This window comes from Scyliorhinus torazame, chromosome 5, assembly GCF_047496885.1.
Source record: "Scyliorhinus torazame isolate Kashiwa2021f chromosome 5, sScyTor2.1, whole genome shotgun sequence".
In the NCBI taxonomy this organism is placed as follows: Eukaryota; Metazoa; Chordata; class Chondrichthyes; order Carcharhiniformes; family Scyliorhinidae; genus Scyliorhinus; species Scyliorhinus torazame.
Window position 1 is genome coordinate 81784823 of NC_092711.1, and position 143114 is coordinate 81927936.

The 143114-nt window shown below is 46.8% G+C and overlaps 5 protein-coding genes, 3 long non-coding RNA genes, 1 other non-coding gene and 3 pseudogenes across 18 annotated transcripts; 5 read left to right on the plus strand and 7 right to left on the minus strand.

Moving 5' to 3' along the window:
* Nucleotides 1-14998: 14998 nt before the first annotated feature.
* On the minus strand, nucleotides 14999-17913 carry LOC140418653 (uncharacterized; annotated as a pseudogene).
* Nucleotides 17914-23953: 6040 nt separating this feature from the next.
* On the minus strand, nucleotides 23954-27749 carry LOC140418662 (uncharacterized). Its single transcript, XR_011945209.1, has 2 exons — nucleotides 27694-27749; nucleotides 23954-27433 (listed from the first exon to the last, which is right to left on the minus strand). It is a non-coding gene; the product is annotated as an uncharacterized lncRNA (long non-coding RNA).
* A 380-nt stretch (nucleotides 27750-28129) lies between these two features.
* Nucleotides 28130-42296, plus strand: LOC140418651 (uncharacterized). The gene is made up of 2 exons (XM_072502211.1): nucleotides 28130-28328; nucleotides 39205-42296. Exon 2 carries the CDS (start codon nucleotides 39750-39752, stop codon nucleotides 40614-40616), a length of 867 nt encoding a protein of 288 aa, XP_072358312.1. The 5' UTR covers nucleotides 28130-28328; nucleotides 39205-39749; the 3' UTR covers nucleotides 40617-42296.
* Nucleotides 42297-50679: 8383 nt separating this feature from the next.
* LOC140418649 (uncharacterized) lies at nucleotides 50680-56787 on the plus strand. Of its 2 annotated transcripts, none has more exons than XM_072502208.1 (2): nucleotides 50680-50736; nucleotides 53236-56787. In XM_072502208.1, exon 2 carries the CDS (start codon nucleotides 53336-53338, stop codon nucleotides 54371-54373), a length of 1038 nt encoding a protein of 345 aa, XP_072358309.1. In that variant the 5' UTR covers nucleotides 50680-50736; nucleotides 53236-53335; the 3' UTR covers nucleotides 54374-56787. The 2 variants fall into 2 exon arrangements, with proteins under 2 accessions (XP_072358309.1, XP_072358310.1); XM_072502209.1 differs by lacking the exon at nucleotides 50680-50736 and adding an exon at nucleotides 51785-51931.
* A 4852-nt stretch (nucleotides 56788-61639) lies between these two features.
* LOC140422817 (uncharacterized) lies at nucleotides 61640-63497 on the minus strand (annotated as a pseudogene).
* Nucleotides 63498-65253: 1756 nt separating this feature from the next.
* LOC140418648 (uncharacterized) lies at nucleotides 65254-83506 on the plus strand. 6 transcript variants are annotated; one of them, XR_011945200.1, is made up of 4 exons: nucleotides 65325-65347; nucleotides 68639-68768; nucleotides 82455-82631; nucleotides 83327-83506. XR_011945200.1 is itself a non-coding variant. In XM_072502207.1 (3 exons), the coding sequence occupies exons 1-3, from the start codon at nucleotides 65281-65283 to the stop codon at nucleotides 83358-83360; spliced, it is 291 nt and encodes a 96-aa protein (XP_072358308.1). In that variant the 5' UTR covers nucleotides 65258-65280; the 3' UTR covers nucleotides 83361-83506. The 6 variants fall into 6 exon arrangements, 3 of the variants coding, with proteins under 3 accessions (XP_072358306.1, XP_072358308.1, XP_072358307.1); XR_011945201.1 differs by lacking the exon at nucleotides 68639-68768 and having other exon boundaries at nucleotides 65258-65347; XM_072502207.1 differs by lacking the exon at nucleotides 68639-68768 and having other exon boundaries at nucleotides 65258-65360.
* LOC140418654 (ER membrane protein complex subunit 4-like) lies at nucleotides 74667-79823 on the minus strand. The gene is made up of 5 exons (XM_072502216.1): nucleotides 79667-79823; nucleotides 78950-79061; nucleotides 78578-78731; nucleotides 77066-77226; nucleotides 74667-76594 (listed from the first exon to the last, which is right to left on the minus strand). The coding sequence occupies exons 1-5, from the start codon at nucleotides 79744-79746 to the stop codon at nucleotides 76559-76561; spliced, it is 543 nt and encodes a 180-aa protein (XP_072358317.1). The 5' UTR covers nucleotides 79747-79823; the 3' UTR covers nucleotides 74667-76558.
* On the minus strand, nucleotides 80274-86040 carry LOC140418660 (uncharacterized). Its single transcript, XR_011945207.1, has 2 exons — nucleotides 85992-86040; nucleotides 80274-82601 (listed from the first exon to the last, which is right to left on the minus strand). It is a non-coding gene; the product is annotated as an uncharacterized lncRNA (long non-coding RNA).
* A 10896-nt stretch (nucleotides 86041-96936) lies between these two features.
* On the plus strand, nucleotides 96937-102050 carry LOC140418650 (uncharacterized; annotated as a pseudogene).
* On the minus strand, nucleotides 98095-104288 carry LOC140418659 (uncharacterized). Its single transcript, XR_011945206.1, has 2 exons — nucleotides 104245-104288; nucleotides 98095-98623 (listed from the first exon to the last, which is right to left on the minus strand). It is a non-coding gene; the product is annotated as an uncharacterized lncRNA (long non-coding RNA).
* Nucleotides 104059-114912, plus strand: LOC140418652 (uncharacterized). Of its 4 annotated transcripts, none has more exons than XM_072502214.1 (3): nucleotides 104059-104316; nucleotides 108775-108881; nucleotides 113197-114912. In XM_072502214.1, exon 3 carries the CDS (start codon nucleotides 113554-113556, stop codon nucleotides 114313-114315), a length of 762 nt encoding a protein of 253 aa, XP_072358315.1. In that variant the 5' UTR covers nucleotides 104059-104316; nucleotides 108775-108881; nucleotides 113197-113553; the 3' UTR covers nucleotides 114316-114912. The 4 variants fall into 4 exon arrangements, with proteins under 4 accessions (XP_072358315.1, XP_072358313.1, XP_072358314.1 ...); XM_072502212.1 differs by lacking the exon at nucleotides 104059-104316 and adding an exon at nucleotides 106384-106507; XM_072502213.1 differs by lacking the exon at nucleotides 104059-104316 and adding an exon at nucleotides 106386-106435.
* A 24264-nt stretch (nucleotides 114913-139176) lies between these two features.
* On the minus strand, nucleotides 139177-139249 carry trnav-cac (transfer RNA valine (anticodon CAC)). Its single transcript has one exon. It is a non-coding gene; the product is annotated as a tRNA-Val (tRNA).
* Nucleotides 139250-143114: the final 3865 nt, after the last annotated feature.

Genomic DNA, 143114 nt, shown 5'->3' on the forward strand with positions numbered 1-143114 from the left:
GTGCTGGCACGAGGAATATTGGATGTCATTTTTGTCCTCGGGGCTCCTGGACTGGGATTTAATCCCACAACCTTCTGATTCAGGGTGAGAGGGCTACCCACTGAGCCATGGTTGACACAATAGACAATACAAAGTTTGAAAGGGAAAGTTACCCTTTAAAACCCCCCAACTTTTGCCTAAATCTAATAATAAAGACCCCAGTCTAGATAACATGGATTTAACTTCAACAAATGTGAGAGCATTGGTTTAGAGCCACAGTTTTCGACTGAGACTCGCGCACCTTTTTGACTCTATTGCTCGTGTCAATGACAACCAGGCGACGGAGCTGAGGGCTGCATTTGGAGGAGAATAACAGGGCCTGCACCCAAGTTGGGAAACTGCCATGGGCATCGCACTAATAGAGAGACAGGAAGGTGCTGGAGGACTGAGTGGGAAATGGGCCTCCAACCGGTTACATCAGTCACTCAGAGCGAACGAGAAACACTTCTCTTACAATACATATACAGGGAAGAGGCTGCAATGAAATCTGTCCCTTTTAACCTGCATAAAGGCAGGAGGCTCAGATGCACATGCTGAAGGAGGAGTCTGTTTGGCCCAAAATTCCTCCTGCTTTCTCTTTGAAAAGACAAATTCATCTAACTGCTCTGCTCTTCCCCACAGCCCTGCAAATTATTCCCTTTCAAGTATTTATGTTTGGAAAGATACCATTGAATCTGCTTTCAGGCAGATCAGAACAACTCGCTTCAAAATATTAAAATAAAATCTCCCTCATGGATAAGGCTGGCAGGGCTGAAAGGCAGAGGTTGGTAGATTTAATGTTGGAGGTGGATCGGCAGTAATCCACGGCCCCTAAGGCAGAGTTTTTGGCAGAGAGAAAGATGTACAAATGATGTTTGAGTTTGAATCGACGGGGAATGCGGTGAGCCAGCTTTACAGTTTGCGAGGAGCATTTTATGAGTATGGGGATAAAGCCAGTTGATTATTGGCTCACCAATTGAGACGGCAGGCAGCCACACAGGGAACAGCTCAGGTTAAAGATGAGGGGGGGAGAGCTGGTTACTGCCCCGGATAAGATTAATGGAGCTTTTGAGGTTATTCATTGAGGGCTATACAAGTTTGAACCACTGGAGGATGGCTCGGAGACGGGACAATGTTTAGATGGATTGGACTTCCCAGTGGTAGATAGAGTGATGAGCAATGGGGTTGGAGGAAGTTATTGACTGTATTCGTTCCTAGCAATCGGGGAAAGCCCTGGGGCCAGATGGTTTTCCGGTGGAATTTTACAAACAGTTTGCGGCCTTGTTGGTGCCGTACTTACTGGGAATGTTCAATGACTCTCTGCTGAGGGGGATGCTGCCGGCCACACAGAAGTTGGGCCTGATTTCTCTCATCCCTGATGAATCAATACTGATGTGAAAACACCAGCTAAGATTCTGGCAAAATGTTTGGAGGAGTGCACACCAGAAGTGATCTCTGAGGACCAGACAGGGTTTGTCAGGGGCCACAGTTATCGTCCAACATCAGCAGGCTTTTGAATGTGGTCATGTCGCCCCCTATGGAGCAGGTGCCGGAGGTAACCATCTCCATGGATGTGGAGAAGGCCGTTGACCGTGTGGAGGGCAGCTACTTCTTCGAGGTCTGGGTGATTTGGGTTTGGGCGTACTTTTATTTCCTAGGTGAAACTGCGATATAATTCCTATGGCTAGTGTCCGGACCAATGCTGTGAGCTCAGGATATTTCTGACTACACGGGTACAAGACAGGGATGCCTGCTGTCTCCACTATTGTTTGCGCGAGCGATTGAACGGTTGGCCATTGCGCTTGGATCGTCAGTGAAATGGAAAGGATTGAGAGGGGAGAGGGGGAGGAACATAGAGTGCCCCTTTATGCAGACGATTAGTTGTACGTTTCTGATCCTCTCTCAGGTATGGGAAATATAATGTAACTGTTGAAAAGAATTGGACATTAAACTGTGGGTAATAATAGATTCTGTGACCAATATTTAGTTAAACACGGATCTGAATAAGGAAACGTTGCAACCACATGTGAAGTTTAAATGTCTCGTTGTGTCAGGATGAACCAGCATTTGAGGAATATGAAATCTCTGGAGTGTTAGTCTCCAAATGCCGTATTGAACACTGGAGAATGAGCTCGAATTGGGACAGAGATAAGCGTGAGTGAGCATCGTAAACTGCTATTGTATCCGGGTGTTCTGGGTCTGAGAGTTTTAACCCTGCAGTTAATTGTCAGGGATGCAGTACAATAAACTCTGAACAAATGTGTGTGTGAGAAGTATCTGAAGCACCAGGAACCAGTTGAAACAGCAGAGCTGAATGTCTCCCAGTGCAGCCACAGTACTGAACTTAATCCAGCTTCCAGGTCCACCTGAGAACCAACCTCCTGGCTATTCATCTACAAAAAGCTTCAGAGCCTCATGAGAATTATTTGTTTCTAAAAACCCTTCACTCCAACTAAATGATCAGCTGAACAAGAAGACAACAGGCCTGCAGCGATATAAAGATTAGTCTACATTCCATTTTCATCATTCCAGCTTCAACTTGATCTGTACCTAATTTCTGTGTATGTGCCAGTGAGTGTGAAAGAGACGAGAGACTGAGATGTTCAAACATCCAGGGAAATAGTGTGATAATAAATAACCTTTCCTTTAAAAATTACCAGTAAGCCTGCTGCTGAAATGTATTTTAAATAAAGAAAGATCACCCAGAGGGTAAGAAAATATCACACAAACATCCTGATAATGGACTGGAAAGGACCACGAATTGTAATCAAACGCTGTCTCACCCTCTTCAGGTAGCTATACAGAGGCTGCAGCCTCACACTGAATGTCTACGTAATCCAGAGACGCCTCCAGTCCACAAACATCAGCTTCAGCCCAGGCGTGGGTGAAACTTTTTAAAAACCAGTTGCAATGCAGGTGTTTGACCGGCACTAGGACCCGGCTGGGATCAGAAACCTTCAGGCCCCGCCCACTAGCTGCAGTATCACCAAGACGCCAGCGCATGCGCTCTGCCTCCCCAAGTTGGCGGCTGTGAACCAGGTCCTGGTCCCGGGAGAGAGCTGACCGGCGGTGATGTGACCTGAGGATCACCACACCTCAGGCAAGGAGCCAGGTTGGGAAGGCGGTGCCTTCAGGAATAACTGGGAAGGTGATGTTTGGTCAGTTGCTGCAGTCTGTGTAGTGAAGGTGCTGTCACAGTGGTGTGAGGTGAGGAAGTACAGGATTATCACCCAGCAATGATCAATTAAGGGGAATGTAAATCCAGCTCAGGCTGCTTTCAGATTGGAAAGGGAGCTAAGGTGTGTCCTTAGAGCTGGTGAATGTTGTGGCTTTGGCAGTTTCTCTGTAAAGTCCTTCTCATTCCCTCCCTCCCTCTCCCACCTCTATCTTTAGAGTCATAGAGTTTTACAGCACGGAAAGAGACCCTTCGGCCCATTCATAATCTTTATTATTGTCACAAGGAGGCTTACATAAACACTGCCAGTTATTGTGAAAATCCCGTAGTCGCCACACTCCGGCACCTGTTCGGGTACACAGGGAGAATTCAGAATATCCAATTCACGTAACAAGCTCGTCTTTCGGGACTTGTGGGAGGAAACCGTCGCACCCGGAGGAAACCCAGGCAGACACGGGGAGAACGTGCAGACTCCGCACAGACAGTGACCTAAGGTGGGAATCGAACCCAGGTCCTTGCTGCTGTGAAGCAGCAGTGCTAACCACTGTGCTACCATGCCGCCTATAAGATTATTAGATTACTAGATCTGGATGAATTGTTTCCCAGGATGCTGTGGGAGGTGAGGGAGAGAATGCAGCGGCTCTGACCCAAAGTTTTAATTCCTCTCTGGCCACGAGGGGAATTGCCAGGGGATTTGAGAACAGCTAATGTGGTCCCACTGTTTAAAAAGGTTGTAGAGATAAGCCAGGGAACTGCAGACCAGTGAGTCTCACGTCACTGGTAGGGAAACTATTGGAGAAAATTCTGATGGACTCTATCTCCACTTGGAGAGGTTTGATTAGGATAGTCAGCATGACTTTGTCAGAGGGAGGTCATGCCTAACAAATTTGATTGCATTTTTTGAGCATGTGACCAGGTGTGCAGATGGGGGCAGTGCAGTTGATGTAGTTTACATGGATTTCAGCAAAGCCTTTGACAAGATCCCACATGAGAGACTTGAAATTGAGCAGGTGGATTCAAAATTGACTTAGATGTAGGAGACAGAGGGTGACGACTGCTTTAGTGACTGGAAGCCAGTGACCAGTGGCATCCCACAGGGATCTGTGCTGGGTCCCCTATTATTCAGCATTGATACAAACAACATGGACGGCTATGTGGGGGGTCGGATCAGTGCTTTGTGGTGACACAAAGATTGGCCGGGTGGTTAACAGTGAGGTCGAGTGTCTTGGGTTACAGGAAGATACTGACGGGTTGGTCAAATGGGCGGATAAGTGGCAAATGAAACTTAACCCTAAAAAGTGTGAGGTGACACATTTTGGAAGGGGTAATGTGACAACAAAGTATTCAATGAACAGCGTGACACTGGGATGTTCTGAGGAACAAAGGGACCTTGATTTGTTTGTCCAAAGATCTGTGAACGTGGAAGGGCAGGTTAATAGGGTGGTGAAAATGACATATGAGACATTACTGTGAGCAGTTCTGGTCACCACATTAGAGGAAGGATATGATTGAACTGGTGGTGCAGAGGAGATTCGCCAGGATGTTGCCTGGGATGGATTATTTGAGTTATGAAGAGATGTTGGATAGAACAAACAAAGAACAAATAAATGTACAGCACAGGAACAGGCCCTTCGGCCTTCCCAAGCCTGTGCTGGCCATGTGGCCCATCTAACTTAAAACCTTCCACTCTTCCGTGGTCCATATTACGTTATTCCCATCCTATTCATGTATTTATCAAGATGCCCCTTAAACGTCACTATTGTACCTGCTTCCACCACCACCTCCAGCAGTGAGTTCCAGGCACCCAGTACCCTCTGTGTCAAAAGGTTCCCCTTGCACATCTCCTCTAAACTTTGCCCCTCGCAACTTAAACCTCTGCTTCCTAGCAATTGACTCTTCCACCCCTGGGAAAAAGCTTCTGACTATCCACTCTATGCCCCTCATAATTTTGTAGATATCTATCAGGTTGCCCCTCAACTTCTGTCGTTCCAGTGAGAACAAACCGAGTTTATCCAACCCCTCCTCATAGTTAATGCCCTCCATAATAGGCAACATCCTGGTAAACCTCTTCTGTACCCTCTCCAAAGCCTCCACATCCTTCTGGAAGTATGTGTGGCGACCAGAATTGAACACTATATTCCAAGTGTGGCCTAACTAAGGTTCTATGCAGCTGCTACATGACTTGCCAATTTTTAGACTCAATGCCCTGGCCGATGAAGGCAAGCATGCCGTATGGCTTCTTGACTACCTTCTCCACCTGCGTTGTCACTTTCAATGACCTGTGGACCTGTACACCCAGATCTCTCTGCCTGTCAATACTCAAAAGGGTTCTGCCATTTGTTGTATATTTCCACCTGTATTAGACCTTCCAAAATGCATTACCTCACATTGTCTGGTTTAAACTCAATCTGCCATCTCTCCACCCAAGTCTCCAACCGATCTATATCCTGCTGTATCCTCTGACAGTCCTCATCGCTATCTGCAATTCCATCAACAATTGTGTGATCTGCAAACTTACTAATCAGACCGGTTCCATTTTGCTCCAAATAATTTATATATGCTACAAACAGCAAAGGTCCCAGCACTGATCCCTGCAAAACACCACAAATTACAACCATCCATTCAGAAAAGCACCCTTCCACTGCTACCCTCTGTCTTCTATGACCGAGCCAGTCCTGTATCCATCTTGCCATCTCTGATCCTGTACAACTTCACCTTCTCTCCCAGTCTGCCATGATGGACCTTGTCAAAGGCCTCACTGAAGTCCATGTAGACAACATCCACTGCCCGATCTTCATCAATCTTCTTCGTCACTTCCTCGAAAAACCCGATCAAGTTAGTGACACACGACCTCCCCTTCACAAACCATTCTGCCTCTCGCTAATACATCCACTTGCTTCCAAATGGGAGCAAATCCTGTCTCGAAGAATTCTCTCCAATAATTTCCCTACCACTGACGTAAGGCTCACTGGCTTGTAATTTTCTGGATTATCCTTTAGGCTTGGGTTGTTTCCATTGGAGCTGAGAAGATTGGGGGTGGGGGGAGGGAAATCTGATGGAGGTGTGCAAGATTATTAGGGCTGTACAAAATTATTAGGGGCTTGGACAGGGTGGATAGGGAGCAGCTGTTCCCCTCTGTTGAAGGTCAGTCAGAAGGGGAGATGAGCTCATGGTGAAGGGCAGAAGGTTTCGGGGGGTTCGGAGTTAAAAGCCTTTTTACCCAGAGGGTGGTGATGATTTGGAATGCACTGCCTGAGAGGGTGGTAGAAGCGGGTTGCCTCACATTTTTAAAACAGTACCTGGATGAACACCTGGCACATCAAAACATTCAAGTTCGGTGGCATCGCAGACAGCCTAGATGATGGCATAGAATTGCAAGAAGATATTGACAGACTCGGTGAATGGGCAAATTTGTGGCAAATGGAATTCAATGTAAGCAAGTGTGAGGTTATACATTTTGGACCAAAAGCGAATGGAACAGAGTACTTTCTAGGTGGAAAGAGGTTTGGTACAGTGGATGTCGAAGAGACTGGGGGGTGAAGGTGCATAGATCTGTTGTGGGAAAAATAACCCACAGAAACTAGACTGTAGACTATTCAGTGAGAGAAATGCTTTATTAAATGACAGAGCTCTGGGAGAAGCCCTATACCCTCAGACAGGGGGTTGCCAACTTCTCCTCGATTGTGTTTGGGACTTAGCCTTTATACACATGAGTAAACAAAGTTGACAGTTGATCATGAGTCAGTTCGTTAGGCAGATGCATTAGTCATTTTGCAATAGGAAACAGCAAGAAATCGAGGCCAACTTCTGCTAATTTACTTAGCAGATACTATGACAGACACTGCGTTGCAACATCCGGTACGGGCAGTTGCCTTTTTACTGAACATCTGCCTTCATCGCGGTTTGTGGTTGGAACTCTTTGTATGATAGCAGTTGAACAACGGAGAAGTATGATAATAACTTATAACTCAAAGGTCAGTTTGTTGTGCAAATGTCTTTTGCGTAAGTCAGCACATTTAATGTCTTTAAACTGAGTCCATTTTATATCAGGCAGCATCCATTTTGTATCTTCTGAAGTCTGTTCGGAATTCTACCTCTTCAGATCCTTAAAATGCCACAAACAAGTGCAGAAATTAATAAAAAAGGCTAATGAAATGCTGGCATTTATATCTGGAGGATTGGAGATTGGACAAGTTATGCTGCAGTTGGACAAAACCCTGGGAAGACCCCACTTGGGGGCTGTAAACAGTTCTGGGCACAACACCGTTGGAAGGATATTTTGCACTTGGAGGGAATGCAACACAGGTTCAATCAAACAATACCCCACAATACCTGGATTACAGGGGTTAAATTACCAGGAGAGATGACACAAATTAGGCCTGTTTTCGCAAGAATTTAGAAGGTTAAATATCTCTTAAGATATTAACAGGGAAAGACAGGGTCGATGAAGATAAACTATTTCCACTGGTTGGAGATTCTAAAGCTGGGGATCATTGTCTAAAAATCAGGGCTGGACCGTTCAGGAGAGATGTTAGGAAGAACTTCACACACGGATGGGAGAGGTTTGGAACTCTCTCCCACAAACAGCAGGTGAAGCTGGATGAGTTGTTAACATAGATACATAGAAGATAGGAGGAGGCCTTTTGGCCCTTCGAGCCTGCTCCACCATTCATCACGATCATGGCTGATCATCCAACATAAGTTTAAATCTGAGATAGAGTTTTGTTGAGCAAAGATATTCAGAGATATGGAGTTAGGTCACAGATCAGCCTGATCTCACTAAATGGCAGGACAGACTCGAGGGGCTGAATGGCCTACTCCTGTCCCTATGGGTATTCCTGTGATTCTGAAATTCCGACAACACCATGACAGGGAAAGAGTCCGGATTAGAACCTGAGTTAGTCCGAACTGCAAACCGTCCCTCCAGATCCTTGCCCTTCATGGATTTAATGAAGGTCAAGGCATTAATTGGATTATTGAAAGACTTGACGGAGTTGTTGGATACCGTTTTTCGGGAGCAGGATAAAGCCTGACATAATTCACTCCCCACAGCCTTGAGCTGCCTTTGAACTTCATCGACGTCGCGACGCTTCGTTTGTGTTGCTGCCGAAAAGTCCCGAATCCTCACTCCCTCCTGGAGCCGGACGCCACCTCACCGTAACCGTCTCCAGGACCTTCTGCCGATCTTTCAAGTTGTGGAAGTGAATGACAACAGGCCTGGGATGAAAACTATCCCTCAGTCTCAGAGACAGGATATGATGCACTCTTTCTAATTTGGAACACTCAGGCTTCACATCCAGCTGAGAAAACGTGGCAGCCGGTCCCCGAAGAACCTAACGGGAGCCTTACCCTCCACACCTTCTGACAGGCCGACGACTCGGATGTTCTTTCTCCGACCCTCGGTCCTCCAGGACCTCCGCCAGCCACTCGGCTGGTTTTCAAAGGATTGAATTCTTGCCTCTGTCGAGGAGGCATCTTGCTGAACGTTCAGGATTCTCTCCTCTGGATCATCGAGCCTCTTCACAGCGTTTTGCAGCTGGGCCTCATGAGCTCACAGATATTGAGTCAGCACACTCCGCCTCTGGTCAGTAACACGGACAATGTCAGCAGTTATCATTTTCGCCGCCTGCCAGAGCCCCGGAGAGCGCGGAGTCGAGACACCTCCTGAGGGTCAGGCCACCATGCTGAAAAGGTGGCTCCACCCCGCTGAATCCACCTGCGCTGTTTTATCACTGATTTATTCACTTTTTCCGGCATAATCCTACCAGACCAAACTCTGACGTCTTCCAGGGACATGATGACAAATATGAATTCAAGGAATAGGGAGACGAGTGGCGGGCTCTCCGGATAATCGACAGATTATAGGTGAGTGGCACCAGAACCTGTGGAAAACCAGCTACTCCCGCACCTGTATCACATTCCCCCCCCCCCAGATTGATAGGTTTCCAGACATTGAAGATGTTGGGGGATATGGGGATAGTGTGGGAAAATGATGCTGAGGTAGATCGGCCAATCATCCCATTGAATGGTTCAGGTTCGATGGGCCGAATGGCCGACTGCAGCTCATATTTGTTGTGATCTGGACAGGAAGCAGTGAGCTTGGATCTGTAAATCAACATGAATCAGCACCTTCAGGAGAATTAGGACGGTGAATATTAGATACAGCAGAGTGAGAATGGAGGGAGAGTGTGTGGGATGGAGATTTACAGCTTTCGGGGAATAAGAGAGGAAAACATGTTCCATCGGAACTAGAATTATCTGTTCTGAATTTCTAACCTGTACTGACAGTGATGAATTTTGTAAATTGTTTTTACAGGATATTAGACGAGGAGGAATTACAGACAGAAATCTCAAACGTCACGTCTCGATCTGACAGTCGCTTCCTTCCTTGGAACCTGAATGTTATCGGGCTTTCAATCTAGAAGGAGAAATCTTTACCCAAACTGTCAGCTAAACATTTCAACCATCAGTCTGACTGGAAAAGCACCGAGACCCACACAACACACGCCCGAGTGAGAGTGTTCCAGTGAACTAACTGTGGAAAGAGCTTTAACCAGTTACTCAGCCTCAAAAACATAACGACATTCAGAGCGGGGAGAGACCGTACCCTTGTTGTGGACAAGGCCCAGCCTGGAGAGACGTGGGAGACCCAAAACATGGAGAAACCGTGGAAATGTGGGGCCTGTGGGAAGGGATTCAGAGTCCCATCTCAGCTGGAGATTCATCGACGCAGTCACACCGGGGAGAGGCCATTCACCTGCTCAAAGTGTGGGAAGGGATTTACTCAGTTCTCCAGCCTGCAGGCACACCAGCGAGTTCACACTGGGGAGAAGCCACTCACCTGCTCTCGGTGTGGGAAAGGATTTACTCGGTTATCTACGCTGCAGACACACCAGCGAGTTCACACTGGGGAGAGATCATTCACCTGCTCCCAGTGTGGGAAGGGATTTACTCAGTTATCCAATCTGCAGAGACACCAGCGAGTTCACACTGAGGAGAGGCCATTCACCTGCTCTCAGTGTGGGAAAGGATTTACTCAATCATCTCACCTGCAGAGACACCAGCGAGTTCACACTGGGGAGAGGCCATTCACCTGCTCTCTGTGTGGGAAAGGATTTACTCGAGTATCCAACCTGCAGTCACACCAGCGAGTTCACACTGGAGAGAGGCCGTTCACCTGCTCTGTGTGGGAAAGGATTTGCTGAAGTATCCACCCTGCGGAGACACCAGCGAGTTCACACTGGGGAGAGGCCATTCACCTGCTCTCAGTGTGGGAAGGGATTCACTCAGTTATCTCACCTGCGGACACACCAGCGAGGCCACACTGGGGAGACGCCGTCCACCTCTCAATGTGAGACGGGATTGCATGTTTCATCGGACCTGCTGTGACGCCAACAATTTCACAATCGATTACAGGGGTTGGATTCTGTTGTTATTGTTTCCGCTCTACACCCAGGACTGCATTTTGTTCATTCTGACAGGTGGTCAGTGGGGATGGTCGGAGGGTTTCTTTCTGCTGGACTGACCGGTCTCACCACTTTGCCTCCAGTGGGCTGATGATCTTTGAGCCTTGTTGCTAATACCTGGCTTCAAATTGCACAAGGATCACAGAGTGAAAGGGTGTTTGGAAGTTTGAAGATATTTAGTTGCCATTTCTGTTTGGAACCCCGCAAAGCATGCCACGTTGCCATGGAGATGGGCCCTGGTGGTTACATGGTTCTTTTGTTTAAGTTATCTGTACGTTCCTCACAGAAGAAAACTATCCGGGTACGAGGGGCAAGTTGTCTGAGGTGGACTGGGAAACTGATTGGTACAGGGAATAGCTAATATTTAAGGAATTATTACATATTTATCAGAGGGTCGGTTAGCTCAGTTGGCTGGACAGCTGGTTTGTGATGCAGAGCAAAGCCAATAGTGAAGATTCAACTCCCGTTCTGGCTGAGTTTATTCATGAAGGCCCCGCCTTCTCAACCAGGCCCCTCGCCTGGTTGAGGACAGTGCGGAAGGATGTTTCGGAGCCATGAGGTCATGTTGCAGCTGTACAAAACTCTTGTGCAGCCACATTTGGAGTATAGCGTGCAATTCTGGTCACCGCATTATAGGAAGGATGTGGAAGCATTGGAAATGGTGCAGAGGAGATTTACCAGAATGTTGCCTGGTATGGAGGGAAGATCTTATGAGGAAAGGCTGGGCACCAAACCTCAGGAAAGATATATTGGATTGGATTGGATAGGGTGGACAGCGAGAGCCTTTTTCCTCGGATGGTGATGTCTCGCACGAGGGGACATAGCTTTAAATTGAGGGGAGATAGATATAAGTCAGATGTCAGAGGTAGATTCTTTACTCAGAGAGTAGTAAGGGTGTGGAATGCCCTGCCTGCAACAGTTGTGGACTCGCCAACACTAAGGGCATTCAAATGGTCATTGGATAGACATATGGGCGATAAGGGAATAGTGTAGATGGGCTTTAGAGTGGTTTCACAGGTCGGCGCAACATCGAGGGCCGAAGAGCCTGTACTGCGCTGAAATGTTCTATGTTCTATGAGGTGTGCTGACCCTCGGGTTAAATCACCTCCAGTCAGCTCTCTCTCTGTCAAAGGGGAGAGCAGCTTATGGTCCTCTGGGATTTTTGCGACTTTTATTTCACATATATACAACAAATATAGATTCCTTTAAGGAACAAAAATCCAACAGGAAAAGTGATGTAACCGTGGCTAACAAGAAAAGTTAAAGATTCCATGAGATCCATTAGAATTCAGCAAAGGAGGACCAAGAAACTGATGAGAGCAAACTGGCGAGAAACATAAAAACTGACTGGAAAAGCTTCTCCAGAAATGTGAAAAGGAAAAGATTAGCAAAGACCAATGTGGGTCCATTCCAGGCAGAGACAGGAGAGTTTATAATGGGGAGCAAGGAAATGGCAGATAAACTAAACAATGTGTGTCTGTCTTCACAGAGGAAGATGCAGAAATTGTCCCCAAAACACCAGAGAACCAAGGGACTGGCAGAGATTAGTATTGGTGAAAAAGTAGCACTGGAGAAATTAATGGGGTTGAAAGTGAATAAATCCCCAAAAGCTGATGATCCACATCCCAGAGAGTTGAACGAGGTGGCTGTAGAAATCTCTATTCCTCATTCTAAATTCTCCTGACTCTATCTGGAACGGACAAACCTTTTGTCTGAGCAAAATGTTTCCTTTTTACGTAGCCACAGAAGCTTTAACAGTCCATTTTTATGTATTTTGCCAGTTCACATTCTATTCTCCCTTTTTTCCCTCAGTGTCTTGGTCGAAGAACGGAAGTAAATCCTCGGGAATGAATGATCACTTTGGACAGGTCCTGAGACAATTAAGTTTCAACTTCCAGGACAGAGTAACTATAATCTTGGAGTGTGATTGTAGGTTATGTAAAAGGGCAAAGTTCTAATTTAAAGTTTAATGTGTAGGTTTCTGAGTTTAAGTAGCTTCTAGTTTGTTTGTTTGTTGTATTAAAAGTCATAAAACTTGAAGTCCCGTCGTGTGATCCTTTAATTTGTTGACTGGGAATTTGATTTTTTCCAAGAAGTTGCTGACCTTTACGAAGATCCGAATCCACAGGTTTTGTATTCCTATTTGAGCCTCGGGCACCTTTCAGTCTCTATTGCTCGTGTCAATGACAGCCAGGTGATGGAGCTGAGGGCAGAATTTAGCTGAGAATAACGGGGCTTGTTCCCCAGGTGGGAAACTGCCATGGGCGTCGCTAATAGGGGCTGATTTAGCACCGGGCTAAAGAGCTGGCTTTTAAAGCAAACCAGGGCAGGCCAGCAGCACGGTTCAATTCCCGTACCAGCCTCCCCGAACAGGCGTCAGAATGTGGCGACTAGGGGCTTTTCACAGTAACTTCATTTGAAGCTACTGCTATTATGTGACAATAAACGATTTTCATTTCATTTTTCATAATAGAGACAGGAAGGTGCTGGAAGACTGACTGAGAACTGCACCTCCAACCAATCAGGGTTCAGGGGAGGGTGACCGGGGCTGACGGTGATGCGACCCCCAGGGTCCAGTGCCCCGTGTCCAAAGCAGGGAGTCACGAGAACAGGGTACAGAGAAGCCGAAGGGGAACCATTTGGGACCCAGAACATTGTGAACATCCTGTTACTCTGGTTGTCTTTGATCCTCAAGTAATTTTCTGTTTTTTTTTTTAACCATGTTTCTGTTTCATCAATAAACTTATAACAGGAAAATATTTGAATTTGTTGGACTTTTCCTGAATAAATTTATTCACTTTTGGGAAAGTGGGTGAGAGAGGTTGACAAGCTCTTTAACAGAAAGTGAGTCCCTCTAAGGTAATTGGCAAAGGAGCCAGAGGGGTAGAGGAGATTTGAGTTTTCTTTGACAGTGTTTGAAAATGGAGTTCAGGAAGTCAATCGTGACTGACTAATTTATCAAGGTTCTCTGAGGAAGTAACAAGGGATGTCAATAAAGGGGAACCTGTAGATGTACTTTATCTGAATTTCCAGAAGGTATTTCCCAAGGTACCACATCAAAGGTTATTACACAAAATAAAAGCAGCAAATGAGCTGGGGTGGGGATGGACACAGGTGACGTTGTGGAGATTCAAATATCTGGTATTAGTGATGGTGTGGATATGGGGTCAGAAACTCAACTTGGGGTCAAATCTTGGGGTCACGGTGGCACAGTGGGTTAGCACTGCGGCCTCACGGCGACGAGGTCCCAGGTTCGATCCCGGTTCTGGGTCACTGTCCGTGTGGAGTTTGCATATTCTCCCCGTGTTTGTGTGGGTTTAGGGTCTGGTTTAGCTCAGGACTAAATCGCTGGCTTTGAACGCAGACCAAGGCAGGCCAGGAGCACGGTTCAATTCCCGTACCAGCCTCCCCGAACAGACTAGGGGCTTTTCACAGTAACGTCATTCGAAGCTTACTTGTGACAATAAGCAATTTCATTTTTCATTTCAATCTGATATGGAGATTGTGCAGAGTGTGGTTCAGCCTCAGACAGTTCCCAGGGAGAGGGATGGACTCGGGAGTTAGGGAATGGAATTTCTAATGGTGACTGAAGACAACGGCTTTGGTCTTCCTGATTTTTAATTGGAGGAAAACCTTTCATCTAGTATTGGATGTGGGATAAGCAGTTTGATAATTTAGTCACAGTGGAGGAATGGAGAGGGATGGTGGTGAGGCAGAGCTGGGTGTTGTCAGTGTCCATGTGAAAACTAACGCGGTGCTTTTGGATGATGTCACCTAGTGGCAGCTTGTAGATGGGAAATAGGAGGGACTGAGGGTAGATCCTTGGGGGAAACCGAGTACAAGGACTGGAGAGGAAAGGGAGTTTGGAGATGGAGAAGTAGTTTGTAAAGATGGGAGGAACAAGTGTTTTTTTAGGATGGGTGATGACAGTGGATTCAATGCTGAGAGAGACAGTACCAGCAGAGAGTGAGAGCTGTTCACAATATCAGCTCACATGGAGAAGTTGGGATGTCAGCAGTTTATGGGAATTATCAATCGAGCAGAACGGGGGTCTCATGGACAAGGTGAATTCTGACGGGAGAGAAAATGGAGAAAGATGGAAGTTCAGAACTTGGACAAAAATGGGCTTTAGAGACAGTTTCGTCCGGTAGGTTAGTGGAGGAAAGCAGCAGAGGCAGCTGATCGGATTGTCTTAACCTTAGTGACAAAGAAGCTGTGAGAGCGCCTCACACTTGTTATTGGAGGTGAGGATGGAGGAGATGGGAGAAGGAGACCTTCAAAAGGAACTAACTTGTGTTAGCGATATTAAAAAGATACAACACACTTTGTTTCACTCAAATTGATTTGACTTGATTTTTATTCAGAATTTAATTCCTTGTAACTGGATTAGAGTTTATGAACATCAGCAGGAACTGACCCCAATGAACATGTTCCAGTCCAGGATGTGATTAACAGCGAGCTCCAATCACTGAAGTTACTTGTGTACTTGCTGGTGCATCAGCAGGTTGGATAACTGAGTGAATCCCCTCCCACACTCAGAGCAGGTGAACGGTTTCTCTCCAGTGTGAACTCGCTAGTGTACAGTGAGGTCAGATGATCGCCTGAACGGCCTCTCATCAGTGTGAACACGGTGATGAGATATCAGTTCCCCAGAACTTTTATAACACTTCTCACAGTCTGGACATTTAAATGGTCTCTCCCCAGTGCGAACTCGCTGATGTACAGAGAGGTCAGATGATCGCCTGTACCCAGTCCCACAGTGAAAGCACCTGAACGGCCTCCTCGGTGTGAACACGTTGATGGGACATCATTTCCCAAGAACTCTTATAACACTTCTCACAGTCTGGACATTTAAATGGTCTCTCCCCGGTGTGAATTCGCTGGTGTCTCAGCAGATTGGAGGAATGAGCAAATCCTTTCCCACACTGCGAACAGGTGAATGGCCTCTCCCCAGCATGAATGTGTTGGTGTGTCTGCAAGTGGTATGAGTGTATGAATCCCTTCCCGCACTCGAAGCAGGTGAACGGTCTCTCCCCAGTGTGAATGCGCTGATGGATTTTCAACTTGGATGGATAATCAAATCCCTTCCCACAATCCCAGGTTTTTCCCTGGTGTGACTGCATTTATGTTTCGAAAGGCCAGATGATCGACTGAAGCCTTGTCCACACACAGAACACGAGTACGGTTTCTCCCCACTGTGAACGGTGCATCTTCCTTCCATCTTCAAACTCCCATGATGTTTATGTTACAAATGTTTTGGTGAGTGTAGATCTTGATGTGATGTTCAGTTTGAATTTCCTGACTGAAGTTCCTCCACTTCTAATACTCTGCGAAATTGATTCAAAACAGAAAATAGGGCGTGAGAGAGAACCCACCAAAACACAAAGACAGGTTGTGAAATTGAGCTGAATGAATCTGGACATTTGTGGGGCTGGCACTGGGAAAAGGTGACCACGAAAACTGCTGGGTTGTCATAAAAAATAACTGGTTCACCTCTTTGGGGTGAGAGAGGGGGTGTGTGTGAGAGAGGGGGAGTTGGGCGAGAAGGGGAGTATGTGAGGGTGCGAGCGAGAGAGGGTGCGGGAGAGAGTGACAGTGTGTGTGGGACGGAGAGCATTTGGGAGAGAGGCAGAGACAGAGAGAGGGTGTGTGTGTGTGTGAGAGAGAGTGTGTAAACACAGCGAATGGTAATGACCTGAAATGCAAACACTTGCGTTCAAAGGACGATAATGTTCACTTCCTGATGAATCAAGTGAAGCTGTCACATTGTGATGTAAGAGTTTGCTCAAGCTTCCTGTCTGTAAATTCTCTTCTAATACCCTGAAAATGAAATTTACAAAAGGTCAACCCTAAATGTCAATCCAAAAATGGAATTCAGAAAATAAATTTGTGGTTTGGGTTTGTCGTGCGTAAATTCTCCCTTTCTAACTTCCTGTAAAAGAAGTTTCCCAAATCCATCATTGTGTGGGACGGCACGGTGGCACAGCGATTAACACTGCTGCCTCACAGCACCAGGAACTTGGATTCAATTCCGGCCTTTTGGGTCACAGTCTGTGTGGGTCACTGTCTGCCCCTGTTTGTGTTGATTTCTTCGGGCTGCTCCAATTTCCTCCCACAGTCCAAAGGTAGATTGGCCGTGTTAAATTGCCCCTTATGTCCAAAGATATGTTTGTCAGGTGGGGTTACGGGAACAGGGCGGGGGCTTAGGTAGGGTGTTCTTTCAGAGGATCTGTGCAGACTTGATGGGCTGAATGGCCTCCTTATGCACTGTCGGGATTCTATGATTGTCAGTCTAGGATAGAAATTCCCAACATTCCCTTCTCCTGCTCCCTAGTCCAGTTCATGCTCCCCGCTAAACTTTTTAAAAAAAACTTAGTGTACCCAATTATTTATTTTGTATTTATTTATTTCCAATTAAGGGGCAATTACTCATACTGCGCGCAGCTTTAATCACAGCCCGGCCCCTCCCTTCATTCACTCCAATTGGTTGGAGGACCAACTGCGCTTGGTCGGTCCTCCAGTCCCGCTACTCTTATTGGTCCGGAGCCGCTGTCAATCACCTGGACATTGTGATAGTTCCAGATGGTGAGAGCCGCCACAGGCTCAGGCTGATTGTCCAATAATTTTTTTTAACTAACTAGAGTACCCAATTCACTTTTTCCAATTAAAGGACAATTTAGTGTGGTCAATCCACCAACCTTGCACATGAGGGTGAAACCCACGCAGACACAGGGATAATTTGCAAACTCCATACGGACAGTGACCCAGGGCCAAGATTCAAACCCGGTTCCTCAGCGCCGTAGTCCCAGTGCTAACCACTGTATTGCCCTCTCCACGCTTATACTTTGCCCCTCGTCGTCATCAGCAGTCCCTCATTTGAGGATGACGTCTACTCAGGGTCTTGAGTTTTTGCCATGGGTGGACAGAACCACAGATGTTGAGACCATCAGGTATTGGGATCAGGAGAGGAGGATGTATTTCCCTTTCTTTCCATCAATCCACCGCCCCATCATTCAGACATTGGGACTCAAAGGGTGATATAGTTTGATGGATAAGTTGGCTGCATTCTGAACAATGGGCAACAAGCTCCTCCCACTCATCGAAACGTTGCTCCCGACAAAGATGGCGACCACGCATGCGCCATGGTGCACACTCATTCCAATAAAGATGGCGGCCGTTAATCCAGGCCGAAAATGAGGGGCTGCAGCCCCGTTTAGTACAATCTGGATCCGGTAAACTCTTTTCAGAGTTCAATGACTCACAATGTGCTTACGCAGCGTTTCCGACCTTCCCCGCGATTTCACGCACCCTACATATTGTTAACCGCCTCTTACAAATCATGGATGCAAAGAAGAAGAAGCCGCTCCCCATCGCCATTACTGATACTGCGCATGCTTCAATATCAGCTGGTCCCGCCCCTCATTCACTCCGATTGGTTGGAGGACCAGCCCTCTCGGTCGGGCCTTCAGTCCTGCCCCTCCTCTTCCTATTGATCCGGAGCCGCTGTCAATCACCCGGGCATTGTGACAGTTCCAGATGGTGACAGCCGCCACAGGCTCAGGCTGACTCGCTGATTGTCCAATAATGTTTTTAAAAATAACTTTAGACTACGTGGCCAATCCCCCTACCCTGCACATCTTTGGGTTGTGGGGCAAAACCCACGCAAACACAGGGAGAATGTGCAAACTCCGCATGGACAGTGATCCAGAGCCAGGATGGGACCTGGGACCTCAGCACCGTGAGGCAGCAGTGCTAACCACTGTGCCACCGTGCTCCTTGATTCTCCAATAATAACAGTGAGAGTCTCAGTAACAATAATAGTGGAGATGGGGCCCAGAGGAGAACAGCAAAGGATTCACTCAATTTGAGAGCAACAAACACTGTCTGTTCCCATAATAAGTCAGGCTGCAGTTTGTGAGTGAAAACATCATTGGATCAAATGTAATGATGATACAGTAAGCATCTAGAGAACCAAAACTAAATTTGGTTTTCAAATAATAGTGAAGTAGTCATGGTTTGTTGACCACATAATGTAATCCGCTTCTGGTGTGTGTTACTCTGCCCCATTAGACAATAACCTCAAAAAAAAAAATTAGTATACCCAATTCATTTTTTTCCAAGGGAAATTTAGTGTGGCCAATCCACCTACTCTGCACATCTTCGGGTTGTGGGGGTGAGACACACACAGACTTGGGGAGAATTTACAAACTCCACACGGTCAGAGACCCAGGGCCAGGATCGAACCCGGGACCTTGGCACTGTGAGGCAGCAGTGCCATCGTAGCACAGTGGTTAGCACAGTTGCTTCACAGCTCCAGGGTCCCAGGTTCGATTCCCGTGTTGGGTCAATGTCTGTGCGGAGTCTGCACATTCTCCACATGGGTTTCCTCCGACAGCTCCAGTTTCCTCCCACATTCCTAAGCTGTGCCGGTTTGGTGGATTGGCCATGCAAAATTGCCCTTAGTGTCCAAAAAGTTTAGATGGTGTTACTGGGTTACTGGGATAGGGTGGAGGTATGGGGTTAGATAGCGTGATCTTTCCATGGGCCTGTGCAGACTCGATGGGCCAAATGGCCTCCTCCTGCACTGTAAATTCTATGATTTATGATCGAGCGTTAAGCACTAGGTGGTCACCATGCCGCACCCTTTATTAGGCAATAACCTGCCTGTTATTCCAATTCTGGTGTATGTTACCATTGCAGGTCCTGGGCTGATTGGAGTCTGGTACAATAAACAGAGTCTGGTTCCAGTGCCTCTGAGGTCATTTGACCTGCATGTAAGCTGACATTAATGGAGACAAAAGGCCCAGTAAATATCCAATTGTAATAGGAGGACAAGGTGTAAGGAAGCAATGATATTTTGAGGTTTCTGTGTTGTGGTGAGTGTCACTGGGAGGTGTGTGATAAAATAGGAATGGAAACATGACAGAGACACGTGTGACTGACTCCACCTGACTGAGAGCTGTTATACCCAAGGGGACAGCAATGAGGACATGGGGAACTCCAGAGATTTCTGATATTCGAGGTACATCTGTTAGAGGAGCTGAAAATATTCAGTTCCTCCTCATAGTTCTCGAGTTACACAGTCACACAGGAAATGTATCCGACAGCTCATCAAAACCAAAGTTTTAATCTTCTCTTTGAGACACACTGTGATTGAAAAGGTCAAATGTTAAAACATCAGTTTGAGCAAAATTCAGAATGTCACAAAGGTGAGTGAACTGTCCAATTAACCCCATTCACCATAACTCTGCCAATTTACCGTCCACAAGAATTTATCCAATTCCCTTTGAAATTTACTGTTAAATCTGCTTCCTGCAGCCTGCCAGTGTGAATTCTAGATCACATCACATCACTGTGTAAAAACAATTCTCCTCAACACTTCCTTGGGTTCTGTTCTAAAATATCTTAAATCTCTGTGTCCTCTGGTTACAAACCCTCCTGCTCTTGGGAAACAGTTTCTCCCCATCGACACTATCACAAATCTTTCCTCATTTTAAACACCTCTATTAAATCTCCCCTTCACTTTCCCTGATCTCAGAGGGACAATCCCGGTTTCTCCTGCTCTGAGTCACAGGGACTCGAAACGTTAACTCTGCTTCTCTCAGTACCGATGCTGCCAGAATGGCCCAGTTTTTCCAACATTTTCTGTTTTTCCAACATTTTCTGTTTTTCTCCCTCTTTTTCCTTCTTCAATCTATCACAAACACTTCATGATTTTGAACACCTCAATTAAATAGGAATAGGAGTGAAATATAGATGGAAGGAGAAAGAAAGACTGATAGAAGAACTGAGAGATTTAAAAAAACAGAAAGGCGAGGTGGCAAGAGATAAAAGCTGAGAAATAGAGGAAACAAGTAACACAGAAAGAATGGTATAAAATATAAGGGAGCAGGTTATCCGTTCCCAGCTACAGAGAGCAGAGGGAACTCAGTGACTGATCCACAAACACAGCCGGTTCTGTCCGGGAATGGAGACTCTGAACGGAAATAACCGGCTCATTTGTAAATGTCACCACAATGTGATCTGTGTGACTCTGCCCTTACTCTGTGGGTAGATATAGGCCGCACTGACAGATGTTCTCACCAGTTTGTGGCCCTTGAATTTATTTTCTGCTCAGAAGTCAGATGTGCTGTTTGGAACCGGCAGCAGAGAAACAGGAAATTGTGTTTCCTGAGAATGAAACAGAAGGCGTCAGTTTCACGTTATCACCGTGAACAGTCTTCCTGCCTGTGAGGGTGACCTCACTCTGACAGCATCAAGAACAACCACACAGATTGCTGCCGGTCTCAGCATTACATTCACCTCACTTCCCATTTTAAACATTAAAATATGAGGTTATTTAATTTTTTAACATGTTCTCTGAATTGGAAGATGGACTGAGGATTATCACTGGGAGAATTAAGGGGACATTATACAAAATTAAATTTCCCTCAAAGAGGGTTTTTAGAAAATAGGAGATTAAAAGTGAGTCAGGGCCAATCAGAGAGAGAGAAAGTGAGAGGTAGAGAGAAAAAGGATTGAGTCTCCAGAAATGAGATGTTCACTCAGAAAGCGGAGAGGTTCAGTGTGTTCGGTGCTTCTTCAGAGAGAGATAATGAGAGAGAGAAACGTTTAGTGAGTTTAGGCGCTCTGTGAAATAGAAAGGTTAAAGGAGTGAGTGTGTGAGAGAAAGATAGAGAATGGTTGGAGGTATGTGAAACGAGTGAGTGAGAGCGGAGAGACGTTAAGTGAGAATCTGAGAGAGAACAGAGATGTTCAGTGAATGAGAGACAGAAGAGCAGGTTCACACACCCGAGGATCACTGAGAGCGATCAGAATAAGGAGTCCACCCAGAAAACGGCCAATAGGAATCTTCAGCTGAACACATCACTCATTCTTAAAGGGACAGTCGGGGCTCTGACACTGTTCAGCTCCCAGTTAAAGGGGCAGACACATCAATAAAACTATAAATTCTTGGACACAAGCTGCAGCTCCTTCTTTATCTGGGAATGAAACTATTGTCTAATTCTCCCTGCTGTTACCAGGTTCCTGTGATGCCCTCCTGCTGCTATTTTAATGCAAACTTCCAGCAATCTATTTTAAGTAGGTTTCAATTCAATGAATTCATTGTGACTGTCACACAAACACAATAAAATGTTTTAGACGGATTCCGATGCATTTTCAGCCTGGAAACTGAAACCAGCTTTACATTCAATCAGGAACATCACAGCTTTACACCAATCACTGATTTGACAGCACAGTAGCCTAAACAGCAGGCCTGATGGGATGCATCCCAGAGTGTTAAAAGAGATGGCTAGGGAAATTGTAAACGCACTAGTGATAATTTATCAAAATTCACTAGACTCTGGGGTCGGTCCCAGAGGATTGGAAAGTAGCAAACGTGACACCACTGTTTAAAAAAGGTGGTCGGCAGAAAGCGGGTAATTATAGGCCAGTAAGCTTAACTTCGGTTGTAGGGAATATGCTGGAATCTATCGTTAAGGAGGAAATAGCGGGGCACTTGGAGGGAAATTGTCCCATTGGGCAGACGCAGCATGGGTTCACAAAGGGTAGGTCGTGTCTGACTAATTTGGTAGAATTTTTTGAGGATGTTACCAGTGCAGTAGATAACGGGGAGCCAATGGATGTGGTATATCTGGATTTCCAGAAAGCTTTTGGCAAGGTGCCACACAAAAGGTTGCTGCATAAACTAAAGATGCATGGCATTGAGGGTAAAGTGGTAGCATGGGTAGAGGATTGGTTAACGAACAGAAAACAGAGAGTGGGGATAAATGGGTGTTTCTCTGGTTGGCAACCTGTAACTAGTGGGATCCCTAAAGGATCAGTGTTGGGCCCGCAGTTGTTCACAATTTACATAGACGATTTGGAGTTGGGGACCAAGTGCAATGTGTCAAAGTTTGCAGACGACACTAAGATGAGTAGGAATGCAAAAAGTGCAGAGGATACTGGAAGTCTGCAGAAGGATTTGGATAGGTTAGGTGAATGGGCTAGGGTCTGGCCGATGGAATTCAATGTTGCCAAGTGTGAGGCTATCCATTTTGGGAGGAATAACAGCAGAATGGATTATTATTTAAATGATAAGATGTTAAAACATGCTGCTGTGCAGAGGGACCTGGGTGTGCTGGTGCACGAGTCGCAAAAGGTTGGTGTGCAGGTGCAACAGGTGATTAAGAAGGCTAATCGAGTTTTGTCTTTCGTTGCTAGAGGGATTGAGTTCAAGACTAGGGAGGTTATGCTGCAATTGTATAGGGTGTTGGTGAGGCCACATCTGGAGTATTGTGTTCAGTTTTGGTCTCCTTACCTGAGAAAGGACATATTGGCACTGGAGGGAGTGCAGAGGAGATTCACTAGGTTGATCCCAGAATTGAGGGGATTAGATTATGACGAGAGGTTGAGTAGACTGGGATTGTACTCATTGGAGTTTAGAAGGATGCGGGGGGATCTTATTGAAACATATAAAATTATGAAGGGAATAGATAGGATAGATGCGGGCAGGTTGTTTCCACTTGTCGGGGAAAGCAGAACTAGGGGGCATAGCCTCAAAATAAGGGGAAGTAGATTTAGGACGGAGTGTAGGAGGAACTTCTTCACCCAAAGGGTTGTGAATCTCTGGAATTCCTTTCCCACTGAAGCAGTTGAGGCTCCTTCTTTAAACATTTTTATGAAAAAGATAGATGCCTTTCTAAAGAATAAAGGGATTCGGGGATATGGTGTACGGGCCCGAGAGTGGAGCTGAGTCCACAAAGATCAACCATGATCTCATTAAATGGTAGAGCAGGCTCGAGGGGCCAGATGGCCTACTCCTGTTCCTAGTTCTTATGTTCTTGTAATACGGATCAAGGCTAGCAGCGCGGGTTTAATTCCCGTACCGGCCTCCCTGAACAGGCACCGGAATGTGGTGACTAGGGGCTTTTCACAGTAACTTCATTGAAGCCTACATGTATAAGCAATTATTATTATTACATTTCCAGCATTCACCATTGTTCTTCCCGACTCTGAACACAGTTGTAAAGGAGACTTCTGTTCCGTGTCTAGGGGTTCTGAGATGTGGAAGAGAGTGGCTGGAACATATTTCTTACACACCTCAAGGTTAACCCACACGGAGACTTTGCTGACAGTGAAGAGAGATGAGAAAGACCAAAGTGCCATTTATCCCTCTCAGTGTGACCCTGAAGGACTGTGTCCAGGCTGAAGTTCTGTTCCTGCCGTGTGATCCTCCCCCAGATTGTCCTTTCTGAGCTCAAGACAGGTGATGTTCAACACTCAGATGGGAAAGACAAAAATCTGCACAATGTTTCAAACAAAGCAGATTTATTTCACATTTATTCAGAATAATAAACCTCATCAGTAGATTAAGGCAGTCAGAGTGAACATTATTCAGTCCTGGACATGATTAACAGCATCAATCAGGGTATAATCTAAACCTTGTAGTCGCTTGTGAACTCGCTGGTGTGTTAGCAGGTGGGATGAGTGAGTAAACCCCTTTCCTCAGACATTGCAGTTGAATGGCTGCTCCCAGTGTGAACTCGATGATGTTCCAGAAGATAAGATGAGAAAATTCCTTCCCACATATGGAGCAAGTGAACGGCCTCTCGCCACTGTGAACTCTCTGGTGTGTCAGCAGGTTGGATGACTGGCTGAATCCCTTCCCACACACAGAGCAGGTGAATGGCCTCTCCCCAGTGTGAACTCGCTGGTGATTAAATAGGTTGGATGAACAAGTGAATCCCTTCCCACATACTGAGCAAGTGAATGGCCTCTTCTCACTGTGAACCTGCTGATGTGTCAGAACGTGTGAATCCCTTCCCACATTCAGAGCAGGTGAATGGCCTCTCCCCAGTGTGAATTCTCTGGTGGTTCAGTAGGGCAGATGGACGGCTGAATCCTTTCCCACACACAGAGCAGGTGAATGGTCTCTCCCCAGTGTGAGCATATTGGTGTGTTAGTAAATCCTTTTTGTTTTTAAAGCTCTTCTCATAGTCAGGACAGTTAAAAGAGTTGTTAGCAGAGTGAACAAGTTGATGTGTCTGCAGGTGGGATGACTGAATGAATCCTTTCCCACACAGGGAGCAGGAGAATGGTCTCTCCCCAGTGTGAATACGTTGATGGGCCAACAGATCCTTTGTACATTTAAAACTCTTCTCACAGTCAGGACATGTAAATGGTCTCTTATCATTGTGAACAAGTTGATGAGTCATAATGTGGGATGACCGAGTGAATCCCTTCCCACAAACAGGGCAGGTGAATGGCCTCTCCTCAGTGTGAACTCGCTGGTGTGTCAGAAGGTTGAATGAATGGGTGAATTCCTTCCCACAAATGGAGCAGACAAACGGTTTCATCCCAGTGTGACTGCGACGATGAACTTCCAGTTGTGATGGGTACATAAGAACAGAAGAACTCGGAGCAGGAGTAGGCCATCTGGCCCCTCGAGCCTGCTCCACCATTCAATGAGATCATGGCAGATCTTTAGTGGACTCAGCTCCACATTCTGGCCCGAACACCATAACCCTTAATCCCTTTATTCTTCAAAAAACTATCTATCTTTATCTTAAAAACATTTACTGAAGGAGCCTCTACTGCTTCACTGGGAAAGGAATTCCATAGATTCACAACCCTTTGGGTGAAGAAGTTCCTCCTAAACTCAGTCCTAAATCTACTTCCCTTTATTTTGAGGCTATGCCCCCTAGTTCTGCTTTCACCCGCCAGTGGAAACAACCTGCCCGCATCTATCCTATCTATTCCCTTCATAATTTTATATGTTTCTATAAGATCCCCCCTCATCCTTCTAAATTCCAATGAGTACAGTCCCAGTCTACTCAAACTCTCCTCGTAAACCAACCCCTTCAGCTTTGGGATTAACCTAGTGAATCTCCTCTGCACACCCTCCAGTGCCAGTACATCCTTTCTCAAGTAAGGAGACCAAAACTGAACACAATACTCCAGGTGTGGCCTCACTAACACCTTATACAATTGCAGCATAACCTCCCTAGTCTTAAACTCCATCCCTCTAGCAATGAAGGACAAAATTCCATTTGCCTTCTTAATCACCTGTTGCACTTGTAAACCAACCTTTTGCGACTCATGCACTAGCACACCCAGGTCTCTGCACAGCAGCATGTTTTAATATTTTATCATTTAAATAATAATCCCTTTTGCTGTTATTCCTACCAAAATGGATAACCTCACATTTGTCAACATTGTATTCCATCTGCCAGACCCTATCCCATTCACTTAGCCTATCCAAATCCCTCTGCAGACTTCCCAGTATCCTCTGCACTTTTTGCTTTACCACTCATCTTCGTGTCGTCTGCAAACTTGGACACATTGCCCTTGGTCCCCAACTCCAAATCATCTATGTAAATTGTGAACAATTGTGGGCCCAACACTGATCCCTGAGCGGCACCACTCGCTACTGATTGCCAACCAGAGAAACACCCATTAATCCCCACTCTTTGCTTTCTATTAATTAACCAATCCTCTATCCATGCTACTACTTTTCCCTGAATGCCATGCATCTTTATCTTATGCAGCAACCTTTTGTGTGGCACCTTGTCAAAGACTTTCTGGAAATCCAGATATACCACATCCATTGGCTCCCCGTTATCTACCGCACTGCTAATGTCCTCAAACAATTCCACTAAATTAGTTAGACACAACCTGCCCTTTATGAACCCATGCTGCATCTGTCCAATGGGACAATTTCCATCCAGATGCCTCGCTATTTCTTCCTTGATGATAGATTCCAGCATCTTCCCTACTACCGAAGTTAAGTTCACTAGCCTATAATTACACGCTTTCTGCCTACCTCCTTTTTTAAACAGTGGTGTCACGTTTGCTAATTTCCAATCCGCCGGGACCACCCCAGAGTCTAGTGAATTTTGGTAAATTATCACTAGTGCATTTGGAATTTCCCTAGCCATCTCTTTTAGCACTCTGGGATGCATTCCATCAGGGCCAGGAGACTTGTCTACCTTTAGTCCCATTAGCTTGCCCACCTCTACCTCTGTGAAGACCGCCCAAAAAACCTGTTCAGTTATTCAGCCATTTCCTCATCCCCCATTATTAAATCTCCCTTCTCATCCTCTAAAGGACCAATATTTACCTTAGCCACTCTTTTTTGTTTTATATATTTGTAGAAACTTTTACTATCTGTTTTTATATTCTGAGCAAGTTTACTCTCATAATCTATCTTACTCTTCTTTATAGCTTTTTTAGTAGCTTTCTGTTGCCCCCTAAAGATTTCCGAGACCTCTAGTCTCCCACTAATCGTTGCTACTTTGTATGCTTTTTCCTTCAATTTGATACTCTCCCTTATTTCCTTAAATATCCACGGTCAATTTTCCCTCCTTCTACCGTCCTTCCTATTTGTTGGTATAAACCTTTGCTGAGCACTGTGAAAAATCGTAACTGAATCCCTTCCCACAGTCTGCACATTTCCACAATTTTTCCATGGTGAGGGGTCTTTATGTCTCTCCCGGTTGAAGCTTTGTCCACACACAAACAAGCGTTTAATTTCTCCCTGCAGTGAATGATATGATACTTTTTTTGAGGCTGTGTGACTGGTTCACACTCTCTCCACAGTCAGTGGACTGGAAAACTCATTGGGGGTGGGTCTCGGTGCTTTTGCAGTCACACTGCTGAAACAGAACAAACACTTCTCCTTCCAAATTCAAAGAATGAAGATATTGAGCTCTTAATCAATTGAGTGACTGTCAGATTTCGATGTGATATTTGGTTTGAGTTTTCTGTCGGCCAATCCTCCACTTCCAATATCCTGTAAAAGGAGTTTACAAAAGACATCACCTGTCAATCCAGGGTAGAAATTCTGAACTGACAATTCTAGTTTCTCTCTTTTGGTCCCCTAAAGCTGTAAATCCCCGTCCCACACACTCTCCCTGAGCTGAAATCCAAACCCATCTCACCATCTCTTTGCTTTTCTCCCTCCCTCTCCTCTGCCTGGGTTCAGTTCTCCAGCTCCTGTCTGCAGACTGACAATCAAACCAATGGGTCTTATTGGGGGGTTTGGGTTCTCACCATTGTCCCCGCTCGCTGCGGATCTCATTCAGCCTCTGGGAGCCGCACTCACTCTCACTGCGGCTGCGCTCAGCCCGGAGCAGCACCGCGCATGCTCCACAGAGAGGCGACTTCCGGGGGCGGGACATTCGGACGCCTGCGCGTTCTGGCTCCTGTGATGGAGATAGGGCGTATTCATCCGCGCCAGGCATTCCTGGTCGGCTTATCCGCCATTATTCCGTTACGTTCCTAGGGGTGATAAATTGGTTCAGGCACGTTTGATACAGTTCGGTGTTTGTACCGAATGGGGCGGCCGCATCGGTGTTTTTCTCTCTGAACGGTCCCTGTTGACGACTGTCATCTGTTTCGGGGTCGATATGCCGCAGGGCGCCTGCGCGGCCGCCACCTGTCTCAGGTGCAGCAGGGCGCCTGCGCGGCCGCCTCTTTCTCAGGTACTGCAGGGCGCATGTGCGGCCGTCCTGGACCCGGAAGCCGGAAGAGAGAATCTTGTGAATTTCTCTCCTGGACTGAGAGTGAAAGTCCTTTGGAAACTCCTTCAGGAAGTGGAGGATTTGCCAACGGGAACTTCAAACCAAACATCACATCATCATCTGACAGACTTACTCGATTCATTAGGACCTGAATATCATTGGGAGGTAAAATGGTTTGTCTGTTCTGTCCGTGGATAAAGATTTCAGATATCAGAGTGACTGGGAAACTTATAATGACCATTGCAGGTTAAATTTGAGACTAATTACACCGATCACATTGGGGAAGTTAAATAATTTGCTGTTGTACTCTTATGTATGCAGGTAAATTTTAAAATGACCGCATTAGCATTCTTGGCAGCTAAACTGGGCAAATGCTGACCTTGTTAGTAGTGAGTTACTATCCCGGATTTTATTAAAGTTTGTTGTTCCTATTGCATTTCATTCAGCTCATCGTGGCTACAAAATAGGTAGTCAGCCTAATCTCAATTTCCAGATTGTGGTATGTAGCTTTTTAAGTTACATCAATTCAAATGTCTATCTGAATACTTTATAAATGTTATGAGGGGTTCTGCCATCATTTCCGGCAGCATGTCACAGATCCTCACCACCCTCTAAACCTCCTAGTCCTTCCCTAAATCTCTGCCCCCTTTTATATGTATCCCTCAACCAAAGGGAATTGGACCTTCCTATCCAATCTATTTAGATCCCTCAGAAATTTAAAAATATATAAATTTATATATTTTTCCAATTAAGGGGCAATTTAATTTGGCCAAGCCACCTACCCTGTACATAGTCATAGAATTTACAGTGCAGAAGGAGGCCATTCGGCCCATCGAGTCTGCACCGGCTCTTGGAAAGAGCACCCTACCCAAGGTCAACACCTCCACCCTATCCCCATAACCCAGTAACCCCACCCAACACTAAGGGCAATTTGACATGGCCAATCCACCTAACCTGCACATCTTTGGACTGTGGGAGGAAACCGGAGCACCCGGAGGAAACCCACGCACACACCGGGAGGATGTGCAGACTCCGCACAGACAGTGACCCAAGCCGGAATCGAACCTGGGACCCTGGAGCTGTGAAGCAATTGTGCTATCCACAATGCTACCGTGCTGCCCCAAATTTGGGTTGTGGGGGTGAAACCCACACAGACAATAGGAGAATGTGCAAACACCTTACAGACTGTGAACCGGGGCCAGGATCAAACCCGGGTCCCCAGCACACAGGCACAGAGTCACTGTGCCACCATGATCCCCCAGAATTTTATACATCTAGAATAATCTTTATTATTGTCACAAGTAGGCTTACATTATCACGGCAATTAAGTTACTGTGAAAATCCCCTAGTAGTAACACTCTGGCACCTATTCGGGTATGCAGAGGGAGAATTCAGAATGTCCAATTCACCTAACAAGCACGTCTTTTGGGACTTGTGGGAGGAAACCCATACAGACACTGGTGAACGTGCAGGCTCCGCACATAGTGTCCCAAGTGGGAATTGAATCCCGGGATCCTGGTGCTGTGAAGCATCAGTGCTAACCACTGTGCTACTGTGCCACCCATAAAACAGTTCCGCTCCATGTTCTCCGATTAAAGAAGCTGAAGCGCGCAGAGTGGGTCTTGAACCCACGGCCCTGGGATTAAGACTCCCATGCTCTGCCGACTGAGCTAGCCAGGCTGCTTTTCATAATTTCATTGTGGTCTCTCTTCAGTCTTTTCTGTTCCAAAGAAAACAGCCCCAGTTTATCCAAACTTTCCTCAGAGCAAACATTGTCAATTTCTGGCTGATGTTCGTAAATCCCCTCTGTACTGCCTTCATTGGCCGGGGCATTGAGTATAGGAATTGGCAAATCATGTTGCAGCTGTATAGAACCTTATTTAGGCTACACTTGGAGTATAGTGTTCAATTCTGGTCGCCACACTACCAGAAGGAAGTGGAAGCTTTAGAGAGGGTGCAGAAGAGATTTACCAGGATGTTGCCTGGTATGGAGAACATTAGCTATGAGGAGCGGTTGAATAAACTTGGTTTGTTCTCACTGGAATGATGGAGGTTGAGGGGAGACCTGATAGAGGTCTACAAAATTATGAGGGGCATAGACAGAGTGGATAGTCAGAGGCTTTTTCCCAGGGTAGAGGAGTCAATTACTAGGGGGCACAGGTTTAAGGTGCGAGGGGCAAGGTTTAGAGGAGATGTACGAGGCAAGTTTTTTTTACACAGAGGGTATTGGGTGCCTGGAACTCGCTGCCGGAGGAGGTGGTGGAAGCAGGAATATTTAAGGGGCATCTTGACAAATACATGAATAGGATGGGAAGAGAGGGATACGGATCCAGGAAGTGTAGAAGATTTTAGTTTAGACGGACAGGCACAGGCTTGGCGGCCGAAGGGCCTGTTCCTGTTCTGTACTTTTCTTTGTTCTACTCTCTCGAGTGCAATCTTCCTGTGTACAGGAATCTAGCTCTGGCCTAACTAGTCCTGTCCTGCCATTTATCATGTAATCCTTTGCCTTGTTTTCCCTCCAGCTTTCTTCCTCACTATCAAGTGTTTAACCATTTTTGTGTCACAGGTAAACATCTTATTCATGTTCCCACATTTACTCTCAAATCAATGATGTAAACCAGGAGTGAAGGGCCAATACTGATTCCTTTGAAACCGGCACTGGAAACAGCCCTTTGATTTTCTCTATTCTTTATGGGATGTGAGTGTCACGGGCAAACCAGCTGGGTTGCCCATTCCTAATTGACCTTAAACTGAGTGGCTTGCTGGGCAATTCAGAATAAACCACATTTCAGTGAGTTGGCCAGATCAGGTAATGCCAGTGCAGATTCGATGGGCCGAATGGTCTCCTTCTGCACTGTAGATTCTATGATTCATTCTGATCTTGGGTCACTCTCTATGTGGAGTTTGTACATTCTTTGTGTCTGCATAGATTTCCTCCGGATGCTCTGGTTTTCTCCCACAGTCCACAGATGTGCAGGTTACATGGATTGGCTGTGTTAAATTGTCACTGGGAGGGGTTGTGGGGATAGGGTGGGGAATTCACTAAGGTTGGGTGCGCTTTCAGGGGGTTGCTACAGACTCACTGGGCCGAATGGCCTCCTTCTGCACTGAGGGGATTCCATGATTCTACATTGGATCCAATGATATGTTCACTCACACACTGCAGCCTGACTCTTATTATGGGAACAGGCACTGTGTTTGTTACTCTCAAAGTGAGTGAATCCTTTGCTGTTTCTCCTCTGGGCCCCATCTCCACTATTATTGTCTGATTGTCCCACTGAGACTCTCACTGTTATTATTGGACAATCAGCGAATCAGCCTGAGCCTGTGGCCGCTCTCATGATCTGTAACCGTCACAATGTCCGGGTGATTGACGGCAGCTCCCGACCAATAGGAAGAGGGGGGCGGGTCTGGAGGACCGACCGGGAGCGGCTGGTCCTCCAAACAATCGGAAAGATTGAGGGGTGGGGTCCGCTGTGATTGAAGCATGCGCAGTGTGGGTAATGACAAAGCAGAAGGGCGTCTTCTTGAGATCCGAAATTGGTAAGTGGCGTTTAACAACATGTAGGGAGCGAGAGATCGCGGCGGTGGGCGGAAACGTTGTATAAAGCTGTTGTAAGCCGCAACCCGCGGAAATATTGACGGGACCCAGTTTGTACCGAGCAGGGCTGCAGCTCCTCAAATTCGGCTCGGGGTAACGACCGCCATCTTTATTGGATGTGCATCAGGGCGCATGCGCGATTGTCATCTTTGTCGGGGCGATGTTTCAATGAGTGGGAGGAGCTTGTTCCCCATTGTTCAGAATGGAGACAACTTGTCCATCAAACTGGATTCGTCTTTGAGTCCCAATGTCTTATTGATGATGCAAAGCGGTGGTAGAGGTGGAAAGAAAAAGAAGCCAATCCTGCTCTCTGGATTTCACTCTCATTTCACTGTCTCCGTGTGTTTCCTCCGGGTGCTCCGGTTTCCTCCCACAGTCCAAAGATGTGCAGGTTAGGTGGAGTGGCCATGCTAAATTGCCCTTAATGTCAAAATGGTTTGGGTGGGGTTACTGGGTTGAGGGGATAGGTTGGGAAGTGTGTATTTAAATGGAGTGCTCTTTCCAAGGGCCGGTGCAGACTCGATGGGCCGAATGGCCTCCTTCTGCACTGTAAATTCTAAGATTCATTGGACCTTCTGTCCCATGTGTCCAAAGCTCTGCAGCTCTGTTCAGTCACATGAAGACCCAAGGCAGAAACTCCCAACCCTGAGTAGACAACACCCTCAAATCAAGGGACTGCTGAGGACAAGAGGGACAGTGTGCAGCAGGGGGGGGTGAGCGGTCATCCTGGACCAGGAAGCAGGAGGGGAGAATGTTGTGAATTTCTATCCTGGTCTGACAGTGATTAATGTTGGAAACTCCTTTTACAGGGGATTAGTAGGGGAGGATTTACACACCGCAAACTCAAACCAGGAGAAATATTTATCTTTCCTGAATTTCATTTCTGGACTGACAGTGATGCCTTTGTAAACTTCTTTCAGAGGGGCTTAGAACGGGGTTTGCAGACAGGAAACTCACAACCAATCCTTACATCAAATTCTGACAGCACCATTCGGACCTGGAGATTATCGACCTTTGTGTGTAAACATTGAGTTCAGATCATTACCACTCACTGTGTAAAACCTCCCCTGTAGATCTTGCTCACAATCATAAATCTGTGTCCCATAATCCTTTTATAATCTGCTATTGAACAGCTTTTCTTTATCTTTTGTACAGGCCAAGAGTCCACCCAAGATGGCTGCCACACACGTACCCATACACTCAGAGTAAAACAAAAACAGTTCTTTAGTCATCAGGTAGCTAACCCGTCTCCCTCCCACCCCCTATATGTCTACATTGTGCTTCATAAAGAAAATCTCCCTTCACCCCAAACAGAAAAACAGATTTTATCAGAAAATATCAAAACTATATAGAGGAAATCACAACACCCATCCCATCGCATAGGAAACGTAGATCTTGTCCAATACAGATAACTGGACTCCAGTTCATGTTTTACGATGTTCTCCTCCTCCAGTGTCTCAAAATGGAAGTCCTATGCGAGCTGCAGCTTTGCGGGTATACCATCCCGAATCAAACTCCTATCTTACACAGAGCAGCCTGAAGCTTCCTCACCAGCCGGCTCCCACATCTTGGTGAATCCTCACTCGGATAACTGAGTGAATCCCTTCCCACACTTAGAACAGGTGAATGGTCTGTCGCCGGTGTGACTACGGTGATGAGTCCCCAGCTCACATGGGGATCTGAATCCCTTCCTACAGTCCCCACATTTCCATGGTTTCAGCAAGCTGCTGGTGTCCTTGTCCCTCTCCACGTTGACGATCAGTTTATGTCTTGTCCCCACAGAGAGCATGTGTACGGTCTCTCCCCGCTGTGAATGGTGTAATGTTTTTTCAGACTGTGTGACTGGTTAAAGCTCTTTCCACAGTCAGTTCACTGGAACACTCACTTGAGTCGCGTGTGTATCGGGTATTTTTGCAGTCACACTGATCTTGAAAACCTTTTCCTACAGACAGAACAGACAAACACGTCTTCTTCCACATTCACAGGCCAATGATATTCAGGTCCTGATGAATGGAGTGACTCTGTTAAATCTTGATGTGAAGTTTGATTTGAGTTTCCATCTGTAAATCCTCCCCTTGTAATATCCTGTAAAAGGAGTTTACAAAAGTCATCACTAGGGGCAGTGGTTAACCGAGGACCCGGGTTAGATCCCGGCCCTGGCTCACTGTCCGTATGGAGTTTGCACAGTCTCCCCATGTCTGCGCGGGTCTCACCCCCACAATCCAAAAAGATGTGCAAGGTAGGTGAATTGGCCATGCTAAAATTACTCTTTAATTGGGGTAATAAGAATTTTGTAATAATTTAAAATAAAAAATTACAGCCATCACTGTCAGTCCAGGATAGAAATTCTGAACAGACAATTCTAGTTTCTCTGGAACATTTTGCCATGTCCCACACACTCTCCCTCCTCCCTGGGCTGAAATCCAAACCCATCTCCCCATCTCTTTCCTCACTCGCAGTTTTCTCCCTCCCTCTCCTCTGCCTGGGTTCAGTTCTCCTGTCTGCAGACTGACAATAAAATCAATGGGTCTTATTGAGGTTTTGGGGCCTCCAGCGGGTGTTAGTGAATCTTCCCCGCCCACCTGCCAGGGTTTCCTTCCTTGCCAGAGATCAGAGTCCTCATTGATGATTTGAGCCCAACCTGGAACCACGGTAAATCGCCCCTTAATTGGGAGAAAAAAAATTATGTGAAGGTTCACGGTTCCACAAAGTGTTTCCAACTCCCCACCCGTCTCCTTAACACAGGCATTGTCAAAGTCGGGGGCGCGACCCGCGGGTGGGTTGTGGGCAGATGTCGTGAGGGCCGCGGAGCCGTCCGTCACGGCGCTCCCAAACACGCAAATCCGTGTGCAACAGCCGCAGCAGCCAACTTTTAATAATTTATTTACACGCACAGTAAGATCTACTCATGCACAACAGTACTACCAACTAAACTATCTCTAATGCTAACGCCTATACTTAACTTCGGGTGCCCACTTAGTCAGAGGAACAATGGCTGTTGTTCGGATCTGAGGCTGTTGGGTTCGAAGGTATACAGGAGAACAGCTAAGGTCGTCCGTCTGATAGCGAGCGTTGACCTTGAACTGAGTTGCTTCTGGTGATGCTGGTGGAAGGGTCTCTCCGCTTCGAGAGCCAATTCAAAGAGAGCGATTCTCTCGTGGGGGTTCGGCGGGAGCGGTGCGCAAGTGATTTATGGGAGGTAAGTTTTTCCTTTAAAACACTTACCCTCACAGGAGCAGGCCTTTGGATTTCGGCGGGAGCGATGTGCAAGTGATTTCTGGGAGGTAAGTTTTTCCTTTAAAAACACTTACCTTCACAGGAGCAGGCCTTGGGATTTCGGCGGGAGCGGTGCGCAAGTGATTTCTGGGAGGTAAGTTTTCCTTTAAAAACACTTACCTTCACAGGAGCAGGCCTTGGGACTTCGGCGGGAGCGGTGCGCAAGTGATTTCTGGGAGGTAAGTTTTTCCTTTAAAAACACTTACCTATGTTATCTATCTTGACTTCCAAAAGGCCTTTGATAAGGTGCCTCACGGGAGACTGCTGAGTAAAATAAGGGCCCATGGTATTCGAGGCAAGGTACTAACATGGATTGACGATTGGCTGTCAGGCAGAGAGTTGGGATAAAAGGTTCTTTTTCGGAATGGCAACCGGTGACGAGTGGTGTCCCGCAGGGTTCAGTGTTGGGGCCACAGCTGTTCTCTTTATATATTAACGATCTAGATGACGGGACTGGGGGCATTCTGGCTAAGTTTGCCGATGATACAAAGATAGGTGGAGGGGCAGGTAGTATGGAGGAGGTGGGGAGGCTGCAGAAAGATTTAGACAGTTTAGGAGAGTGGGCTACATCCTAGAGTTCTAAAGCAGATAGCTGAAGAAATAGTGGAGGCGTTAGTTATGATCTTTCAAAAGTCACTGGAGTCAGGGAAAGTCCCAGAGGATTGGAAAATCGCTGTTGTAACCCCCCTATTCAAGAAGGGAACAAGGAAAAAGATGGAAAATTATAGGCCAATTAGCCTAACCTCGGTTGTTGGCAAGATTCTAGAATCCATTGTTAAGGATGAGATTTCTAAATTCTTGGAAGTGCAGGGTCAGATTAGGACAAGTCAGCATGGATTTAGTAAGGGGAAGTCGTGCCTGACAAACCTGTTAGAGTTCTTTGAAGAGATAACAAATAGGTTAGACCAAGGAGAGCCAATGGATGTTATCTATCTTGACTTCCAAAAGGTCTTTGATAAGGTGCCTCACGGGAGACTGCTGAGTAAAATAAGGGCCCTTGGTATTCGAGGCAAGGTACTAACATGGATTGACGATTGGCTGTCAGGCAGAAGGCAGAGAGTTGGGATAAAAGGTTCTTTTTCGGAATGGCAACCGGTGACGAGTGGTGTCCCGCAGGGTTCAGTGTTGGGGCCACAGCTATTCTCTTTATCTATTAACGATCTAGGTGACGGGACTGGGGGCATTCTGGCTAAGTTTGCCGATGATACAACGATAGGTGGAGGGGCAGGTAGTATGGAGGAGGTGGGGAGGCTGCAGAAAGATTTAGACAGTTTAGGAGAGTGGTCCAAGAAATGGCTGATGAAATTCAACGTGGGCAAGTGCGAGGTCTTGCACTTTGGAAAAAAGAATAGAGTCATGGGCTATTTTCTAAACGGTGACAAAATTCATAATGCTGAAGTACAAAGGGATTTGGGAGTCCTGGTCCAGGATTCTCTAAAGGTAAACTTGCAGGTTGAGACTGTAATTAAGAAAGCAAATGCAATGTTGTCTTTCATCTCAAGAGGCTTGGAATACAAAAGCAGGGATGTACTTCTGAAGCTTTATAAAGCATTGGTTAGGCCCCATTTAGAATACTGTGAGCAATTTTGGGCCCCACACCTCAGGAAGGACATACTGGCACTGGAGCGGGTCCAGCGGAGATTCACACGGATGATCCCAGGAATGGTAGGCCTAACATACGATGAACGTCTGAGGATCCTGGGATTATATTAATTGGAGTTTAGGAGGTTGAGGGGAGATCTAATAGAAACTTACAAGATAATGAATGGCTTCGATAGGGTGGATGTAGGGAAGTTGTTTCCATTAGCAGGGGAGACTAGGACCCGGGGGCACAGCCTTAGAATAAAAGGGAGTCACTTTAGAACAGAGATGAGGAGAAATTTCTTCAGCCAGAGAGTGGTGGGTCTGTGGAATTCATTGCCACAGAGGGCGGTGGAGGCCGGGACGTTGAGTGTTTTTAAGACAGAAGTTAATAAATTCTTGATTTCTCAAGGAATTAAGGGCTATGGAGAGAGAGCGGGTAAATGGAGTTGAAATCAGCCATGATTGAATGGTGGAGTGGACTTGATGGGCCGAATGGCTTTACTGCCATTCACTGTTATCGATCTTGACAAATGAAGGGGTGGGTGCCCTGATGGCTGGGCGTGTCTTAGGTGGCTGTTGGCCTTGCTTTGTGCTTTTTGGTTGGGGAACTGGCACCAGGATGTCTGTAATAGTATCGGTTACCAGAGTGTCATTCCTTTGTTTCCCGGAGATGGGCCAACAATATGCTAATCGACCCATAGTTTCAATCCCGTCTGGGAGCTGTTTCCCAAATATGCATTCAGGCTCTGTGTCTACTTGTTTTCTAGTATTGTCCACAGTTCCCTATGTTCTTTGCGAGTGTCCATTTTGTATTCTGGAAGTGGCTAAATGATGAAGTGGAAGTCTCTTTCTCCAAGAATGGCGAATGATCCAATGATGGTTTCACCGCAGCTGTAACTTCAACCAAGAATGTCAGCGTTTTTAATCTTGATTTTAAACATTCCAAGTGCCTGCAGGTTGTATTTGGAAGCTTTATCAATTAATTGATTGATTTTTAAGTGTCTTTTATTTTTTAATATTTAATTGTAATGTTTGGGCGAAATGTGATAACTCCAATTTCTAGAGGATGAAAACATTTTCAGTTTCTGCATTTTTTTCCTGTGAAACCTTATCAAATAACCCCCCCCCCCCCCCCCGCCCCGAACTTGTAAAAAAAAAAAAAGCCGTCTGTTGCCAGCGAATTTGCGCAATCAAAGATGCAGAAGATTTTTTTTTTAAATTCTATGTATTCTTCATGTCTGAAGGGAGGCAGAGAGTAGGTCACACCCCCTGAACATTGACATCACGGGCTTGACGCGATTGCGATTCCTCCCTTTTGTCAGCTGCAAACAAGGTAAGGGAAAATGGTGGGTCGCGAAGGTCGGCCGGCGTGGGTCGTCAAGGTCGGCCGGGTTGGGTCCCGAAGGTTGGCCAGTTGATTAAAAATGGGTACCCGGAAAAAAAGTTTGAAAAACACTGCCTGAACAGGTTGACGCATTTATTTGACTGACAAAAAGCATGGTGAAGCACTGCTGCCTCACAGGGCCAAGGACCCGGGTTCGATCCCGGCGCTGGGTCACTGTCCATGTGGAGTTTGCACATTCTCCCTGTGTCTGCGTGGATCTCAGCTCCACAACCCAAAGATGTGCAGGGTAGGTGGATTGGCCACGCTAAATTGCACCTTAATTGCAAAAAAAAATAATTGGTTACTCTAAATTTATTTCAAAAAAGGATTGTCTCTTTCCTAATGTTGACAATTAAAGGGGTGGGTTCCCCAGGAGATAGCTGACATTTCAGGGCAATGAAATTAATAATGGACAGAGATATGTCTAGTTTTGTTGCATGGTCCAGATTAGATATGTTATTTACAGTTTGTAATAAAGTAAATTTATTATTATTTCTCATCTTGTAATAAAGGACTGTGACTAGGTTATAGATTTCCAGTCATCTCTTCCCTCAGAGGGTTGTTAGTCTTTGGATTTCTCTTCCACAGGGACCAGTTGTATCTGGGGGTCATTGAATATATTCAAGCACAAGGTTGACAGATATTTTATTGACAATGGAGTTAAGGGTAATGGGGATCAGGTAGGAAAATAGAGAGAATGCTGATATGAGGAGGGATTTATTCACTCGAGGATGTGGTGAAGCTTTGGAATTGTCGACTCCAGAGGAATGTGGAGCCTCAGTCATCAGGTATGTTCAAGGCAAATATTGATTGGTTTCTAGATATTGAAGATGTCGAGGGATATGGGGATTGTGTGGGGAAAATGGTGTTGCGATCGATCGGCCAAGGATCTCATTGAATGGTTGAGCAGACTCGGTGGGCTGAATGGCTACTCTTGCTCCTATTCTAATCTCTGTGTCCTGGTCAGGGAGCAGTGAGCTGAGCTTGGATCTGTCAATCCACATGAATCAGCACCTTCAGGAGAATTGGGAGGGTGAATATTAGATACAGCAGAGTGAGAATGGAGGGAGAGTGTGTGAGATGGAGATTTAGAGCTTTTTGAGAACAAGAGAGTAAATAATGTTCGATTGAAATAGAATTGTCTTCTGAATTTCTATCCTGTACTAACTGATGACTTCTGTAAATTGTATTTAAAGGATATTGGAAGAGGAGGAATTATAGACAGAAATCTCAAACATCACGTCTCGATGTGACAAACTCACTCGATTCCTTCTGATCTGAATATCATCGGGCTCTGAATATCATCGGCGAGAAGGAGAAATGTTTGTCCGATCTGTCGGCTTCAAAAGATTTTAAACGTGCATGTAATTGGAAAAGCACCGAGACCCAAACAACACACCCGAGTGAGAGTGTTCCAGTGAAATGAAAATGAAAATCGCTTATTGTCACAAGTAGGCTTCAAATGAAGTTACTGTGAAAAGCCCTTAGTCGCCACATTCCGGCGCCTTTTCGGGGAGGCTGGTACGGGAATTGAACCGTGCTGCTGGCCTGCCTTCAAAACCAGCGATTTAGCCCTGTGCTAAACCAGACCCTAACTGACTGTGCAAAGAGCTTAAACCAGTTACGCAGCCTGAAAAAACATCACACCGTTCACAGTGAGGAGAGACAGTGCACATGTTCTGTGTGTAGACGAGGCTTCCACTGATTGTCCAATCTGGAGAGACACCAGGAGACCCAAAACATGGAGAAACCGTGGAAATGTGGGGACTGTGGGAAGGGATTCGGAGCCCCATCTGTGCTGGAGATTCATCGCCGCAGTCACACTGGGGAGAGGCCATTCAGCTGCTCTCAGTGTGGGAAGGCATTCATTGATTCATCCACCCTGCGGAAACATCTGCGAGTTCACACTGGGGAGAGGCCATTCACCTGCTCTCAGTGTGGGAAGGGATTCATTCAGTTATCCACCCTGCGGACACACCAGCGAGTTCACACTGGCGATAGACCATTCACCTGCTCTCAGTGTGGGAAGGGATTTACTCAGTTATCCACCCTGCGGACACACCAGCGAGTTCACACTGCGGAGAGACCGTTCACCTGTTCTCAGTGTGGGAAGGGATTCATTGATTCATTCACCTTGCTGAGACACCAGCAGGTTCACACTGGGGAGAGGCCGTTCACCTGCTCTCAGTGTGGGAAGGGATTCACTCAGTTATCTACCCTGCAGAGACATCAGCGGGTTCACACTGGGGAGAGACCGTTCACCTGCTCTCAGTGTGGGAAGGGATTTAGTGATTCATCCACCTTGCTGAGACATCAGCGAATTCACACTGGGGATAGGCCATTCACCTGCTCTCAGTGTGGGAAGGGATTCACTCAGTCATCCAGTCTGCAGACACACCAACGAATTCACACTGGGGAGAGGCCATTCACCTGCTCTCAGTGTGGGAAAGGATTCACTCAGTTAACCAACCTACAGACACACCAGCGAGTTCACACTGGGGAGAGGCCGTTCACCTGCTCTCAGTGTGGGAATGGATTCACACAGTCATCCAGTCTGCAGACACATCAGCGAGTTCACACTGGGGAGAGGCCATTCACCTGCTCTTAGTGTGGGAAGGGATTACATAGAAACATCGAAAATAGGAGCACAAAGAGATCGTTTGGCCCTTGGCACCTGCTCTGACATTCATTATGATCATGGCTTATCATCCAACTCCATAGCCTAATCCCGCTGTCCCCTCCATATCCTTTGATCCCCTTCGCCCTAAGTGCTGTATCTAACTGCTTCTTGAAAACATACAGTGTATTGGCCTCAACTATTTCCTCCAGTAACAAATTCCACAAGCTCACCACTCTCTGGTTGAAGAAATTTCTCCTGATCTCTGTCTAAATGGTCTGTCCTCAGACTGCGACCTCTCGTTCTGTACACTCCCACCATCGGGAAAATTTATCCTGCATCTACCCTGCCAAGTCCTGTTGGAATATTATAGGTTTCTATGAGATCCCCCATTCTTCTGAACTCCAGCGAATACAATCCTAACTGATTCAATCTCTTATACATCAGTCCCACCATCCCAGGAATCAGTCTGGTAAACCTTCGCTGCACTCCCTCTGGAGCAAGAACATAATTCCTCAGATAAGGAGACCAAAACTGCACACAATATTCCAGGTATGGTCTCGCCAAGATCCTGTATATTTGCAGCAAGATATTCCTGCTCCTGTACTCTAATCCGCTCGCGGTGAAGGCTAGCATAGCATTTACCTTCTTTACCGCCTGCTGTAGCTGCATGTGTACCTTCAGTGACTGGTGTACGAGGATACCCAGGTCTCGTTGCATAGTCCCCTCTCCTAATCTATGGCCGTTCAGATAATAGTCTGCTTTCTCATTTTGTTCCCTCATCTAAATAGTTAATATATCGGGTGGCACAGTGGTTAGCACTGCTGCCTCACGGCACTGAGGATCAGTGTTCAATTCTACCCCGGATCACTGTCTGTGTGGAGACAAGTTCTCCCTGTGTCTCCGTGGATCTCAACCCCATAACCCAAAGATGTGCAGGGTCGATGAATTGGCCACACTAAATTGCCCCTTAATTAGAAAAAAGGAATTGGGTACTTTAAATTTTTTAAAAAATCATTAATATATCTTGTGAATATCTGGGGTCCGAGCACCGATCCCTGCGGTACCCCACTAGTCACTGCCTGCCAATTTGAAAAAGACCATTAATTCCTACTCTTTGTTTCCTGTCTGCCAACCAGTTTTTTAAAATCCATATCAACACACTGCGCCTAATTCCATGTGCTTTTATTTTACACACTAATCTCTCATGCGGGACAAAAGCCATCTGAAAGTCCAAATATACCACATCCACTGGCTCCTCCTCGTTAACTCTACCAGTTACACCCTCGAAGAATTCCAGTAGATTTGTCAAGCATGATTTCCCCTTCATAAATCCATGCTGACTCTGTCCGATCCTGTCACTGCTTTCTATGTTTTGTGGGGCTGCACTGTTGCTTTACAGCGCCAGGGTCCAAGGTTCGATTCCTGGCTTGGGTCACTGTCTGTGCGGAGTCTGCATGTTCTCTCCGTGTGTGTGTGTGCGTTCCTCCGGCCCCTCTGGTTTCCTCCCAGAAATCTCAAAAGACGTGCTGTTATATGATTTGGACATTCTGAATTCTCCCTCTGTGAACCTGAACAGACGTCGGAGTGTGACGACTCAGGGCTTTTCACAGGAACTTCATTGCAGTGTTAATGTAAGCCTACTTGTGGCAATAAAGATTATTATTATAAGTGCTTTGCTACAAAATCTTTGACAATGGATTTGAGACTTTTCCCCACTACCGATGTCAGGCTTACTGGTCTATAATTCCCTGTTTTCTCTCTATCTCTTTTTTTAAATAGGGGAACTACATAAGGCACCCTCCAATCTGCAGGATTTGTTCCAGAGTGTATAAAGTCCTGGAAGGTGACCACCAATGCATCCACTATTTCGAGAGTGATGCACGATCAATGACCACTAAAGCGAGGTTGTAGTCCAACTGAAGGCTTTAATAAGCTAGGTGTTTCCCCCAGCAGCACAGGTACAGAAAGAAGGCTGCTAGGGCGGCACGGGCTCTTATACCTAGCCTTTCGGGGCGAAGCTACCATACTGCTTGACCAATAGGAAACATACAATATCTACCAATGGTGTTCCAGCATTACCAAGAACCGTAATACCTCTACACAGACTACCACATTCACCCCCTGTTAAAAAAGAGTCCGGCGGGGGTGGTGGCCTGATATTACAACATGGTAACGTGGTAGAAGTTATAGTTATTATGGAGGTACCGTAATACCTCCATACAGCGTTTTTGTCTTATTGTCGTAACTATTTACAGATTCACAATTAACTATATAAACTTTAAAATGAAGCAATCAGTCGATCGGGGGCCCTGGTTGTCCTCTGTGATCGTTGAAGCTCTGGTGCTGATGCCGGTGGAGGCTCGGGCGTCTGTGACTCTGGGAGCATAGCCTCGATCTCTGTGGCAGCTTTAACACCCCTAGACGGCGCTGGTGGGGAAACCGGTTGACCTGAGAAGGGAGCGTCTGCGGGGTGCGTCTGTGGGCGGGGGGGCTTGACAGGGCCGGCGGAAGGACCGATCCTCCTGGGACGGGGGCACCTGTGAGAGGGAGGGTGGGACTGGTGGCTGGGGTGTGCGTGGGGCTGCGGCGGGTGCCAGGCACAAAATGGCGGTGCCCATCCATCGCACGTGGCGTCCGCAGGACAAGATGGCGGCACCCGGGGGCCGCATGTGGCCCTGGAGGAGGAAGATGGTGGCGCTCGCTGGCCGCATGGGGACTGTGGAGAGGGTTGTGGTGGCGGTCCGCAATCGCCACCGGAGACTGCAGTGACCGTCCGGGCCTGGCATACCACCAGGAAGTGGCCCTTTTTACCGCATCCCTTGCAGGTGGATGCGCGGGCCGGACAGCGCTGCCGGGGGTGCATGGCCTGCCCGCAAAAGTAGCAGCGGGGCCCCCCGGGGTTGCCAGGCCGCCTTGCAGCACAAGCTTGTGGGGGGGGTTGGGAAATGTCTCGGGGTCGGCCACAGTGAGTGGGGGGTTCCACGCTGCCCAGGGGGCTGCCACATGGTCGGGGACGTAAGCGCGGTCAATTCGGGAAGCCACATCCAGGGAGCCTGCAATGGCCTGTGCCTCATTGAGGTCTCGGGTGTCTTTCTCCAGCAATCGCTGGCGGATTTGGGAGGACAGCATACCTGCAACGAAAGCGTCCCGGATCAAAAGTTCTGTGTGGTCGCTCGCCGAAACTTGCGGGCAGCTGCAGGTTCTCCCCAACACCAGGAGCGCACTGTAGAATTCTTCCAGTGATTTCCCCAGGGATTTGTCGCCTCGTTGCTCGCAGATGTCAGGCGTAGACCTGGTTTACCTGGCGAATATAATGTCCTTTTAGCAGCTCCAATGCAGCATCAAAGTCGTCCGTGGCCTCGATGAGGGTGTAAATTTCTGGGCTCACCCTTGAGTGCAGGACTTGCAATTTCTGTTCTCCCGTGGGTGTGTTTTCGGCTGTTCCGAGATATCCGTTAAAACACGCCAGCCAGTGCTTGACGGTTGCTGCGGAGTTTGCCACGTGGGGGCTAAGTTGCAGACACTCCGGCTTGATTCGGAGCTCCATCCTTTTAAATCTACCTTATTAAAGTGATGCACGATCAATCACCACGAAAGCGAGGTTGTAGTCAAACTGAAGGCTTTAATAAGCTAGATGTTTCCCCCAGCAGCTCAGGTACAGAAAGAATGCTGCTGGGGCGGCACGGGCTCTTATACCCCGCCTTGCAGGGCAGAACTACCATACAGCTTGACCAATAAGAAACATACAATATCTACCAATGGTGTTCCAGCATTACCAGGTACCGTAATACCTCTACACAGACTACCACAGAGAGTCACTTCTTTAAGTACTTTGAGTTGCAGATTATCAGGCCCTGGGGATTCATCAGCCTTCAATCCCATCAATTTCCCCAACACCACTTCGCTACTAATATTGATCTCCTTCAGTTCCTCCCTCTCACTAAATCCTGCGTCCCCAACATTTCTGTGTCTGATTTGTGTCCACATTTCTGAAGACAGAACCAAAATATGTATTTATTTGCTCACCCATTTCTTTGTCCCCTATTATACATTCCCCTGTTTCTGACTAAGGAAGCTACGTTTGTCTTCTCCAATCCTTTCCTCGTCATATACCTATAGAAACTTTAACAATCAGCCTAATTTCCTGTTTTGTGCCATTCCCAACATCACCACTGCAGTTTGGGGTCTATATACGATGCCCACTAATTATTTTGCCCCTTGGTGTTTCTCAGCTCTACCCATACAGATTGCACATTGTCAGAGCTAATATCCTTCCTCACTATTGCATTCATTTCCTCTTTAACCAGCACTGCCACTCCACTGCCTTTTCCTTTTTGTCTCTCCTTCCTAAATACTGAATATATTCAGTTCCCATCCCTGGTCATCCTGCAGCCATGTCTCCATAATCCCCATTATCTCACACCCGTTCACATCTATTTGCACAATTCACTTGGTTATGCCATCTGCAGTCACACCAGGGAGTTCATACTGGGGAGAGGCCATTCACCTGCCCTCAATGTGCGAAGGGATTTAGTAATTCATCGCTCTTTCTGAGACACCAACAAGTTTATAACTGATTACAGGGATTGGATTCTGCTGTTATTGTTTCTGTTGTCAATTACATCCAGGACTGCATTTTGTTCATTCTGTTGGTCAATGGGGAAGGTCAGAGGATTTCTTTCTGCTGGACTGGCCAGTCTCACGACTTCGTCTCCAGTGGCCTGATTCTCTCTGAGCCTTCTTGCGAACATCTGGTTTCACATTTCACAAGGGTGAAAGAGTGAGGTTAGAAGATGTTTCATTACCAATTCTGTTTGGAAACCGCAAAAATCATGCCACATTGCCATGAAGATGGGCTATGGTGCTTACATTGTTCTTTTGTTTAATTTATCTCGGTGCTTTTCACAGAAGAAAACGGGCAAGTTGTCTGAGGTGCCCTGGGAAACAACATTAAATAGTATGGTGGGAGACGGGCAATCTCAGGCAATATTTAAGGAATTATTACAGATTGACACGGGGATCAGTTAGCTCAGTTGGCTGGTTTGTGCTGAGTGACACCAACAGCACAGGTTAAATTCCCATACTGGCTGAGGGTAGCCATGGATTGTGTCCGTATTTATGCTCCACATGATCCTCCACCCACCCCTCTATATCTCCCCCATCAGCATCTCCTATTCTTTCTCTCTCATGTATGCATCTAGCTTTACGTTCAGTGTATTCATGCTGTTCACCTCAACCACTCGCTGTGGGAGTGAGTTCCACATTCTCACCACTCGCTGGGTAAAGAGGTTTCTACTGAAATTCCTATTGGATTATTGAATTCCTTCATAATCTTAAAGATTTCCATCCGGGCACCCATCAGTCTTCTCTTTTCCAGAAAAAAGCAGCCCCAGCCTAACCTGAGTGTTAAATGCTCTCAGTTCTGTATATTATGAATCTTTGTTGCACCTTATCCAGTGCCTCTATTTCCTTTTTCTAAATGGAGATTACCAATGTTGAAAGTTCTCCCAGTGCAGTCTAACCCTGGACTTATCAATTCTACCCTTTAGAGTGGAAACCTATATATGGGCCCCACACTTTAGGAAATATGTCAAGTACTTAGAGAGGGTGTAGAGGACATTTACAAGAATCATAGATCATAGATTATCATAGAATTTACAATGCATAAGAAGGCCATTCGGCCCATCGAGTCTGCACCGGTCCCCGGAAAGAGCACCCCACCCAAGGTCAACACCTCCACCCTATGCCCATAACCCAGTAACCCCACCCAACACTAAGGGCAATTTTGGACACTAAGGGCAATTTATCATGGCCAATCCACCTAACCTGCACATCTTTGGACTGGAATGGCACCAGAGATAAGGGACTCCAGTTAGTTGGAGACTGGAGCAGCTGAATTTCTCTCCTGAGATCACAGCATCTGGAGGGTGGGGGATGGGGCCATTCAGCCCTTTGGGACCATGTCAGCTCCCTGTGGAGGAAACCAGTCTGTCCATTGTCCCGTTCATTCCCCGAATCCCTGTAGGTTTATTTCTCTCAGTGCCTTTCCAATTGAAATCCTTCCGTCATCTCTGCATCTCCTACCCTCATAGGCAGTAGGTTCCAGGTTGTTACCACTCCCTTTACATGTACACAAGGCTGCTAGAGCACAGAGGAGTCTATTTGGCCCATTTTCCCCGTGCCAGCTCTTTGTACAGTGACCCATTAATCCCAGAGTTTGACTTTTGTTTTCTTTTTCAGAATGTACCAAATTCCCTTTTGGAAGTTACAGTCCAATGAGATTCCAGCACCATTTATAGACAGTGCATTCCAAATCACAACAACTCGCTGTGTTTTACAACAAATAATTGTGCATATGGTGTGTCTGGAGTTTCACAGAGTATTCAAAATGGTGTCAACACTGTGGTTATTACACAAAATTAAGACTCTACCTTTATCAATTATTTTGGTGAGGACACAGAGTGTAATATGTCCGGGTGTAGGGACAGTGAGAACAAATGTACATTTCTATAAAACCTCACTCCCACTGGACCTCCTAAAGTGTTTTAAAGCCAATGGAGTACTTTTGAAATATATTCACTGTTGTAATGTAGGAAGCTATAAGTACGCATGTGTAGTCACGTTTAGTTTTTAAAATTGTGGGTGGCACGGTGGTGCAGTGGTTAACACTGCTGCCTACAGCACTGAGGACCCATGTTTGAAGCCTGGCCCTGGGTCACTGTCCGTGTTTGCATATTCTTCCTGTGTCTGCATGGGTTTCACCCCCACAACCCAAAGATGTGCAGGTTAGGTCGATTGACCACACTAAATTGCCCCTTCGTTTGAAAAAATAATAATTGGGTACTCTAAATTTTTTTGAAAATAGTTTTGAAATTGTTATTTTCAGAGTGTATTCACTATCATTAGTAACAAGGTCAAGGAAGCTCTTTTATACCTCGAACATGGGGCTTTATGCAGCCACTTCACCTCCTGTACCTTTCTATATTAACTATGTCGACTTCATAGAAAATATACAGACACACATACACACCAATATATTCTACAAACACACATACCAGGCACTCGTGGATACACCAACACCCACGCAAACACATATGGGACATGTCCTGTCCTATCGGGCAAACTTAAGGGAAGCAGAGAGAGACTGGTGAAAATTGACATATAGGAAACAGTGAGGACAGGGAGAAACTGGGGAAAATAGAAATATAAGAATAATAGGGAGGATAGTAACAAATTCCAGGAGAACAGAATGAGACTGGGGGGATGGAAATATAGGAAACAGTGAGGCTGATCATAACAAATTTCAGGATGACACCGAGATAGACTGGGGAAAATTGAAATACAGGAATAGTGGGGAGGATAGTAACAAATTCCAGGAGAACAGAGAGAGACTGGGGAAATGGAAATATAGGAAATAGTGAGACTGATCACAACAAACTTCAGGAGGACAAAGAGAGAGACTGGGGGAAATGGCAGACACCTAGCAGATCAAATGTACAAACCATAATGCTGAAATCTTAACCAACTTGGGTACAATGTCTGAATAATCTGGATGGAGAGACACAACACAGATGGGAAACTGATTTAAACAGTCCGGAGAATAAAATAAGAGAGAAATTACCAGCAAGAAATGCACGGAGAAAAAATTGAGATTGGCTGAATACAGGAGCAGTAAAACAAAACTGGAGACATGAAACATTTGTTATTAATATTGGTGGAATAAATCAGTCTGGGATCAATCAGTTGAAAGACATTTTACTAAAATATGTGTGTGATGTAATAAACATGAAATACACACACAATTCACGTTTATGTTGCATTCTGGCAGGTCAATTAACCATGAATCAGAGGATCAGTGGTTTCACAACTGTCAGTGTGTTATGGAATGCTATTTTGCAGTGCCATTGATTCATGTCGAGAAAAGCAGATCATTCTTGTTTTGACTGTGGGAATTACAGCTGTGTTTTGGGATTAAATTGGAGAGACGAGCATAAAAATGTCAGCAATCAACTATTTAAATATTGGGACAGTTAATGTTCCTGTGAAGGGTTATGGAATGTTGTCATTACTGTTAAGGTGCTATAAAGTGCAAGTCACTGACTGGGAATGAACGGACTTCCTCTCTGATCTGGGAACCCATGATACAGTCATGTTGCTATATGGATCTTACGGTTGATTCCCTTAATTCGTATTCCTTTAATTTTCTCTTTATTATTTTGGACCATTGAGACATACATTTAACTCGAGCAGAGGAAGTAAGCAACTCAAAGTGTCAAAACTGTACACTGTGTTATCAAGTTTTCTATTTTGGACAGACAAATCCAGACTTTATGGCACCCTAGAGATATAAGGGGTTTGTTCCAATTGGTTGACTGGTGATCAATGGATTGGCTAGGGACAGTATTCCACCCGGCAACAGCTAGCGATTTGTTCTTATCAGGTGTAGTTTTTCAGAGAAAACCCAGGCGAAGCCACTGGACCCTCACGGTGGAAGCAGCTTTCTCACTCTGCTCTACTGCGTACTGTCTGAAGGCATGAAACTTCTAGACCCTGGAAGAAGAAACTTTCTCTCTCTCAAATGCTGGTTGCCTGCTCGTTCTGTGAGTCTACTGTGAAAACCATTGCAAACTGAATGTAAAGGCAACATCCATCTTAAAGCCGAGAGTGAAGGAACTAACTGCAATACTTCCATCTGAAACAGACTCTTAACCTTTTATTGTCGGCATTAAGTTCACACTCTCTTTCCCCTCTGTGTTTGTTTGTCTGTCTATGTGTAGAGGGTGGGGTGAGTTCAGGGGAGATGGTTGAGAGTTAGATATTAGATAGAATTTTTCTAAAAATAAATTTAGAGCACCCAATTATTTTTTTCCAATTAAGGGGCAATTTAGCATGGCCAATACACCTAACCTGCACATCTTTGGGTTGTGGGGGTGAAACCTATACAGACACGGGGAGAATGTACAAACTCCACATGGACAATGACCCAGGGCTGGGATTCGTACCCGGGTTCTCAGCGCCGTAGTCCCAGTCATTGGATAGTAGAATTAACCAGTTGCATGTGTTGCCTATTTAATTATAGTTACTGTTAATAATATAAGGTTAATAGTGTTTAAATTTACAAGGCCAGGTGACTGTAGTTATTGGCCATCTGAAGACATGGGGTATTTTAAGATAAAAGTTAAATTTCATTGTGTTGTGACTCCTTGTCAAGTGGGGCTGGAATTGACCACGCACTGGCCCAGGGTGTCATGACACTGCAGATTGACCACTCAGCAGCTCAATGTGGGAAGCGCTGCTCTCGGTCATATCATTTACTGACAGATAGCACAGTCACACTGGAGAGAGACCATTCAAATACTTTGTAAGCCAGGACATCTTGCTATTATTCCAGCGGAACATGCCCTAGTTTAAAGATTCAAAGGTTTCATGCATGATCAGCACATTCTTACTGGAGAGTGGCTGTTTAAATGTTCTTTGTGTTGGAATAGATTCACTTGTTGATCGAACCTGCTGAGATACCACGAAGTATGGTAGCACAGTGGTTAGCACCGTTGCTTAACAGCACCAGGGTCCCAGGTTTGATTTCCACTTGAGTCACTGTCTGGCAGAGTCTGCACGTTCTCCCCGTGTCTGTGTGGGTTTCCTAACACAAGTCCCGAAAGACATGGTGTTAGGTAATTTGGACGTTCTGAATTCTGCTTCAGTGTATTCGAACAGGCCCTTGGGATTTTCACAGTAACTGTATTGCAGTGTTAATCTAAGCCTACTTGTGGCAATAATAAAGATTATTATTATCCATTTGTGCCTAGCGGGATGGTTTTGTCTATTTATTTCCACTGTGTCTCACAATTTCAGACCAACTCCAAAAGAGAATTGGGTCGTGCTTTTGCGTTTCTGTATGGTCCTTCAGTCCCAGTCGACATCCAACAACAACAAATAAATCTTTTCAACCATTATCTTCAATGGCGGGCATTTTGCCCAGCATGCCACGCGGCAGAGACTCCCGGATATGGACAAGAGACCATCGCGCAGGTGCGGAACAGCCCAGTAAAAGGAACATGCGCAGTGGGGGTGATGGGGAGCAGCTTGTTTCTGGTCTCCACAGCGGGTAAGGTAACAGTGTGCCCGAGAGAGCAATGCGCGCTGTGGGCGGGCGGAAAGACTTGATAAACACTCAGTGAAGACCTCAAACCGCGAATAAGAAACTCTCAACCCTGCGGCGCGCTTCCCCGGGCCGCAGCATTTCCGGCAGCGGCCAGGCCCGGGTTAATGTTAAAGGAGCAGCAGGACGCATGCGCGCCGAACTCTGTCCTGTCAGCAGGAGGAGAGAATGTTTAAAGTTCCAGCATTAAAGTTCCAGGTCATTACCACTCACTGGGTGTAATTTATTCATCACATCCCCACCACCACCAAATCGTAAATCTGCCCTGAAATCATTGTATGATCGGATAATGGAGATGTTTCTTTATCTACCTTATCTAGACATATCATAAACTATCCAACCCTATCAGAAACTGGTACACCTCTATCAAATCTCCCCTCTGCCATTTGCTCCAAGGAGAACAACCCACTTATGGACTGACTTGATTGACACTACACCCCTGTATGCTTCACCCGATGGCAGTGTTTATGTAGTTACATTGTGTACATTGTGTTGCCCTGTTATGTATTTCTTTTCTTTTCATGGACTTAATGATCTGTTGAGCTGCTCGCAGAAAAATACTTTTCACTGTATCTCGGTACATGTGACAATAAACAAAATCCAAATCCAACCTAACATTGCAACTATAATCCCTCATCCCTGGAACCATTCTGGTAAATCTCCTTTGCACCCTTTCAAAGACCCTCACATCCTCCATACTGTGTGGTGATCACTGGTTTGCACCGACCCAGATGTTCTGTCTTCCTGTCTGTGATGTCATCACACACCCACAATTGCACAGTGACATCACTCCCACTCCCCGGGTGACTCCTCAATGGTGTCACTAACAAGACCAACAGCAAATATTGCCAAACCCCAGTTTGTGAGATTATAACGTTTGAGCTTCTTGAACCGCTGCAGTCTGTGTGGTGAAGGTGCTCCACCAATGATGTTAGATAAGGAGTTACAGGTTATTCACCCAGTGATGATGAAGGAACAGTGGTGATATATGTCCAAATCATTATGCGCTGATCTATTTATATTGAGCCTTTAAGGTAATGAAACATCCCTCGATATTTCACAGAAATGTTATCAAACAACATTGACACTGAGCCACGTAAGGAAGATATTAAGGCTGATGGCCAAAAGTTTGATCAAAGAGGTAGGTTTGAAGGAATATCCTAAAGGAGGAAAGTTGGATTGAGAGGCGGAAAGGTTTAGGGAGGAAATTCCACAATTTATGGCCTTGGGAAAATGAAGGTGCAGCCACAAATGGTGGCACAGTTAATATCAGAATGTTCAGGAATTAGAGGAAGTGCAGCTCTCCCAGAAGGTTGTGAGGCTGGAGGAGATTACAGCGGTCGGTCTGTGAGCATAGGGGTGATGGGTGAACAGGACTTGGTGTGAGTAAGCACACAGGCAGCAGAGTTTTGTGTGACCCCAGGATTACAGGGAGGATGAATCTGGGAGGCTGGCCGGGAGTGTGTAGGATAATAAGTTGAGAGGTAACAGGAATGGATCAGAGTTTCAGCAATAGATGAACTCGGATTAGGGTGCAGTTGGGTGAAGTTCCTGATGTGGAAATGGTGGTCTTGGTGATGATGGGGATTTGTGCTTGTACACTCATCTTGGGGTCAAATATTATTCTGAAGTTGTGAAGAGTTTGCGTCAACCTCACTCAGTTGCCAGGGAGAGGGTTGGAGTTGGTGTTCAGGGAGTGGAGTTTGTAGCGGGGACTGAAGACAATGACTTCATTTTCCCAGGATTTAAATGGAGGAAATTCCAGTTCCTCTTGTACTGGGTCAGACTAGTCAGGCTGCTGTGTGATTTTGAGGGGAACTTGAAGGTGATGGTGTTAACATACATCACAAAGGGGGACACATTGGCGTAGTGGTATTGTCACTGCACTTGTAATCCAGAGACCCAGGGTAATGCTCTGGGGAAATGGGTTTGAATCCCACCAGGGCACATGGTGGAATTTGAATTCAATAAAAATATGGAATTTTAAAAGTCTAATGACGACCATGAAACTATTGTTGATTGTTGTAAAAACCCATCTGGTAAATGTCCTTGAAGGAAATCTGTCATCCTTATCCAGTCTGGCCTCCGTGTGGAAGCACCCACAGCAATGAGGTTGAGTCTTAAATGCCTCTGAATGGCTGAGCACTCAGCTCTTTCTTTGTGGTGGTAGAGCTTCAGAGTTTGGAGATTCTAAGTTCTGTTTGAGTTGAAGACATAAAGGACCGAGTCTTCTGTAGATCCAGACCAGGTGATAGGTTCTCTTCCCTGAAGGACATCAGTGAACCAGCTGGGTTTTTCTGACAATCCAGCAGTTTTCATGGTCACTTTTTCCCAGTGCCAGCCCCACAAATGACCAGATTCATTCAGCTCAATTTCACAACCTGCCTTTGTGTTTTTGTGGGTTCTCTCTCACTCCCTATTTCCTGTTTTAAATCAATTTCACAGGGTATGAGAAGGGGATTTGTTGGGAAACTCAAATCGAACATCGCATCAGGATCTGACAGTCACCCAATTTATTGTGACTTTATATCATCGAATTTCGAACATGGAAGGAAAAAGCATCGTTCACAGTGGGGAGAAACCGTACACGTGTTGTGTGTGTGGACGAGGATTCAGTCGATCATCTGGGCTGTCAAAACATAAATGCAGTCAGACCAGACATAAACCGTTGAAATGTGGGGACTGTGGGAATGGATTCAGATACCCGTCTGAGTTGGAAACCCATCAACGCAGTCACACTGGAGAGAGGCCGTTCACCTGCACTGTGCGTGGGAAGGGATTCATGAAGTCAAAGAGCCTGGTAAAACACCAGCAAATTCACACTGAAGTGAAACTGTTTAAGTGTCGAGACTGCGGGAAGTGCTTTAAAGGTTCCAGCGAACTTATGTCCCACCAACGTATTCACACTGACGAGAGACCGTTTAGGTGCTCTCACTGTGGGACTGGGTTCAAATGGTCATCTCAACGCACTGTACACCAACGCGTTCACACTGGGGAGAGACCCTTTAAATGCTCAGACTGTGAGAAGTGCTTCAAAAGTTCCTGGGAACTTATGCGACATTGGCGTGTTCACACTAACAAGACACCGTTCAGGTGCTCTCACTGTGGGACTGGGTTCAGATGGTCCTCTCAACTCACTGTACATCAGCGCGCCCACACTGGGGAGAGGCCATTCACCTGCTCTGAGTGTGGGAAGGGATTCACTCGGTCATCCCACCTGGTTATACACCAGAGAGTTCACACTGGGGAGAAACCATTCACCTGCTCCATGTGTGGGAAGGGATTCACTACCTTATCCAACCAGCTGATACACCAGCGCACTCACACTGGGGAGAAGCCATTCATCTGTACCAGTTGTGGGAAGGGATTCATTCAGTTATCTGCCCTGCTGATACACCAGCGCACTCACACAGCGTTGGTCCCATTCACCTGCTCCAGGGGTGGGAAGAGAGTCACTACATTATCCAGTCTGCTGACACACCAGCGAGTTCACACGGGGGAGAGGCCATTCACCTGCTTTGTGTGTAAGAAGAGATTCACTCACTCATCCGCCCTGCTGAGACACCAGCGACTTCACGAGTAACGACAGTGATTGGACTTTGCTGTTAAACACATCCAGGACTGAACCATGTTCATTGGGGCCTGTTTCTGATGTTGTTAATAAACCCCAGCCCAGTTATAGTAGTTAATATTGTGAATCAAAGTAAAATAAGTCAACTTTCTATTTCACCCACATCATGTTGAATCTTTTTAATATCTCGAAGACAAGTTAGTTCCTTTTGAAATGTTCTCCCTCTCCTGTCTCCTCCATCCTCCCCTCCAATAAGTGCGAGACAATCCAATCAGCTGCCTCTGCTAGTTTCCTCACTTCCACCAATCCACCCGGACAAATATCTCTCCGTGTCCAACTCCTCCAGCCAGCCTCACCACACACAGTGAGTTCATACTGCAGAGAGAGGGTTTAAATGCTCCTGTCACAGTCTTAGCTGTAAAAACCCACATTCACTGATGGTTCACCAGTGCAGTCACTCCGGTTCCACTCCATTCACCTGCTCTCAGTGCAGGAAGAGGTTCAGGCGATTGTCCATCCTGCAGCAACATCAGTGAGTTCACACCGGGGAGAGGTCATTCACCTGCTCCATGTGTGGGGAGGGGGAGGGATTCACTCAGTCATTCAACCTGTTAACACACCAGTGAGTTTGCACTGACTGAAGATATCCTAAATGTCTGGATTGTGGAAAGTGTTATAAAATACACTGACAAGAGACTGTTCAGAATCTCTCACAGTGGGACTGATTCAAGTGAACATGTGGACTCAGTGTCCGTCAGCGCACTCACACTGGGCAGAGACTGTACATCTGTTTCATATGTGGGAAGAGATTAGCTCAGTCATCCCACCTCAACACACATCCACTTGTCCACATTTTTCAAAGTTCAGAGTGTGAGGAGAGATTTAAAATCAATCGAATCTGCTGTCACACAAACACATTCACACGAGTAAGAGGCTGTTCACCAGCTGTGTGTGCGGCAAGATATTCACTTGGTCTTCTCACCCACTGACACACCAGTGAATTCACGGTGATTAAGGGCAGCACAGAAGTTAGAACAATTGCTTCACAGCTCCAGGATCATCCACATAGATGATTTGGAGTTGGGGACCAAGTGCAATGTGGCAAAGTTTGCACTTGGTTTAGGTGAATGGGCTAGGGTCTGGCAGATGGAATTCAATGTTGCCAAGTGTGAGGCTATCCATTTTGGGAGGAATAACAGCAGAATGGATTATTATTTAAATGGTAAAATGTTAAAACATGCTGCTGTGCAGAGGGACCTGGGTGTGCTGGTGCACGAGTCGCAAAAAGTTGGTGTGCAGGTGCAACAGGTGATTAAGAAGGCTAATCGAGTTTTGTCTTTCATTCCTAGAGGGATGGAGTTCAAGACTAGGGAGGTTATGCTGCAATTGTATAAGGTGTTGGTGAGGCCACATCTGGAGTATTGTGTTCAGTTTTGGTCTCCTTACCTGAGAAAGGACATTTTGGCACTGGAGGGAGTGCAGAGGAGATTCACTAGGTTGATCCCAGAGTTGAGGGGATTAGATTATGACGAGAGGTTGAGTAGACTGGGACTGTACTCATTGGAGTTTAGAAGGATACGGGGGGATCTTATTGAAACATATAAAATTATGAAGGGAATAGATAGGATAGATGCGGGCAGGTTGTTTCCACTGGTCGGGGAAAGCAGAACTAGGGGGCATAGCCTCAAAATAAGGGGAAGTAGATTTAGGACCGAGTTTAGGAGGAACTTCTTCACCCAAAGGGTTGTGAATCTCTGGAATTCCTTGCCCAGTGAAGCAGTTGAGGTTCCTTCTTTAAACGTTTTTAAGAAAAAGATAAATACCTTTCTAAAGAATAAAGGGATTCGGGGATATGGTGTACGGGCCGGAGAGTGGAGCTGAGTCCACAAAGATCAGCCATGATCTCATTGAATGGCGGAGCAGGCTCGTGGGGCCAGATGGCCTACTCCTGTTCCTAGTTCTTATGTTCTTACATGTCCCAGGTTCGATTCCGGCTTGGGTCACTGTCTGTGCAGAGTCTGCACATCCTCCCCGTGTGTGCGTGGGTTTCCTCCGGGTGCTCCGGTTTCCTCCCACAGTCCAAAGATGTGCAGGATAGGTAGATTGGCCATGATAAATTGCCCTTAGTGTCCAAAATTGCCCTTAGTGTTAGGTGGGGTTACTGATTATGGGGATAGGGTGGAGGTGTGGACCTTGGGTAGGGTGCTCTTTCCAAGAGCCGGTGCAGACTCGATGGGCCGAATGGCCTCCTTCTGCACTGTAAATTCTATGATTACAGGGGTTGGGTTCTGCTGTTATTGCTGCTGTTAATCACATCCAGGACTGAACCATGTTCATTCTGACAGTTGGAGTTTGTTTCTGCTGAGAGTAACTGGAATGAAGTTTAATATTGTGGATTAATGTCAAATAAATCAGCTTTGTTTAAACCTGTTGTGTATTTTGTCTTTCCCACCTGAGTGTTTAACTTCACCTGTCTGGAGTTCAGAAAGGACAATCTGGGAGGATCACACGGCAGGAACAGACCTTCAGCCTGGACACAGTCCTTCAGGGTCACACAGAGAGGGACAAATGACACTTTGATCTTTGTCATCTCTCTTCACTGACAGCAAAGTCCCCGTGTGGGTTAATCCTGAGGTGTGTAAGAAATGTGTCCCAGCTGCTCTCTTCCATGGTTCAGAGCTCCTAGACGCGGCACAGAAGCTCCTTTATAATTTGTTCAGAGTCAGGAAGAACAATGGTGAATGCTGGAAATGTGCTGTCAAATCAGAGATTGGTGTAAAACTGGGATCTGCTCCTGACTGAAAGTGAAACAGCAGCTTTCAGCTTCCAGTCTGTAAATAGCACAAAGATATAAAATGTCTGAATCTGCCAATTTAAGGTAATAAAATCAAGTTTCATCTGGAACCTTTAACCATCTCTCATACTCAGTCGCTGTGATCTAATTAGTGTTTATTATTGGTCCAGAATAACCACTCTTTCACCTTCCATTGACTTCAAATGTACTGGAAACTGACAGTTGGAATCCGTCAATATTTGAAAGATATTTACAAATGATTTGAGAGTTTCTTACAGTTGGGATCTTTCTCTGTTCTGTCCATTCGAGGTGTTTGATAACAGACTTTCTCCTGTGAATATCCAGCTGGAGTTTTGGGCCCTGATGTGTTTCCTTGTTCATCTTGTTGACTCTAAACATTGAATCTTGTGGTTTCAGACACCAGAGAATCAAAACTCCCAACAACAGACTGTCCTTCACTGACAATCAGACCCACGCAGAATCTCTGGCTGTACTTCTTCAGAAGCTGCTTCTCAGTTTGTTTCAGCTCACCTTCCAAGCACAGTGGTTAGCACTGTTGCTTCACAGCTCCAGGATCCCAGGTTAGATTCCCGCTTGAGTCACTGTCTGTGCAGAGTCTATACGTTCTCTGTGTCTGCATAGGTTTCCTCCAGGTGTTCCGGTTTCCTCCCACAAGTCCTGAAAGACATGCTGTTAGGTGAATTGGACATTCTGAATTCTCCCTCTGTGTACCTGAACAGGCGCCGGAATGTGGCGACTCAGTGATTTTCACAGTAACTTCATTGCAGTGTTAATGTAAGCTGACTTGTGACAGTAAAGATTATTCTAAAAACTAAAAGTCAACGAACTTCTTTTCTGCAAAATGGCTGCTACCTGAGATCCTCCCATTAATTACATCACCTTACCAAGCTGAAATCTAATTAACTCCACAGGGAACCTCCTTAATCCAAACAAAACTCCATTACCCAAGTTTTTTACAATGCCATAATTATATCTCTGACTCCCAAAAGCTTTCAAACCTTAAAAACACTACCTTAAAATCAGTTCATAAAGGTCATCAGGGTGTAAATGTTGAGAGAGCAAAATATAGTATGATATATTCAACAAATACATGTGTAAGTAATAGGTGTTAAAATAACCAAAGAACTATGAAAACTAACTGGGGAACTTAAATTCTTTCAGTTCACAAACCAACGGTGGTTCTAAACAGTGACAGAAAGTGACTGCTTCTTTCCAGAATCTACAAGTTAAAGGTTAAACTTATTTCAAACACAAGGTTGAAGGTTTGAAACCTCACAGTTTTCTTCACACAACAGGGCCTCGAACCGAAGTATAACAGTTAATTATCAATGGCTGTTTTAAAAAAAAATATTTTTTTTTATTCTCCTTTTTCACATTTTCTCCCAAATTTACACTCACCACAATAAACAACAATCAGTAACGAATGCAATGTAATTCCCCATATCATCAACAGCAAACCCATCCTCCCACCAAACCCCAAACAGCAGCCCGCATGTTGACATAAACAAATGACAAAAAGGAATCAGGAATCACCCATAGTCACCATTAACACATACAGTCCCCCTCCCCGCAACCCTCCCAGCAGCCCCCCCTGCCCTCTAATATTCGATGTAATCCAATTCTTGAAAGTGCATAATGAATAACACCCATGAATTGTAGAACCCCTCCATCCTTCCCCTCAGTTCAAATTTGACCTTCTCAAGAGTCAAGAATTCCAGCAGGTCCCTCCCGCCACACCAGGGCACAGGGTGGAGAGGTTGGTCTCCACCCTAACAGTATCCGCATTCGGGCTCTCAACAAGGTGAAAGCTACAACATCTGCCTCCACGCCCATTTCCAACGCCGGCTGGTCTGACACCCCGAATATGGCCTCCCGAGGGCCTGGATCCAGTTTCACATGCACCACTTTAGAGATTACCCTAAAAACCTCCTTCCAGTAATCCTCCAGCTTTGGGCAGGACCAAATCATATGAATGTGCTTTGTGCCCCTCCTCCACCCTCCCCCTGCAACGTTCACACACATCTACCCCCTCAAAGAGCCGGCTCATCCTCGCCCATGTGAGGTGTGCTCCACCTTCAGCTGTATCAGCCCCAATCTCGCACACGAGGTGAGGCGTTCGCCCTCCGGAGCATCTCACACCAGAACCCCTCCTCCATACCCTCTCCCAACTCTTCCTCCCACTTTGCCTTGATCCCTTCCAGCAGTGTCTTCTCCTCTTCCAAAATAGCCACGTAAACCGCCGACACTACCCCCTTCTCCAGTTCCCCCTGTTGTCAGCACCTCCTCCAGGGGTGCTGGAGAATGTCTGGGGTTTGGTGGGAGGATGGGATAGTTGATATTGATAGGGGCTGGTTTAGCACAGGGCTAAAGAGCTTGCTTTTAAAGCAGACCAATGCAGGCCAGCAGCATGGTTCAATTCCCGTACCAGCCTCCCCAAACAGGCTCCGGAATGTGGCGACTAGGGGCTTTTCACAGTAACTTCATTTGAAGCCTACTTGTGACAATATCATTTCATTTCATTTTCATTTCATTTCATTTCATTTCCAGCAATGTGAAGGCCGGCTCTTCCAGGATCTCTGTACCTCCTTTCTGGCAAAGTCTCAAACCTGCATGTATCAAAATATTTCATCCTGCTCCAGCCCATATCTTACTCCCAGCTCCTTCAATCCTGCAAACCGACCCACAAATCTTTCAGTGTCCTAATTCCTTTCTCCCCTCATCTCTGAAAATTTCCATCCCACCTCCCTGGCTCAAATCTATGGTTTCCCCCAAATCAGCGTTTCCTTTGCTCCTACCCCCAACCCGAAATGTTGGTGAAACTGCCTACAAATTCGCAACAAACCTATTACTACCCGACTCCCGGGGCTGTCAGGAGCGGCGCTGTTGCTAGCGCCTTCAATCCTGACCCCCTACCCAAACTCTCCTCCATTCTGACCCACTGGGAGTCAACCAATGGCTGGGGAGTTAACAGTTCTCGACCTTAGCTCATCCAACCTTTATGGGATTCGCAGTAGTTGCTCTGTAATTAAACCGTTAAAGTGTAACTTTGTCCTGGCCTCGGGCCAGGGGATGTATTTCACTTCTCCACCTTGGCAGGAAGAATAGAAAAAACAATATTCTTGTTATTTTATGAGACAAAGTCCCATCTTCACCCTGAGATTACCCTCCATTGTCCTGTGTGTCACTATCACTGTGCTAAATTGGGTCGATTCAGCATACATCTCGCTAAAAACAGGGTATCCATGAGGTGCTGTGGGCCATCAGCAGGCTAATATTCAATCACAATCTGTAACCTCATAGGCTGGCATATCCCTCACTCTACCATTACCATCAAGCCAAGGGACCAACCCTGGTTCAACATGGAGTGGAGGAGAACATGTCAGGAGCAGCAGCAGGTATTCCTAAAACAGAATCCATGATAAACAGCGGAAACAGCAGGCTCTAGACAGGGGTAAGCGATCGCAAAAACAACAAATCAGATCAAAGCTGCAGTCATAGAATCCCTACAGTATAGGAGGCCATTCAGCCATCGAGTCTGCACTGAACCTCTGAAACAGCACCCCATCTCAGCCCAAACCCCATCCTGTCCCCTAACCCCACCTAGGAGCAATTTACCTAACCAGCACATCTTTGGACTGTGGGAGGAAACTGGAGCACCCAGAGGAAACCCACGCAGACACGGGGAGAATGTGCAAACTCCACACAGACAGCCGTCCAAGGTCAGAATCGAATCCTAGTGCCTGGCGCTGTGAGGCAGCAGTGCTAAACACGATGCCATTGTGCTGCCCGGCTACATTCAGTCGTGGATGGTGGTGAACAATTCAACAAATCAGAGGAGCAGGAGGTCCACAAACAATAACATCGTCAGTGATTGGGGAGACCAGCACATCAGTGCAAATGACTCTGTTTTGTGTTTAGTGATCCCTCGTATGTTACCGATAACTTCCCTGGATCCCAAGGCTAAGAGAGAGACTCTGGGAGCAATGGAGAGCTGGGACTAGTCCATGGAGTAACTCAAGGTGTCACAACTGAAATAATCTGGAGTTAGAAAGGAGAAAAGTTCCCAAAATGCAGCAGTCTGTGACAGGACATTAATCAATCTCCTCTTATCCTGGAGAGATGAAGGTCTCGACTGTGTGTCTGAAACAATATTAGTTCATTTGACATTTATCCAGAGGATTAAACCCCAGCCCAGTTATAGGGATTATTATCAGAAATAAACTCCAACTGTCAGAATGAAGAAGGTTCAGTCCGGGATGAGATTAACAGCAGCAATAACTGCAGAATCCAACCCCTGCGGACACTTGTCAACTTGCTGCTGTGTCAGAAGATGGGCTGTCTGAGTGATTCCCTTCCCACACTGAGAGAAAGTGAACGGTCTCTCCTCGGTGTGGCTGCGTTGGTGTGTCAGTAAATCAGATGTACAAGTGAATCCATTCCCACATTCGGAGCAGATGAATGTTTTATCCCCGGTGTGAACTTGCTGGTGTTTCAGCAAGTGGGATTGACTGAGTGAATCCCTTCCCACACTTTGAGCAGGTAAATGGTTTCTCCCCGGTGTGAACTCACTGGTAAACCAGCAGGTGAAATGAGCGAGTGAATGCCTTCCCACAGTCAGAGCAGGAGAATGGTCTCTCCCCAGTGTGAACCCGCTGGTGACTCAGTAAGTAGGCTGTACAAACGAATCCCTTCCCACATTCGGAGCAGATGAATGGTTTATCCACAGTGTGAGTGCGCTGGTGTGTCAGCAAGTTGGATGAGAGACTGAATCCCATCCCACACTTTGAGCAGGTGAACGGTGTCTCTCCAGTGTGAATTCGCTGGTGCATCACCAGGTGGGATGAGCGAGTGAATCCCTTCCCACAGTCAGAGCAGGTGAACAGCCTCTCCCCAGTGTGAACCCGCTGGTGTCTCAGCAGAACATTTGTGGATTTAAAGCTCTTCCCACATTCAAAGCATTGGAAAGGTTTCTTATCCGAGTGAACAAGTTGGTGTGATCGGAGGCTAGTTAAATAAATGAATCCTTTTCCACATAAGGAGCAGGTGAATGGCCTCTCCCCAGTGTGGACTCGCTGATGTTTCTGGAGGCTGGAAGACTGAGTGAATCCCTTCCCACACACAGAGCAGGTGAACGGTCTCTCCCCAGTGTGAGTGCGGTCATGTTCAATGAGTGTCTGTGATCATTTAAACAGCTTCCCACAGTGAGAGCAGCTGAACTGCCCCTCAGTGCGACCAACCTGCTGCTTGACCAGGTCCTCGGAGCTTTTAGAGTTCTTATCACAGTCTGACTGGTTAAACAGCCTCTCACCAATGTGAACTTGCTGGTGGGTCAGCAGGTGGGATGACTGAATGAATCGCTTCCCACAAACGGAGCAGGTGAATGGCCTCTCTCCAGTGTGACTGCGTCAATGCTTTTCCAGCAGGGATGGGTATTTGAAACCCTTCCCACAGGCCCCACATTTCCACAGTTTTTCCATGGTGTTCATGTCCTTGTGTCTCTCCAGGTTGGATGATCAGTTGAAGCTTCATCCACACACAGAACACGTGTACGGTTTCTCTCCGCTGTGAATGGTGTGATGTTTTTTCAGGCTGTCTGACTGGTTAAAGCTCTTTTCACAGTCAGTTCACTTTAACACTCTCACTCAGGTGTGTGGATCTCTGCTTTTCCAGTCACACTGATGTTTGAAATTGTTTCCCACTGACAGAACCAACAAACATTTCTCCTTCCACATTCAAAGACCGATGATATTCAGATCTTGATGAATTGAGTGACTCTGTCAGATCTTGATGTGATGTCTGGTTTGAGTTTCCCATCTGCAAATCAGTGTCCTCTTTTACCTTATAAAAGAGATTGACAGTGTCAGTATCACCATGACCGGGCGGGTGTAGGAAGGGTCGCGGAGCTGTCTGTCACGGCGCTCCCGATCGTGCAAATCTGCCGCAGCAGCCGGCTGTTATTAACACCAGCTGCAAGCGGGCTTCAAAATACATGTTAAAAAAATGCGGCCGCATTGCGCATGCGTGCCAGATCATAAACTGTGCGCAAGTGCTCTGACGATCGGGCACGCATGCGCAGTGCGGCCTCTTTGTTTTTAAATGGTTGCAGCTTTTTGATTTACAAGTTGGGGGGGGGGGGGGGGGGTATTCATTTTATTCATTTATTTTATTTATTTAATTTTTCATTTATTTTATTCATTAAAAAAATTTTTTTTTAACAAGTTCGGGAGGGTTTTATTTGATAAAACTTTGCAGGAAAAAAATGAAGAACTTCGAACAGATGGAGACTCCATACTTTCCAACACCGGAAGGCTTCACCTTCATCCAACAGGTCCATTAGAGGAGCGTGTCCGAGGGCCAAAGGGACCCAAAGCCATTTCCTCCATTTTTGTCAGCAGCAAACAAGGGAAGAGAAAATGGTGGGTGGCTCAGGCCAGCCGCCGTGGGTCTCGAAGGTTGGCCGGTTGGTAAAAATGGATCCCTGGGAAAAAGAAATTTGAAGAACACTGATCTACACTTTATAATCAAGAAATTAGGAAAACAAGATCACAGCTTAGAAATAGCTGGGTTAGTCAGAAGTCAGTTGTGAGCGGCCAATAAAGCTATGATTAGGAAGTGGGCGATGAGGGGGGGGGGGGGGGGGGTGTTGGTGTGGGAGCAGCTGGAGGCGGCAGCATGTAAACGTACTAGTCTGGGAGCTTTGATACCAGCTCCTTCGCCGTTCTCAAAGACCCGTTACTCCACAAGTCCGGTGGTGGTGGCGACACTGCGGATTTGGGGACAATGGAGGAGGAAGGTGGAAGGAGTGTCGGTTTGGATCCCGATATTCAACAACCACAGGTTTGTCCCGGGTAGGATGGATGGTGGGTTCCAGAGCTGGCAGAGGGCAGGCATCAGAAGGATGGGAGATCTATTCATAGACGGAAGCTTTCCCAGTTTGAAGGCGCTAGAGGACAAATTTAATCTGCCGCCAGGAAACGCCTTTAAATATCTGCAACTATGAGCCTTCCTGAAAAAATAGGTAGTGGCCTTTCCGACGCTGCCGCCACTGAGGATACAGGACAGGGTGGTCTCCGGCACCTGGGTGGGGAAGGGGAAGGTGTCGGATATCTACCAGGAACTACAGGAGGCGGAGGAAACCCCGGTGGAGGAGCTCAAGGGCAAGTGGGAGGAGCTGGGTGAGGGGTTGGAAGCGGGTCTGTGGGCAGAGGTCCTGGGCAGGGTTAATTCCTCCTCATCATGTGCCAGGCTCTGTCTAATTCAATTTAAGGTGGTCCACTGGGCACACATGACAGCAGTGAGAATGAGCAAGGTTTTTGGGGTAGAAGACAGTTGTATGTGGTGCAAGGCAACCCTGCAAACTATGTCCACATGTTTTGGGCATGCCCGGAGCTTAGAGAGTTCTGGCAAGGGTTCGCGAGGGCAATGTCCAAGGTGCTTAACACACGGGTGGTGCCGAGTCCAGAGATAGCGATCTTTGGAGTGGCAGATGACCCGGGAGTTCAGGAGGCGAAAGAGGCCAACATCTTGGCCTTTGCCTCCCTAGTAGCCCAGAGACGGATTTTATTAATGTGGAGGGACTCGAAGCCCCCGAGTGTAGAGACTTGGGTTAATGACGTCTGGGTTTCTCAGCCTCGAGAAAATAAAGTTTGCCTTAAGAGGGTCTTCGCTAGGGTTCTCTCGGAGGTGGCAGCCATTCGTTGACTTCCTCGGGAAAAATTAAAATGTCAGCAGTAGCAGCAATCCGTAGGGGGGGGGGGGGGGGTTGGGGGAGGGGTGAGTGCTTCATTGGGATGGTGTGGGAAGACTGGGTCGCGTGGGGTAATGTCTATTTAATTGTTACTCTATATTCTCCTTTTACACTATGTTAATATTCACTCTAGTTTGTTTAGTTATTATTGTTTCTATTGTTGTATTATGAAAAATTCTTCAAAACATTAATAAAAATACTTTAAAAAAAAAAGAGCGAGAGGTTTAAAAACCAGTTGCGAACGATGAGTTCACCCCGGCACTAGGACCCGGCTGGGAACAGAAACCTTGATGTTCCGCTCACGCTGTAGCGTCACCAAGACGCCAGCGCATGCGCTCTGCTCCACGCTGAACCAAGATGGCGGATGTTAACCAGGGCTTGGTCCCGGGAGAAAGACTCGGAGCAGCAAACGCGGGATCTGCAGGTTCGTATTCGAGGTTTGAAGCCTTCACCAGACATTTATAAATTTTACCCGTCTATCCGCCGACTGCATGGCTCCCTGTACGTTTCCACATCCTTACCAGCTGCTGATGATGTGGAGATACCGGCGTTGGATTGGGGTGAGCTCAGTAAGAAGTCTGACAACATCAGGTTAAAGTATAACAGGTTTGTTTCAAATCACTTGCTTTCGGAACGCTGCTCCTTCCTCAGGTGAATGAAGAGGTATATATATGGCAGCACGGTAGCATTGTGGATAGCACAATTGCTTCACAGCTCCAGGGTCCCAGGTTCGATTCCGGCTTGGGTCACTGTCTGCGGAGTCTGCACATCCCGTTTCTGCGTGGGTTTCCTCCGGGTGCTCCGGTTTCCTCCCGCAGTCCCAAGTTGTGCAGGTTAGGTGGATTGGCCCTGATAAATTGCCCTTAGTGTCCAAAATTCCCCTTAGTGTTGGGTGGGGTTACTGGCTTACGGAGATAGAGTGGAGGTGTGTGTTTGGGTAGGGTGCTCTTTCCAAGAGCCGGTGCAGACTCGAAGGGCCGAATGGCCTCCTCCTGCACTGTAAATTCTATGATATAATTCTGGAACCTACCTCTTCATTCACCTGAGAAAGGAACCGTGCTCCGAAAGCTAGTGATTTGAATCAGACCTGTTGGACTTTAACCTTGTGTAAGACTTCTTACTGAGCTCACCCCAATCCAAGCATCTCCACATCATCTTTGTTCAGGACGCCGGAGGTGGGGGTGTTGTGAATTTCTCTACTGGACTGCTGTGATAGATTTTAGAAACCCCTTTACTGGGGGTTAGAAGGGGAGGATTTAGATACAGCAAACTCAAACCAAGAGAAATGTTTGTCTCTTTTGCATTTAGTTTCTGGACTGACAGTGATGGTTTTTGTAAACCTCCATTTAGAGCGTATTAGAAGAGGATTTGCAGACACGAAACTTGAACCAAGTTTCACATCAAAATCTGGCCACATTATTTGATTACTCAGCACCTGAATGTAATCGCCCTTTTAGCATAATGATTGAGTTCCAAATCATTGACATTCACTGTGTAAATCTGCCATCCTTAGTTGGGTGATGTTATTGAGGTGGAAATAGTCAATAATGGTGATGATGTTGATATCTGGATGAAAGCTCAAGTTTAAGGTGAAATATTTAGTCTGGTTCGGACTCTGGCAGTTCAGAGGAGAAGGGGTGAAGATAGTGGCTGGCGGGAACTGTAGACTATATGAAAATGGAGGAAATTTCTGTTCGTCCAGTATTGGATGTTGAACAAGTCAGGATGGTGTGTACGTTGGAGGAGAACTTGGTGGTGATGGTGTTCACAACCACCTGCTACCCTGGTCCTTCTAGGTGGAGGAAGATGGGAGTTTTTGGAAGTTCTATCAAACGTCTTGTTGAGTTGTAGATATATAAAATATCTCTACTTCATTCCTTGCCTTTCCTTTCCTGCTCCTCCCCTCTCCTCTTTTGCTCTCTTCTCCCAGCGAGACCAGATAATTGTGTAGGTCCAGACCAAGTGGCAGGTTCCCTTCCTTGAGGGACGACTTACCAGGGGTAAGCCATGGGGTACGGGCCTCTGGCTGAAAATAGACAAGTCCCCGGGACCTGATGGGATTTATCCTAGGATTCTCTGGGAGGCCAGGGAAGAGATTGCTGGACCATTGGCTTTGATTTTTATGTCATCATTGGCTACAGGAATAGTGCCAGAGGACTGGAGGATAGCAAATGTGGTCCCTTTGTTCAAAAAGGGGAGCAGAGACAACCCCGGCAACTATAGACCGGTGAGCCTCACGTCTGTAGTGGGTAAAGTCTTGGAGGGGATTATAAGAGACAAGATTTATAATCATCTAGATAGGAATAATATGATCAGGGATAGTCAGCATGGCTTTGTGAAGGGTAGGTCATGTCTCACAAACCTTATCGAGTTCTTTGAGAAGGTGACTGAACAGGTAGACGAGGGTAGAGCAGTTGATGTGGTCTATATGGATTTCAGCAAAGCGTTTGATAAGGTTCCCCACGGTAGGCTATTGCAGAAAATATGGAGGCTGGGGATTGAGGGTGATTTAGAGATGTGGATCAGAAATTGGCTAGCTGAAAGAAGACAGAGGGTGGTGGTTGATGGGAAATGTTCAGAATGGAGTTCAGTCACAAGTGGAGTACCACAAGGATCTGTTCTGGGGCCATTGCTGTTTGTCATTTTTATCAATGACCTAGAGGAAGGCGCAGAAGGGTGGGTGAGTAAATTTGCAGACGATACTAAAGTCGGTGGTGTTGTCGATAGTGTGGAAGGAAGTAGCAGGTTACAGAGGGATATAGATAAGCTGCAGAGCTGGGCTGAGAGGTGGCAAATGGAGTTTAATGTAGAGAAGTGTGAGGTGATTCACTTCGGAAGGAATAACAGGAATGTGGAATATTTGGCTAATGGAAAAGTTCTTGAAAGTGTGGATGAGCAGAGGGATCTAGGTGTCCATGTACATAGATCCCTGAAAGTTGCCACCCAGGTTGATAGGGTGGTGAAGAAGGCCTATGGAGTGTTGGCCTTTATTGGTAGAGGGATTGAGTTCCGGAGTCAGGAGGTCATGTTGCAGCTGTACAGAACTCTGGTACGGCCGCATTTGGAGTATTGCGTACAGTTCTGGTCACCGCATTATAGGAAGGACGTGGAGGCTTTGGAGCGGGTGCAGAGGAGATTTACCAGGATGTTGCCTGGTATGGAGGGAAAATCTTATGAGGAAAGGCTGATGGACTTGAGGTTGTTTTCGTTGGAGAGAAGGTTAAGAGGAGACTTAATAGAGGCATACAAAATGATTAGGGGGTTGGATCGGGTGGACAGTGAGAGCCTTCTCCCGCGGATGGAAATGGCTGGCACGAGGGGACATAACTTTAAACTGAGGGGTAATAGATATAGGACAGAGGTCAGAGGTAGGTTCTTTACGCAAAGAGTAGTGAGGCCGTGGAATGCCCTACCTGCTACAGTAGTGAACTCGCCAACATTGAGGGCATTTAAAAGTTTATTGGATAAACATATGGATGATAATGGTATAGTGTAGGTTAGATGGCTTTTGTTTCGGTGCAACATCGTGGGCCGAAGGGCCTGTACTGCGCTGTATTGTTCTATGTTCTATATGAACCAGTTCATTCATGGTCACTTTTTCTAAGTGCCAGCCCCACAAATGTCCAGATTCATTCAGCTCAATTTCACAACCTACCGTTGTGTTTTTATTGCTTCTCTCTCACTCCATCTTTTCTGTTTTAAATCAATTTCACAGGATATTAGAAGGGGAGGATTTGCAGTCGGGAAACTGAAACCAGTTTATTGTAACCTGTATACTACCATATTTGAAACATGGAAGGAAAATGCGCCGTTCACAGTGAAAAGAAACCGGACACATGTTCTGTGTATGGACAAGACTTTAGTCCCTCATCTGGTCTGACAAAACATAACTACCGTCACCACAGTGAGAAGCCTTGGAAATGCAGAGACTGTGGGAAGGGCTTTAATTACCCATCTGAGTTGGGGAATCATCAGCGCAGTCACAGTGGGGAGAGACCGTTCACCTGCTCGGAGTGTGGGAAGGGATTCACTTGTTCATCCTCTCTGCTGCAACACCGACAAGTTCACACAGACGAGAGACCTTTTAAATGTCCAGTCTGTGGGAAGTGTCATAAAAGTTCCCGGGAACTGACTGGTCATCAACGTGTTCACAGTGACGAGAGACCGTTCAAATGCTCTCACTGCGAGACTGGTTTCAAGACATTATCTGTCCTCACTGTCCACCAGCGAATTCACACTGGGGAGAGGCCATTCATCTGCTTCATGTGTGGGAAAGGATTTGCTCACTCATCCCACCTGCGGACACACCAGCGAATTCACACCGGGGAGAGACCTTTTAAATGTCAGGACTGTGAGAAAGGCTATACAAGTTCCTGGGAACTGATGTTTCATCAACGTGTTCACACTGGGGAGAGGCCGTTCAGATGCTCTCACTGTGGGACTGGGTTCAGGCGATCATCTGATCTGATTGTACATCAGCGAGTTCACACTGGGGAGAGACCCTTCAACTGCTCTGAGTGTGGGAAGGGATTTACTCGGTTATCCACCCTGCTGGAACATCAGCGCATCCACAGTGGAGAGAGGCCGTTCACCTGCTCCAAGTGTGGGAAGGGATTCACTCGGTCATCCCACCTACTGACACATCAGCGAGTTCACACTGGGGAGAGGCCATTCACCTGCTCAGAGTGTGGCAAAGGATTCATTCAATCATCGCATCTGGTAACACATCGGCGCATTCACACTGGGGAAAGACCGTTCACCTGCCCTGGGTGTGGGAAGGGATTCACACAGTCAGCCAACCTGCTGCTACACCAGCAACTTCACAAGTGACTGTGATTGAATTGTTCTGTTAATTGTATCCGGGAGTGAACCATATTCATTGGATCTGTTTCTGCTGGTGTTAATAAACTCCAGTTATAATGGTTAACATTTCACATAAAAGTCAAATAAACCTCCTTTTATGTTAAACACAGGGTGGTAATTTTTAAAATATCTATAACAGATTAATTCCCTTTGAAGGGTTCCCCAGTCTCCTCCATCCTCAACTCCCCTCCAATAATAAGTGTGAGGAGCTGATGGAGCTTCTTTGTCACTGAGATTGAGACAATCAGATCAGCTGCCTCTGCTGCTCCCTCCCTCCCACTAACCCACCAGACCAAACCATTTCTCTAAGTCTGAGCCCTGAACCTGCATCTTTCTCCACTTTCACTCCTACCTTCAATCTTCCTCAGAGCTGATCTTGTCAGAGATCTGCCTTCTGCTCCTTAGACTCCATTCGCACTAAACATCCTGACCATGTTAGCTTCTCCGTGTTAGCTGATATTGTTAACATTTCTCTCTCTCTGTCACTCACCTTTAAATCCACCATCATCACCTATCCTCTTAAAAAAGAAAAACTTTTCCTACTGTCGTTGCAAAGTACCGTCCATCTCGTATCACTTTCCTCTCCAAGTCCTTGTGCTCTGTGTCCCCCAAGCATCGGTCCTCGGCCCCTCCTATTTCTCATCTACACGCTGCCACAAGGTGACATTATCTCAAAGCACCGTGTTAGTACACTGACAACACCCAGCTCTACCTCACCCCCATCCCTCTCCATTGCTCCACTGTTACTAAATTATCAAACTGCTTCTCCCACATCCAGTACTGGATGAGCAGAAATTTCCTCCAATTAATAATTGGGAAGACCAAAGCTGACTGGTGTTCGGTCACCATTAGAAATTCCGTTCTCAGGGCAGCACGGTGGCAGAATGGTTGGCATTGCTGCCTCACAACGCCGAGGTCCCAGGTTCGATCCCGGCTCTGGGTCACTGTCCGTGTGGAGTTTGCACATTCTCCCCATGTCTGCGTGGGTTTCACACCCACAACCCAAAGATGTGCATAGTAGATGTATTGGCCACGCTAAATTGCCCCTTAATTGGAAAAAATGAATTGGGTCCTCTAAATTTATTTTTTTAAAAAAAGAAATTCCGTACTCTAACTCCCAAGTCCATCCCTCTCCCTGGGAACTGTCTGAGGCTGAACCACACTCTGCACAATCATTGAATCTCTGCAGTGCAGAAGGAGGCCATTTGGCCCTTCAAGTCTACACTGACCCTTGAAAAGGGCACCCTACCTATGCCCACTGCCCCGCCCTATCCGCGAAACCATCTAACCTGCACATCTTTTGACCTAAGGGGTAATTTAGCATGGCCAATCCACCTAACCTGCACGTTTGTGGACTGTGGGAGGAAACCAGAGCACCAGGAGGAAGTCCACGCAGACACAGAAAGGATGTGTAAACTCCACACAGACAGTCACCCAAGGCTGGAATTGAACCCAGGTTCTGGTGCTATGAGGCAGCAGTGCTAACCACTGTGCCACCACGCTAGATGAGATTCTGACCACATATTCACACCATCACTCATACCAGATATTTCAAAATCCATAATGTCGCCTGTACCCACCCCAGCTCGGCTGCTGCTGAAACCCACATCCATTCCCCTATTAAAATTCCCGGTCAACCTCACATTCAGTCCACACTTCCCCCGACCAGAACGTGTCAGCGTCTACATCTCTACTGCCCGTGTGCTCTCTCACGTCAGGTCCTGCTCACTTACTCGCCCTGTGCTGGCTGGAAGACTCCACAACCAGCATCTGACGAGTGATCTGATTAATCAGGTTGTTTTGGTGGTGTTCAAGCAAAATGTTGCTCCCGCTGCACCAGGAGAACTCCAGTGTAAATAGTGTCTGCAGTTGCTGAACTCTCCTGAGGTGAGAATGGAGCTGCCAGGGCTGCAGTGAACCTTTAAGAACTGCTGTCTGGGTTCATTCCTCTGAATTCACTGACTCCCTGCTGAACCTTAGGAATAGAGTAGACCTGAACAACTTACCAAATACTCAACAAATTGCAAATGATTTCCCAGTAAGAACCAATTTGTACAGGGCGAAAAAGGTAAAAAAAAGGGAGCAAACACCTCCTTCACCGAATTCCCCCACTCACCTGACTCTCGGGGTTACACTCAGTTTGCCAAGGCTGCACTAAAGAACCTTGTATTTATAACCAACTCATTCTGCAGTAAAATAGTTAAACTTTGACTGTCTCTCATTTAAACGTTCCAGAGCAAAATCTCCAACTTAAGTCAGCTGTAAATGTGATAGAAAATACTGGTGTTCATTTTGCATCTTTTACAAGCTCACAACATCCCAAAGTGATTCAAATCAAGGATGTATTTGGAATGAGTCAGCATGGTGGTGCAGTGGTTAGTTCTGCTGCCTCACGGCACCGAGGTCCCAGGTTCAGTCCCGGCTCAGGGTCACTGTCAGTGTGGAGTTTGCACATTCTCCCCGTGTTTGTGTGGGTTTCGCCCCCACAACCCAAAGATATGCAGGGTAGGTGGATTGGCCACGCTAAATTTCCCTTAATTGGAAAAAATGAATTGGGTACTCTAAATTTTTTTTTTTTTAAATATTTCAAAACATTTTTCAAAAAAGGATGTATTTGGAAGGAAGAATGAAGAGAGGCAAAGTAAACTAAACAGTACAATTTTAAACAGAATGCAGGTAGAGTGACCCGGGAGTGAATATAAACAAATATTTCAATGCAATAGGACAGGTCCATAAGACCATAAGACACATGAGCAGAATTAGGCCACTCGGCCCATCGAGTCTGCTCTGCCATTCAATCATGGCTAATATTTTGATATCCCCATTCTCCTGCAATCTCGCCATAACCCCTGATCCCCTAATTGATTAAAAACCTATCTATCTCTGTCTCAAAGACACTCAGTGATTTGGCCTCCACAACCTTCTGCAGCAAAGAGTTCCAGAGATTCACCACCCTCTGGCTGAAGAAATTCCTCATCTCCTGTGTTAAAGGATAGTCCCTTTCGTCTGAGATTGTGTTCTCTGGTTCTAGTTTTCCTACAAGTGGAAACATCCACTCTATCCAGGCCTCACAGTATCCCGTAAGTTTCAATAAGATACCCCCTCATCCTTCTAAACTCCAATGAGTACAGACCCAGAGTCCTCAATCGCTCCTCATACGACAAGCTGTTCATTCCAGGAATCACTCGTGAACCTCCTCTGGACCCTTTCCAAGCCCAGTTCATCCTTCCTTCGATACGGGGCCCAAAACTGCTCACAATACTCCAAATGGGTCTGATCAGAGCCTTATATAGTCTCAGAAGTATATCCCTGCTCTTGTATTCTCACCCTCTCGACATGAATGCTAACATTGCATTTGCCTTCCTAACTGCCGACTGAACCTGCACATTCACCTTAAGAAAATCTTGAACAAAGACTCCCAAGACCCTTTATGCTTCTGATTTCCTAAGCACTTCCCCATTTAGTAAATAGTCTATGATTCCATTCCTCCTTCCAATGTGCATAACCTCACATTTTTCCACGTTGTATTCCATCTGCCACTTCTTTGCCCACTCTCCTAGCCTGTCCAAGTCCTTCTGCAGCCCACCTGCTTCCTCAATACTACCTGTCCCTCTGCAGATCTTTGTATCATCTGCAAACTTAGCAAAAGTGCCTTCAGATCATTCATGTATATTCTGAAAAGTTGTGGTCCCAGCACCGACCCCTGAGGGACACCACGAGTCACTGGCTGCCATACTGACCCTTTATCCCCACCCTCTGCCTTCTGCCAGTCAGCCAATCCTCTGTCCACGCCAGGATCTTACCCTTAACTTATTTAAAAGTAGGACGGCATGTGGCGCAGTGGATAGCACTGGGACTGTGGCGTGGAGGACCTGGATTTGAATCCCGGCCCTGGGTCACAGTCCGTGTGGAGTTTGCACATTTTCCCCATGTCTGCGTAGGTTTCACCCCCACAACCCAAATATGTGCAGGTTAGGTGGATTGGCCACACTAAATTGCCCCTCAATTGGAAAATAAAAATAATTGGGTACTCTAAATTGATTTTTAACAACTTATTTAATCGTCTCATATGCGGCACCTTGTTAAAGGCCTTCTGGTCGATCAACTTGGTCAAAACATCCTAATTGGGTCTTCGGTTTATTGGAGGAAGAGAGTGGAAAAACACGTTATACTGAATCTTTCTAAATCATTGGCTAATCCACATCTGAAATATTGTGTTACCACAGCTTAGGAAAGATAGCAAGGAATTGGAGAGGGTACAGGGAAGCCTTGCTAGAATAGTATCAGTGATGAGAGGTTTCTGTTCTGTGAAGAGACCTGCAAAGCCGGGATTGTTCTCCCAGTATCAGAGAAGGTGAAGGAAAGAGAGACTGAAATATTTGAGGCGTTTTCATCAACATAGAGAGAAGTTGTTTCCATTGGCAGGGTGGTTGGTAACAACAGAAGACAGCTTTAAAATATTTGTCATAACAGCCAGGGTGGACATGAGTAGAGATGATTTTACTCAGTGAATTCTGGTGATCTGGAACACGAGAATATCTGGTGAAAGCAGCTCCAATGATAAATGATTTTTACTGTATTGAAGGTGCAATAAATATCAAGTTCTTGTTGACTGTAGATAGGAATTCAGTGATCAGCCTGAAATTCATGGGTACCAGCACAACAGGGAAAGAGAGAGAGACAGAGAGCGTTCACCAGCTGAGTGTGGATCACTCAGTCATTCCATTTACTGAGACAGCAGCATGAAGTCTGGGACAGAGGAGGCGAGGTTGTTGCAGAGTTAAAAATGAAACCTATTAAGGAGCAGGAGAGCTTTGAGCTGGTGGAGTCTATGAAATCTGAGACTCGTTTTCCTTTGCTGTCATTTCACAGAGGCCCAGTTTTGCCAAGATTCTTTATTTCCACAGTTACAGGATCATTGAAAAGACATTGCAGCTTCTTTACAGCACAGCCAAACTCGCACTGACTGAATATTTCTCCACTCACCTCAAGGTTATCGATTCGCATCCAGCCTCCTCAGTCCACTCCTGTATCGGGCACAGTCTCAGAGTTGGGAGGGGTCAGGGGTGCGCCCTGACCATTAGGACCCCAGCAACAGTAGAGGAACAATTCAAACACAAACATTAAATGAAGTGAAAGCAGATTGTCGAGACCTGTCAGAAACTCCTGGAGATGCTGCAGTCACTTCACACACCAGAGGAGGTTAATGGGGAAGCTCAGTGACAGTGCAGAGTACCAGAATGGAACACATTCAGGTATAATGTCCAGATTGACAGAAACCCCTGGAGATGCTGCAGCCACTTCACACACCAGAGGAAGTTAACAGGGAGTGCTCAGAGACAGTGCAGAGTATCAGAGTGGAACACATTCAGGTATAATGTCCAGATTGACAGAAACTCCTGGAGATGCGGCAGTCACTTCACGCACCAGAGGAGGTTAACAGGGAAGCTCAGTGACAGTGCAGAGTATCAGAGTGGAACACATTCAGGTACAATGCCCAGACTGACTTTGGAGCAAATCTTTTCTGGAACCTGGGAAGGGCAGTTGAAAGACCAGACACACATCCATTGGCACACATGTACTCATACGTAGGCATCCTCGCACACGCGCTTAGCCGCCCTCACACACACACGCAACATGCATAGGTGCACTCGCACGCACCGCGCACACACACACCCACCCACAGGCACATAGACACGCACGTATGTGTGCCCGCTCACAGATACACAAGCACTAAATATTCAATAACGTGCCTCTTGTCAGTACTGTGGAACATAAAACCAGGGTCCCTGTCACATTGTGCCCCCTCAGGATGTACAAGATCCTGAGGCCAATTTGATGGAGAGAAGGAAGGCAGCACCTACCCAGACCACTCCTTTCCCAGCCTGGTGTCCGAGCGGCAGTATTATCCTTCACACAGCCTGACGTGGTATCTGGTGGTAATCGGAGTGTTTGTGGGATCTTGCTGTGCAGTCCCTGCCGAGTTTCCCACGTGAAAACAGTGAACGTGTTTCAAATACAAAAAGCTGCCGTGTTGATTGAAAGGTCTGGGCCAGTCTGAAAAGGCACAGGAGGAAGACGATCTCTTCCTTTTGACGGGTCACTCCTGCAGTGCAGCCCCTGCCGTTCTGTGGGAGGAGACGGCGACTGCCACATGCACAGTAAGATCCCACAAAGTGTTATGCAACACAGGGTCAGGAACCTAATTTCAGTGGGGGTTTGAGGGACACTGGAGAGAACTTCCCTCCCCATCCTGCTGTTGCTGTTTATATTTTACATTCGCTTGAGGGGTGGACAGGGACAGATGGAGAGCAAGACCCACTGGGATCATCCGGGAATGACTGATTCAGGCGCCTCCCGTCCCATCGTCAGCCCCAACACATCCTTCATTCGTGGCTCAGCAAAGGGAGTTGAAGAATCAATGAATGAATACCCAGTGACAAAATGCACAGTCGTTGCTGCCAACATCTCCGGCCATTCCTGTGGTCATGTGTACACGGGCCAGCTGTCTGTCTCTTTGTGTGTGTGTTGGGTGGGGGGGGGCATGCGATGGGAGAGCAGGTTACCTGGAGCCTGCCTGGTCCGACGTTAACCAGGCGGAAGCAGATTCAGTCCAGTGTTATCACCCTCGGGCATTGTCTCTCCGAGCGATGGGAGGGCAAGTTACCTGGAGCCGGCCTGGTCAGACGTTAACCAGGCGGAAACAGATTCAGTCCAGTGTCGATCATCCTCGGGCGTTGTCTCTCCGAGCGATGGGAGGAGAGTGGGACCATCACAGGACCAGCCCCCCGCCCGTGTACTCCACTCTCTGTGAAAAGAGGGGAACGTCAGGAATAGGAGTGGGAATAGTTCCTGGCGAGCCTGCTCCACTATTCAGCAAGATCACGGCTGATCATCGACCTCAACTCCACTCTTCCCCACCCCTCAATTCCCAAGGATATCTCCACCTCAGCCTTGAACGCACTCAATGACAGAACATCCAGCATTCCCTGGGATAGAGAATGCCAAAGATTCACAAACCCTCTGGGTGAAGAAATTCTCCCTCATCTCAGTCCAAAATGGCCGCCCCTTATCGAGACTGGCCCCGTGTCCCTGACTCTCTGGGAATTAGCCTCTCCGCATCAACCTTATGGAGTCGCCTCAGAATTTCACACCTTTCAATCGGAGCATCTAAACTGCAGGGAATGTTGGGCCCATTGCTCAGGCTCCAGAGCACTGACCGGTCTCCTCCTCTTCCTATTTTCTTGGCTCCCCCTCACGTTCCGAGTTCAGATCTTACCTGGGGCGGCTGGAGGAATGCCAGCCAGTCGGAGGAGTGTGTGGGCAGCAGCCCCATCGCCTGGCACTTGTAGACGGCTAGGGCCAACCCCAGCAGGTTGCCGATGAAGTAGAGCAGACGCTGCAGCCAGTGCTGAGTCGAATTCCCCAGGACCTTAAAGACTGGGAGTGAGAATAAAAAAACAGAAAGATCAGGAACAGGGGAGAGACTGTGAAATGTTCATAGAGAATTGGGGGATCCTTGTACTCAAATCACAAACAGACAGCATGGAGATACAGCAAGAAATTAGGAAGGCAGATGTTCCGTTAGCCTTCACCGAGGGATGGCGCCAGGGACCGGGGTTTGATTACAGCTTTGGGTGACTGTCCGTGCTGAGCCTGCACATTCACCCTGTGTCAGCCTGAGTTTCCTCCGGGTTCTCTGGTTTCCTCCCACAGTCCAAAGATGTACAGGTTAGGTGGATTGGCCATGATAAATTGCCCCTTAAGTGTCCAAAGGTAAGGTGGGGGTACAGGGACAGGGAGGGAATTGGGTCTCTGTATAGTGGCCTTTCAAATGGTTGGTGCAGACTCGATGGGCCAAATTGCCTCTTTCTGCACTGTAGGGTTTCTATGATTCACTGGTTTCTATGATACATCAGTGCGTGTATATCTATGAGTGAGGAAATCTTTCTGCAATTGTACAGAGTTTTGGTCAAACACAGGAGGAATAACTTATGCAGTTTGGGTCTCCTTATCTACAGAATTGCCAAGGAGAGAGGGTAACAAAGACTCACCAGATTGGTTCCTGGGATGACAGGATTGTCCAACGAGGAGAGATTGGGAAGAATGGGCCTTTACTCTCTTGGGTTTACGAGACTGAGAGTTGATCTGATTGAAACAGATATAATTGTAAAGAGGGTTTGACAGGGAGATGCGGAGACACGGTTTCCTCTGGCTGCAGAATCCGGAACACAGAGACATAGCCTCAGGGGGGCAGCTAGTTCGGACTGAGCTGAAGAGGAATTTCCTCACCCCATGAGTTGTCTCTAACCCAGAGAGTTGTGGATGTTCAATCACTGATTATATTCCAGGCTGAGATCAATGGATTGTTGGACACCAAGAGAAATCTCAGGGAGATATCTGTACACTGACTGGTGTCTTCAATTAACCCATCTCCCCCAGGGGGATATCTGTACAATGAAGGTAGAAACCTACTTTGCCACCCCTAATATGTTTTACTTTTGTTTTTATATATTTTATCAACCTTAGAACCAGTTGCTATAGTATTTTGAGCCATAGAAATAGAATAACCCCATGTCACTTGGCAGTTACTCATCAACAAACTAACTTCTTCTCAGCAGAGTAAGACCACTTCTTCAAGGCTAAGAAAGCTGGAGAGTAAAAGAGCTCCTCTTCCCTGTCCTTCCTGAACTCCCTTATTCACCCAGCTCTCAGCACTCTGTTCTAAGTCCCATTCAAATGATGCCAGTTAAAAGCTGTTTCTCAGCTGCAGAATCAATACAATACTCACTTGGCGACATGGACATCAGTGCGTGTATAGGTCTCCAGGCCATCATGCAAACCATCATGATAGGGAAGATGTAGATGTTGTTGCCGGCCGTGTACATAATGAACAGATTCATGGGCAGCTGCTTCAATGGGCCAAAGGCGATGTCCCAGCAGAGCTGAAAACAGAAAGTGAGCAGGGCATCAGTAAAGGGAGCCAGGTTGGGGAAGGTCACGTACTGATCTTACACCCAGGGCTGGAAATAAGGATGACGGTTAACACCACAAAAGGTTCCTTTAGTACATGGGGTGCAGCGGTTCACCAACCCAGTTTACCACTGTTGACAAACCAAGCCTGGCCAGCTGGACAACGAGGACACATTCAAATCCAACTTACTTTCTCAACCAGGATCCGGTCTGTTTCTTGGACGCGGATGTCTGGAAGCTGTTTGTCTGAATATGCGACTGGGCTCATGAAGTCGCCCTGGCCATACTGTTGATCACGGCTCCTGTGAGAAACAGAGAACACAAATTGGGTCACCTCAGCAAGCTCTTCAGGACCCTCTTAAAAGAGGGAGTCTCTCCATCAGGGATCCCACTGTGGTGGCAATACTGCCAGCATGAACTAAACCATGAGCAAGCCTAGGGCACACTGCATGCACCAAACTGCCATGGGATTGGACAGCCACAAAGTGCATTGGAGTCAACTGACAATCCGGGTGCCAATCCCCTTGTCCAGTCCTCCGTTAAAAGGCGATTGCACCGAGTCACCGGAGGCAATGAATTTTTGCTTGACAGTGAACGATGTTGAATGTCGAGAGAGACCCACTGCAGCACCCGGCCCCAGAAACGAGCAATCGTCCCTCCAGCCAACACTCAGGTGGGGGGCTGAAACCAAGATGGCGTCGCAGGGTCGTGACCCCGGGAAAAGAAGCCAAGTGGAGTCGGAGTGGTTTCTGGGAGATTTGAGAAGCTGCTTTCTGCCAAGGGGCGGAAAGTTTTAGGTTGATGCCCACATCCCCGGGTCAGTGTGCGGTGCCCTCCATGCGAGAGAGCAGGCTGGCCCGGCCTGCGCCTCCTACTCGAGCCCCAGGCTCCAGCGCGGCCTCTGCACCTGCGGCTGCCGCTCGGGTTGAGCTCGAGGGTCCACTTCTGCCAGCGCGCGCGGTTGGCGAGCGCCGCCCCCGCAGCCATGGCAACGCCGGCGACCGTTAACCGTCCCCCCTCAAATCTGATCCGGGGAATAATCCGCGCGCTTCCGTCAACAAACCACACCCGCTGCAATGCGCATGCGCTGCTGTCCGGACGTCCTCGGCGAAATGCAGACATCGCTCACGTTTCCCCCATCTTTGTTAGGGGCACGTCGAGCAACCAAATGTCAACGGTTTCTTCACAAGTGATGCGAGACTTGCTGAGTTTATCCAGCATTTTGTTTTTATTTCAGATTTCTAGCATCCGCAATATTTTACTTCTATTCCCGGCCCATTTCTACCTCACATGTAACTGGGTATCATGAGTGAAGCTACCACCAGGCTCAGGGCTAACCCTTACAGCCAAGTTGCAATGAAATATTGTGACTTCCTGCAGGTGCTGGAACTGATGGGAGGACAATTTGCACACATTGGTCAACAGCAATGTTGCTGTAAAGGTTGATTAGAATCACAATATCACTGATGTAACCAATTAATTGGAATGAAATAATGACAGCGATCTCATTGATCCGAGAGACAGTTTGATCTTTAATTGATTTGAAATAAATCATCTCAAAAACAGGTGCTGAATGTAGATGATGTCCTGTTTAATAATAATCTTTATTAATGTTACAAGTAGGCTTATATTAACACTGCGCTGAATTTACTGTGAAAAGTCCCTAGTCACCACACCCTGGTGCCTGTTCAGGTACATAGATTACATAGAACATACAGTGCAGAAGGAGGCCATTCGGCCCATCGAGTCTGCACCGACCCACATTAATCCCTCACTTCCACCTTATCCCCGCAACCCAATAACCCCTCCCAACCCTTATGGACACTACGGGTAATTTTAGCATGGCCAATCCACCTAACCTGCACGTCTTTGGACTGTGGGAGGAAACCGGAGCACCCGGAGGAAACCCACGCGGACACGGGGAGAACGTGCAAACTCCGCACAGACAGTGACCCAGCGGGGAATCGAACCTGGGACCCTGGCGCTGTGAAGCCACAGTGCTATTCACTTGTGCTACCGTGTTGCCCTGAGGCAGAATTCCGAATGTCTAAATCACCTAGTAAGCATGTCTTTCGGAACTTGTGGGAGGAAACCGGAGCACCCGGAGGAAACCCACGGGGAGAACGTGCAGATTCCGCACAGACAGTGACCAAGCCTGGAATCGAACCCGGGGCCCTGGTGCTGTGAAGCAACAGTGCTAACCACTGTGCTACCGTGCTGCCCATATTTCATTCACTGTCATGAATTAGATTCAGCTTGGTGACAGGGTGGGTTCTGATTAACCTTCCACTGGGGACATAAAAAGGGTAAGATTTATTCTTGTTATCCTCTATCAGTGGTATATCAAATAGAGCAGAAAAATATACGGGCAGTGCATGAAATCTGACTTCTCTCTTCAGAGCTCATGTCCCACTGCAACAGTGTTTTTGTATGAGGTTCCCTCTGGTTCCTGTCACTGAGTCTCTCAGCCTGCAGTAATACACCGCGCTGTCAGACAGCTGCAGCTCACTGATCGTTCCTCACTTACCCCCACACATTTCAAACTGTCGATTGATGCAGAAAATTGAGTCTCCCACCCTCTGCAAATTTCTACTGAGCCTTGGGGAAGTGTCCAGGCGACTTTCCCTCTCCTTGATGCCCCACAATGTCAGCAGCTCAGACTCCAGCTCAATACCCCTGAGCCCAGGTTCTGCAAGTTGCAGACACTCCTCAGATATGATTGCCCAGGATTGTAACGTTCTCCAAAAACGCCCACATACTGCAATCCTAGCACATCACCTGTCCTGTGGAGAACATCAAACTCCAGCCTAGTTATAGGGGTTATTAACTTGAGCAGAAATAAACAAAGGACGTGATTAACAATAACATCCAATCCCTGGAGTCACACATGAACCCGCTGGTGTCTCAGCAGGTTGGATGATCGATTGAATCCCTTCCCACACTCGGGGCAGGTGAATGGTTTCTCCCCACTGTGAGTGCGTTGGTGTGTCTGGAGATTGGATGATTGAGTGAATTGTTTCCCACACACGGAGCAGGTGAATATCCTTTCCCCAGTATGAATTCGCTGGTGTTGAATAAGGTGAGATGATTGTCTAAATTTCTTCTCACAATGAGAGCAACTGAATGGTCTCTTGTCAGTGTGAACAAGCTGGTGTTTAATTAGATCTGGAGAGGTTTTAAAGCAATCCCCACAGTAAAAGCATTTAAAAGGTCTCTCGTCACTGTGAACTCTCTGGTGTGACCCCAGGCTGGATGACTTTGCGAATTCCTTCCCACACATGGAGCACCTGAACGGTCTCTCCCCAGTGTGACTGCGCCGATGGCTCTCCAGCTGGGATGGGTAACTGAATCCCTTCCCACAGTCCCCACATTTCCAAGGTTTCTCCATGGTGCCAGTGTCCTTGTGTCTCCAGGTTGGATGATCAGTTGCCCATCTTGATCGGACACAGAACATGTGAACGGTTTCTCCTCGCTGTAAATGGTGTGGTGTTTCTTCAGGCTGTGTATTTGGTTAAAGCTCTTTCCACATTCAGTTCACTGGTACTCTCTCACTCGGATGTGTGTTGTGTGGGTCTCGGGGCTTTTCCAGTCACACTGATGTTTCCACAGTCAGTTCACTGGAACACTCTCACTCGGCTGTGTGTGTGTCTCGGTGTTTTTCCAGTCACACTGATGTTTGAAATCTTTTCCCACAGGCAGAACAGACAAACATTTCTCCTTCGACATGCAAAGGCCAATGATATTCAAGTCCTGATGAATCGAATGACTCTGCCAGATCTTGACATGATGTTTGCTTTCCTCATCTGCAAATCCTCGTCTGCAAATCCTCACCTTCACATGCTCTGTAAAAGGAGATTACCAAAGTCATCACTGTAAGTAGAGGACAGAAATGCAGAACAGATAATTCTCGTTTCTAGGGACCATTTTTTCCCTCTTATTCCACTACAGCTGCAGATCCCCGTCCCACACACTCTCCCTCCGCACTGGGCTGAAATACAGATAAAGTGTTGGATATATTTTCCTGCATCCGTTTAACAAATTTGTACAAATAGAGATAGAATCATGTTTGATAATTCACTTCATTCATGAATCCTGTTGCAACGTTTCACAATCAATCATCTGAATATGTGTTCCCAGCAAGTTAGAAAACTTTCTATTAGACTTCACTGGAAAACAGTTAAATCTATGATCTCTTGTCACAACCACATAAATATAAATGTGGATTGAAATTCAGGAGAAAGGACTCTATTCCACAAATAAGATATAGAACAAATAGACTACAAGGCAGTGCAATGACCTACTTTATAAAGCTCACAGACAGTATGTAAATGATTGAGAATTTAATGAACTCATGCTGACAACATATGATCTGTGGATTTAATACAAAATGCAGATTGCAGAGAATCATTTCTATTCTGCTGGTTAAGGACTCCTGCTTTTTGTAACCTATTGTAATTATTTGTCTGATGAAATGATCATAATGTGCAATACTTTTATTATTTTATACTTTTATTTAATGGCTGTCTACAACTATGTGATGAATCCTAATTACTTATTATATTTGTAGCATCATCACAATTCTGAACCTGCCACACTTATGATTTTGAAGCAAACCAATGATCTATTGAACCAAACTAATTCTCTATGAATCTGGATCACCTTGATGGACCAGACGGAATAACCAACGTTAACCTTGTTCCAGAAGTGACTGTGTGGAGATTAAATGAGCAATTGTTAAGGTGGTTTCTCCAAGCCTCCCGGGCTTTTTTTTTCTCTCTATCTCTCTCTCTGTGTTTTCAAATCCTCCCCATCCAGCCGCCAGCTCCATCACTCCTTCGACCAGCTGTAGATGTGACAAATAAACACCTATCCATGGTCAAGACTGACACAGCGCATGCTCCAAATACTGGGCGACACGGCACCTGTACACTGGTCTCCTGTGGTGTAGATAGGGGACATTCACCACTGTGGGGAATGCTGGGTAAAAAAAACCACCATTGTGATTCACAATTCACTTTCTTGTGATTATTTAGCGGTAATGCAGTAGAGAGTGACCATAAAATAAACCATTAAAGTGAGGAATTTGACATGTTGTAACCTACAAGGTTACAGATCAAGAGCTAGAAAGTGGGGGTGGTCTGATACAGATATGATGGGCCAACAGGCCTCCTTTAGTCCTATAAATGTAAATGTTCTGTTTCCATTGTCGAACATATTTAAGACTGAAATAGACTGAATTTTGGTCTCTCAGAGAATCAAGGGTTCTGGCGAACAGGCAGGAGGGAGGAATTGAGGCAAAGGGATCCCTTCCCACAGTCCCCACATTTCCACGGTTTCTTTGTATTGCGAATGAATTTATGTCTCTCCAGGTTGGATGATCAGTTGAAGCCTCGTCCCACACACAGAATATATGTACGGTTTCTCCCCACTGTGAATGGTGTGATGTTTGTTTAGGCTGTGTAACTGCTTAACGGTCTACCGGAACACTCTCACTTGGGTGTGTGTATGTCTCGGTGCTTTTCCAGTCACACTGATGTTTGAAATCATTTCCCGCAGACAAAACAGATAAATATTTCTCTTTTGACATTCAAAGCTTGATGATATTCAGCTCCGAGTGAAATCAAGTGATGATCAGATCTTAATGTGATGCTTGGTTTGAGTTCCCCATCCACAAATCATCTCCTAATATCCTATAATCAGAGTTTACAAAAGTCATTGCTGTCCGTGCAGGAGAGAAATTTACAACAAACAATTCTAGTTTCTATGCAACATTCATTCTTTTCTTGTTTTCCCAAACGTGTTGCTCAATCATAATAAAATAAACCAAAATCAGAAACAAAGTCCCAACAAGAGCAAGCGAATCTTCCTGGCTAAACCAGAATGTTATTACCAATGTCTATGAGACACTCTGTACTCTGAGGAATCCACCGATTGTGGAAGGTGTCAACTGTTCTGGTGGACACCGCATGCTCCCTCCCCAGAGCTACCCAGACACAGACAGGCAATTGGAAGAGAGGACAAAAGTCTCTTATGGGGCGGCAGTAAAGTGACATTATCCAAAGGTGGAGCAGGCTCAATGGACTGATTTTTTTTTTATTCGTTCATATTTATTGCCCATCCCTAATTGCCCTGGACGAGACAGTTAAGAGTCTACTATATTGCTGTGGGTCTGGAGTCACATGTCGGCCAGACTGAGTAAGGACGGCAGATTTCCTTCTCTCAAGGACATTAGTGAATTAGTTCAGTTTTTTAAAATGTATTTGTTCAAGGTTTTTCAATAATTTTACAGAACACTGCAAAAAGGAAAATAATACAAAGAAAACAGGGCAACATGCCAACAAAACAAAATGTTTTAACCCTCTAAACGGTAAACCCCCAACTCAAACCAAAATGGGGCATGCGCCCCTTACATAAAGGAAAATAAATCAGCCCCCCCCCCCATCAGTTGAGTTTTTAATGACAGTTGACAATGGTTTCATGGTCATCATTAGACTGTTAATTCCAGATGCTTATTGAATTCAAATTTCAACATCTGCAGTAGCAGGATTCGAACCTGGGTTTTACCCGAAGCATTACCCTGGATTTCTGTTTTGGTAGTCCAGTGACAATTCCACTATGTGGTACTGGTATAGTGGTAGTGCCGTAGTGGCTGCCTCCTGCTCCTATTTCTTATATTTAACCAGTGTAATCCCCACCACCAAATGGGACCTGATCATCCAAATTCTATAAATTGCTGTTTTAACCAGGCCCAAGAGCAAGTCCAGGAGAAGATCCTCTGACTTACCCAGTCTCTCCACACGGGGCAGCCAAAGATTAGGAGCACGGGGCTGAAGTGTAACAAAAACTTGAGAAGTAGCTTTTGCAGGTAACTAACTATCGGGACTGCAACCTCCCACACTGAATGTATATATGGCCCATGGAATTCTCTGGGCTGCAAGCAGCACCTGTCGTCTAATGCACTACCCGGACACTAGGACCTGGTTGGAAACAGAGGCGCTGAAGCCCCGCCCACCGTGTTTCGAATTCGACAAAACATGTGCGCGTGCGCACTCTCTCCCCTGAAACAAGATGGCGGCCGTAAGCCTGGGTCTGTCTCCGGGGAAAAGAGCCGGAGCTGCAAATGTGGGACCCGCAGCTTCGGATTCGGGGCTTGATGCCTTCACCAGGTGTTTAGAAACCCTCCCCGTCCACCCGCCGGCTCCATCGCCCCCTCCGCGTTTCGGCATCCTCACCGGTTTGGAGACCCGATAAACAATAGGCTTCCCATCGCTATCACTGCGCATGCTCCAATACAGGGCGGCCCTGCGCCTGCGCACTGCTCTCCTGTGCTCTGGACAGAGGACATTCACCACCGCGGGGGGTGTCGGGTAATGTCCCCGCCATGGTAGCTACCAACCAAGCAGGGAATTGTTAATTATTTCGCTATGATTTGGCGATTGCAGCGGAAATCAGCAATATTGCGAACCCAGGTAGTATGGTGGACAGTGGTGAGCATGGTAGCACTGCTGCCGCGCAGTGCCTGCGACCTGGGTTTGATTCCAGGACTTTGGTGACTTGTGGAGTTTGCACTTTCTCCCCGGGTCTGCATGGGTTTCCTCTGGGTGCTTTCGTTTCCTCTCACAATCCAAGGATGTACAGGTTAAGCGGGGATGGGGAGGTGGGCCTAGATAGGGTGCTCTTTCAGAGGACCGGTGCCGACTCAATGGACACCTTCTGCAGTGTAGGAATTCGAAATTAGGCATCAAAATTTTACGTTATTTACCCAGAGCTGTAAAGTGAAACATCGTCCACAATAGGTACAAAACGAGAGGATATGAATCTCTGTTTCTTCAACAAACACGGAAAGAAGGAAACAAATGTCCTTTAAGGACCCTTTAAGGGATATATGCCCTTCCCCTCCATTCTGTGAATCCTTTAAGGATTTTCTCTAAAGGTAAACTTGCAGGTTGAGTCCGTAATTAAGAAAGCAAATGCAATGTTGTCATTTATCTCAAGAGGCTTGGAATATAAAAGCAGGGATCTACTTCTGAAGCTTTATAAAGCATTAGTTAGGGCCCATTTAGAATACTGTGAGCAATTTTGGGCCTCACACCTCAGGAAGGACATACTGGCACTGGAGCGGGACCAGCGGAGATTCACACGGATGATCCCAGGAATGGTAGGCCTAACATACGATGAACGTCTGAGGATCCTGGGATTATATTCATTGGAGTTTAGGAGGTTCAGGGGAGATGTAATAGAAACTTACAAGATAATGAATGGCTTAGATAGGGTGGACATAGGGAAGTTGTTTCCATTAGCAGGGGAGACTAGGACCCGGGGGCACAGCCTTAGAATAAAAGGGAGTCACTTTAGAACAGAGATGAGGAGAAATTTCTTCAGCCAGAGTGGTGGGTCTGTGGAATTCATTGCCACAGAGGGCGGTGGAGGCCGGGACGTTGAGTGTCTTTAAGACAGAAGTTGATAAATTCTTGATTTCTCGAGGAATTAAGGGCTATGGAGAGAGAGCGGGTAAATGGAGTTGAAATCAGCCATGATTGAATGGTGGAGTGGACTCGATGGGCCGAATGGCCTTACTTCCGCTCCTATGTCTTATGGACCCGGTCCACTTACCGATCATTGTCAGAGTTCATGGTCTCAGAAGAAAAAATAATACGAGGGTGTGTAAGTTATTTTGGAAATATAGTTAAACAAACACAATACAATTCATAAACGAAGGTATTAAATTTAAAATAAAGAGTTGTTTTTCAATTTATGCATTCATTTTCCGAACACCTCTGGGGAGTGGGTATATTATTCTATTTTGTAGGATTATGATATATGCTCTTCCCCTCCATTCTGTGATATATGAATGGTGAATCATTCTATCCACATTGCTCCAAGCAGAAGGACACGGGCAGCATGATGGAACAGTGGTTAACACTTCGGCCTCACAGGAACCCAGGTTTGATTCTGGCTTTGGTGACTGTCTGTGTGCAGTTTTTACATCCTCCCCATGTCTGGGTGGGTTTTCTCCGGGTGCTCCAGTTTCCCCCAACAGTCCAAAGATGTGCAAGTTAGATGAATTGGTCCTACCTAAAATTGCCCCTTGGTGTCCAAAGTAGATTGGGAGAATGGACCAAGGTAGGGTGCTATTTCAGAGGGACGGTGCAGACTGAATTGACCGAATGGCCTCCTTTTGCACTGTAAGAATTCTGTGTCTATCATTTCTATGTCTATGACAGTAAGGTGCAGATGTGCAGTAGGAAGGAATCTGCTGGACATTGGCCTCTCTCCACCTTCCAAACATGTGGGGTTTTTCATACTGCAAAACACCCAGCCAATTGTGAGGTTGCAGAATAATTATGTCTTTACTTTATAATTCTATAATCTATCTGTTCTATCACATTAGGGACACTCCCTTAACTTGGCCCTTTATTAATAATGTCACTGGGGCATGTGAAATGTGTAGAATTATTGGATCAATTGCTACCAGGAACTCTTGCGTGTTTAACTAACCAGTGAACCTCTAATGTCTGTTGTCACACACACGTAGATTGAGAGGAATGGACGCGTGTGAGAATTATCCATCCTGGCATTCTCAGTGTGAACAGGACGGGTTGTATTTGGAGACAGGGTGTCCCAGTTCTCCACCCCGGGATTCTCAGTGTGGGATGTGTTTGGAGACAGGACGTCCCACTTCCCCACCCCGGGGTTCCCAGTGTGAACAGGGCGGGATGTGTTTGGAGACTGGATGTGTTTGGAGAAAGGATGTTCCCAGTTCCCTACACTGGGATTCAGTGTGAACAGGGTGGGATGTGTTTGGAGACAGGATGTTCCAGTTCCCCACCCTGGGATTCTCAGTGTGAACAGGATGGGATGTGTTTGGAGACAGGATGTCCCAGTTCCCCACCCTGGGATTCTCAGTGTGAACAGGGTGGGATGTGTTTGGAGACAGGATGTCCCAGTTCCCCACCCTGGGATTCTCAGTGTGAACAGGATGGGGTGTGTTTGGAGACGGGATGTTCCAGTTCTCCACCTTTAAAAGGACAAGGAGAGAACCAGCTCCATTGAATGGTGATGCTTTATGACATCATTCCATTCCCTGGTAAATGCCCTCACAGAATCCAGCTTATTAGTGCTGGGAGTGTTTGATGGGGCAGGGCAGAGGGAATTTTACCCTTATCAAAGCTGTGCATTACCTACTCTCTGGCACTGTTTGATGTGTCATGTAGTGGGAGTTTTCCTTTGTACCTAGCCTGGGCTGTACTTGTCCTATGAGTTTGTGATGGGATGATTTAGAGAGAACTTTCTTCTGTACCTTAGAAAACGTAGAGGGAAACTTGCATTGTTCCTGACAAGTGACTTCCACTTCAGAAGAGGTGCATTAAGTTTACTCAGAAGGCAGAGGTGAAATGAAATAAATGAAAATGAAATGAAAATCGTTTATTGTCACAAGTAGGCTTCAAATGAAGTTACTGTGAAAAGCTCCTGGTGGGCCACCTTCTTGAACCTCTTCAGTCCATGTGGTGTAGGTCTAGCCACAGCGCTGTTAGGAAGGATATTGATGCAGCAACAGCGAAGGAATGGCGATATGTTTCCAAGTCAGCTTGGCGTGGCTTGGAGGGGAACTTCCAGGAGGTGATGTTCCCATGTATCTGCTGCCCTTGCCCTTCTAGGTGAAGTGGTTGTGGGTGGGAAGAGATTCGCTCAGTAACTTATCTGCTTCATGGGTGAGAACTTTGCTGATAATGGATCCACTGCTTTTCCGAAATCCTGGACTTCATTTCAAATTGTAACAGATTGTTTCCCCCCTAACAGGTTCAATAAACATTGTGGTTTGAAGGAATTCTCTGTATCCAGACTCCATTAAACATGCTCAGAAAGTTGGAAACAATGGGCTGTTGATTTAATGTTTATTCGTTAACGTTTTGTTCTCACTGGAACGTTGGAGGTTGAGGGGGGGACCTGATAGAGGTCTCCAAAATTATGAGGGGCATAGACAAAGTGGATAGTCAGAGACTTTTTCCCAGGGCAGAGGGGTCAATTACTAGGGGGCATAGGTTTAAGGTACGAGGGGCAAGGTTTAGAGGAGATGTACAAGGCAACTTTTTTTACACAGAGGGTAGTGGGTGCCTGGAACTCGCGGCGGGAGGAGGTGGTGGAAGCAGGGACAATGGTGACGTTTAAGGGGCATCTTGACAAATACATGAATATGATGGGAATAGAAGGATACGGACCCCGAAAGTGTAGAAGATTTTAGTTTAGAAGGGCAGCACGGTCGGCGCAGGCTTGGAGCGCCAAAGGGCCTGTTCCTGTGCTGTACTTTTCTTTGTTCTTTGTATTACATAAGTCACTGCATACTGAGACCATGAGGTCATTGGATACTCAAAGGAGGACACATTAGAAAGACCTGTGAGTGTAATCAGCACATTGTTCTAAGCTGGTTCCTCTGCTCAAAGCTAGACCAGGTCAGAAGCCTCAGGCTTTTATGTACTGAACCATTTTGGTTTTAGTAATGTCTTGCTAACCTGATAATAAATTCCAACACATACTCAGATCCTCTTGCAATGACGTCCAACATACCATTTGCCTTCCTGATCACTTGCTACACCTGCTTTTGGTGACTCATGAACAAGGACAACCAGATCCCTCTGGATATCGGCACTTCCCAATCTCTCACCATTTAAGAAATACTCTACATTACCGTTCCTCCAACCAAAGAGGATAACTTCAAATGCTTTCTATACTATCACCCATTTGCCATGTTCTTGCCCATTCATTAGCCTGTATAAATCATCTTGAATCCTCCTTGCACTCTCCTCACAACGCACATTTTCACCTAGTTTTGAGTCATCAGCAAAAATGGAAATATTGCATTTGGTCCCCACATCCAAATCATTGATATAGATTGTGCATAGCTGGAGCCTGTGCCATTATACTCCCCTCACTCTTGTGTTTACTAACCTCCACTGTGGGAGTTTATCAAAAGTCTTCTGAAGATCCAAATGCACCATATCCATTGGTTCCCCTTATCTATTCTGTAGCAATATTCTTAAAGAAAATCTCCGAGCACTGTTAGAAGGACAGGGGAGTTCTCACTGCTGTCTGACTAATAGTTTACTCTCAACCGGGTAGCACGGTAGCATTGTGGATAGCACAATTGCTTCACAGCTCCAGGGTCCCAGGTTCGATACCGGCTTGGGTCACTGTCTGTGCGGAGTCTGCACATCCTCCCCGTGTGTACGTGGGTTTCCTCCGGGTGCTCCGGTTTCCTCCCATAGTCCAAAGATGTGCAGGTTAGGTGGATTGGCCATGATAAATTGCCCTTAGTGTCCAAAATTGCCCTTAGTGTTGGGTGGGGTTACTGTGTTATGGGGATAAGGTGGAGGTGTTGACCTTGGTAGGGTGCTCTTTCCAAGAGCCGGTGCAGACTCGATGGGTCGAATAGCCTCCTTCTGCACTCTAAACTCTATGAACCAATCTCACTAAAAAATCTCTGGTCATTGTCACATTGCTGTTTTTGGAGGCTTACTGTACACAGAGACATCCAAAGTTGTGAAAGGCACTATATACTACAAAGGGACTATAATACCACGTGCGGCACGGTAGCACAGTGGTTAGCACTGTTGCTTCACAGCACCAGAGTCCCAGGTTCGATTCCCAGCTCAGGGCACTGTCAGTGCAGAGTTATCTCTGCGTCAGCGTTGTTTTCCTCTGGGATTTCCGGTTTTCTCCCACAAATCCAGAAAGACATGGGGCGCGATTCTCCACCACCACGACGAAGTGGCCGCGCCTTCGTGAATGCCGTCGAGGTTCACGACGGCGCGGAATGGCCCCGGTCCCGACCGATTCAGGCCCTGACAATGGGCCAGTATCGGGGCCGCGTCATCTACCCGCGCCAGGCCTTGTCGCCCGCGTAAAAGCGGCGCCGAATAGATGACGCGGCCGGCGCCGCGTAACGGATGTCATCTGCGCATGCGCAGGTTGGCCGGCGCCAACCCGCGCATGCGTGGTTGCTGTCCTGTCCAAATCCGTCCCGGAAGAAGATAGGGGACGGATCTTGCGGGGCTGCGGAAGGAAGGAGGTCCTCCTTCAGAGAGGACGGCCCGACGATCGGTGGGCACCGATCGCGGGCCACCCCACATTCAAGGTACCCCCCGGTGCAGGATCCCCCTTGCCCCCCCACAGGCCGCCCCCCCCAGCGTTCACGCACCGCCCACGACTGTAGCGACCAGGTGTGGATGGCGCCGGGGGGAACCCGCCGTTTTGGCCTGGCCGCTCGGCCCATCCGGGCCTCAGAATCCCGGGGGTGCCGGAGAATCGCCATTTTGGGTATCTCCGGCGATTCTCCGGCCTGTGGCCCGCGAAACTCGACCAGCCTGTTCCCGCCGCTTGGGAGAATCGTGGGAGGGCGTCGGACCGCCGTCCCCGGAAATTTCGGCGTCCCAGGTGATTCTCCCAACCGGCGTGGGAGTGGAGAATCGCGCCCATGCTGTTAGGTAATTTGGACATTCTGAATTCTCCCTCCGTGTACCCAAACAGGAATGTGGCAACTTGGGGATTTTCATAGCCACTTCATTGCAGTGTTAATGTAAGCCTACGTGTGACAATAAAGATTATTATTATTATAAATGCAAAGTCTTCCAACTGCAACCCGGTTACTGTGGCTATCAGCAACAGCATAAACACTCCCCTGTTTCATTGTGAACAAGCTTCACTCCTGAATCTGATTAACAGCAGCAATAACTGTAGCATTGAACATTGCAGTTACTTGTGAACTCGCTGGTGTCTCACAAGGTTGGATGATTGAATGAACCCCTTCCCACACACAGAGCAGGTGAATGGCCTCTCCCCAGTGTGAACCTGCTGGTGTCTCAGCAGGCTTGATGACTCAGCAAATTCCTTCCCACGCACAGAGCAGGGGAAGACCACTCCCCAGTGTGAACCTGTGGTGTCTCAGCAGGCTTGATGACTCAGCAAATTCCTTCCCACGCACAGAGCAGGGGAATGACCTCTCCCCAGTGTGAACTTGCTGGTGTCTCAGCAGGGCCGATGACTCTGTGAATCTCTTTTCACACACTGAGCAGGTGAATGGTCTCTCTCCAGTGTGGACTCGTTGATGTGTCAGCAAGTGGGATGACTGAGTGAATCGCTTTCCGCATTGGGAGCATTGAAGGGTTTCTTCCCAGTGTGAATCTGCTGGTGTCGCAACATATTTGAAAATCGACTGAATCCCTTGTCGTAATGTGGGCAGGTGAATGGCCTTGTCATGGTGTGACTGTATCGATAAATATCCTGATCAGAGAGATAACAACTGAATCCCTTCTCGACACCCCCACCTTGTCCAGACAGACCTTCCCTTTTTCGGTCACACTTGTGCCTTCCCATATTGGTCGAATGGTTAAATCCAGGTCCACACGCTGAAGACATGTACAGACTGTCTGCGCTGTGAATGCTGCTCTCCCCTTCCATATGGCCAATGTTACTGAATCCTGATTAATTAAGTGACTCGGTGAGATTGATGTGGTGTCTGGGAGTCAGAGCTTCCTGTCTGCGAATCCACTCCTTGTTTAATAATTTATATCAGTATTCCTGCAAAGAAAAAAATGCAGAAATTCGGGGTGGATAGTTTTCTAACTTAACATTATTTTTGAAGCCATAAAACCGGTTCTCCCTTATCGGTGTTCAAATGAGGTCTCTCACAACACACTTTAAATTGCAACAGCAAAGGGACAGTGACCCTTTAAATATGGCGAGTACATGTCAGATCCACGCATGCTCAGTCGGTTCAAGTCAAACGGGCCGGCAAATCGCATGCGCGTTGGCCAATTCACCAACGGAAAGTGTAGGGATTCTATGGATTCTAGTGCCATCATGTTGATGAGAAATAGGAGGGGCCAAGGATAGATCCTTGGAGGACACGATGTTGAAGAGGAAAGGGAGGTTGGAGATGGGGTGGCTGTTTGCAAGGAGGTTGGGCGTCAAGGGTTGTTTTCTCAGGAAGGGCGAGGATGGTGTATTTAAAAGTGAGAGGGGCAAAACCAGAAGAGAGAGAGAACTGTTAACAATATCAGTTAATGTGGGGAAGTTGGATGGTCAGCGGTTTAGTGAGAATAGGGTCAAGGGAGCAGAAGTCAGGTCTCATAAACAAGATGAGATCAAAGAGGACATGACAGGAGATCGGAGAGAAACCAGAGATAGATCCGCGTTCACACTCAGACGAGGGGGATTTTTAGTGATAGTTTGGCCCAGTGGAGCTAGTGGAAGGGAGGGAAGCAGCAGAGGCAGCTGATCAGATTGTCCACTCACTGTAATTACTTGTGAACTCGCTGACGTGTCAGCAGGCTGGATGACTGAGTGAATCTCTTCCCACACTTGGGGCAGGTGAACGGCCTCTCCTTAGTGTGAACTCACTGATGTGTCAGCAGGCTGGATGACTGAGTGAATGTCTTCCCACACTGGGAGCAGGTGAACTGCCTCTCCCCAGTGTGAGTTTGCTGGTGTACATGGAGGTCAGATGTCTTGAACCCAGTCCCACAGTAAGAGCACCTGAACGTTTTCTCATCAGTGTGAATACGTTGATGACGCATCAGTTCCCCGGAACTTTTAAAGCACTTCACACAGTCTCGGCATTGAAAAGATTTCGCATCAGTGTGAACACGCTGATGGTGGAGCAGTTCCCGGGAACTTTTGTAGCACTTCCTGCAGTCTTGGCATTTAAATGGTCTTTTCTCATTGTGAACACTCTGGTGATTCAGCAGAGTGGATAACTGAATAAATCCCTTCCCACACCCAGCAAGTGAAAGGTCTCTCCCTAGTGTGAACCCGTTGGTGTTTCCGCATGTTTGTTGTCCTACTGAACCCACTGCCAGACACGGAGCAGGTGAACGGCCTCTCCCTAGTGTGAGTGCACTGGTGTTCACTGAGTTGAGATGACTGCTTGAACCTAGTCCCACAGTGAGAGCACCTGAACGGTCGCTCATTGGTGTGAGCACATTGATGGAGTATCAGGGTCCGGGAACATTTAAAGCACTTCCCACAGTCTGGACATTTAAAAGGTCTCTCGTCCATGTGAACTTGCTGGTGCGTCTTCAAGTCGGATGACCGAGCGAAGCCTTTCCCACACTCTGAGCAGGTGAATGGTCTCTTCCCAGTGTAAACCCGCTGGTGTCTCAGCAGTTTGGATGACTGAGCGAATCCCTTCCCACACACGGAGCAGTTGAATGGTTTCTCCCCGATGTGCACTCGCTGGTGTTGCAGCAGGCTGGGTGATCGAGAGAATCTATTCCAACAATCAGAGCAAGTGAATGACTCTCCTCAGTGTATCTGGGATGATGAATTTCCAGTTGAAATGTGGATCTGAATCCCTCCTCACATTCCCAGGGTTTCTCCTCACTGTGTACGGAGCTTTTTCCTTCCATGGTCAAAATTCACCAATATTCAGGTTCCGATCAATTCTGATCCTGATGTGATGTTTGATCTGAGTTTCCTGACTGCAAATCCTCCCCTTCTAACTCTGAAATTGATTTAAAACAGAAAAAAGGATACTGAGAGAGATCCTACAGAAACACAAAGGCAGCTTGTGAAGCTGAGCTGAATGAATCTGGTAACTTGTGGGGCCGACACTGGGAAAAAGTGACCACGAAAACTGTTGAATCTTTTGTGAAAAGTGAACTAGTTTGTTAATGTCCTTCAGGGAAGGAAACCTGCCACCTGGTCTGAGCCCACACAAGACTCAGGCCTTTGCAAGAACACAAGAAATAGGAGCAGAAGTAGACCATTCGGCCCATCGAACCTGTTCTGCCATTGAACACGATTGTGGCTGATCACAGTCTTCAATTCCACTTTCCCATTAGCTCTCTGCGTCCTTTGACTTCCTGAGAGACCAAAAATCTCACCATCTCAGCCTTCAAAATATTCATTCATGAATCATCCACAACCCTCTAGTCAGGAGAATTTTATGCGAGAAACAGAGAGAGAAAGCCAAAAATAATGAGGGAAAGGGAGAGAGAGCGAGAACAGAGGGGGACGGGAACAGGTGGCAATGGAGAGGCATTTTCTCGACCGACAACTGCACCACAATTTGACAGAATCTCCTAAACCCTTAACCTCCACCACCTGGATGAAGCAGGACAGCAGATGTGTGTGAACATCACCACCTGCAAGTTCCCTTCCAAGACACACACTGTCCAAACTTGTCTGACATCCAGTGCTGGATGAACAGAACTTTCCTCCATTTAAATATTGAGAAGACTGTCCCCTCTACAAACTCCACTCCCTTGTCACCAATTCCATCCCTGTCAAATGGTGAGGCTGATGGAAACTGTTCACAATCCCTAGACGAGCTCTTGACCACAGATCTACATCATCACCAAGATTGCCGACTTCCACCTCAGGAACACAGCTCGACTCCACCTTAGTCTCTGTTCATCTGCTGCAGAAACCATCATCCATTCTTCTGTTACCTCTCAACCAAATTATTACAATACACTCGCAGCCAAACTCCAACATTAAACAACCCCCTCCATCCCATCCAAAACTCTACTACCCATATGCTTACTCACACCAAGTCTTCTTTACCCATCCCCTGATCTACAAATGTTTCCTATTAAAAGGCACAAAAAGTTTAAATTTCTCATTCTTTTCCTCCATGGTAATGATCATCCTGATCTCTGTAATCTCCTCCACACGCACCCCTTTGAGATCTCTGCATTCATTTAATTCCAGTCTCTTCAACATTCCTGATTTTAATCTCTCAATCTGAGTTGCCAAGGCCTTAATCTTTGCTATCTACTCCTTAAAACTCTGACTCTCTAACTCACTTTCCTCTGTTAAGATTCTCCTTATAATCTCATATATCCTCATGTGGCTCAGTGTCAATTGTTACTTTGTAACGTTTGTCTGAAAGTTTTAAAAGTGTTATTCTGTTCAAAGCACAATATTTGTACCAATTATTGTCACTGCCCGAGACATATATCATCGCTCTGGCTCATAAATAAGAATTAATAACTCAGAGTGAAACAGTTTGATGGACATTATATCATGAAGAAACACTTCAAATAAATTGCCCCCAACAATGATGGCGACGGAGCCTGCCCTCTGCTGCTCCTGCCCCAATAAAGATGGCACGTGGCAATGCGCACTGCCGCTAGTGATCCAAAAGGGATGACGATTTCGCATGCGCACTTCTGCGAGTCACCCAATAAAGATGGTGGGTGCGCAGACGCACCACTGCCAGTGCCAAATAAAGATGGCGGCCGCATGGTCCTGTGTGTGAGAAAGCTGCAGTCCCAGCTCAGGTCCTCGGCTACCGGTAGGTTAGTTTTTCCGGATTTTCGGTTTATATAACATGGTCACGAAGCATGTCTAAGGACCCGCCTGATCCATCTCTCCCTCCGTCCCGCTATTCCCACCTTTACGGTTGAATTTCCACCTATACGGATTTTGCATCAGCTAAAGAACCTTCTCTGCTTCACAATTAATCACACTGCGCATGCTTCACAGCCGAGCCCCGCCTCATCGTTATTGCTGGTTGCTTGGAGGACCAGTCACTCAGGACCAGTCCTCCGGACCCGCCCGCTGTTCTCCTATTGGTCCGGTGCTGCCGTCAATCATTGCTCGGGCATTGTGAGGTGTCAGGCGAGAGGTCAGTATCGGGGGGCGGGGTTGACAAATTCTCCAGAGCCGAATTTGAAACAATTACCATTCTCCACTCTCACTATCCGCCGCTTCCGGCTTCTCTCCACAAACAACCTCACAGAGACCAAGGGGGGGGGGGGGAGACACTGACCCAGTGACAATGTCACTGCATCAATCATCCGGAGAGACAGGAAAATGTTCTGGGGACATGGACTCCAATCCATTAAATTAATAAAATCTGGAATTTAAAGTTAGTGTCAGTGATGGTGACTGAGGCTCCACTGAGAAAATCTCCAATGTCACTGGATTAGGTCAAAAAGGAAGAAAGTAGGAAACTAGTTAGTTTAAAGCCTGTTGTTGGGAAACTGTTGGAATCCATTATTGAGGAAGTAGTAACTGGACATTGTGGAAAGTCAAACCGCAATCCATCAGAGTCGGTGTGGTTTTGCGATGGGTAAATCGTGTTTGACTCAATTGTTGAAGTTCTTGGAAGATGTAACAAGCCAAATGGATAATGGGGGTCCTGTAGGTATATTTGGATTTCCAGAATACATTTGATGAAGGTAAGATCCCAGTGGGTTGAGAGGTAATATATTAGCTTGGATAGAGGATTGGCTAACCAACAGACAGCAGAGAGTGGGGATTATATTATATTAAATTTATTGACACATGTACTGAGGTACAATGAAAAGAATTGTTTGGCGTACAGTTCCATACATTGGATTGGGTTTGTTTATTGTCACGTGTACCGAGGTACAGTTAAAAGTATTTTTCTGAGAGCAGCTCAACAGATCATTAAGTACATGAAAATAAACTAAACTAAAAGAAAATATATAATAGGGCAACACAGGGTACACAATGTAACTACATGGACACCGGCATCGGGTGAAGCTTACAGGGGTATGGTGTTAATCAGGTCAGTCCATAAGAAGCTTGTTTAGGAGTCTAGAAACAACGGGGAAGAAGCTGTTTTTGAGTCTGTTCGTGCATGTTCTCTGACTTTTGTATCTTCTGCCCGATGGAAGAAGTTGGAAGAGTGAGTAAGCCAGGTGGGCGGGATCTTTGATTATGCTGCCCGCTTTCCCCAGGCAGCGGGAGGTGCAGATGGAGTTGATGGATGGGAGGCAGGTTTGTGTGATGGACTGAGCTGTGTTCACAACTCTGATGTTTCTTGTGGTCTTGGGCCGAGCAGTTGCCATACCAGGCTGTGATGCAGCCAGATAGGATGCTTTCTATGGTACATCTGTAAAAGTTGGTGAGAGTTAATGTGGACATGCTGAATTTCCTTCGATTCCTGAGGAAGTATAGGTGTTGTGCTTTCCTGGTGGTAGGGCCGACGTGGGTGGACCAGGACAGATTTTTGGTGATGTGTACCTCGAGGAATTTGAAGCTCTAACCATCTCCACCTCAGCAGCATTGATGCTGACAGGGGTGTGTACGATACTTTACTTCCTGAGGTCAATGACCAGCTCTTTAGTTTTGCTGACATTGAGGGAGAGATTGCTGTTGTACCATCACTCCACTAGGTTCTCTCTGTCCCCCCTGTAGATCATAGAATCATAGAAGTTACAGTGCCGAAGGAGGCCATTCGGCCCATCAAGTCTGCACCGGCTCTTGGAAATAGCACCCTACCTAAGCCCATACCTCCACCCCATCCCTACCCGTCCACCTGGGAATTGTCTGTTCTGAGTTTCTATCCTGTACTGACAGTGATGAATTTTGGAAATTGCTTTTACAGATGAGGAAGAATTTCAGATGAAATCTCAAAAGTTACGTCTCGATCTGACAGAGTCACGCGATTCCTTGGAACCTGAATATCATCGGCCTTTGAAACTAGGAGAAATGCTTGCCTGAACTGTCAGCTAAAGATTTCAACCATCAGTGTGACTGGAAAAGCACCGAGACCCACACAACACACACCCGAGTGTGAGAGTTCCAGCGAACTGACTGTGGAAAGAGCTTTAACCAGTTACACAGCCTGAAAAAACATCACACCATTCACAGTGGAAGAGACGCTATTATTCTGAACTGATTGTGGAACCTGGACAGGCAGGAGGGGACCCAAAACATGGAAAAACCGTGGAAATGTGGGGACTGTGGGAAGGGATTCGGAGCCCCATCGCACCTGGAGATTCATCGACGCAGTCACACTGGGGAGAAGCCGTTCACCTGCTTTCTGTGTGGGAAAGGATTCACACAGTTATCCACCCTGCGGAGACATCAGCGAGTTCACACTGGGGAGAGGCCGTTCACCTGCTCTCAGTGTGGGAAGGGATTCAGTCATTCATACACCCTGTGGACACATCAGCGAGTTCACACTGGGGAGAGGCCGTTCACCTGCTCTGTGTGGGAAGGGATTCAGTGATTCATCCACCCTGCGGAGACATCAGCGAGTTCACACTGGGGAGAGGCCATTCACCTGCTCTCAGTGTGGGAAGGCATTCAGTGATTCATCCACCCTGCAGACGCACCAGCAAGTTCACATTGGGGAGAGGCCATTCACCTCCACCCTGCGGACACACCAGCGAGTTCACAGTGGGGAGAGGCCATTCACCTGCTCTCACTGTGGGAAGGGCTTCACTCGGTTATCCATCCTGCGGACACACCAGCGAGTTCACAGTGGGGAGAGGCCATTCACCTGCTCTCAGTGTGGGAAGGGCTTCACTCGGTTGTCCATCCTGCAGACACACCAGCGAGTTCACACTGGGGAGAGACCATTCACCTGCTCTCAGTGTGGGAAGGGATTTATTCAATTGTCCACCCTACAGCGACACCAGCGAGTTCACACTGGGGAGAGGCCATTCACCTGCTCTCAATGTGGGAAGGGATTCACTCGGTTATCCATCCTGCGGACACACCAGCGAGTTCACACTGGGGAGAGGCCGTCCACCTCTCAATGTGAGACGGGATTGCATGTTTCATCGGACTTGCAGTGACACCAACAATTTCACAGTCGATTACAGGAGTTGGATTTTGCTGTTATTGTTTCTGCTCTACATCCAGGACTGCATTTTGTTCATTCTGACAGGTGGTCAGTGGGGGTGGTCGGAGGGTTTCTTTCTGCTGGACTGACCGGTCTCATCATTTTGCCTCCAGTGGGCTGATGCTCTTTGAGCCTTGTTGCTAATACCTGGCTTCAAATTGCGCGGTGATCACAGAGTGAAAGGGTGTTTGGAAGTGTGAAGATATTTAGTTTCCATTTGGACCCCCCCCCCCCCCCCAACCAAAAGCATGGCAATTATTACATATTTATCAGGGGGTCGGTTAGCTCAGTTGGCAGGATGACTGGTTCGTGATGCAGAGCAAGGCCAACAGAGTGGATTCGACTCCTGTACTGGCTGCGTTTATTCATGAAGGCCCTGCCTTCCCAACCAGGCCCCTCGCCTGAGGTGTGCTGACCCTCCGGTTAAATCACCTCCAGTCAGCTCTCTCTCTGTCAAAGGGGAGAGCAGCCTATGGTCCTCTGGGATTTTTGCAACTTTATTTCACATATATACAACAAATATAGATTCCTTTAAGGAATAAAAATCCAACAGGAAAAGTGATGCAACCTTGGCTGACAAGAAAAGTTAAAGATCCCATTCGATCAATGGAAGAGGCTCAAAACCATGGTCAAAATAGTAGTAAACCTGAGGATTGGGAACTTGTTTTAGAATTCAGCAAAGGGGGACCAAGAAACAGATAAAGAGAAATCGAATATGAGAGCAAACTGGGGAGAAAAGCGACTGGAAAAGCTTCTCTAGGTATGTGGAAAGGAAAAGATTGTCAAAGACAAATATGTGTCCATTCCAGGAAGAGACAGGAGAGTTCATAATAGGGAGGAAGGAAATGGTAGAGAAACTAAGCAATGCGTGTCTTCACGGAGAAGAAGCAAAAATTTCCCCAAAACACAAGCGAACCAAGGGATTCGTGAGCACGAGGAACAGTGAGAGATGAGAATTCGTGAAAAGTGGTACTGGAGAAATTAATGGGGTTGAAAGTGAATAAATCCCCAAAAGCTGATGATCTACATCCCAGAGTGTTGAACGAGGTGGCTGTAGAGATCTCTATTCCTCATTCTAAACTCTCCTGACTATCTGGAATGACAAACGTTTCCTTTTTACGTACCTATAGACACTTCTGCAGTCCATTTGTGTGTATTTTGCTCCTTCACATTCGTATTCTATTCTCCCTCGATTTCTCCCACCCTATGTTCTGTCTCCTTTGTAATAATAATAATAATCTTTATTGTCACAAGTAGGCTTTCATTAACATTGCAATGAAGATACTGTGAAAGGCCCCTAGTCACCACATTCCAGCGCCTGTTCCGGTACACAGACGGAGAATTCAGAATGTCCAAATCACCTAACAGCATAACTTGTGGGAGGAAACTCATGCAGACACGGAGAGAACGTGCAGACTCCACACACTGACCCAAACTGGAAATCGAACCCGTGACCCTGGAGCAGTGAAGCAACAGTGCTAACCACTGTGCTACCGTGCTGCCCACAATGTGCTTGTTAGGTGAATTGGACATACTGAATTGACCCTCTGGGTACCCAAACAGTATGGCGACTAGGAGATTTTCACAGTAACTTCATTGCAGTGTTAATGTCAGCCGACTTGTGACAATAAAGATTATCATTAGTATTATAAATGGGAAAAGTTTTATGTGTAGGTTAAAGTAGCTTCTATTTGCTTGTTGCATTAAAAGTCATAAAACTTGAAGTCCCGTTGTGTTATTCTTTAATTTGTTGACTGGGAACTCAATTTTTTTTTCTCAAGAAGTTTCTGGCCTTTATGGAGGTTCCAATCCACAAATTCTGACTTCCCATTTGAGCCTCGGGCACCTTTCTGTTTCTATTGCTTCTGTCAATGACAGCCCGGTGATGGAGCTGGGGGCTGAATTTAGCTGAGAATAAAGGGGCCTGTTCACTAATAGAGACAGGAAGGTGCTGGAGATCTGACTGGGAAATGGATCTCCAACTAAGCAGGGGTGGAGGGTTACCGGGGGATGATGTTGCTGCGACCCCCAGGGTTCAGTGCCCCTGGGTCCAAAGCGGGGAGTCACAGGAACAGGGTACAGAGGAGCCGCAGGGAAAACATTTGGGACCAGAACATTGTGAACATCCTGTTACTCTGGTTGTCTGTGATCCTCAAGTCATTTTCTGTTAGTTTTTTAACCATGTTCTGTTTCGTCAATAAATGTTTAACCAGAAAGTATTTTAATTTGCAGGACTTTTCCTGATTAAATATGTTCACTTTCGGGAAAGTGTGTGAGACGGGTTGACAAGCTCTTTAACAGAAAGTGAGTCCATCTAAGGTAAATGGCAAAGGAGCCAGAGGGGTAGAGGAGATTTGATTTTTCTTTTGACAGTGTTTGAAAATGAAAATGAGGCTCAGGGAATCAAACATGATGAACTATTTTTCAAGGTTCTTTAGGAAGTAACAAGGGATGTCAATAAAGGAAAACCTGTAGATGTGCTTTATCTGGATTTCCTGAAGATATTTGCCATGGTTATTACACAAAATAAGAGCTCATGGTGTGGGGGCAAAATATCAGCATGGATAGAGAATTGGTTAGCTAACAGGAAGCAGCCAGTAGGAATAAATGGGTCATTTCTGGGTTGGTAAAATGTGACAAGCGGAATGTCACCTGACGGGATTGAATGTATGACTCATTCAGGTAGAGAAGTAATTTGTGAAGTGGATTTAAGGAATCTGCAAAGGACTACAAATAGAGGTGTAGGGTGGCATGTGGCACAGTGGTTAGCTCTAGGACTGCGGCTCTGACGACCTGGGTTTGAATCCCGGCCCTGGTCACTGTCCATGTGAAGTTTGCACAATCTTCCCATGTCTGCGTGGGTTTCAGCCCCACCACCCAAAGATGTGCAGGCTTGGGAGATTGGCCATGCTAAATTGCCTCTTAATTGGAAAAAAAATTGGATACTCTAAATTTATATTTTTTTAAAAAGCAAAGGTGCTCACTGCACAGTCGCACAAGGCCAGAATCGCACACGGGTCCCTGGCGCTATGATGCAGCAGTGCTAACTGCTGTGCAACCATGTCACTCTTTTGACTGTCCCTTTACTGTTGCTGGGTCAAACTCCTGGAATTCCCTCACGAACCGCGGTTCAAGAAGGCAGCTCACCACCTTCTCAGGGACAATTTGGGATGGGCAATTAGTGTTGGCTTCGCCACATCCCATGAAAGGATAAATAAATAAGAAAATTTCAGCTTGAAGATGGGCAGCACGGTAGCATGGTGGTTAGCACAATTGCTTCACAGCTCCAGGGTCCCAAGTTTGATTCCCCGCTGGGTCACTGTCTGTGCGGAGTCTGCACGTTCTCCCCGTGTCTGCGTGGGTTTCCTCCGGGTGCTCCAGTTTCCTCCCACAGTCCAAAGATGTGCAGGTTAGGTGGATTGGCCATGATAAATTGCCCTTAGTGTCCAAAATTGCCCTTAGTGCTGGGTGGGGTTACTGGGTTATGGGGATAGGGTGGAGGTGTGGACTTGGGTAGGGCGCTCTTTCGAAGAGCCGGTGCAGACTCGATGGGCCGAATGGCCTCCTTCTGCACTGTAAATTCTATGATTATAAATTCTAAAATTCTGTCACTGGGCGGGGCTTGGAGCGCCCTCGGACTTTCTGGCCCAATGATCGCGCACGCGCACTGCAGCATATCGCCCTCAGCAAGACGGCGGCCGCTAACTTGGGCCTGTTGTCAGAGAACCGCAACTGCAGCCCGTTGTTTGCAAGCGCGGATCATTAGCTTTCGGGGTTCTGGGCCTACACCGGGTGTTTATGAAGCCTCTCAACCAGCCGCCAGTACTGTTGCTCCCCGCTCGCCTGCAGTTTCTAATTCTGAACGGCGAAGAATTTCTCACCAACATCACTCCAGTATCGGCACTGCGCATGCTCTCGATCACCATACCAGGGAGTGATTGACAGCTGCTATGGTAAGAGGGGACGGGAATGGATAACCGAGCGGGAGCGGCTGGTCCTCCAACCAATCGGAGTGAATGAGGGGCGGGGCTGAGCCCGGATCTCCCTCATTGGCTGAAACTCTGCATCATTTTGAAAGCTGGTTTGTCTCAAACCCCAGGAGAAAACTGGACCTTTCTGTTTGTGGCTTTAAGCAGCCGAAACCCTGTGGGTGGGGAGCAAACATTTCAACATTTGTTACTGTAATGTGGCAACAAGTTGAAATAATCCGCAAAAAATTGAAGGGCTGATTTACTAGGCAGACAGGGAATGTCACCATGAGAATAAGGAGTCTCTGGATTCAGTTGGTGGACAGGCAGAAGGGTTAGAACAACAGAGACTATGAAGGAACAACTGAGGAATCTTTCTGACCAATTTAATATTAATAATCTTTATTGTTACAAGCAGGCTTACATTAACACTTCAGTGATGTTACTATGAAAAGCCCCTAGTCACCACATTCCGGCGCCTGTTCGGGTACACAGAGAGAATTCAGAATGTCCAAACCACCTAACAGCACATCATTCAATTTGCAATCAGTTTGGAGATAATGCTGATATTTTTCATTCCAAAACACTTTGCCTTAAAAGAAGCCAAATCTTGAAAAGGCAATGTCTTTTGTTTAAATCATCACTGTGCTGTTCAGTGGAAATGATTAACTTCTCTGCTCTCAAGGGTGTTGGAACAAACATTGTCAAATGTTCACAACTGTGTTGACTTTACGTAACTTTATTTTCAGATATGAAATGAGTTAGCACAACGGCTTCACAGCGCCAGGGTCCCAGGTTCGATTCCCGGCTTGGGTCACTGGCTGTGCGGAGTTTGCATGTTTTCCCTGTGTCTGCGTGGTTTTTCTCCGGGTGCTCCAGTTTCCTCCCACAGTCCAAAGATCTGCATGGTTAGGTAGATTGGCTATGCTAAATTGCCCTTGGAGTACAAAAAAGGTTAAGTGAGGATGGAGGTGTGGGGATAGGGCGGAAGTGTGGGGATGGGGCGGAGGTGTGGGTTTGGGTGCGGTGCTCTTTCCAGGGGCCAGTGTGGACTCGATGGGCCAGGTGTACTCCTTCTGCACTGTAAATTCTATAAATTCTATGAAACACCATTTTAAACTTTGTATTCTCAATTCTTTTGGCAACTTTTTCAGCTTTGCCCAAATTTGTTTTGCCCCCCTCTTTCTTCAGGCCCTTTTCTAACTGACTCAAATAAAACAAAAGAAAAATAAAAGTAAAACGATGAGCTTTCACAAGTAACCCAAAGCTTCAACCTTCCTAGACCAAAAAGGGTTAAAGAGGATGGACTTCCAAAAGCTTGTGAAATCCAATGCAGAACGTTAAGGCTCAAGTTTAACTTCAGAGAATCTGACTTTTCACTGCCTGTTACAATTGTACAAATAAATTGCAATTCATACTTAAAGATTTAGTTTCACTCAGTAATTATGATGTCACTTTTCTCAGCACAGACTCTTTAGATTAAATAGCAATTGTTCACTTTGGGTGGCACGGTAGCACAGTGGTTAGCACTATTCCTTCACAGCGCCATTGTCCCAGATTTGATTCCCGGCTTGGGTCACTGGCTGTACGGAGTCTGCACGTTCTATCCGTGTCTGCGTGGGTTTGATCCGGATGCTCCGGTTTCCTCCCACAGCCCAAAGATGTGCAGGTTAGGTGGATTGGCCATGACAAATTGCCCTCAAGTGTCCAAAAAAAGGTTAGGTGGGGTTATGAGGATAGGGTGGAGGTCTAGGGATGGGATGGGGGCATAGCCTCAGGTAGGGTGCTCTTTCCAAGGGCTGGTGCAGACTTGATGGGCCGTATGGCCTCCTTTTGCACTGCGAATTCCATGATTCAATGATTATTGGACAATCGCGAGTCAGCCTGAGCCTATGGTCACTCACCATCTGTAACCGTCACAATGGCATGTGATTGACGGCAGTCCTGACCAATAGAATGAGAGGGATGGGGCTGGAGGACCGACAGATAACGGCTGGTCCTCCAACCAATCGGAGTGAATAAAAGGCGGGACCCGCTCTGATTCAAGCATGCGCACTGTGGGTAATGGCGAAGGGGAAGGGCTATGTCTTCAGATGCGAAATCGGTAAGAGGCGTTTAACAATATGAAGGAAGCGGCAGATCGCGCGGGTGGGCGGAAACATTGTGTGAAGTTGTTGTAAGTAGTAAACCTCGGAAATGAGTTTCTGGGTCATAGTTTGTCCCGAGCGGGACTGCAGCTCCTCCTGTTCAGCTCGGGTTAACGGCCGCCATCTTTATTGGATGTGCATCTCCTTTGTCCAGCGATGTTCAATGAGTGGGAGGAGCTTGTTCCCCATTGTTCAGAATGGAGACAACTTGTCCATCAAACTGCATTAGTCTTTCAGTCCCAATGTGTTATTGATGATGCAGAGATGGAAAGAAAAGGAAGCCAATGCTGGTCTCCAGATTTAACTGTCTTATTGGACATCCTGCCCCACGTGTCCAAAGCTCTGCGGCTCGGTTCAGTCACATGAAGACCCAGGGCAGAAACTGATGACAACGAGGGTCAGTGTGCAGCAGGGAGCATGAGCGGTCATCCTGGACCAGGGAGCAGCAGGACTGACTGCGATGGATTTTGGAAACTCCTTTCACAGGGGATTAGAGCATAAGACATAGGAGCAGAATTAGGCCACTTGGGATCTATCTTGTGATTGTCCTCTGGACGCTTTCCAGGGCCAGCAAACCCTTCCTTAGATATGGGGCCCAAAACTGCTCACAATACTCCAAACGGGGTCTGACCAGAGCCTTCTACAGCTTCAGAAGTACATCCCTGGTCTTGTATTCTAGCCCTCTTGCCAGGAATGCTAACATTGCATTTGTCTTCTGAACTGCCGACTGAACCTGTCCATTAACCTTAAGAGAATCGTGATCGAGAACTCTCCAGTCCCTTTGTGCTTCTGATTTCCTAAGCATTTCCCCATTTAGAAAATAGTCTATGCCTAAATTCCTCCTTCCAAAGTGCATTACCTCACACTTTTCCACATTGTATTCCATCTGCCACTTCATTTCCCACTCTCCTAGCCTGTCCAAATCCTTCTGCAGCCCCTCTGCTTATTCAATACTACCTGTTCCTCTACAGATCTTTCTATCATCTGAAACTTGCAACAGTGCCTTCAGTTCCTTCTTCCAAATCATTAATGTATGTTGTGAAAAGTTGTGGTCCCAGCACAGACCCCTGGGGCACACCATTAATCACCGGCTGCCATTCTGATAAAGACCCCTTTATCCTCTCTACCTTCTGCCAGTCAGCCAATCCTCTGTCCATGCCAGGATCTTACCCTTAACACCATGGGCTCTTAACTTATTTAACAGTCTCTTCTGCAGCATCTTGTCAAAAGCCTTCTGGAAATCTAAATAAATCACGTCCACTGGTTCTCCTTTGTCGAACTTACTTGTTACCTTCTCAAAGAAGTCTTAACAGATTTGTCAGACATAACCTCCCTTTGACAAAGCAGTGCTAACTCAGTCCTATTTTACCATGCACTTCCAGCTACTCCACGATCTCCTCTTTAATAATGGACTCTAGAGAGCAGCACAGTGGCTAGCACCGGGACTGCGGCGCTGAGGTCCCGGGTTCGAATCCTGGCCCTGGGTCACTGTCCGTGTGGAGTTTGCACATTCTCCCCTTGTCTGTGTGGGTTTCACCCCCACAACCCAAAAGATGTGCAGGTTGGGTGGATTGGCCATGCTAAATTGCTCCTTAATGGACTCTAAAATCTTATCAATGACCGAAGTCAGGCTAACCGGCCTAAAATTTCCCATCTTCTGCCTCCCTCCCTTCTTAAACAGCAGTGTTACATTAGCCACTTTCCAGTCCTCTGGGACCCTTCCTGCTTCCAGTGATTTCTGAAAGATCACCACCAATGCCTCCACAATCTCCTCCAGCTATCTGTTTTAGAACCCTGGGGTGTAGTCCATCCAGCCCAGGTGGTTTATCCACCTTCAGACCTTTCAGTTTCCACAGAACCTTCTCCTTAGTGATGCCACTGCACTCACCGTTTGGAGGAGACCTCAATTCTGTACTGTATTTTAAAATTAACTGGTCCAAGCCTATTCAACCGCTACAAAAAAGGTTGAAACTGACGGACCCCCTGATTTATTTTCTGCCCCACATCCTGACTCCTGCTAAGGGGCCTGTACATAACTCCCATCAGGGTCTTTTTACCTTTGCAATTCTTCAACTCTACCCACAGAGATTCTATGCCTTCTGATCCTATATCGCTCCTTGCTATTGATTTAACTATGACCTCTGGCTGTTCACCGTCCCCCTTCAGGATGTCCTGTGTTCGTTCAGATTATAAGCGCAGGATTTGCACACAGCAAATTCAAACCAGGAGGAATGTTTATCTTTCCTGAATTTCATTTCTGGACTGACAGTGATGCCTTTGTAAACTTCTTTCACAGGGACTTAGAAAAGGATTTGCAGACAGGAAACACACAACCGATCCTCACATCAAATTCTGACAGCACCATTCGGGTTATCAGGATCTGGATGTTATCGACCTTTGTGTGTAAGCATTGAGTTCAGATCATTATCACTCACTGTGTAAAATTTCTTCCTCATATCTCCCTGTAGATCTTGCTCACAATCTTAAATCTGTGTCCCATAATCCTTTTACAATCTGCTGATGGGAACAGATTTCTTTATCTTTTGCCGGGTTTGCTGTTGTCGTTTCTGGTGCCTGGGTCGTACCGGGTGGTCCGTCCGGTTTCATTCCCTTTTTGAGTATTTGTAGCGGTTGAATAGGCTTGGACCAGTCCATTTTTGGATCCAAAGCGCAATTGAAATCACCTCCAAGAATCAATTGATGTGTATCCAGGTCTGGGATGGATCCCAACAATTTTTTTACAAATGACACATTATCCCAGTTAGGGGCATAGCCATTCACCAGCACCACCAATGTACCCGCCAATGACCCACTGACCACCACGTATCTCCCATTCGTGTCCGCAGTGACCGGAAGAGGGACCCTTTTATTGATTAGAATTGCAGCACCTCGAGCCCTTCATCAAAGCCCGAGTGAAACACTTGGCTCACCCCACCGCAGTCTGGTCTGATCTCTAACCTGCAAGTGAGTCTCCTGCAAGAACACCATACCAGCATTTAGATTCATTAGGGAGCGAAAACTCTTGACCTTCACTGGTCCACCTAATTCCTTTAAGTTCCAGGTGACCAGCCAAATCAGGGGTCTCCCACCTCCCTTCCCCATCATGGGAATCAGCCATTTGGGGCAGCACGTAGCACAGTGGTTAGCTCTGTTGCTTCACAGCTCAAGACTCCCAGGTTTGATTCTCGTTTTGGGTCACTGTGCGGAGTCTGCACGTGTCTGCGTGGGTTTCCTCCGGGTGCTCCGGTTTCCTCCCACAGTTCAAAGACGTGCAGCTTAGGTGGATTGGTTACGCTAAATTGCCCCTTGGTGATGAAAGGTTAGGTGGGGTTGCTGGTTTAGGGGGATAGGGTGAGGTGCGGGATGGGGTGCTCTTTTGGAGGCTGGTGTCGACTCGTTGGGCCGAATGGCCTCCTTCTGCACTGTATGAAATTTCCACCGTGAGGGACTATCCATTAAATCTTCAAAAAGTACAGGCCTAGGCTCCACCCAAGATGGCCGCCACACACACCCTCAGATTAAAACAAAAATAGTTCTATAGTCGTCATCAGCGAGCTAACCCCCCCCCCCCCTCCCCATTTCCCGCCAATGCTCCACATAGACCCAGATTGGATGAAAACCCACCCACAGTCTCTGGTCAAAACTGGTACACTGGCTGCAGATCCCCCCCCCCCCCCCCATCTTACTCCCATTCACCAGCGTATTGCTGGTGGGGCAGCTCCTCTCAGGACAAAAATAAAATGAAAACAATATTGCCCACCTGGAGGATAAACATTTCAGAATGCAGTCCCTTTATTAGCCTTAATTTCCAAAGGTGTCTCCCTCTGTTCCCCCCCCCCCTTATATCTACTTTGTGCTACCTAAAGAAAATCTCCCTTCATCCCCACACAGAAACACGTGTTTCTATCAGACAATATCAAAGACTAAATACAGGAAATCACAACACCCATCCCACCCCCAGGAAACGTAGATCTTGTCCAATACAGATATCTGGACCCCAGTCCATGTCCTGCAAGCCCGGCTCCTACATCTTGGTACATCCTCACTGGGATAACTGAGTAAATCCCTTCCCACACTCAGAACAGGTGAATGGTCTGTCGCTGGTGTGACTACGGTGATGAATCTCCAGCTCACATGGGGATCTGAATCCCTTCCCACAGTCCCCACATTTCCGCTGTTTCAGCATGCTGCTGGTATCCTTGTCCCTCTCCATGTTTGACGCTCAGTTAATGTCGTGTCCCAACAGAGAGCATGTGTACGGTCTCTCCCTGCTCTGAACAGTGTGATGTTTTTTTCAGACTGGAACACTCTCACTCGAGTCGAGTGTGTGTTTCGGGGGGTTTTCAGTCACGCTGATCTTTAAAATCTTTTTCTACAGACAGAACAGACAAACATTTTTGCTTCCACATTCACCGACCAATGATATTCAGGTCCTGATGAATGGAGTGACTGTTAAATCTTGATGTGAAGTTTGATTTGAGTTTCCTTCTGTAAATCCTCCCCTTGTTATTAAATCCTCCAGTAAAAGGAGTTTACAAAAGTCTGCACGGTGGCTCAGTGGTTAGCTGAGGACCCGGGTTAGATCCCGGCCCCGGATCAATGTCCGTATGGAGTTTGCACAGTCTCCCCGTGTCTGTGTGGGACTCACCCCCACAATCCAAAAAGATGTGCAGGGTAGGTGAATTGGCCTCGCTAAAATTACTGGGTTACGGGAGAACGGGTGGAGGTGTGTGGCTTGGGTAGGGTTCTCTTTCCAAGGGCCAGTGCCGACTTGGTGGGTTGAATGACTCCTTCTGCACTGGAAATTCTGTAAACCCCTTAATTGGGGAAAAAATGAATTGGGTACTCCAAATATACATATTTTTTAATTAAAGAAAAAACAAAAGCCATCACCGACAGCCCAGGATAGAAATTTTGAACAGACCATTCTAGTTTCGCTGTAACATTTTTCCCCGTCCCACACACTCTCCCTGCTCCCTGGGCTGAAATCCAAACCCATCTCGCCATCTGCACCATTTCTTTCCTCCACTGCCAGTTTTCTCCCTCCCTCTCCTCTGCCTGGGTTCAGTTCTCCAGCTCCTGTCTGCAGACTGACAATAAAACCAATGGGTCTTATTGGGGGCTTGGGGCCTCCAGCGGGTGTTCGTGAATCCTCCCCGCCCACCTGCCAGGGTTTCTTTCCTTGCCAGAGATCAGAGTCCTCATTGATGACTTGAGCCCAAATTGGAACCAAGCTAAATTGCACAGCGGTTAGCACTATTTCATCACAGCGCCAGGGTCCCAGGTTCTATTCACGGCTTGGGTCATTGTCTGTGTGGGGTCTGCACATCCTTCTCATGCGTGGGTTTTCCTCTAGGTGCTCCGATTTCCTCTCTCAAGCCCCAAAAGTCATGCTTGTTAGGTGAATTGGACATTCTGAAATCTCCCACTGTGTACCCGAACAGGCACCACCGGAATGTGGTGACGAGGGGCTTTTCACAGTAACTTCATTGCAGTGTTAATGTAAGCCTCCTTGTGACAATAAAGATTATTATAATTCGAGGGGGGGGACAATTTCATGCAGATTTGCGGCTCCACAAAGTGTTTCCAACTCCTCCCACCCTTCTCCTGAACAGGTTGACGCATTTATTTGTCTGACTAAAAGGATGGTCACTGGTGGCACAGTGGTGCAGCGGTTAGCACTGCTGCCTCACAGCACCGGGTTCGATCCCAACCCCGGGTCACTATCCATGAGGAGTTTCACATTCTCACCACGTCTACGTGGGTCTCACCTCCACAACCTTGAGATGTGCCGGGTAGCTGGATTGGCCATGGCAAATTGCCCTTTAATTGGAAAAAAATAATCAGTTATTCTAAATGGTCTCTTTCCTAATGTTCACAATTAAAGGGGTGGGTTCCCCAGGAGGTGGCTGACATTTCAGTGGACGGTAAATTAATAATGGACAGAGATATGTCCCGTGTTCTTGTATGGTATTTGCTAGATATATTATTTACAGTTTGTAGTAAAGTATTATTTCTCTCCTAATACAAGACTGTAGCTACGTTATAGATTTCCAGTCATCTCTTCCCTCAGAGGGTTGTTAGTCTTTGGATTTCTCTTCCACAGGGACCAGTTGTATCTGGGGGTCATTGAATATATTGAAGCACACGTTTGACAGATATTTTATTGTCGATGGAGTTCAGGGTTATGGGGAACAGGCAGGAAAATAGAGAGAAAGCTGAGATGAGGAGGGATTTCTTCACTCGTGGATGTGGTGAAGCTTTGGAAATCTGTACCCCAGAGGAATGTGGATCCTCAGTCATCAGATGTGTTCAAGACAAATAATGATAGGTTTCTCGATATTGAAGATATCGAGGGATATGGGGATCTTGTGGGGAAATGGTCCTGAGGTAGATCAGCCAAGGATTGCATTGAATGGTTGAGCAGACTCAAGTGGGCCAATTGGCCTACTCTTGCTCCTATTCTAATCTCTGTGTCCTGGTCAGGAAGCAGTGAGCTGAGCTTGGATCTGTCGATCACTATGAAGCAGCACCTTCAGGAGAATTGGGAGGGTGAATATTAGATACAGCAGAGTGAGAATGGAGGGAGATTGTGTGGGATGGAGATTTGCAGCTTTTGGAGAACTAGAGGAAATAATGTTCCTTGGGAAGTAGTATTGTCTGCTCTGAATTCCTAACTCATACCAACAATGATGAATTTTGTCAATTGTTTTTGAAGGATATTGGAAGAGGAGGAATTACAGATAGAAACCTCAAACATCACGTCTCGATGTGACAAACTCACTCGATTCCTTCTGATCTGAATATCGTCGGGGCAAAGGAGATATTTTTGTGCGACCTGTTGGCTTCCAAAAGGTTTTAAACGGGAGTGTGACATGAAAAGCACCGAGACCCACACAACACACACCTGAGTGAGAGTGTCCAGTGAACTGACTGTGGAAAGAGCTTTGACCAGTTCCGCAGCCTAAAGAAACATCACGCCATTCACAGTGAGGAGAGACAGTGCACATGTTCTGTGTGTTGACAAGGCTTCCGCTGATTGTCCAATCTGGAGAGACGTGAGGAGACCCAAAACATGGAGAAACCGTGGAAAGATGTGGACTCTGAGCCGGAGGTTCATCGACGCAGTCACACTGGGGAGAGGCTGTTCACCTGCTCTCAGTGTAGGAAGGGATTCACTCGGTTATCCAGCCTGCAGACACATCAGCGAGTCCACACTGGGGAGAGGCCATTCATCTGCTCTCAGTGTGGGAAGGGATTCAGTCAGTCAGCCACCTTGCAGACACATCGGCGAGTTCATACTGGGGAGAGGCCATTCACCTGCTCTCAGTGTGGGAAGGGATTCATTGATTCATCCACTCTGCAGAGACACCAGCGCGTTCACACTGGGGAGAAGCCATTTACCTGCTCTCAGTGTGGGAAGGGATTCACACAGTTATCTAGCCTGCAGGTACACCAACGAATTCACACTGGGGAGAAGCCATTCACCTGCTCTCAGTGTGGGCAGAGATTCCGTGCTTCATTCCCTCTGCGGAGACATCAGCGAATTCATACTGGGGAGAAGCCATTCACCTGCTCTCAGTGTGGGAAGGCATTCAGTCATTCATCCACCCTGCAGAGACATCAACGAGTTCACACTGGGGAGAGGCCATTCACCTGCTCTCAGTGTGGGAAGGAATTCGGTGATTCATCCACCCTGCGGAGACATCAGCGAGTCCACACTGGGGAGACGTCATTCATCTGCTCTCAGTGTGGGAAGGGATTCAGTGATTTTTCCATCCTGGAGAAACACCAGTGTGTTCACACGGAGGAGAGGCCATTCACCTGCTCTCAGTGAGGGAAGAGATTTATTGATTCATCCACCCTGCGATTCAGTGATTTTTTTTCCCATCCTGGAGAGACATCAGTGGATTCACACCGGGGAGAGGCCATTCATCTCCCTTTCGGAATGGATTCATACAGTTACCCAGTCTGCGGAAGGGATTACGTGGAAAAATAGAATATAGGAGCAGGAAGTGGCCATTTGGCCCTTCGAGCCTGCTCCACCATTCATCATGATCATGGCTTATTATCCAACTCAATAGCCTAATCCTGCTTTCCCTTCCATGTCCTTTGATCTCCTTCGCCCTAAGTGCTATATCTAACTGCTTCTGCCATATGGCAGCACAGTGGTTAGCACTGTGGCTTCACAGTGCCTGGGTCCCAGGTTCGATTTCTGGCTGGGTCACTGTGTGGAGTCTGCATGTTCTCCCCGTGTCTGCGTGGGTTTCCTCCGACTCGTCCCGAAAGATGTGCTGTTCGGTAATTTGGATATTTTGAATTCTCCCTCCGTGCACCCGAACAGGTGCTGGAACGTGGCGGCAAGGAGATTTTAACCGTAACTTCAATGCAATGTAAGCCTCCTTGTGACAATAAAGATTATTATTCTTGAAAATGACGATTTCGAGTTCTTTTTGCTCTCAGTCTGGTCTCAGTAAAATTACCAAGTCAGATTTATAGGTTAAAAATCTATTTTATTCCAAGCAGCTTGCAAGCTAGACTCGCTCTGATAACACAGGACACCAACACAGTCCCTGAGATTCCCAGAGCAAGTGTGAGACAAAGGGGCAAAGCATCTCATTTTCATATACATTCATGTAGTATCAAGTTTCACATACACACGACCAAATTACACACAACCAAATAAGACAACGGTGGCAAATGCAAAGCTCCCATAGGCTTTCCCCACATCCCTTAACCCTGAGGCCCCTTTCACCAGTATCTCCTGCAACAAAGAAATGGTCCCAGTGGCTGCCCATCCCTGCTCTTCCTGCCTTGAATCCCACTTGCAGGCTGCACATTTTCCCCAGCATAAACTAGAGATCTTTACAAAGTCCGCTAACCTAACTCCTTATTCTACTGTAGTAAAATTTTACTCCTAACTACCCATTTCCTCATTCCCTCCTTTTTATCATTCTATGATAACTACTATTCCGCCTCCTAACCAACATTCCCTTTCGCTACCTGCCGATAACGGGACACCGGTGGCGTCGTGGCCGATGCATTGGGGGGTGACGTCTGGGTTACGCTGCACCTCTGTTCAGTGCAGGTGGAGAACAGACATGTTATATTTTCTTTCACCTCTGCCACGGGCGTCTCTATTGGTAGAGAAATGTTTGGGTAGGTATTCCCCCTGATGGTCAAAAAGTGTGCTAACAATTCGCCAGACCAACAATAGTCCTGTTGGTGTCTCGGTCCAAATTTGGATTTTGGTTCGGCATACAACTTCCAGTGTCCGTTATAAACATCCCCGGGTTAATAACCTGTATCAATGTCTGTCTGAAAGACCGTCCCACAATTCATTACATTCCGTACATAAAACACCTCATCACATTTTTACAGCCACTGGCTCTCCGTCCGGGTTCCTTCTCGTTTGATGGTCGCCAGTAAGGGGATGTCATCTTGGTGATTGGTGATGGGCCGAGTCTATTGGCATCATCCGAGCCATAGTCACCTTACAACACATATTAAGGCATCCAATGATTATACAGTATACAATTATAATAAGTATTATCAATCCATGCATAAGGTAAAACCCCATGACCGAGCTATGAGAGCTGACTCTGAGCTGAATCCTGTTTTAGGGTTTATATCCCCCTTCTAGTTGTACTGACTAGCAGATATCCCTGATCCTTGTCATTTGTGTGTACATGTCGTGATTTGTAAACTGTGCACGGAAATCAATTGTAAATTCATCCATCTCGCAGACCAGTGTCGATAGATCCTCAAGTCCAATCACCGTGAACCACAGCTGTCGCTGCTCAGGGAGGCAATGCAATAGCTATATCCATGTGTTCCACTACCTCCAAGGCATCTGACTGCCTTGGGGTAGCAGCACCGTAGAAGCTTCATGTACCCTAGAAACAGCACACAACTCAGTCCATCAGCGACCAAAAGGGTCGTTTGTCCATCACTGGCTGTTGAGAAAGTGCTTTCCATTTCTCATTGGAATGGTAAATTATGATATCATGAACTATCCACTGATTATCTTGCTTTATTCATTTCAGAAGCTTCAATCGATCCTGTTTCTATTCCTGACTTCCTCACACTAACGTCTAACATTGGACTGAACCGTGTAGTCTGCCAGCCCTGGCTTACATGAGACAATAACTCCGTTTTCTTCAAATCCCTTTTGTCCGTTATCATTTCCCTTACAGCATGGAGTGTATACTTGCCATTATTTGTTTGTTTTTCTACTTTGCAATAACACCACTTGCACATTTAATACAGTCAACTTTTGGGGTTACAACCCAATTGAATCCATACATAACAGTCCCTAACAATTTACAGGACATTTTGTCCGTGATATCTATTACACTCTCCATTGCAATATTGTTTGCTGCATTGGTTATGAATTTCCCGCCGTGGCATCAAGCTGCCAAAATTCCTAAACTATTGTCATTTAAAATGCAGGAGTTCCTCGTCAGTTGCTGCTGTCGGCCGAGACCCTTAATAACTCCACCGCGTAGTACATACCCCGTGGAGACGACAGATCATCCATCAGCTGATGTCCAGTTAGAGATGTCTGACCGGAGGTTTCACTATTCAGTAATAATTTGATATTTTGATTTGTTTCTAACCCGTGAGGTTTTTCCTCCGAATTCTGTCATTTAATTCCCTCAAATATGTAGCCAGTTATATCACTAGTTTCCACCCCCCCCCCCCCCCCCCCCAATACAGTTTAAAACATTCTTCTCTGGAGTGTAGTTCTCGTTCTTCGTTTATATCATTTTTGCTTCATCTGAAAACCAAATGAACAGGTCAAAGGTGGAGACTATCTGGACTGTACGCAGAACAATACTTTTCACTGTACCTCGATAATAAATCAAATCCAATCAAAGAGACCGTTTCTTACTCGTCTTCAGATTGAACAATGAGCCGCCTTAGAATTTATTCATTCATGGGAGGTGGGCATCACTGGCTAGGCCAGCATTTACTGCTCATTCCAATTGCTCTTGAACTGCGTGCCTTATGAGGCTATTTCAGAGGGCACTTACAAATCAACCACAACATTGCCGTGGATCTGGAGGCATGTGGAGGCCAGGCCATGTAAGAAGAGCAGATTTCCTGAAAGACATTAGTGAATGGGTTTTTACAACAATCAACAGTGTTATCAGACTTTTAATTCGAGACTTTTATTCAATTTCACCATCTGTCAAAGGCAGATTCGATCCCAGATCCCCAGAGCATGAAATGAAAATGAAAATCGCTTATTGTTACAAGTAGGCTTCAAATGAGGTTACTGTGAAAAGCCCCTAGTCACCACATTACCGCGCCTGTTCGGGGAGGCTGGTACATTAACCTGGGTCTCTGGATTACCAGCCCAATAACAATACCATTACACCCAATGCCTAGCCTACATATTCTTGACAGAATATGATGTCTAATGTTGTGTTCTGTGCGACTTAGGCAGAACGATGATTTATTAATGTACACGTGGTAAGGTCATGATCAGAATGCTTTACAGACCAAATTATCACAGAGTTGCATTAGACTCCCTTGGAACTATCCTTATGTGTGACTGGCCTCATGTATACCTTACAACCTTCTGCTGGTAGCCGGATGACACCTGATTGATGACTGACACCACCTACTGGTGGGAGGTAACACTGCTGAGTACATGCAATATTATCTACAGGCTTATCACCACATCTCGTAACTTCTCAAAATTATCGAGTAATTTATTTTTTCAAACAGATTCTGATAGCTCTGCAGTTTCTGGAAACATTTCGGCTGATCATGTTATTTTTTAAAATAAAGATCTAGTCTTTACAATATAATTACCCAATACACCAATTCACTAATGATGAATGTTCACAACTGAATAATCATTAATTTAATTATTGTTTTTTGATGTGAAATCAATATATAGTTAATATAGAAAAGGTACAGAAGGTATAATGGCTGCAGGAAGCCACATGTTAACAGGTGTTAAAGGGCTTCCTTGACCTTGTTACTAATGACAGTGAATATACTATGAAAATAACAATTTTAAAACTAAATGTGATTACACATGCTACTTACAGTTTCCTGCATTACAACAGTGAATATGGTTCAAAAGTACTCCATTGGCTTTAAAACACTTTAGGAGGTCTAGTGGTAGTGAGAGATTTTATAGAAATATTTATTCTAATTGTCCGCAAACTAAGATATATTATACTCTGTGTCCTCACCAAAATCATTGATGAAGACTGAGTCTTAATTTTGAGTAATAACCACGGTGTTGACACATTTTGAATACTCTGTGAACCTCCAGACACACCATAAGCACAATTATTTGTTGTAAAACACAGCGAGTTGTTGTGATTTGTAATACACTGTCTGTAAACGGTGGTCGAGCCTCATTGGACTGTCATTTGATATATTCCAAAAAAGAAAACAAAATAGTCAAAGTCTGGGATTAAATGGGTCTGGTACAGGGAAAATGGGCTAAATAGACTAATCCGTGCTCTAGGAGCCTTATGTTTCTGTAAAGCGAGTGGTAACGACCTGGAACCTACTGCCTATGAGGGTAGGAGATGCAGAGATGACAGAAGGATTTCAATGGGAAAGTGACAGGCACTGAGAGAAATAAACCTGCACAGATTTGGGGAAAGAAAAAGGCAATGGACAGACTGGCTTGCTCCACAGAGAGCCAACACAGTCTCAGAGGGCTGAATGGCCCTATTCTCCACCCTCCAGAAGCTGTAATCTCAGGAGAGAAATTCAACTACTCCAGTCACTCCAACTAACTGGAGTCCCTTATCCCTGGTGCGATTCTAGCACAATGGTTAGCACTGTTTCTTCACAGCACCAGGGTCCCAGATTCGATTCCCGGTTTGGGTCACTGTCTGTGCGGAGTCTGCATGTTCTCCCCGTGTCTGTGTGGGTTCCTCTGGGTGCTCCAGTTTCCTACCACAAGTCCCGAAAGATGTGCTTGTCAGGTGAATTGGAGATTCTGAATTCTCCCTCAGTGCACCCGAACAGGCGCAGAAGTGTGGCGACTAGGGGATTTTCACAGTAACGTCATTGCAGTGTTAATGTAAGCCCACTTGTGACAATAATAAAGATTGTTATTATTGTAAATGTCCTCTGCACCCTCTCTAAGAACTTCACATGTTTCTCAAAGTGTGAGGCCCATATCTAGGGTTCCATTCCAGAGGGATAGAATTAAAAAGCACGGAGGAAATGTTCAACTTGTTTAGAACCAGGGTTAGACTACACTGGGAGCACTGACAGCATTGGTGATCTCCATTTAGAAAAAGGAAATAGAGGCACTGGATAAGGTGCAACAAAGATTCATAATAGACAGAACTGAGAGCATTTAACACTCATGATGTGGAGATGCCGACCATCAGGAGCAGAGAGACACAGAGAGATCTGGGCGCGCAGGTCCACAGATACTTACAAGTGGCAGCACAGGTGGAAATGGTGGTGAAGAAAGCACATAGCATGCTTGCCTTCATAGGACGGGGTATCGAGTATAACAGCTCGAAAATTATGTTACAATTACACAGAATGTTGGTTAGGCCACATTTGGAACACTGTGTCCCAATTCTGGTCACTGCACTACCAGAAGGACGTGGAGGCTTTGGAGAGAGTACAGAAAAGGTTTACCAGGATGTTGCCTGGTATAGAGGGTATTAGCTGTGAGGAGAGATTTAATAAACTGGGATTGTTCTCCCGAGAGAGACGGAGGCTGAGGGACGACCTGATAGAAGTTTATAAAATTATTAGGGGTATAGACAGGGTGAACAGTTGGAGGCTTTTTCCCAGTATGGAAATGACAATTACAAGGGGGGCACAAGTTCAAGGTGAGGGGGGAAAGGTTCAGTGGAGATGTGCGGGGGAAGTTTTTTTACACATTGGGTGGTAGTGGCCTGGAATGCTCTGCCACGTGAGGTGGTTGAGGCAGATACGTTAGCGACCTTTAAGACTTATCTGGCTAGGCACATGAACAGACGGGGTATAGGATACAGGCGGTTGGTCTAGATAGGACACGTGATCGGTGCAGGTTTGGAGGGCGGAAGGACCTGTTCTTTGTTCTATACTGGGCCCTGGTGAGGCCGAACCAGGAATATTGTGTGCAGTTTTGGTCTCCTTATCTGAAGAAGGATGTTCTTGCTCTCGAGGAAGTGCAGAGCAGGTTTACCAGACTGATTCCTGGGATGGTGGGACTGACGTATGAGAGATTGAATCAGTTGGGATTGTATTCGCTGGAGTTCAGAAGAATGGGGGATCTCATAGAAACCTGTAATATTCTAACAGGACTTGACAGTGTAGGTGCAGGAAAGATTTTCCCGAGGGTGGGAGTGTACAGAACCAGAGGTCGCAGTCTGAGGATACGAGGTAGACCATTTAGGACGGAGATGAGGAGAAATTTCTTCAACCAGAGAGTGGTGAGCCTTTGGAATTTGTTACCACAGGAAATAGTTGATGCCAATACATTAGAACATAGACCATACAGTGCAGAAGGAGGCCATTCGGCCCATCGAGTCTGCACCGACCCACTTAAGCCCTCACTTCCACCCTATCCCTGTAACCCAATGACCCCCTCCTAACCTTTTTTTGGTCACTAAGGACAATTTAGCGTGGCCAATCCACCTAACCTGCACATCTTTGGACTGTGGGAGGAAACCGGAGCACCCGGAGGAAACCCACACAGACACGGGGAGAACGTGCAGACTCCGCGCAGACAGTGACCCAGCAGGGAATCGAACCTGGGACCCTGGTGCTGTGAAGCCACAGTGCTAGCCACTTGTGCTACCGTGCTGCCCACATTGTATGTTTTCAAGAAGCAGTTAGATACAGCACTTAGGGCGAAGGGGATCAAAGGATCTCGAGGGGAAAGTGGGATTAGGCTGTTGAGTTGAATGATAAGCCATGATCATAATGAAAGGCGGACCAGGGGCAAAGGGGCAAATGATGGCGACTTCCGATAATGGCGGGCAGGAGGCAGCCACACAATGGAGGGCTCCCATCTGGGAACGGCATTTTCGGGGCTTTAAGCCCGGTCCTAGGGTCCACTGAGGCGGCAAAAGCAGGGAGAAGGCACAGAGGAGGCACAGTGAAGGCACAGTAAAGGAAAATATCGAGGGTGAGCAAAGAAACGGCCGTAAAAAAAACAGCTGAAGGTCCGTCGGGAAGTGGAAAGGTCACCACGGGGTCACCAAGGAAAATGGAGGCTGGAGCACCAGGGGAGGCCGCATTGCTTACGGCTGAAGAAACAACTAAGGTGATGGCTGCGGAATTCGAAAGGCAGTTTACAAAATACATGGAGACAATGAGGAATTGAGATGAGAGAGGTTTTGAGTGTGCTGGTGGAGGAGGCGATTTCCCCGGTGACGATGGCGGAGGTGCGGGAGCAAGGGGAGGCACTGAAGGAAGTGGAGGAGACATTATTGTAGCACGCTGATTAATTTACCTCGATGGGGAAGGAGATGCGGAAGGTGATGGAGATTAACAAGGATCTGCGAGGAAAAATGGAAGAACTGGAAAACAGATCCAGGCGACAGAATTTGAGGATTGGGGGGCTGCCCGAAGGAGTTGAAGGACCGAGGCCGACTGAGTATTTTGCTGAGAAATTGAGAAATGGCCAGCGATGCTGGCGAAACTATTGGAGGAGTGGGAGGATCCCTCCCGATATGAACTGGATCGGGCTCATCGGTCGTGGAGGCCTGTACCAAGGCGAATGAGCCGTCAAGGGTAGTGACTCTGTGCTTCCGTAGGTACAGTGTGAAGGAGCAGGCCCTGAGCTGGGCCAAGCAGAAGCGGGTGGTGCAGTGGGCTGGAGCTGGTATACGTGTATACCAGGACTTTACGGTGGATCTGGCAAGGAGGCGGGCTGCCTTCAACCGGGTGAAGTGAGCACTGTACATTAGCAAGGTGCAGTGCGGCATTGTATATCCAGCGAAGCTGAGGGTTACTTACAAGCTCAGGGACTTTTATTTTGGAACGGCGGAAGCAGCGGAGGGGTTTGCGAAGGCAGGAGGACTGTGGCAGAACTGAGAAATTGAGAAATGGCCAGGTGCTGATGTAACCTCATGACTGTATTTTCTTCTTTTTTGTTTCACTGCGTGCGGGTGTAAGGGCTAAAGGAGCCAATGTTGTATATATTTGGACAAGGGAAATGATGGGACTTTCACTCGAAATGAGGGCTCTTTGGGGTGTAGGTGGGTATGCGGGGTTTGTGTGCTGAAAGGGGATTTCTGGGCTTTCCTAGGGCCGGGCAAGTGGGAAAGGGACCCGGGCGGGGGCCTCCACGCTGGCCGGTTTAAGCCGGCCAGTGAACGGGAGTGAAGTGGGGGAGGGACTGCGGCCATCGGAGCCTGGCAGAACAGGGTCCGAGTGGTCTAGCCGGGGTGGAAAGTTGGGGGGAAGGAACCAAGGTTGGGGGGAGGGTTTTACAAGAGGCAGTGGACGGGAGGAGTTGGAGAGGGGGGGCTATTTACAACACTTGGGTATCATGTACGGTACTCTTTCAGAGGTTGGATGGGGAGGGGAGTGGACTCTATAGGTTAATGGTGACCATGGGCGGTCCCAGACTCCTTTTTCTTTTTCTCCTTTGTTTTTTGTTTCCACCGTGGGAGGATTTGTTTTATTGGATGCTTACATTGACAGGTGGGCCATTGTTTGGGGTGGTGGGAGGATGGGATCGTTGTTATTGTTAAGGGGATTGATTTTGTATTTGTTACCGTTTACTGTCTGTGGGTGGGGTGTAAATTTTGAGGGAAAATGTGAAAATGGAGAATAAAAACATTTTTTTAAAAGGGGCAAATGGTCTCTTCCTGCTCCTATTTTCTATGTTTCTATGTAATCCCTTCCCACACAGAGAGCAGGTGAACGGCCTCTCCTCAGTGTGAATTTGCTGGTGTGTCTGCAGGCTGGATAAATCACTGAATCCGTTCCCACACTGAGAGCAGGTGACTGGCCTCTCCTCAGTGTGAACTCGCTGATGTCTCTGCAGGCTGGATAAATCACTGAATCCGTTCCCACACTGAGAGCAGGTGACTGGCCTCTCCTCAGTGTGAACTCGCTGATGTCTCTGCAGGCTGGATAAATCACTGAATCTGTTCCCACGCTGAAAGCAGGTGAACAGCTTCTCCCCAGTGTGAACTCACAGGTGGCTCCGCAAGCTGGATGAAGCTCTGAATCTCTCCCCACACTGAGAGCAGGTGAATGGCTTCTCCCCAGTGTGAACTCGCTGGTGTGTCTGCAGGCTGGATGACTGAGTGAATCCCTTCCCACACTGAGAGCAGGTGAACGGGCGCTCACCAGTGTGAACTCGCTGATGGATCCGTAGGTTGGATAAATCACGGAATCCCTTCCCACACTGAGAGCAGGTGAATGGCCTCTCCCCAGAGTGAGTGCGTCGATGAACCTCCAGCTGAGATGGGAATCTGTATCCCTTCCCACAGGCCCCACATTTCCACGGTTTCTCCATATTTTGGGTCTCCTCGTGTTTCTCCAGATTGGACAATCAGTGGAGTCTTGTCTACACACCGAACAAGTGCACGGTCTCTCCTCACTGTGAATGGCGTGATGTTTTTTCAATTTGTGTAACCTGTTGAAGCCCTTTTCACAGTCAGTTCACTGGAACACTCTCACTCGGGTGTGTTGTGTGGGTCTCGGTGCTTTTCCAGTCACACTCACGTTTAAAATCTTTTGAAGCCGACAGATCGGACAAACATTTCTCCTTCTCGCCGATGATATTCAGAGCCCGATGATATTCAGATCAGAAGGAATCGAGTGAGTTTTTCACATCGAGACGTGACGTTTGAGATTTCTGTCTATAATTCCTCCTCTTCTGACATCCTTTAAATACAATTTACAAAAGTCATCATTGTTGGTACAGGATAGAAATTCAGAACAGACAATTCTAATTCCTATGGAACATTATTTCCTCTCTCGGTCTCCAAAAGCTGTAAATCTCCATCCCACACACTCCCTCCATTCTCACTCTGCTGTATCTAATATTCACCCTCCCAATTCTCCTGAAGGTGCTGATTCATGTTGATTGACAGATCCAAGCTCAGCTCTCTGCTTCCTGACCAGGACACAGAGAATAGAATAGGAGCAAGAGTAGGCCATTCGGCCCACCAAGTCTGCTCAACCATTCAATGCGATCCTTGGCCGATCTACCTCAGCACCATTTTCTCACACCATCCTCATTAGCTCCCAATATCTTCAATATTTAATGTTATGGGCCAGGGTTTAGAGAACACCAAAGTACATCATGGAGTTCACCTGACCCACAAATTTTCATAGATTATGGGGAGCATAAGGGCCAATCTACATCAGCACCATTTTCCCCACACGGTCCCCATATCCCTCGATATCTTCAATATCTAGAAACCTGTCAATATTTGTCTTGAACATACCTGATGACTGAGGCTCCACATTCCTCTGGGGTAGAGAATTCCAAAACTTCACCACATCCTCGAGTGAAGAAATCCCTCCTCATCTCAGCTTTCTCTCTATTTTTCTACCTGTTCCCCATAACCCTCAACTCCATTGTCAATAGAATATCTGTCAAACTTGTGCTTCAATATATTCAATGACCCCCAGATACAACTGGTCCCTGTGGAAGAGAAATCCAAAGACTAACAACGCTCTGAGGGAAGAGATGACTGGAAATCTATAACGTAGCTACAGTCTTATATCACAATACGAGAAATAATAATATATTTACTTTATTACAGAACTGTAAATAATACAGATGCACCATAGAATGTATTCTTTCTGGTTGTATCACAGCTTGGTATGGAGCCTGCTCTGCCCAAGACCGCAGGAAACTACAAAAGGTCGTGAATGTAGCCCAGTCCTTTACGCAAACCAGCCTCCCATCCATTGACTCTCGCTGCCTCGGAAAGGCAATCAGCATAATTAAGGACCCCACGCACCCCGGACATACTCTCCTCCACCTTCTTCCGTCAGGAAAAAGATATAAAACTTTGAGGTCAAGTGCCAACCGACTCAAGAACAGCTTCTTCCCTACTGCCATCAGATTTTTGAATGGACCTACGTTGTATTAAGTTGATCTTTTCCCTGCATCCCAGTTATGACTGTAACATTACATTCTTTAGTCTCTCCTTCCTTCCCTGTGTACTGTATGTGTTATCTGTATAGCATGTAATAAACAACATGTATACTAATACATGTGACATTAATAAATCAAATATATCTAATCTGTCCCATAAAGACTTCCGGTTGCAGCTACACTGAGCTAAGTCGCACGTTCGGCAGCTCCCGTCAGAAACGGACTTTCGGGCTCTTTAGAGGGGCCCCAATGGCAAATGTTCGACAGTTCCCAGTGTGGGAAGGTGACAGTACGGTTCCCCCAGCACTGTATGGATTGGACCAGGAGTGGAGCAGTCAAAAAAGTGATTTTGGTGCAGCGAAATGTGGGAGGGAGGAGAAGCAAGAAGGCGGCGGGTGGAGACCAAGCAGCATCGGCATTTTTGTCGCAGGAGCAGCAGGAGTTCCTCAAACGCTGCTTTGTGGAGCTGAAGGCAGAACTGCTAGAGCCGATGAAGGCGTCGATCGACAAGCTGGTGGAGACCCAGAAGGCTCAAGGGGCGGCGATCCGGGAGGGGTGGCAAAAAGCCTCGGAGAACGAGGGTGAGATCTTGGGCCTGGCGGTGAAGGTGGAGGCGCACAATGCGCTGCACAAGAAATGGCAAGAGAAATTTGAGGACATGGAGAATAGGTCGAGGAGGAAGAATCTCCGGTTTCTGGGTCTCCCTAAAGGAGTGGAGGGGTCCGATGCCGGGGCATATGTGGGCACGATGCTTAATACGCTGATGGGCACGGGAGCTTTCCCAAGGCCCCTGGAGCTGGATTGGGCTCATCGAGTCCTGGCGAGGAGGCCCAAGGCCAATGAGCCGCCAAGGGCAGTGATGGTGCGGTTCCACCGCTTTGTGGACAGGGACTGTGTCCTGAGATGGGCCATAAAAGAGCGGAGCAGCAGGTGGGAGAACACAGAGATCCGAATATACCACAACTGGAGCGCGGATGTGGCCAAGAAGAGGGCCGGCTTCAATCGGGCTAAGGCGGTTCTGCATCGGAAGGGGGTGAAATTCGGGATGCTGCAGCCAGCGCGATTGTGGGTCACATTTCAGGATCGGCACCACTTCTTCGAGACGTCAGAGGAGGTGTGGACCTTCATCCAAACTGAAAAGTTGGACTCGAGCTGAGGGTTTGTTGGGAGAGGGTGCCTAGGGGGGTTACTGTGTTTTAGGGGATGTTCTGTTCTGTTTTCTTGGGGGCTGGGTAGGGTTGGGCGAAATGGTTCAATGTGAGGGCTGTGTGATGTGGGCGTTGGTGTTGGAAGGACACGGCCCCGCGGGGGGGGGGGGGGGGGGGTTGGAGGCTCGGGGATGGGGAGTTGAGACAAGGCCGCAGAAAGGGAGCTGTGCCAGAGAGGGTGGGGCCAGTTTGGATAGAAAGCGCAGGCTTTTTCCCGCGCTAGGGAAGGAAGGGGGCGGGGCCGGGGGAAGGGCAGTGCTGGAGAGGAGCGCCTGCTGATTACCAGGGGGAGGTGGAGGGATTCTCACACTGGGAGGTCGATGGAATGGCGGGAGAGGCCGGGGTCAGCAGGAGTCAGCTGACTTACGGGTGTGCCATGGGGGGAGCAATACAGCTAGAGGATGATCTAGCTGGGGGGAGGGGGGGGGAAGGGGGGAACTGGGTTGCTGCTGCATTGGCCAAAGGGGACCTGGAGTTAAGAGAGAGAGTCGGGGGGTGGGCGGGGGGGGGGGGTCCGCCTCCTGGGGGAATGGAGGGTGTGGGAAGGGCGGGCGCGTGGCTGGCCTAAAAAGGGAGATGGCTAGTTGGCGGGGGTGAGAAGCCCCCTGATCCGGCTGATAACTTGGATTGTGAGAGGCCTGAACGGGCTGGTCAAGAGGGCCCGGGTGTTCGCGCACCTAAAGGGACTCAAGGCAGATGTGGTTATGCTCCAGGAGACGCATTTGAAGGTGACAGATCAGGTTAGGCCGAGAAAGGGGTGGGTAGGGCAGGCCTTTCACTCGGGGTTAGACGCGAAGAATAGAGGGGTGGCGATTTTGGTGGGGAAGCGGGTGTCGTTTGATACGCTGAACATTGTGGCAGAAATGGAGGTCGGTACGTGATGGTGAATGGTAGGTTGCAGGGGGTACGGGTGGTACTAGTGAATGTATATGCCCCGAATTGGGATGATGCCGGATTTATGAAGCGCATGTTGGGTCGGATTCCGGATCTGGCGGCAGGGAGCCTAATAATGGGGGGGGGGACTTCAACACTGTGCTGGACCCAGCACTGGACTGTTCTAGGTCCAGGACGGGTAAGAGGCCGGCTGCGGCCAAGGTGCTCAGGGGGTTTATGGACCAGATGGGGGGAGTGGACCCATGGAGGTTTGCCAGGCCGGGGGCCAGGGAATTTTCCTTCTTTTCCCATGTCCATAAAGCCTACTCCCGGATATTTTTCATCATGAGTAGGGCGCTAATCCCGAGAGTGGAGGGCACGGAATGTTCGGCCATAGCTATTTCTGACCATGCCCCGCATTGTGTGAAGCTGGAGTTGGGGGAGGAGAGGGACCAGTGCCTGCTGTGGCGTCTGGATATGGGGCTGTTGGCGGATGAGGAGGTGTGCGGGCGGATCCGGGGGTGTATTGAAAGATATTTAGAGGCCAATGACAATGGTGCAGGTGGGGGTAGTCTGGGAGGCATTGAAGGCGGTGGTCAAGGGAGAGCTAATCTCCATTAGGTCCCATAGGGAGAAGAGAGAGAGGAGAGAGAGAGAGAGACTGATGGGGGAGATATTAAGGGTGGACAGGAGCTATGCAGAGGCCCCCGCGGAGGTGCTACTTAGGGAGCGATGGAGCCTCCAGACGGAATTCGACTTGATGACTACCGAGAAAGCAGAGGTGCAGTGGAGGAAAGCGCAAGGGGCGGTGTATGAGTATCGGGAGAAGGCGAGTTGGATGCTGGCACATCAGCTCCGTAAGCGGGAGGCAGCGAGGGAGATTGTTGGACTTAGGGATAAAGGGGGAACATGGTGCGGAGGGCGGTGGGAATAAACGGGGCGTTCAGGGACTTCTATGAGGCGCTGTATAGGTCTGAGCCCCCGACGGGGAGGGAGGGATGCGCTGATTTTTAGATCGGCTGTGGTTCCCGAGGGTGGAGGAGGAGCAGGCGGTTGTGCTGGGGGAACCGATTGGGCTGGAGGAGCTGGTTAAAGGATCGGGGCGCATGCAGGCGGGAAAGGCCCCGGGGCCGGATGGGTTCCCGGTTGAATTCCAGCGGAAGTGCATGGACCTGTTGGGCCCGCTGCTAGTGAGGACTTTCAATGAGACGAGGGAGGAGGGGACCCTGCCCCCGACAATGTCCAGGGCGCTGATCTCGTTGATCTTGAAGCGGGACAAGGACCCATTGCAGTGTGGGTCATATAGGCCGATCTCGCTCCTCAATGTCGACGCGAGGTTTTTGGCGAAGGTGCTGGCCACGAGAATTGAGGACTGTGTCCCGGGGGTGATTCACGAGGTCCAGACGGGATTTGTGAAGGGTAGGCAGCTGAACATCAATGTGCAGAGGCTGCTTAATGTAATTATGATGCCTTCGGTGGAGGGGGAAGCGGAGGTAGTGGCAGCTATGGACGCGGAGAAGGCCTTCGACAGGGTGGAGTGGGAGTATCTTTGGGAAGTGCTGCGGAGGTTTGGGTTCGGGGAGGGGTTCATCAGTTGGGTTTAGGCTACTTTATAAAGCCTCGGTGGCGAGTGTGGCTACGAACCGGCGGAGGGCGGAGTACTTTCGGCTGTACCGGCTGGCACCGGGCAGGAATTAAAAGAATGGGGGAAATGTTTATAGATGGGAAGTTCGCGAGCCTTGGGGCGCTGGAGGAGAAATTTAGGCTGCCCCCCGGAAATGCCTTCAGGTATGTGCAGGTGAGGGCATTTGAGAGACGGCAGGTGAGGGAATTCCGGCTGCTTCCAGCATGAAGGATTCAGGACAGGGTGATTTCGGGTGTATGGGTTGGAGAAGGCAAGGTCTCGGCGATCTATCAGGAGATGCAGGAAGAGGAGGAGGCCTCGGTGGAGGAACTAAAAGGCAAGTGGGAGGAGGAGATCGGGGAGGAGATAGATGAGGGTCTGTGGGTTGATGCCCTGAGCAGGGTTAACTCTTCCTCCTTGTGCGCCAGGCTCAGCCTGATACAGTTCAAAGTTTCAAAGTTCTTCACAGAGCGCACATGACAGGGGCGAGGTTGAGTAGGTTTTTTGTGTGTTTATTATTGTTTCATGGGGGGGGGTTGTATTTTGGGGAAATCCTTTGCACAATTAGGGCGTACGGTGTTTTTCTTGTTTGTTTTTCTTTTCTCTTTCTGTAAGGAGGTGGGGGGTTTGTTGAAAATCTGTTAAAATTGAATAAAAATATTTTAAAAACAAAAAACCTAACTGGCCTCTTTGGGAGGAGTGAGAAGGAGGTGAAGAGGGATTTTGTATATCTACAAGACATATTAAGAGAGGAGTTGGCAAAGCAAATTCGATCTTGAGCTTCATGAACAGTAATATTGATACAGAAACTATGCTTCCAGTGGCACAGTGATTAGCACTACTGCCTCACAGCGCCAGGGACCAGGTTAAATTCCGGCCTTGGTGACTGTCTGTGTGGAGTTTGCACTTTCTCCCCGTGTCTGCGTGGGTTTCCACCCGGTGCTCAGGTTTCCTCTAACAGTCCAAAGAAGGGAAAGTTAGGTGGATTGGCCTTGATAAATTACCCTTAGTGTCCAGGGATGTGCAGGTTGGGTGGGGCTATGGGGTTACAGGGACTGGGTAGGAGTGTGGGCCGAGGCTTTACCCAAAACTTTAAATCTGTGTCCCGACTGCTTGTACGATCAGTGAATGGAAACAGAGTTTCTTTGTCCACCCGATGGAAATCTGGCATAATCTTGTGTCCCTGAATCAAATCTCCCCTCAACCTCCTTTGCTGGAACCATTCTGGTAAATCTCCTCTACACCTTGTCCAAGAACCTTCACATTCTTCCTGAAGAGTGGTGACCAGAGCTTTAGAAAGATTCATAGAATAGAATTAGAACCATAGAGCGGGCGATTCCCCGAGCCCATGCTGGGCCGGAGAATCGCCAAACCGCGCCATGACGCCCTGATGCCGGCGCACGATTCTCCGAGGTGCGGAGAATTGGCACCATTTGCGCTAGCCGCGGGCCGCTGGAATCGGCGGGGTCGCCCGGATGGGCCGAGCGGCCGCCCCGATACAACAGAGACCCGCCAGCGCCGTTCACCCCTGGTCACTGCCGGCGGGAACTCTGCGGGAAGGCTCCGATTTGGTCTGGCCCGCGGTCGGCGGGCCGGCCTCTCCCCCCCCGGGACTACTTTCCGGCACAGCCGGCCCCTGAACTCCGACCCCATGTTGGGTCGGGGCTGGCGCGCGTAAGAAGTTCCTCGCGCATGCGCAGGATGGCGCGGCCCAACTGCGCATGCGCAGGATTGAGCTGGCCCAACTGCGCATGCGTGGGATGGTGTGGCGCACATTTGGCGCTGCGTAACGAGGCTGGAGCGGCGTGAACCACTCCAGATCCATGCTGGCCCCTTGTGGGGGCCAGAGTAATTCATGCCCAGGCCCTGTTCGCCCCATCGTGAAACGCGACGGCGTTCACGAAGGCGCGAACACTTGACCTCCATATCGGAGAATCCCCCCCAGAATTCCTACAGTGCAGATGGAGGCTGTTCGGCCCATCGAGTCTGCACCGATTCTCTGAAAGGGATTCTCTGAAGCTGGAGAACAGGAAATAAGGTCAGATTTAGACAGTTGGGGTGGGAGAGGGTGGGGGGGGGGGGGAACATTGGGGCTGGATAGAGGGTCAGCGATAGGTGGAGGATGACTAACATGTCTTGGAAGGAAAGACAAAGGGAATCTAAATGATGATCAAGGCTAAAAAGGTGCTAATAGTGGCGCGGGAAGAGATTAGAATGTGTTAAAGGCAGAACAAAGGTAAGCAGTGTTTCAAAGGACAGTAGGAACAGGGAGCAGGTTGCTCAGGAGCTGTGGGGGGGGGGGGTGTTGTTAAGGGAAAACGGATCAATGGAAGAACTTAAAATGTGGTGAAAGGGGAAGAGGGAGTTCAGTCTGAAGTTGTTGAACTGAATGTTAAACCCGCAAGGCAGCTGACGTTTTGAGTCTGGGTGACTCTTTTTCAAAGCTGGAGAACTGGAAATAGGGTCAGATTCAGACTATTGTGGGCGGACAGTGGCTGGGGCGGGGCGGGAGGGGGCAGGGGATTCGTGGAGAAGTGGGGCTGGATAGAGGGTCAGCGATAGGTGGAGAATGACTAAAATGACTTGGACAGAAAGAAAAAGGGAATGTAAATGTGTAATAAAGGCTAAGAACAGTGCTGAGAGAGGCACGTTCAGAGATTAGAATCTTAACGGCAGAATAAAAGTAAGCAGGGAGCAGATTGTCCAAGTTGGGGGGGGGGGCATTGGTGGGGGAAAAACAGATCGATGGAAGAAATGAAAATAAGTTGCTAGAAATAAACATGTGGGGAAGGTAGAGGAGAGTAATTAATGACATGGTCTCTCAGCCTAACCATCAGAAGCTGCAGCAAGACACTGCAGTTGAACATAGCACAGGTCCATTGGCTGCTCCGCTGCTGCCTGTTTCTGTAGTGTAGTGGTTATGTTCACCTAACGTCGCGACAGGTCCTCCATTCAAAACTGGGCAGGAACATTGAATACTTCTCGCTTAGTTTGAGGGAAGTTTGGATAACATGCGTTTGTTTCTGCATGTCACCTGAATCCCATATATTAGATACATATTTGGTCTCATCTCGGCCTCAAACTTCATTCAGAGAAGTCGGAGGTAGTGAATATTGAAGAACCAAAGATCAGAAAAAGATGATCCCATTTTGACACAGTTCGGATATTCTCAGTTTGTTCAGTCCACTAGAGAATTTAGTGGATTTATGGATGGAGATTAACATTTTTAATCACCATCTGAAACATATCTCATGGTAATGTGTGCTCACACAGACAGAGACAAATGATACTCTAACTGAGTTAGAGGAAATAGCAGAGATTTAACTAAAACACCTTTTTGAAAATCGGGCTTTGTGGTAGAGAAACAGGAAAAGCCACTCAGAGAGATGAGGAAATCCAGTCTCAGTGCGGATTTGCTGTCACCCCTCCTTTCATGAACATGAACGGGATTTAGGCTGCAGAATGTTTCATACCCAGAACAAAGAGGGTCAAATATAATGAACATATCATTCTTAAATCTCTGACCTGTGAAGATATTTGATTGTGTTTAAAAACTGACTGGGGCCAATCTCAAATGAACACAAGGGAACTTGTATTACCCAGTGACTCGATTTATTTTCTCTGTCAGTCATGTTTGCAATTCAATGTTGTATATTTCAGAGAGTCTCAATTTCAGCTGAGGACATAAATATCAAATAATATCAAGTTTTGAGTAATGCAACAAATACTGAGTAAAATTGTTTGATGTTTTTCGAAGGAAAATAAGAATGATGTTATTACTGAACGAGAGGAAATATTTGCTGGGTGGACATTTCTACATTTCATAATTCATTTGTAAACTAATAAAGTAAACTACTTCAGCAAAGTGGTCTCTAGAGGGCTTTGTTAAGCTTCACAAATCCCTCTCTAATAGACAGACTCTGTAAATAGGATGTAGATCAAATTAATTGGATTCTGTTATCAACTCAGAAATAATGACAAGATCCACTTTTGTAAATTCAATATGAAACCAATTGCATGAATACATAATGTTTATATCGTAAACTACACCATCTTTATGTCCAAATCTTCTGGTCATTGGACCAGGGGAACGTTCTCATTAAATCAAACTGAGCAAGGATTCTGCAGAAACTCCTTTTTCAAAAACAAATTGGAAGAATAATTGGAATAGAGAAACTTCAAGATCACAGAAAAGAGAAGGACATTGAGACGAATCGATTTGCTCTTTTTCAATCTATATTTTTATTCGACTTTTATAATTTTTACAGATAACACAACATATTTTCCAAACACCAGTCCAATGGGCTCATTGCCAATCAGCTGTTTTATCAGTGTACTGGTTATCACGTTCCCCTCACACACCAAATGTCCCATATTATTATTATTCGAAACATTATTGACGTTACACATCTAAATTTGCAGATAAGTTGTATCATTGTTATTTATTGTTCAATAGTTAAACAAATGCATTACCTTACACCCGCAAAGTTCCAAATGGTATCCTGCAAAATACTCTGAATCGCAGTCAGAGTTCACCCGTGTTAGTTGTGAATGGTTTTCTAATGTGCTGTGGCATTTTATGATTCTAATGTCGGATCGATTTCTCCGCCAATTGCCTAATTTTCAGTCGAATTGTACTCCCACAATAGAAGGTTCTTCAGTGCAATAAGGACGCACAGTTTACTATTCCCGGTCAGTGCGCTGAGCGCTGTTCCCCGTTTCTGCAGTATAGTGATTATCATGTTTGCTTTACAGCATAAAGGCCCTCGGTTTAAAACCGCACAGACACATTGTCAAAACCCACATTCATTTCCGTGTGTGGAAATGTTACACGATTGACATTTTAATTATTAATTTACACCCATCCTGAATTGCCCTTGAATTGAGTTGCTGGGTTAATCTGCCGCGTGGAACCCCGGTCCCCAGAGCTCCAGCCTGGTTCTCTGCTTCACTGGTCCAGAGACAATTACATTATTCAACCACCAGCCACTCCCCCATTGAATCCACTGTCCAATATTACCTGAATATAATAACTTTCAAGCATGTGTCATTTGCTCTGATATGTACCTCAAAATGCATTCAGGGTCAGCTGAAAATTCCCGGCGCACTGAGCAGGAACACAGATGCTCCTATTTTGACTCGGCACAAATGTTAACAGTTCGTTCAATGGCGTCAAATGCAGGTCAGAGGCTGGGAATCCTGCAGCGAGTAACTCACCTCCTAACTCCACAAAACCTGCCCAGCATCTACAAGGCACACGTCAGGAGTGTGATGGAATACTCTCCACTTGCCTGGATGGGTGCAGGAACTCACCAACGGCATCTTAGACAGCGCCTTCCAAACCCAAGACCTCGACACCCTGAAAGTTCCCTTCCCAGCCACTCCCCATCCTGACTGGGAACTGTATCGGCTGTTCCTTCACTGTCACTGGGACAGAATCCTGGAACTCCCTCCCTAACAGCACTGTGGGTGTACCTACACCAATGGCCTGCAGCGGTTCAGGAAGTAGCTCACCGCCACCTTCTCAATAGCGAAGAGTTGTGGGCGAAATGCTGGAGCAGCCAGCGAGGTTCACATCCCCGAATGGATAAAATGAAACAGACAGAGAGCTGCCTGAATCCACCACCATGGAGTCACCTGGATTCGTGAATGGAGATAAGGGAATGTCCACTCACATAGTCAAGCTTTTCGAAATGTATCGATTTTCTCGGGAACGTATTGGTTCCCTGAGCGTGAGCTCAGCTTCTCAAAGCAAACCCAATGTGAACCAATCCCGCCGTCTGCACCGCAAAGAAATGAACAAAACGTGTTGCTTGACCAATAAGAAACAACATCAAAGGGCTCGTCCGGGATTTGAACCCGCGACCTCTCACATTTTCGTACAGCATAAACCCCGAAGCGAGAATCTTACTCCTAGACCAACGAGCGGGTAGGAGTGAGCTTATTGAACCAAAAGATACTTTGATTGCCATCCACAGCCAACCAGATATCTACGGAAAATGTTGGGAAAACTCAGGATGTCAGGCAGCATTTGAGAACACGGAAACAAAATTCATCTTTCACCTCCATGACCTTTCATAGAAACCGGGAAAGGTTAGAAATGTAGAAAATTAGAAGCAAGTGAAATCCCGGAGGGAGCAAACAGAACAACAGGAAAGGGCTCTGATAGGGGGCAAGTCAGGAGAGATTAACTGAAAAAGACTTTGCGGTTCTCGGCCTCAGAGTGAAGTTAACATTGAATCAGAGAATAATGACACCACAGAATGAGGCCATTCGGGCTGCCGTGTCTGTGCCAGCTCTCTGTCAGAGCAATGGAAGAAACAAAGGAACAAAAGATGTGTCTGTCGATGGCAGATTGATCAACAACTGTCGCCCGGACACAGAGAACAAGTGGAAACAAGCCTCAAACCCAAATCTGCGATGGAAGTACACACAGAATGGGGGCAGCATTTACAGTGTGAAAATGTTGACCACACTCTGAGTGTGAAAGCTGTATTGAGCCCAGTGGAAAGATGCACTGCTGTTTCCCGCTGTGCGCTGAGCTTCTTTCAAACTGCACATGTGCTGTATCATTCTAGAAAACAGAATATTCAGTATCACAGAAGCTTATTTTATATGTTTGCACGATGGGAATGTGGAATTCGAAACACAAACAGATGAGCCGTGGTCTTAGCGAACAGCAGAACAGGCTGAAGGGACCGAATGGCCGACTTCTGCTTCTATCTCATCTGTTCGTATGTGCTCCCGTGTGTGTATCATTCTATAAAACAGACCATTTACTATCAGAGAATCACATTTCGTATCTTTGCATGATGGAATGTGGAATTCGAAAGACAAACAGGTCAGCCACCTTGTTGAATAGAATGCAAGGTGATATTTTGAATGCGAGTCTTTGTATCATTGACTGTGTCTATATATATGGTTGTGTAATCCACCTCTTCATTCACCTGAGGAAGGAGCAGTGCTCCGAAAGCTAGTGATTCGAAATAAACCTGTTGGACTTTAACCTGGTGTTGTCAGACTTCTTACTGTGCTCACCCCAGTCCAACGCCGACATCTCCACGTCTTATTGAATGGCTTAGCAGCCTGAAGGGGCCGAATGGCCAACTTCTGCTTTTATTTCATCTGTTCGTTTGTATGAAAACAGAGAGGAACCATTGAGTCAGAATATTGTGGCGGGTATTTGATAAGGAGGAAACATGTGACCATGTCGCCCTCTGGTGGACATGATCGGAACTTTACACCGTTCGGACATTTGATGGAAACAGAAAATGAGAGTGTCAGTTCCAGGGGAATAAATGCAGCGGGGGAAACATACTCAGAAGCTGCAGTTTGTCCATAAACATCGCCGGCACCGACACCAGTTGAACGGACAGGAAATAAAAGTTAGTTTTATCGGTGTGGTTTGTTGTTCATTGTGCAGCTCAGAGCGGGAAATACCTGCAGACAGAAAGGAGATGGGAATTTCCAAACTTAAATTCATTCACTTATTGTTTTAGTCCTGGTAAGTATTGTCCAAGCCTGGCCATTCACCAACTGCATTTCCCCACAAACAGATGCTGGACACGATCCCAGAAATCCCAGCTCATTCTTTATATTTTTCGGGAATGACTTCCCACGCTGGGAACAGCATTGGTGTATTTTACATTGCCGCCAATTCCAACCCTGACTCTGATCCAATCCCCCGGTTGTGAAGCACTTTGGGATAAATAGTCTATGTGACGTGTTGGACCAGATGTAACGACGTCATTCCCCCTGTGGGTCAGTGGGGCAATGGATAACGCGCCTGCCTACAGATTAGAAGATTTCAGATTCGACTCGTGGTTAACTTGTCGACATCAGTTTGCAAAGCCTATGAAAAAATGCATTTTTAGTAACTTTAACCCAATTCAGTTGATCGTTTATTTTATTAGATTTACTTTTAGTTGTCTTTTTGACAAATTCCAGTGTATTCTAAAGGGACAGAAACTGACACAAATCAGATGCCAGAAATGTTGGGGATGCAGGGCTTAGTGAGAGGAGGAACTGAAGGAGATCAATATTGGTAGAATCATACAATCCCTGGAGTGCAGGAGGACACCATTCGGCCCTTCGAGTCTCCACCGACCCTTGGAAAGAGCACCCGAACTAGGCCCATACCCCCCGTAACCCAGCCATTTCGCATGGCCAATCCACCTCGCCAGCTTTGCCTTTTGAGCCATTTAATTCCTGACTTGTGACTGTTGATGGTGAAGAGGCTGGATGGGGGGGGGGGGGGGGGGGGTGAATTACTCTCCGAAGGATTCCCAGCCGGTCTTTTAGTGTTCATCAATTTAATAGAATAACAGCGACATTCCCAGCCTCTGGCCTGTATTAATCGCCATTGAACGAACTGTTAATATTTGTGCCAAGTCAAAATAGGAGCATCTCTGTTCCTGCTCAGTGTGCCGGCAATTTTCAGCACTTCTGCTTCTCCTGAATACATTTCCGGCATAGATGAGAGCAAATGACATTTGCTTTTTAAGATATTATATTCAGGTAATAATCGATAGCGGATTCACTGGGGGAGTGGTTGGTGTTGAGTTGTGTTATTGCGGATTCACTGGGGGAGTGGTTGGTGTTGAGTTGTGTTATTGCGGATTCACTGGGGGAGTGGTTGGTGTTGAGTTGTGTTATTGCGGATTCACTGGGGGACTGGTTGGTGTTGAGTTGTGTTATTGCGGATTCACTGGGGGAGTGGTTGGTGTTGAGTTGTGTTATTGCGGATTCACTGGGGGAGTGGTTGGTGTTGAGTTGTGTTATTGCGGATTCACTGGGGGAGTGGTTGGTGTTGAGTTGTGTTATTGCGGATTCACTGGGGGAGTGGTTGGTGTTGAGTTGTGTTATTGCGGATTCACTGGGGGAGTGGTTGGTGTTGAGCTGTGTTATTGCGGATTCACTGGGGGAGTGGTTGGTGTTGAGTTGTGTTATTGCGGATTCACTGGGGGACTGGTTGGTGTTGAGTTGTGTTATTGCGGATTCACTGGGGGGAGTGGTTGGTGTTGAGTTGTGTTATTGCGGATTCACTGGGGGACTGGTTGGTGTTGAGTTGTGTTATTGTGGAGTCACTGGGGGAGTGGTTGGTGTTGAGTTGTGTTATTGCGGATTCACTGGGGGAGTGGTTGGTGTTGAGTTGTGTTATTGCGGATTCACTGGGGGAGTGGTTGGTGTTGAGTTGTGTTATTGCGGATTCACTGGGGGAGTGGTTGGTGTTGAGTTGTGTTATTGCGGATTCACTGGGGGAGTGGTTGGTGTTGAGTTGTGTTATTGCGGATTCACTGGGGGAGTGGTTGGTGTGGAGTTGTGTTATTGCGGATTCACTGGGGGAGTGGTTGGTGTTGAGTTGTGTTATTGTCACTAAACTGGCAATGCAGAGAATCAGGCTGAAGCTCTGGGGACCGGGGTTCCACGCGGCAGATTTACTCAGTTCAAGGGTTATTCGGGATGATTAACAATGAAAATGTCAATTATGCAACTTTTCCTACACACTTAAACGAATGGGCCTCGACAATGTTTTTACGCGGTTTCCAATCCAGGGTTTTTTGAGTGTAAAGTAACCATGACAACCACCACACCACAGAAACAGGCACCGAGTTTGGTCCCTGACCGAGAACAGGAAACCTACATTCTTGCTGCACTGAAGAACCTTATTTTGAGGGAGTCCAATTCGGCTGTAAACTTAGACAAGCGGCAGAGAAATTGATTTAAGATTATTATTAGAATCAGAAAATGTCGCAGCACATTAGAAAACCATTCACACTTAACACATGTGAACTCTCTGACCGATTCCTCCCAGTCCCCATAATGGTGGATTTTGCAGGATATCATTTGAAACGGGTGTAATGTAACGGATTCACTTAATGAGTAAACAGAAAACAGCAAGAATACAACTCATCGCCAAATGAGGAACGTCCATAATGTTTCTGCCCGGTTTCGAACCGGGGACCTTTCGCGTGTGAGGCGAACGTGATAACCACTACACTACAGAAACAGCTGGCTGATAGTCGCTCCAATGGCCCTGTACAGAAAGCTGACACTGTTCTGTCACTCAGTCACACTTTGGAGCCTTTGTTTTTTAGAATTCGGCTGTTCTCATTAGGGAGATTTAATTAGTCTCTGCAGAGAGACTAATAAATCAATGTAACCATAAAATGACAAAACGCAATAAATGGCACCTCGATCACCTCGACCAGCTTTTCAAAAGAACAATCTTTTGATTAGTCTCAATGTTTTTCTGTTTCAACGGCCTTGAGTTTTCTCCATTTCAGGTGATCGTCCAATTCGCTTTTGAAAAAGGAATTTATGTCGGATCCATGCCCAGTTTGACTTAATGATCAAGTTTCACTGGACCAGAAGATGTGAACATGGAAATTATGCAGTTTACGATATAAACAACATGTAATCATGCAATTGATTTCATACCAAATTTATGAAGGTGTTTTTTCCTGATCAAGCATCTCTTCATTATTTCTGAGTTGATATACAGAATTTAATTTTATTTGATCTACAGCCTGTTCACACAGTCTGTCTATTAGAGAGGGAAATGATTTTTAGAACTTCACAAAGCCCTGTTGAGACACTTTGCTTAAGTAGTCCACTTTATTTGGTTTCAAATGAATTTTCAAATGGAGAAGCATTCTCAGGGTGGAATGATTTCTGCTCATTCAGTAATAACATCATTCTCATGTTGCTTCTAAAAATGTCAATCAATTTACTCAGCATCTGTTCCGTTACTCAAAACTTAATCTTATCTGACATTTATGTCCTCATTTGAAAGTGAGACTGAAATATACAACATTGATTTGCAAACATGACTGACAAAGAAAATATTTCGAGTCACCGGGAAATACAAACCCCATTGTGCCCATGTGAGATTGAGCACAGTCAGCATTGAAATGAAATGGGATAGTTTTACAGGTAGAGATTTGAGAATGATATTTTTATTATATTTGATTCATTTTTGTTCTGTGTGTGAGCCATTCTGGCGCCTTCATCCCGTTCGTGTTGAAGAAAGAGGGACGCCACAGGATCTGTACCGAGCCTCGTTTTTCTCAAGTCCCCGAGTGGGTTTTCCTATTTCGCTATCATGAAGACAGATTTTTTAAAAGATGGCTCTATTAAATCTCTGCCATTTGCTCTAATTCAGTCACAGAATCGCTTGTTTCATTCAGTGATTAAACCTGCATCTGTAAACCAATAAAATTCTATTGTGGACTGACAAACCGCTAATATGTGAACTTTGTCAAAATGCGGACATATTTTCCATCTCATTGCTTCAGGACAATTCAGCATTTCTGATTTTGCTGAATGCATTTTGAGGCCGGGGTAAAAGTAAATAGAATTGGCTGCAGCACCCGAGATCCCGATAACATCCAGCAACAAACTTAAATCATTCTAACTTGTCTCACGGTTAATGTGAAAGATTTGATAATGTTTCTGTCCAGTTTTCAATCGGCGAATGTGATGACCAGGACACCACAGAAAGAGCGGCACAAAGCCCATTGTGCTCGGTTGCAGCTTCACAACAGTCAGCTTTCAAATCAAATGAGAGAATGTTACTTCACAACAGATTTGAAATGGAGGTGCCAATTGTATTTGATCTTTCCTTGTACAAGATGTGAACAATTCCGTTGGTCAAATCCCGTCAGTGATTTGCATGCGGCAAACCCGCACAAAACCTTCTTTCCGCGTCTCTCTTTCTGCTTTGCCTCCACAGGAAGACCGAGAACAAGTGGTTTGTAACCATCTCTGTCATTTCCTCTGCTTCAATTACCACATTGCTGGCGTCTGTCTTTATGGACAACATTACTGTCAGATTGAAATCAGACAATGCTGGATAGATTTAGGTGGTCTGCCAACATCTTTGGAGAGAAACAGAGTTGAGCAGTACACTCATTTAAATGATCCTTAGAGCAGTATAGGAGGCTAGGGTAGGAACGCACAGAATTACATAGGTGGAAAGTGGCACAGGAGGTGGGGCAGAATAGAAGATCAGGGGCAAAGGAGAATAGGAATAGAATGGAATCCCAACAATGCAGAATGAGGCCATTCAGCCCATCGAGTCTGCACCGATCCTCTGAAAGAGCACCCTTACCAGGCTCCCACCCTATACACCAGAATCCCCACAGTGCAGATGGAGGCCATTCAGCTCATCAAGTCTGCACCGATCCCCTGAAAGAGCTCCCACTCCCTACCTAGGCCCACTACCGCACCCAATCCCCTTAACGCCACCTAACCTGCACACCTTTGGACACGAAGAGGCAATTTAGCACAGCCAATCCAGCAAACCTGTATATCTTGGGACTGTGGGAGGAAACCGGAGCACCCGGAGGAAAACCATGCAGACAAGGGGAGAATGTGCAAACTCCCACGGCCGAATTGAACCCGGGTCACAGATGCTGTGAGGCAACTGTGCTAACCACTGTGCCGCATGGACAAATTTGTCAAGGACATAAGACAAAGGGGTCATTGAGGAATGAAGAGTATTAACGGTGGCAAAATGATGAGACAGCCGAATATAAAATGGAAGCAACTGAACAGCGAAGGGCAGATGGGGGAGGCTGTAAAGTGCCTAATAGGAAGATGAGGTGTTGTTCTTCCAGTTTACATTGGGCATCACTGGAGCATTGCAGCTGGCCTCGGATGGACATGTTTGTTTATTTCAGATTTCAGCAGCTGCAGTATTTTGCTTTATTAGTATTAGACATTTTTGACAGAGTTACTATGTTAATTGTCATCTGTAAACCCATTATATTAAGTTGTTGGCTGAACAAACTGTTACTGTGTGTGCCGAGTCCAACTACAAACATCGTTTGCTGCTCTGTGTGTTCTGATTTCTGGAACCACCCAAAGGGAGGTACTAGACTTGGTATTGTGCAATGAGATGGGATTAATTAGTAACTTCATGGTGAAGGCAGCCCTAGGTGGCCACGATCATACATGTTTGAATTTTACATTCACTTTGTGAGAGAAGAGTGCGTCCAAGGCTGGTATTTTGATATTGGGAAATTATGAACTTGAAGGACAATTATGAGAGCTGAGCAAGCAGGACTGAACTGTAAATAAAAGTACACATAAATTACAAGTACAGCCTATCACTGCTCAGCAATTAAAACATAATCTGACCTCGAGCCACTTCACTGAAAACCTGTTGTTCTCAGACACGCTATTCTTCATGTCATAATTGACAGATTAAGAGTAAAACATCCCACTGTTTCACTGTAGGGAAAGGACACACCATTGTAGATGCCCCATAATGTTAGAGATCGGCTTGTTGAATCTGCTCATCCGATTCCATCTTCTATTCAGCTAATGGGGGAAAAAACTTAAGTACTACAATTTGTAGGCGTTTGGGGACAATGGCAAGGTTGCTGCTCTGATTAGCTTTGGTAGAGTTCGCAGAGAATCGCCACGCTCCGGCGACATCTTGGGTCCAAGGAGAATGCGCCTCCAGGCGAATGTGGAAATGAATTCACTCGGTCATCCTATGTGCTGACATAACAGCTCAGTCACACTGGAGGAAGAATCATAGAATCTACAGTACAGCAGGAAGCCATTCGAGTCTGCACTAGCCCTTGGAAAGAGCACCCCAGTTAATCCCACGCCTTCACCTTATCCCGGTGACCCATCTAACCTTTTGGACATCAATTTATCACAGCCAATCCACCTAACTTGCACATCTTTGGACTGTGAGAGGAAATCGGAGCACCGGAGGAAACCCACACAGAGGGAGAAACTGCAATCTTCCCACAGTTATCCGAGGCCGAAATTGAACCCGGGTCTCTGCCGCTGTGAAGCAGCCGTGCTAGCCACTATGTCACCGCGCCGCCCATTTAGGATCATTCAGATACTTCACA

Coding starts and splice junctions, on each gene's coding strand:
- LOC140418651 (XM_072502211.1), top strand. CDS start 39,750: ATGGAGAAACCGTGGAAATGTGGGGACTGTGGGAAGGGATTCGGAGCC.
- LOC140418649 (XM_072502208.1), top strand. CDS start 53,336: ATGGAAGGAAAAAGCATCGTTCACAGTGGGGAGAAACCGTACACGTGT.
- LOC140418648 (XM_072502205.1), top strand. CDS start 68,716: ATGGAAGGAAAATGCGCCGTTCACAGTGAAAAGAAACCGGACACATGT.
- LOC140418654 (XM_072502216.1), bottom strand. CDS start 79,746: ATGGCTGCGGGGGCGGCGCTCGCCAACCGCGCGCGCTGGCAGAAGTGG. Junction 78,732..78,949: donor ACCGGATCCTGGTTGAGAAA/GTAAGTTGGATT, acceptor TTCTGTTTTCAG/CTCTGCTGGGACATCGCCTT. Junction 77,227..78,577: donor ACTGATGTCCATGTCGCCAA/GTGAGTATTGTA, acceptor TCTCACTCCCAG/TCTTTAAGGTCCTGGGGAAT.
- LOC140418652 (XM_072502214.1), top strand. CDS start 113,554: ATGGAGAAACCGTGGAAAGATGTGGACTCTGAGCCGGAGGTTCATCGA.